General features: G+C 38.5%; 1 protein-coding gene, 6 long non-coding RNA genes and 1 other non-coding gene across 11 annotated transcripts; 6 read left to right on the top strand and 2 right to left on the bottom strand.

The window, feature by feature from the left end:
- The first annotated feature begins 17,933 nt into the window (after positions 1-17,933).
- LOC130996729 (uncharacterized) lies at positions 17,934-18,271 on the top strand. The gene is made up of 3 exons (XR_009092765.1): positions 17,934-17,990; positions 18,070-18,136; positions 18,219-18,271. It is a non-coding gene; the product is annotated as an uncharacterized LOC130996729 (long non-coding RNA).
- Positions 18,272-55,160: 36,889 nt separating this feature from the next.
- Positions 55,161-56,064, top strand: LOC130996731 (uncharacterized). Its single transcript, XR_009092767.1, has 2 exons — positions 55,161-55,272; positions 55,717-56,064. It is a non-coding gene; the product is annotated as an uncharacterized LOC130996731 (long non-coding RNA).
- A 784-nt stretch (positions 56,065-56,848) lies between these two features.
- Positions 56,849-59,730, top strand: LOC130996730 (uncharacterized). The gene is made up of 2 exons (XR_009092766.1): positions 56,849-56,978; positions 59,503-59,730. It is a non-coding gene; the product is annotated as an uncharacterized LOC130996730 (long non-coding RNA).
- An 11,173-nt stretch (positions 59,731-70,903) lies between these two features.
- Positions 70,904-71,010, top strand: LOC131002121 (small nucleolar RNA R71). The gene has a single exon (XR_009094197.1). It is a non-coding gene; the product is annotated as a small nucleolar RNA R71 (small nucleolar RNA).
- Positions 71,011-83,527: 12,517 nt separating this feature from the next.
- On the top strand, positions 83,528-84,271 carry LOC130998465 (secreted RxLR effector protein 161-like). Its single transcript, XM_057923885.1, has one exon. The coding sequence runs from the start codon at positions 83,528-83,530 to the stop codon at positions 84,269-84,271; it is 744 nt and encodes a 247-aa protein (XP_057779868.1).
- A 7,700-nt stretch (positions 84,272-91,971) lies between these two features.
- On the bottom strand, positions 91,972-97,974 carry LOC130996732 (uncharacterized). Its single transcript, XR_009092768.1, has 3 exons — positions 97,413-97,974; positions 92,823-92,904; positions 91,972-92,221 (listed from the first exon to the last, which is right to left on the bottom strand). It is a non-coding gene; the product is annotated as an uncharacterized LOC130996732 (long non-coding RNA).
- A 3,424-nt stretch (positions 97,975-101,398) lies between these two features.
- Positions 101,399-103,438, bottom strand: LOC130996733 (uncharacterized). Its single transcript, XR_009092769.1, has 2 exons — positions 102,253-103,438; positions 101,399-101,651 (listed from the first exon to the last, which is right to left on the bottom strand). It is a non-coding gene; the product is annotated as an uncharacterized LOC130996733 (long non-coding RNA).
- A 14,948-nt stretch (positions 103,439-118,386) lies between these two features.
- LOC130996734 (uncharacterized) lies at positions 118,387-119,936 on the top strand. Of its 4 annotated transcripts, XR_009092773.1 has the most exons (6): positions 118,387-118,878; positions 118,959-119,057; positions 119,159-119,202; positions 119,277-119,340; positions 119,522-119,603; positions 119,644-119,936. It is a non-coding gene; the product is annotated as an uncharacterized LOC130996734 (long non-coding RNA). The 4 variants fall into 4 exon arrangements; XR_009092772.1 differs by having other exon boundaries at positions 118,959-119,202; XR_009092771.1 differs by lacking the exon at positions 118,959-119,057 and having other exon boundaries at positions 119,092-119,202.
- Positions 119,937-144,179: the final 24,243 nt, after the last annotated feature.

The raw sequence follows: 144,179 nt of genomic DNA on the forward strand, positions 1-144,179 counted from the left end.
AGATAATACTCTTTTGAGTTGTTGAATGTTCTAGTTACAGCTAAGGAAGTTGTGGGGAAAAGATGTGCAAACACTTGTTATTGCCAAACGATGGTCATCTTCTTCGTCAAAAGACGGGAAGAAGAAGGGTCCAAGGGGCAAGAAAAACAAGGGAAATAGTGGGAGTAGTGGTGTGATAAGATTGAGTATTGGAGATTTCTTCTTTCAATACTCAAGGCAAAGGGTTAAGGTACTTCACTTGCTATAGTAACTGAGACATGTCAGCTCGTTTTCTACTCAGTTGTGAGTAGTGGATAACGAGAGAAACTGATAATGATTGTTGCACCTTGCATGGCTTTTAGGCTGACAAGGAAGCTGAAAAGTGATGAGATGATTGTCTTCATAGGCAACGTGACTAGAGTCGCAGTTGTTGCAATTGGAGACTTGTCTTTAAGTTCTAAAGACATAGTTTAGTTTTTGAGAGTTCCTTATCATGTTTCAAAATTTTGAATAGATGGATCACATGTCATTTTGATAGTGGTGTTTCTATCATAAGAAATGACAAAGTTATCTATTCTGGTATTTTGAACATCTCTCTACATACTATAACTTGTCTACAAAATACCTTTATATTGCATTTACATCATCAAACAAAAGAAAGAGAAAAGTTAAGGCTAATCTCTCATGAAGATCTTACACATATATTGGTACCCTAGATTAGGTCACATCTATCTTAACAGGATCCAAAGGCTCGTGTCTAAATAGTACATTGGATTCAATCCAGGTTGTACTATTTGGAACCTGCGAATCCTGTATAGAGGAAAAGATGGAGACCGGGTCATTCATGGAAAAGGGGATAAAGGGCCAATAATGTGTTAGGAATGATCTTTTCTGATTCATTGTCAGTGTTTGGGATTCCAGCCAAGTTTACTACACCGTGTAATCCCTATATAAGATGGTGTGGTGGAGAGAAGAAATAGGTCACTCTTGGAAAAATATGTCCGATGATGAGTTATGCATCTTTGCAATTAGTCCTAAAGAATCAGAAGGTGGTTATTAGCAATGACACATGATTCTTAGAAGTGGACTATGGGAATAATCACTAATCCAAGTCAGATAGTGTGCTTCAAGAAATTGAAGACATTAGACAGGCGATTCCATCACCCAAGCCAAGTGTGCAAGAGTTTTGTACCACAAGACACTGCACGCACTGTTGACACACATGTGCCACCACAGATCCATTGTAGTGGGAGGATTGTGGGACAACCCGATCGATTTATGTTCTTGGGAAGATCTTTGGATTCAGTCCCTGGTAGTGAATATAAGAGAATCGACCCAGATATCTACTTGGAATTAGTGGAAGACAAGAATGTAGATTCCTGGCACCCCTCAATGGAGCAATCCATTAAGAATATGGTTGTATACTAGAAAATCTTGCTACCAGGAGGCAGTAAAGCCTTAGGTTGAAAGTGAGTATACAAGATAATGACAGGCCCGAATGAGCAAGGTCGTAGCTTCCGAAGCTAGACTGGTGGCGAAAGGTTATGCCCAGTGTAAGGGTATAGGTTATGATGATATTTTCGCCAGTGCCATGCTCAGAACATTCGGAGCATTTTACCCATAGCAGCTCACTTAAACCATCGAGGCCTGGCAAATGGATGTCATATACATTACCTTGGAAAAGGTAAGGACATCCATGTGCAACAACCTGAAGGTTACGTGAGGGAGGGAGAGAAGCATCTCGTGTCAATCGCTCTCGTGTCATCAGTGATGTGGTTTATCTTGCATTTTATGTAGATAATATCCTCCTAATTGGCGACAATATGGAGCTATTGTCAAGACATAAAGTAATGGTTATCTGAACAGTTTCAGATGAAAGACTAAGGAGGTATAGTATACATCTTTGTGATCAAGGTTATAAGGGATCACTAGAAAAAGATGTTGGGCTTATCTCGAGTGTCTTACACTGATACTGAGAATACTCGTTTTAGTATGAATACCGCCAAGAAAGGATTGCTACCTTTTAGATATGGCGTTCCTTGATCTAAAGACTATGTCTTAAGATGCCTATTGAGGTTGAGGAAATGAAGGCAGTTTTCTACATTTCCGCAGTAGATAGCTTCATGTATGGATTGCTATATACGAGATCTTATATTTGCTATGCAGTTAGCATGATTGTAAGATATCAGTATAGTTCTAGTTAAGACTGAACTGTGGTAAAATTATATTCTCAAGTCCTTGACTAGAGAATAAGGGTAGTTTACCAGTTCGACAGTTTAGTTCCCTTTTTGGATTATACGGTTTCGGATTTCCAGGCTGACCGGAACAAAGAATAATTACCTCGAGCTATGTGTTTTCCTTGGGAGGTAAAACCTTTTGGTTTGACCACTACCTCCAGGGTCTGAGAGTGATTCCTAGTTTGCGTGAGAGCATCACCTTCGTGGTACCTCAAGTGCAGTTGCAAACTCTAAGGAATCCTAGAACCACAAGGGGTCAAACACATGGAGAGTAAGTACCAAGTTATACGATTATTCTTAAATCGAGGTTATGTGCTCAAAGAATAAATTCTCACATATTGGAGAAACCTACTGATCTTTTCACAAAAGGCTTATCGCAAATGGTCATTGAAAGATGGGAATGCGATTGATGCCAGATTGATGCCACCCACTTAGGAAACTTTAAGTATAAGTGGGAGAAGTGTTAGGTGATTGGTAAATAGACGCATTGTATACTAAAAGTTTGCTTTAGTATAAGTGGGAGATTGTTGGATTTGTATACTGAAAGCAAGAACGTTTTATGCTTGTATACAATGTTTCCTAAGTTCACTATCTAATCTCCTATCTGATTGTGTTTATGATTGCATATGTATGTTCTTTATCTCTATATAAGTAGATTATATGGTGTGTTGTAGATCACAGAAGACCATATAATTGGAATAACCTTAAGAGATATAATATGATCACAGCCGAAATAACTCTAGGACAAGTTATTGGTTTAGGCTACAGTATAAATGGAAGTAGTTTGTCTTGGCTACTTGTCTATACTGGTACGTCATTACGTATTGATAGGACCACAGTTGAGATGTATTCTTCTATCTGACTTAAGTGAAGAATCAAGATCTCGGTGACTTATAAGATCTTAATACTAATAAGTATTCAGATATATATGTTAATTCGTATATCACTTTGACTTACTATGGGTGAAAGTTATATACTAACTCGAGTACTCTGTATCTTGGGTGATAGCGGTTAATATATGATATTTATTTATATGTATTAGTACCCGTATCCGGTATAGGATAATGACATCCCCTTAAGGAGCTCAATAAGGTTTATTGCGCTAAACCCTGCAGGTTGATTAAGTTCAGGCGCAATAATAAAGTTTGAGTGGTACTGCTTAAGGATTTATAAAGAGATTAATTAATTTAAGCTGTCAGAGCTCTAATTAATTAATGGATGTCGGATATTTTAAATACGGAGATTTAATAAGTCTAAATACAAGCCACCGACTCATTACCGGCAATAAAGGGGTAAGTCAGTATCGGTTCTCTAGTGGAATGAACTGATATTTATAAATTAATTATGGTCTGGGCTGACCATAGATAAATTAATTTATTTGAGGCCCATCTTTATTCCTTGTATCTGGTCCCTGGACTGGCCCAAAGTCTCCTAGCCCTAGAAGGAGAGAAGGAACGCCTATTACAGATTCCAAGCGTCCCACACGTATTTAATTCTATTAAATACAGCTGTCAGCTCTCAGGAAAACACACTGATAAAATATTAGGGTTTTGGAGAGCTGTGTGGGGCGCAGGAAATCGTGTGGAGCATTCTCTCTTGGGACTTTCACAGTTCGTTGTCCATCCAACGGTGAAAGCTGAGCGGGATACAGTTCAGAAGATCTGAGCTGGAGTCAGATTTTCGCAGGAAATCAAGTTCTGGCAGTCTCCGAAGAACAGCCATAACTTCCTCTACAGAAGTCCGATTGAGGTGAAACAGACGGCCACGGAAAGCTCTTTCGAAGACGAAGAAGTCGTAGTTCTGCACAAAATACGATTGGAGGTCGTTTGAGGGGTCAAACAGAGAGTTGAAGTTGGCTGACCTGTTCAGCGACGGATTGACGAATTCTTAGGAATTCTTCAGGTATTTTCTAACTCCAATGTGCAGCTGTTAAATTCATAGGAGCATGTTAGGGATTAATCGTTGTATGATAAATTAATAATATCCCAAGAAACGATCTTCGGGCCAAATCGAGTATTAATTCAGTTTAATATTCCTTCACCTTATGTTTTTCTCGAAATCAAGGTCAAGGTCGGGAATAACCATCAATCAAGGAATCACCGAATCACCAAGATCTCAAATCAGGTGGGTTTATTTTCAGATATATCAAATCAGTTTAATGTTACTTTCAAGCAAGTTATTTCATTACAGAATCTATGAATAGAAAGTTATTTCAGTTATTGTCTTGCCATAAAATGTTTCAGTTTAGTATTATATCTATCTGATGAGGCAAAACGGCAAGTTAAAGTAATCGAATTCGGGTCCTGAGCAGTTGATAGCTATCCTGCCAGGGCTAGTGTACACCCAGGGCCGTGAGTCATCTAACGGGTTGGCCGGTCAGGTGTCCGTGAGAGGTGGCCACCTCTCCGGCACACAAGTTTCAGATATGATAAAATACAAGAGAACTTAGACTGATCAGTCGATCTTTAAGAATCACAAAAGAATTTAGTAAGCTTGGGCTTATTTCACGAAAACTCCCTTGTTGTACTGTTAAGATGGCATGACAATTTATGTTTTCAATACAAGTTTCTATAGGCGTATGTACCCACTGAGTACTTTTGTACTCAGCCCTGCATGTATTTCTAAATGTGCAGGTTGAGCAGTAACCGGTGGTGATGAAGTGACGAGCAGAAAATCCCTTTTGTCTGAAGTTATATGTATTAAAGAACTCTTGAGTACATGTCTTCATACATGTAATCAGAACCTTCTGCCGCTGCGTACTCAAAAGAATTTCATATTATCTTTGGCTAAGTCGGAGCTACCCGAACTTACTAGTTTGACTAAGTCAGCACAACTCTAACTCCGTTGTAAATGTTCCCTTCGTTGTTAATATTTAAGTATGTTTCTTCGTTGTTTATTATTTGTTTGTTCATCCCCTTTCTATTCCGTTTCTTATCTCCAACCCTTGGTCAAGGTTTTCCGGCTTAATTATCCTTAATTAAGTCCGGTCGTGATAGAATGGTATCAGAGCAGTTCATTTGCTCTGAACTCAAGAGTTACCCAGTTTTCTTAGTAAGATCCCTAAAATGAAAAGTCAGTCGACAAAAGCTCAACACTTCATCATCGTCACCATGCTCAACAGAAAGGAAGGCAACAGAAAGTTTCAGATGTTAAGGTTTATATTTCACCTTTATGCAAGTGTTTGTCTTACTTATGTTTTTATGGAGAGGTTACTCAATGAACTTAGATGCGCTAAGGATGCATGATCACTTTTGTGAATAGAACAGTAGAAGCAAGTTAGCAAGAACACTTTTGCTTTTCTCTGTAGCTTGGGGTGATGAGTAAGTTACAAGGTTTGTGAATCAAACGAGAAATCGACAAACAAAATACAATGTGGAATAAAGAAAGGTGTCACGTACGAGAGAGTGACACGGGCATAGATCTTCGTTCGGATTATTCACGCGAGGCGGAATACCGAATCAACTATTGCCTTAATTAGTATGTCTTGAACACTTCTCATGACAGTGAGAGTGCTACACATAGTTAGCTAGTACTAGCGATCATGATAGAGATTACTTGATGAAGACTCAAGTCTAGCGTTAAACCTTACTATGTTACGATATGCAGTGGTTAGAATTGCGATGTCCTGAGTAGAATTATTACCTTACAGCTTTAGATTTGGAACCTTACTGTTCTTGCCACTTGTTATGTCATACGTGACTTGACTATACAACCTTTGTGTGTAGATGGCGAGAAGACGCTTCACCAGGCGACGACCGTTACGTCGAGATGCGAGTCCGGAGGCTGTTCAGAACTCATATTTCACATACCGCCGATGCCACGGCGACGATTTGGGCCAGTTCTTGGCAGGTTTCCATCGACATTGGGTCGCTGCGAGAGACCACGGTATATCAGACTATGATGGGATTCAGCGGTTGACTGAGTTGCTGCCTTTGGAATGGCAAGGTTGGGCGAGGATGATCTCGACTCGTTTCGCCACTCGCTCTGGCATGACCTACGACCTACACTATGATTTTCCTGGATTTATGGCTGAGATCCAGACCCGCTTCACTCGTTGGGGAAGAGCCCCTCGAGGACCATACTCGTGCCCAGGGGATTCTGCACCGGTTGGAATACCTTCATCAGATGAGCCATTGGCGACACTTCCACAGCCGACCCCACCGGTAGCCCTCATCCCATGGCACCCCGGGAGGCATGATACATAAGCAGGCCCCTCTAGGCCTCAAGCCCACAGAGATTTTCCTTTTGACATGGGCTCAGTACCCTTAGCCCTGGGATCACCACGACCATCGAGGCGGATGAATGATACAGAGATAACAGCCGCCATGGCTGACATCGACAGAGTCTTAGCCGATGCTAAGAATTATATCAACAAAGGCAAGCCCCCGGCCCAGGATAATCACTCAGCTTTACGTGCCACCTTGGACATGGTTCACTTGATATTCTCATCACCTATCGCCCCGCACCAGCCCATGGACATTATGACCAGGATTCGCACAGGAGACGACCCGAACAGCAGGGTCACAGATGAGTTAGCTCACTTGGCTACCATTGCCCAGGCTGTGGGCATGAGAGATGGGGAGTTGCACCCCTCTGGTGGAGGAACAGAGGAGGATCCGGAGGAAGATCCGGAAGAGGACCCCGAGGAGGACATACCTGCCACACCAACTAGCGACCAGGCCCCGACTCAGGGATCGTACAGTTGACCTTCGTAGATAGAACCTTATGTACCTAGTAGGTTGTTATGTAATTATTCCAGAAGCATATGTAGTACTGATGTTTTATACGCCTTATGATGGCGTAGTCTTTGTGTAATAGTAGTACGGAAACGTGAGATGTGGAGACGTTCCGTGAACTAAGTACTTTTGTGATGGCTTAGCCAGTTAGCCAGTACATCATGAGTTGTACTTGGATGAATCTAGATCCTTATGCAGATGTAAAGTCCTCACTGAGGCGATTTTCCTATGTTATAAAGAGACCTTACCGGTCTTTCGCGATGAGTCGCCCACCAATGTTTACTCTATATGTTTTGTCGATGTTTGATCATAAATAACATATGAGAATTTGGATAGAACGATAAATAGTATGCCTTGTGATGTTGCATTAACAACTTGTGTTTTGACTAAATAGAATGCCGCCGAAGCGAGGACGCCCAAGAGGAGGGGGAAGAATTCCCCGAAATGAAGAAAGAGGCCCAGAAGCAGGGCCAGAACCAGAAATAGTCCCACCACTTGTACAGCCGGAACAGCGAATTGAGGAATTATTCCTGCGACAGAATCCACCCACCTTTAACGGAACAGGGGACCCGGCAGAAGCCGAGACTTGGATACGCGCTATTGAGCGCATCTTCAACTTTTTGCGTTGCACTGACCAAGAGCGCCTGGCTTGCATGTCTTTTCAGCTAACTGGATCAGCCGACTTTTGGTGGGAAGCGAGAAAGAAAACGATGACGGAGGAACAATTGGAAAATTTGACTTGGGAGCAATTCAAGACGAGTATATATGACAAGTACATACCCAAGAGCTATCGTAAGAAAAATGAAGCCGAATTTTACAACCTGAAGCAAGGAAGGATGTCGGTAACACAATACGACAGAATGTTCTGTGATATGTCTAGGTATGCACCGACAGGTTGACACAGATGAGAAGATGGCTGAGAAGTTCTGTGCCGGTCTGAGGCACGAGATTAGGATGACTTTGGCAAGCCACGGAGGATTATCCTATACTGAGTCACTCAGTCGAGCGGTAGACATTGAGGCAGCAATGCCGGGAGAAAGACCAGCAACGGCAACTGCATCCGCACCGCCGCATAACCAGAGTTATGATCAGAATTCCAAAGGAAAGAGAAAATGGGACAACAATAACCCTGGCCAAGCTGAGAGGAGGCCATGGCAAGGACAAACTTTCCAGTCATCAGGCTATGGGAACCAAAATGCATAGAAATCGATGGGAGGTAACCAGCAAAGGGCTCCACCATGTCCCAAGTGTAACAAGAATCATGGGGGAGTTTGTAAGGCTGGCAGTGATGACTGCTATATTTGCCACCAGAAGGGACACTACGCGAAGCAGTGCCCGAACAAGCAGTATGGAACAAGTTCAAAGCCGAACATACCTATTCAGGCTTCACACCTGCGAGCAATCCAAGCTCAACCCCAACCACACATTGGGCAACCACAACAGAATCAACAGCCACAGCATCTGCAGCTGCAATATCAACGCCCACAACAGTATCAGCCTCAACAGCAACAACCATTTCAGCAACAGCCTCGACAACAATCGCCGCAACAGCAGAGGCAGCGTGGACGACCTCATCATGCTAGAGCTTATGCAATGAGACAAAAACAGCCCGAGAACAACCAGGGAACCTGGCAGGTATGGGCATGCTGCACAATATTCCTGTTGTACTCCTTTTTGATACGGGCGCATCGCATACTTTCATTGCAAGTGCATGTGTTGATGCATTAAGACTTAAGACGGGAAGAGCCAATCAGGAGTTGAGTATATCGTCACCAATAGGAGGGATGACGACAGTAGATCGGGTGTGCTTGAACCTAGAACTGAACATAGGGTCACTCAAGATTATGGTAAACAACTTGAATGTTATACCGATGAGAGATGTGGATATAATCCTAGGAATGGACTGGCTAGCTGAGAACTACGCCACCATCTTGTGCAATGAAAGACGGATATCTTTTCGACCCCCAGGGAAGGAACCGACACATTTCCATGGGATCGGCATGGGAAGACGAAAAATGATCATCTCCGCCCTACAAGCAACGAAAATGATGAAAAAGGGATACCCATCTTACCTCGTGTACCTACACGGAGAACCTGGAGCGGAGAAGAGCATAGACGATGTAGCAATCGTGCGGGAATTTCCAGACGTATTTCCAGAAATCTTACCTGGACCACCACCGGACAGACAAATCGAGTTCACCATTGATTTGGAGCCCGGGTCAGCTCCCATTTCAAAGGCACCATATCGGATGGCTCCAAAGGAGTTGGAAGAACTCAAGATACAACTGCAAGAACTTTTGGATCTGGGATTCATTAGACCAAGTGTGTCACCTTGGGGCGCACCCGTGCTCTTCGTGAAGAAGAAGGATGGCACATTGCGAATGTGTATAGACTACAGAGAGTTGAATAAAGTAACACTCAAGAACAAGTACCCCTTACCAAGGATAGATGACCTCTTTGACCAGCTCAAGGGAGCAAGTGTATTTTCAAAGATTGATTTGCGGTCTGGTTATCATCAGTTGAAGATTCGTCCAGAAGACGTACCTAAGACAGCCTTTCGGTCTAGGTATGGTCACTATGAATTTTTGGTGGTACCATTCGGACTAACCAACGCACCGGCCGTGTTCATAGACCTCATGAATCGAGTTTTCCATCCATACTTAGACAAATTTGTCTTAGTATTCATAGATGACATCTTGATATACTCGAAGAACAAAAAAGGACCATGAGGAACATCTGAGAATTGTCCTAGAGACATTGAGGGCAGAGCGCCTGTATGCCAAGTTCAGCAATTGCGAATTTTGGCTCAGCGAAGTCATGTTCTTAGGACATATTGTGTCATCAGAAGGGATCAAAGTGGACCCTGAAAAAGTACAAGCCGTGAGAGAATGGAGATCGCCAACTAACCCCAATGTGATAAGGAGTTTCTTGGGATTAGCAGGATACTATCGAAGGTTCATAGAAGGATTTTCCAAAATCGCCAGACCGATGACGCAATTGCTCAGGAAAGGGATAAAGTATTCTTGGACGGAGGAGTGCGAGAAGAGTTTCCAAGAACTTAAAGAAAAGTTGACTACTGCACCTGTGTTAGCAGTCCCAACAGCCGATAAGGAATATGTGATCTACACAGACGCGTCCAAGAACGGACTTGGTTGCGTGCTAATGCAAGAAGGGAAGGTAATAGCATACGCATCACGGCAATTAAGGCCACATGAACTTAATTACCCAACTCACGATCTGGAATTAGCCGCAGTGGTACATGCGCTGAAAATTTGGAGACACCACCTATATGGAGTTAGGTGTGAAATATTCACTGATCACAAAAGCCTGAAGTACTTGTTTAGCCCTATTTTGTGATGAATCTCTGGGTGTTTACGTGTTATATTGACTTTTATTTTGGTCTCTTTCACTTAAGAGTTGAATGATTTGAGCTTTTGTGCTAATTTTGTTGTCTCAGGATTTTGTGCTCACATTGATTGATATGTGAACAAAATTAAAGTCAGAATTTAGTTGAATGGTCTGAAGAAGAATCAAACTTCGTCTCGATACGAGTTCGTAGGCGAAAACGGATCTAAAATCCGACTTGAAACGAGGGAGAACGGACCAAAACAAAAATGCTGCGCATTGCAGTCTGCGAAAGGCATACACGGCGGCGCCGTGGCACGGCGCGCGCCGTGCACGGCGGCCGCCGTCCCACGGCGCCGCCGCCTCTGTTCAGATCCGAAAGTATGATTTTTCGATTAAAAACCCCTTTCTAGGGTTTTACTTTATCATCCTCGTCTCCAGCAGCCTCCAGAGGCGATTTTCACCTCTTTCTTAAGGTTTTTAGAGTTCCACAACACTTACTTTCAATCTTGGATTCATTGGATTGCTTTGGATGTCAATTAACACTTCATCGGATTGGTTTTCCTTGGATTGCTATGTTTTGTAAGAACTCCCTTTGATTCTCTTTGTTTATGAATCCCTTGGTTATTTAAGTCTTTGTTTCTTGTCTTTAATGAATATGATGATTGAAGATTATTGTTGTTGATTTTATATTCTCTTGGTTTTATGAATCTTTTGGTTAATTGAGTTTTGTGTTTTATGTATTTGATGAATGTGAAGATTGAAGTTCATTGTTGTTGATTCTAGATTCTCTTGGTTTTCTAAATCCTTTGGTTTATTTGAATCTTTATTTGTGTTTTGATTAATATGATGATTGGAGATAATTGTTGTTGAGTTTAGATAATCTACGTGATTCGTAGTTTGTTGCTATTGTTTACCCTTTTCCTTCCTTGTTGATGAATATTTAGAGATTTCTTTTATGGAGATTAAGATTTTCTTGCATTCGAATCTTATGCTTGATTGAGTTTCTTGCCTAGGTAGTTATTAATCTTTGATGTTTACAAGTTTATGATCGTTTGGTTTAGTGTTGGAATTGGAAACTCTAGTTGATTTCGTTAATGTTCAAATGCCATGTTCTAGTTAGTTCGTCGTTGAGTTGCTTGCGAAATTCTCTTTGATTGTGTGTGTTTGCTTAACATTCATTTGATTACATGTTAATATGTTATTTCGCCTAGATAATCGTTGTTTATGGTGTTGAATTGATGATTGCTTTCTAGATTGCTAGTTTAGAACCCTAGCTTTGTTTGCCTTCTTGCATTCTTATTGGCTTGCTATCTTTTGCCTAGTTAACTTTATATGCTTTATTTTAATTACGCATTAGTTAATCGGAGAGAAAGTGTCAGACCCAAACTTCTGATTAGAGTGTTTAGGTTTATTTCATGTTTTCTGTGCGTAGCATGATCAAAGCCCTGTTTAGCCTTCCTTGAGAGACGACTTGGGTTAGCTTATTACACTAGGACGACCTCGTACGATTGCGAGTCAATCCATTAGGTGTTTTGGGTTGAGTCAAATCAGCAAGAACAGCCGATCGGAAAGTTCCCGAACCAGGACAAACAGCCGCATCAAGCTCATGCCGTTGAGGTAGTCAAGGACAAGGCCCCAATAACCATGGGGAGATGGAGAAGCAAAACTGTGCAGGCAATCAAGGCTACCCAATGCCCCAGTGAGCCACTGCCACCCGTCACTGTTGCACTAGACCAACCACCACCCAAGCAAGGAGATCCAGGTAGCTTTATTTTTGATATTAGCTTAGGTGGGGTTGAAAAGGTGTTTGGAATGCTTGATTTGGGCGCGGCAGTCAATTTGATGCCGTTTGATATTTTTGAGAAATTGGGTAATAAAAGGCTGAAATGCACGAATATGAAGATAGAGCTAGCTGACGGCTCTATTAGTAGCCCACGGGGCCTTGTTGAGGATGTTGAGGTGGTTGTTAGGGGGATTAGTGTCTTGGTTGATTTTGTTGTCCTTGATGAGGGAAAAGGGATTAGAGGCGAGAATGGGCATCTCGTGCTACTTGGCCGACCCTTTTTGGCTACCACCCATACTCGCATTGATGTGGGTACGGGAACTGTAAGTATGGTAGGGGCAGGTAGAGCGGTAACATTCTCTGTTTTTTATCAAAAACCTACTACCCCCACTCCCTTAATTCAAATCTGCTCTTATGTTGAAACATTTGATGCTTTGGATGAGGATTGTATTGTGCAGGACTTCCTTAATAAGCTACAGGAAGAGGACGAGATCGTGGAAGAATTTCTTGCTAACTTGCAAGATGAAAGTGAGATTGAGAGAGAATTCCTGGATAAGCTACAAGAGGAAGATGATAAAGAGCAAGGCCTTCTGTGTGCCTTGCTACTGGAAGAGAAGCTGGATGAGGTTGGGTCACTAAATTTCGTTGGATGTGTGGATAGAGGGCCATCCCAGGATATGAGCATGGAGCACTCATTTGGAGGACCCGCAGCTGCAATTCAAGAAGATGAGTTTACAAGGGCGTTAAGGCAGCTGGAGCTTCAATCGGATTTTGGTTAAGGGACCTTCTTAGTCGGGCTGGCGACTTAAAAACTAGCGCTGCATGGGAGGCAACCCATGTTTTCTTGCTTTTTCTGGTTTCATTTTTCTGTCGTTTTGTCTGTGTTGTGTTTTGTTGCATCTGTTGTTTGGTGCAGGTTGTTGCGTTGGAGACTGCTTGTTCTTTGGATGAGAGAGAGGCAGACATTGTGGGACACTTCAGACTCACCACTGGATCGATATTCAGGGATGTTTTTCTCTTTCACCCCTATTTTTGCGAGCACTGAGGACAGTGCTAGATTTTAAGTGTGGGGGGGTGTTTGTTGATCCTTTGGGTGCCTTTTTGTTGTGTTCTTGGGCTTTCTTGTGTGGGGCAAATGGTCTCCTTTATCTTGATTGTTGTTTGGCTTCAAGTAATAATGCACACTTTGATGATTTGTTCACAAGTAAATTTCATGCTTTGTGTTGGCTTGGTTGCTATCTTTGTCTCTCAGGCTATGCATATTCCTCTCTTGATGTAAGTTGTTTAATGTTTTGGATGCAACACCCTTATGAGCTATTCTTGACGTGATTTATCCGGTAGATGCTAGAGGGAGTGTTTTCATTGTGATAGCCTACGATCTTATCCCTTGAGTTTGAATGTTGGTTTGTTGTGAAGTTTTCTATAGCTTTGGGTCTCTGCTCCTCTGACAGTAGTGTTATGAGCATGGAAAACCACGTGAGAACATTTTGGATTACCTCCAAAAGTGTTGATCTCACGAAAGTTGGCCCATCTATTGAGAATGGAATAACATCACCTTTAAAAGAAAGATGTATAAAATTTGATTTGGTTTGATTGTTTATCATCTTCAAGGAAAATGGGATTTGATTATAAAGGCAATCACATTAGGGAATTCACCTCTAGCGGAGAATTGGGTCTGATCGGATTGAATTGTATCATGTGGTTGTTGCTTCTTAAAATCTTAACAATGAACATCTCGTGAGGAATGTGAAAGGCTAAGAGACTTAGATTGGTTGGAGATGTGAATGGTGAGGAAGTTTTCTTGTGAACTATCTTTTGGTGTCGTGACTTTGCTTGAGGACAAGCAAAGGATCAAGTGTGGGGGGGGTTGTTTAGCCCTATTTTGTGATGAATCTCTGGGTGTTTACGTGTTATATTGACTTTTATTTTGGTCTCTTTCACTTAAGAGTTGAATGATTTGAGCTTTTATGCTAATTTTGTTGTCTCAGGATTTTGTGCTCACATTGATTGATATGTGAACAAAATTAAAGTCAGAATTTAGTTGAATGGTCTGAAGAAGAATCAAAGTTCGTCTCGATACGAGTTCGTAGGCGAAAACGGATCTAAAATCCGACTTGAAACGAGGGAGAACGGACCAAAACAAAAACGCTGCGCATTGCAGTCTGCGAAAGGCATACACGGCGGCGCCGTGGCACGGCGCGCGCCGTGCACGGCGGCCGCCGTCCCACGGCGCCGCCGCCTCTGTTCAGATCCGAAAGTATGATTTTTCGATTAAAAACCCCTTTCTAGGGTTTTAATTTATCATCCTCGTCTCCAGCAGCCTCCAGAGGCGATTTTCACCTCTTTCTTAAGGTTTTTAGAGTTCCACAACACTTACTTTCAATCTTGGATTCATTGGATTGCTTTGGATGTCAATTAACACTTCATCGGATTGGTTTTCCTTGGATTGCTATGTTTTGTAAGAACTCCCTTTGATTCTCTTTGTTTATGAATCCCTTGGTTATTTAAGTCTTTGTTTCTTGTCTTTAATGAATATGATGATTGAAGATTATTGTTGTTGATTTTATATTCTCTTGGTTTTATGAATCTTTTGGTTAATTGAGTTTTGTGTTTTATGTATTTGATGAATGTGAAGATTGAAGTTCATTGTTGTTGATTCTAGATTCTCTTGGTTTTCTAAATCCTTTGGTTTATTTGAATCTTTATTTGTGTTTTGATTAATATGATGATTGGAGATAATTGTTGTTGAGTTTAGATAATCTACGTGATTCGTAGTTTGTTGCTATTGTTTACCCTTTTCCTTCCTTGTTGATGAATATTTAGAGATTTCTTTTATGGAGATTAAGATTTTCTTGCATTCGAATCTTATGCTTGATTGAGTTTCTTGCCTAGGTAGTTATTAATCTTTGATGTTTACAAGTTTATGATCGTTTGGTTTAGTGTTGGAATTGGAAACTCTAGTTGATTTCGTTAATGTTCAAATGCCATGTTCTAGTTAGTTCGTCATTGAGTTGCTTGCGAAATTCTCTTTGATTGTGTGTGTTTGCTTAACATTCATTTGATTAAATGTTAATATGTTATTTCGCCTAGATAATCGTTGTTTATGGTGTTGAATTGATGATTGCTTTCTAGATTGCTAGTTTAGAACCCTAGCTTTGTTTGCCTTCTTGCATTCTTATTGGCTTGCTATCTTTTGCCTAGTTAACTTTATATGCTTTATTTTAATTACGCATTAGTTAATCGGAGAGAAAGTGTCAGACCCAAACTTCTGATTAGAGTGTTTAGGTTTATTTCATGTTTTCTGTGCGTAGCATGATCAAAGCCCTGTTTAGCCTTCCTTGAGAGACGACTTGGGTTAGCTTATTACACTAGGACGACCTCGTACGATTGCGAGTCAATCCATTAGGTGTTTTGGGTTGAGTCAGTACTTTTTCGAGCAAAAGGACCTCAACATGAGACAAAGAAGGTGGCTCGAACTAGTGAAAGATTATGACTGCGGTATTAACTACCACCCGGGTAAGGCCAATGTAGTAGCTGATGCATTGAGCCGTAAGACTCAATCTAGGTTGGGATATCTCGTCACCCAAAAGAATGAGCTCGTCAAGGAGTTTGGAAAAATGAGTATAGAAGCGTTGTTGCAACGATACCCGACTTGAGAAAAATGATAATAGAAGCACAAAGGAAGGACGAGAAATTGGAAAAGCTTCGAGAAGCAATAAGGAAAGGAGACCTCAAGAACTATAGGGAAGCATCGGATAATGCTATCTTTTTTGAGGAAAGAATATGTATTCCCCACGACGAGGAGCTTAAAGATAGAATCATGAGTGAAGCTCACGATACCCCTTATACTGCCCACCCAGGCAGCACTAAGATGTACCAAGATTTGAAGAAGTGTTTTTGATGGGAAGGCATGAAACGAGACATAGCATCATTTGTAGAGAGATGCATAACATGCCAGCAAGTAAAGGCTTTACACCAAAGGCCATATGGAAAGTTGCAACCTTTGGAAATTCCGGAATGGAAGTGGGAACACATTGCAATGGATTTTGTGACTAGTCTGCCCAGAACAAAGAAAGGAAACACTGCAATTTGGGTAATAGTGGATCGACTCACGAAGTGTGCCCATTTTATACCGATACCGATCACATACGGAGCAGATAAGCTAGCCCAGCTGTATGTCAGGGAGATTGTACGCTTACACGGTGTACCCGTGTCAATCACATCAGATCGAGACTCGAAGTTCACATCTAGATTTTGGATGAGCTTACAGAAGGAGTTAGGCACGAGACTGAATTTTAGACCCTCGAAGATATGTTGAGGACAATGGTGTTAGACAGGGGTGGAAGTTGGGAAGCAGTGCTACCGTTGATTGAATTTTCCTATAATAACAATTACCAGGCGACCATCGATATGGCACCATATGAGGCATTGTATGGAAGAAAATGTAGATCACCGCTTTATTGGGATGAAGTGGGTGAAAGCAAGATTTTAGGACCGGATGCGGTCAATGAGATGATTGAGATAGTTCGCCAGATCCGAGGCCGAATAAAGGAGGCGCAAGATAGACAGAAATCTTACGCTGATGCACGCCGAACCGAGTTACAATTTGAATTAGGAGACAAGGTCTTCCTGAAAGTATCTCCCTCCAAGGGGATAACTAGATTTGGTGTCAAAGGAAAGCTTAGGCCCCGGTTTGTAGGACCATATGAAATCCTAGAGAGGATAGGTCCAGTAGCTTACAGGTTGGCGTTACCGCCAAGCTTTGGAAACGTTCATAATGTTTTCCACGTGTCACAACTCAGAAAATACGTTTTCGATCCGAAGCATGTGATCCACCATGAAGAGATGATTCTTAGCCCAGATTTGAGCTATGAAGAAAGACCCGAAGCCATTCTGGATCGAAAAGTGCAACAACTCATAAATAAGGCAATCACATCAGTGAAAGTCTTATGGAGACACCACGGACAAGAAGAAGCTACGTGGGAACTTGAAGACAAGATGAAAGGGAAATACCCCGAATTGTTTAGCTGAGTTTATCAAATTTCGGGACGAAATTTTGTTAAGAGGGGTAGTTTGTAGTGACCCGCTCTTTTTATTGTATTTTAAATACAGTATCGCGATAATAAAATCGCATCTTTTAGTGAACGGAATCCAGATGACAGTTTATTAGAATTCAGTTTATGATCCTGATTTAATTATCAGACGGAGTTATTATTTTTTTAGCTTTATGCTTTTGTATCGCGTGAGTAAATCGCGATGAGAATTATCGAGCCATTCAGTATTATTATTTCCAAGTTATAACTGACTTAGCGAAGTCATGTTATTTACTATTTGAAAATCAGATGTTGTTATATTAGTGCCACTAGAAGTCTTGGAATTATTTCCAACTTTGCAGATTAAATCCACGGATTTAATTTAAGTTATTTTACAGTTTATCGATATTAGCAGACAAGGAAGCAGATATTAAACGAATACAGAAACGTGATATTTAGGAACTCGAACCAGTATTTATTTACAGTTCACGGACTACGGTTTAGTTCACAGATTGGGGAAATTCATAGTATTTTACAAGTTGGGACTTACATGGCCCACTTATCAAGTTTGGAACACAAAAGTCAAAGAGAGAGAAATGTAAAAGTGGAGTGCAGGAGCAATAACCGACCACCCTCTGCACTTCCATCTCATCCACCTTCAGCAAAAGCTTCCAGCCACCTTCCATGGCTACCCGGTTCCCTCCAGCCTCTACCGCCAGCCACCCTATGCCTGTTCATCCTGCTAGCATACTCAAGTATGCAGCAATATATTCTTCTATTAATACTCACCCAGCCAGCAAGTGCTATTTTTCACTCTCAGTTCACTCCAGCGGAAACTTGAAGAACAGCCCCCATGTTTCTGCCAAAGCTCAAGGTAAGGCTTGGCTTCAGTAATTCCATCTCTTTTCATCAAAGTTCACCTGAATTAACAGCAGGACCGACGTTCATTTCAGTAACTTCCTCAGTTAAAACCAGTCGGCTATAACAAACAATCCATCAATCAAAACAAACAACTGCAAGGTAAGCTTTGTTCTTAACCTTGCTATTTCCAGTTCAAAGTCTCATTCATTCATTAAACCATTGCTCCCTCAATTCATTTCAGTTGTTACACGTTACATTCAACCTCAATAACAATCTATCAGTTCGAACGCATTCAAGGTATTTTACTATCTCAAGCATTCAATTCAGTTCGCATCAAATTTTTTTAGCATAATCACAGTTCATCTACCTCACATAGCCATGAGATGCTTTACAACAGGAAGATTTATAGTTCACTCACTGTACTCTAGAGTAGTAATCACGAGAACCCACACCCTCAAAAAAACCAGAACGTTGAATGGAATTGAGAAAGTTAGACTTAGCTTTAGGGAGAGGGGCCGACTGCCCAAGCATCTGCCGGAACGGAGGGAGAAGGCGGCGAACTCTCGTCGTCTTGCCCGCATCAGAATAGCCGCGACACCGGAGTTGAGAAACAGGAACCGATCGGTTCTTGAGGTGGAAAATCAGTTTGAACTTCAGTGGGTGGGCTAGGGCTTTCGATTCCCTTTCACGATAGGGACGAAGAGAGAGAGAGAGGTGAACAGCGCCGCTCCCAGGCGGCGATCGCTCGCCGGATTCCAGACGGGCGTGACAGCAGCGGCGATGATTTCCAGAGTTAGGGCTCGACTGGGTTCCGCGTGGAGAGAGAGAGAGAGGACGTCGTCGGGGTTCGACGCGTCGGCAGACGACAGCTGAACAGCCGGAGAAGCGAAGCCGGCCAGATTTTAGCCGGAGCAGGAGAGGCCGATCGAGAATTTTCAGAGAGAAGGAGAGGCGAGCGGCCCTTGAGAAAGGGGGAGACCGAGAGTTTGGAAAGAAAGAGAGAGTTTGGGCCGTTTTTTTTTTTTTAAAGTTTGGGCTTTATTGATTTCAAAAGAATTGGGCTGAGATAGTTATTAATAGACTTCTATTTCCAAATTCCATATGTATATTGTTGGGCCGGTTATTGTTTCATCTGGGCCGATTTAATTGTTTATTGGACTCAGATTTATTCTTTCCAGCCCACATTAATTATTGTTTGGACTCCTCCATTATTCTTTTGAGACAATTGCAGTATATTAATTTGCGTCATTCTTGATTAATTAGTAGGCTATTTTATTGAGCCTCTTAATTAATAAGCTTATTACTATCTCCTTCAAGCCCAAATATTTTAAAGTGGACTGTTATCGTTTATTTCATTAAAGCCACTTGTTTTATTTAATTAATCGGCTACCTTATTTTGAGCCATTAATTAATTGAAGTTACATTAGAGGATTATATTCTACTGTCAAGCCCGATAAATTCTTACGGGATTACTTATGGGATGAACCGAGTCAGTTCCTTCTATTTATCGAATACAAGAGCGAGATTATGTTCCGATGGGGAAGGAAGAATTACAGATTTATTCGACCGCGGTAAACGAGAGTTAGCTAAATCTTTTAACAAGGATTAACAGTAAGAATTTTCCGACTATCGCTCAGAGGATTAGTTCATGCATACCAGTTTCATGCATGGTTATTTATGCATTCTCATTCTGAGAATTTTCCCCGAGTAAGTACCTTATGTTTTTCTCGAAATCAAGGTCAAGGTCGGGAATAACCATCAATCAAGGAATCACCGAATCACCAAGATCTCAAATCAGGTGGGTTTATTTTCAGATATATCAAATCAGTTTAATGTTACTTTCAAGCAAGTTATTTCATTACAGAATCTATGAATAGAAAGTTATTTCAGTTATTGTCTTGCCATAAAATGTTTCAGTTTAGTATTATATCTATCTGATGAGGCAAATGCCAAGTTAATGTAATCGAATTCGGGTCCTGAGCAGTTGATAGCTATCCTGCCAGGGCTAGTGTACACCTAGGGCCGTGAGTCATCTAACGGGTTGGCCGGTCAGGTGTCCGTGAGAGGTGGCCACCTCTCCGGCACACAAGTTTCAGTTATGATAAAATACAAGAGAACTTAGACTGATCATTCGATCTTTAAGAATCACAAAAGAATTTAGTAAGCTTGGGCTTATTTCACGAAAACTCCCTTGCTGTACTGTTAAGATGGCATGACAATTTATGTTTTCAATACAAGTTTCTATAGGCGTGTGTACCCACTGAGTACTTTTGTACTCAGCCCTGCATGTATTTCTAAATGTGCAGGTTGAGCAGTAACCGGTGGTGATGAAGTGACGAGCAGAAAATCCCTTTTGTCTGAAGTTATATGTATTAAAGAACTCTTGAGTACATGTCTTCATACATGTAATCAGAACCTTCTTCCGCTGCATACTCAAAAGAATTTCATATTATCTTTCGCTAAGTCGGAGCTACCCGAACTTACTAGTTTGACTAAGTCAGCACAACTCTAACTCCGTTGTAAATGTTCCCTTCGTTGTTAATATTTAAGTATGTTTCTTCGTTGTTTATTATTTGTTTGTTCATCCCCTTTCTATTCCGTTTCTTATCTCCAACCCTTGGTCATGGTTTTCCGGCTTAATTATCCTTAATTAAGTCCGGTCGTGACACATAGAATGTAAGGGCCTGCCTGGGTAGCGTCCCGAGGTCAAAAGTAAACTTGTCTGGGTTACGCCCTCAAGTAAATGGGAGAAATGGATCCGTCGGTGGCTAAAAGGTCCGGGATCATAGCGAGTAACAGAAATGAGTGTGACAACTGCACGCAAATTAAGTATATATATATAAAATGAAATGTTTTAACATGCTTAGAAGTCCTTTCACTTTAAATCCTTCTAAGTCATGTCAAGTATGATTGGATAAATTGTTCTTCAGATTATGAAATGTTTCAAAAGTTGCAGCCCACTAAGTACATTAGTACTTAGCCCAAAAATCTTCAAATGTTTTTCAGGTTAACGGCTGGTGCTGACGGGGCGAGCTGAGGCTAGGGTTCAACTCCGTGTTTTGACTTCCGTTGTAGAATTAGCCAGTATCTGTCTTTTATTTTCCTTAACTTAAGACCTAGTATGTTGTGACTCTAAACAATATCTCTTGTTGAGCCGAGACTATTAATTCGCAAGTATTTCATTCTATAAATGTTGGTTATCTGAAACATGACACTAAACTTGTGATCCTGAAGTTATTATGTTTGTTGATGGATTTGTATCACTTGAATACTTGTCTTTCTTCATCCAAAGGGGCTAAGCCCGATTGTTATCCCTTTTATTTGGATTTCACAAGGTTTTTCCCTTGTTCATATTAAATGATGAGTCGTACCCCGGTTATAGTTATTGTTTCAATAATTAGAGTGTGACAGAGTGGTATCAGAGAATAAGTTTTCTTTCATTTCTCTGATAATTAACCAAAAGCTTCTAATGTTGAGTTTAGATTAGTGCCCCTAGACTTCTAAGAAAGTTGTTGAACCTCAGCTGGTCGTCACACTGCCGCAAGAAAGGTACGATTTAAAGGTTTCAAAGTTATTAAATATTTTGGAGAGTTTTCAAGAAGTGCGCGCTTTCAATGAATGATGCTATGTGAATTGCTTACCGCTTTCCATATGCTATAAGTTATGAATTGCTAATCGCTTTCATATTGTTATTTTGAGTCTTCGACTCATACAACCAAGTTAATATCGTGTTAGGGACTACCCAAACCCTTAACGATAGTGTCGTGTTTGGGACTACCCGAACCCATAACGACTCAATGAATGTTATTTTGTGTTTGGGACTACCGAACCCTTAACGAACTAATGTTAAACGGTCGAGTTAGATTCCTTGAATCTTTCCGGCAAAAGCAAAGTTTTTAAGGAATGTGACATTTATTGTCCACGTGTTTTAAAGGTTTCAAAAGAAGCGAATGAATGAAGGAATGAATGAAAGTTTATGTTATCGTTTTAGGTTCACTGCCTATACGATCAGAATGATAGGAACTCTTACAAACTGTTTGAGTACCACCCAAGAATGCCTTGAAAATGTTAGTCGTGATAGCTCCGCTTGATCGATTTAAGTAAGGACTGGTAAGATAGAGACGTTCAACATAGATATGTTATAACGTAGAAGCAATGGGATGAGATTAAGGATTCACTTGAGTATTCCACTAAGATAGATCAGTTTCCTCATAAAGCCTTTCACAGGGTTACACTATAGAAGCGATATACCTTGTGTATATCTATGTATGTATACTTGTATGCATGCATGCGGAATGAATCTCACTTTTGTGTTGATATCGTCCGTGAATCAGAATGGAAAAAGCTCCGAGAGGACGCGGTAGGGGACGAGGATGTGGTCGCGGACGCAGCAGGGGATTTATCCCTGAACAGCCTATCCCTCAAGTAGCACCAGAGCGTACTACTGAGGAAAAGTTTCGTAAGGAAAAGCCTCCAACGTTTGATGGTCTGGGCGATCCCACGGACACCGAGAAATGGGTTAGAACAGTAAAGTAAATTTTCAGCGACATCCGCTGCGATGACGAAGATAAAGTGACTTGCGCAGCCTACCAACTGGTAGACGGAGCCGACTTCTGGTGGGAATCGGTGAGGCGCACAATGACTGACGAACAATGGGAAAATTTCACTTGGGAAGATTTTAAGAATGAGTTGTATGAGAAGTACATACCAGGATGCTATAAACAGAAGAAATAGAACGAGTTCTGGAACTTGAAGCAGAGGGCTGGGACAGTGACTGAATAAGACATGGCTTTTAACCAACTGTCAAGATATGCTCCACTCTTAGTAGATACTGATGAGAAGCGCGCAGAGAAATTTAGGAACGGACTGCGCCACGAGATCTCGATCTCCCTAGAAAGTCAGGGAGGTCTCACTTATGCACAAACTCTGAGCAGGGCTCTCACCATTGAGTCATTGCTACCAAGGGAGATAGGAAAGGCTCCTGGACAATCTGGATTTGTACCACCTCAAGATAGTGGTAAAGGAAAAAGGAAATGGAACGAGAGAACGGGTGGAAACCCTGGAAATGGAAATGGATTTGGGAAGAAACCATGGGCTGTAAACCAAAATCAGAATCAGCCTCAGAACCAACAGCATCAGGTAGTTATTAAAACACCTTGCCCGAAGTGTCAGAAACTCCATCTGGGAGAATGCTTGAGAGGAGTGAACGATAACCAAAACCAAGCAGCAGGAAACCAAGGAAACTTGGCAGGTATGATTAATGTTTTCGACGTGCCGATAATAGCTTTGTTTGATACTGGAGCGTCCCACTCTTTCATTTCACGTGCTGCTTGTAAGAAATTAGAACTGACTCCACAATTGGCTAAGACAACTTTAGAGGTTAGCACCCCTGGTGGTGGAAGATTGGCTGCTAAGGACATTATCTCAAACTTATAGCTGAACATAGGCACTGATACATTTAAGGCAGATTTGTATGTCATCACGATGGTAGAATTTGACATGATCTTAGGAATGGACTGGCTTACTCAAGTCGGTGCCACGATACTGTGTAACGAGAGAAAGATCTCTTTCCAAACCGCTGGAGATGAGAAGGCAAGTTTTCATGGCATAAGAATGGGAGGAAGAGTACCAGTGATTTCAGCAATGAAGGCCACAAAGATGATGAGGAATGGAGAATGTCGGGCTTTCCTAGTCAGTTTGACAGGAGAACATGAAGTAGAGAAAACGATCGAAGAAGTTCGTGTGGTGCAAGAGTTCAAAGATGTTTTCCCCGAAGAATTGCCCGGTTTGCCACCAGACCGACAATTAGAATTCACGATAGATCTAGAACCTGGAGCAGTGCCAGTGTCCAAAGCACCACACAGAATGGCCCCGCCGGAGTTACAAGAATTGAAAGTACAACTACAAGAGTTGTTGGACCTAGGTTTCATACGACCTAGCGTATCACCATGGGGAGCACCAGTTCTATTCGTCAAGAAGAAAGATGGTTCACTAAGGAAGTGTATCGATTATAGGGAATTGAACAAGCTCACGATAAAGAATAGATATCCTCTTCCGAGGATAGACGACCTGTTCGATCAGTTGAGAGGAGCCGGTGTGTTTTCCAAGATCGACCTAAGATCTGATTACCACCAACTCAGGATGAAAAGAGAAGACATCCCAAAGACAGCGTTTCGAACGCGTTATGGACATTACGAGTTCACTGTGATGCCTTTTGGATTAACGAATGCCCCAGCCATTTTCATGGACCTGATGAACAGAGTTTTCCATCAGTACCTCGATAGTTTTGTCTTAGTGTTCGTTGACGACATCCTCATATACTTTAAGACTGAAGAGCAACACGAGGAACACTTGCGCATCGTACTCGAAACCCTGCGTAATGAGAGACTGTTTGCCAAATTCAGCAAATGTGAATTTTTGTTAAAGGAAGTGATGTTCCTCGGTCACATAGTGTCGACTGAAGGAATCAAAGTAGACCTCGCCAAGGTCGAAGCAGTCAAGGAATGGAAGACACCATCAAACGTCAATGAGATTAGAAGTTTCCTCGGTCTAGCAGGTTACTATAGAAGATTTATCGAAGGATTCTCGAAATTGGCTAGGCCAATGACTCAGCTTTTGAGAAAAGGGACTAAGTATGTTTGGTCTGAAGCTTGTGAATAAAGTTTTAAGGAGCTCAAGACAAGGCTAACTACTGCACCAGTATTAGCAATACCAGAAGAGAATGAAGAATTCGTGGTGTACACTGATGCCTCGAAACTAGGATTGGGTTGCACATATGCGTCTCGTCAATTGAAGCCCCATGAGCTGAACTACCCGACTCACGATTTAGAACTAGCCCCCGTCGTGCACGCGCTGAAGATTTGGAGACATTACCTCTACGGAGTTAAGTGTGAGATCTTTACAGATCATAAGAGTTTAAAGCACTTCTTCGAGCAAAAGGATTTGAACATGAGACAACGAAGATGGCTCGAATTAGTAAAGGATTACGATTGCACCATTAGTTACCATCCAGGAAAAGCGAACGTAGTAGCTGATGCCCTGAGTCGAAAGACGAAGGCTAAGCTAGGGTATTTCGTCACCCAACAAAAGGAACTGATTCGTGACTTCGCCTCACTCAGTTTAGAGATTCTTCATCCTTCGAACACAGTATCAGGTTGTGTAGCTGCTTTGACAGCCAAACCTGATTTGTGAGAAAGAATTGTGCAAGCACAAAGATAAGATTGGTTCTTGGAGAAGATGCATCTTGCTGCAAGAATGAATGAAACGAAAAGATTCACTAAAGCCAAGGATAACGCACTTATGGTTGGTGAAAGATTGTGTGTGCCACATAAGGAAGAGTTAAAGAATGAGATTATGAGCGAGGCTCATGATACTCCTTACACTGCACATCTAGGCAGCACAAAGATGTACCAGGATTTAAAGAAAATTTTCTGGTGGAAAGGAATGAAAAGAGATGTAGCTTTGTTTGTGGAGTGATGCCTCGCTTGTCAACAAGTGAAGGTCGTACATCAGAGGCCGTATGGAATGTTGCAACCACTACCAATCCCCGAGTGGAAGTGGGAGCACATCAACATGGACTTCGTAGTGAGCCTACCGAAGTCGGCACGTGGAAACACTGCAATTTGGGTCATAGTGGACCGATTATCAAAGTCAACATGGACTTCGTAGTGCTGCAACCACTACCACTTTCTGCCAATTCAAATGACATTTAGATTGGAGAAACTTGCAAAGTTGTATGTCAAAGAGATAGTGCGCCTTCATGGTGTACCTGCATCTATCACGACAGATCGTGACACCAGATTCACATCGCGTTTCTGGAAAAGTTTACAAGAAACAATGGGCACCCAGCTGAACTTCAGCACAGCGTACCACCCTCAGACTGACGGGTAGTCAGAAAGAACGATTCAGATTCTAGAAGATATGTTGCAAACGATTGTCGCAGACAAAGGTGGAAGCTGGGAGGACTTGTTACCTCTCGTGGAATTTGCTTATAACCACAATTATCAAGCAACAATTGGAATGGCTCCATATGAGGCCTTGTATGGCCGAAAATGTCGATCACCACTTTACTGGGATGAAGTGGGTGAAAGAAAGTTGTTAGGTCCTGAACTGGTCCAACAGATGGTTGAGAAAGTTGACCACATCAAGCAAATAATCAAAGCTCAGGATAGACAAAAGTCTTACGCTGATAAACGCCGATCAGAGTTAGAATTCAATGTTGGGGATCGAGTTTTCCTCAAGGTTTCTCCCTCGAAGGGAGTTATACGTTTCGGAAATAGGGGCAAGTTACGACCCCGTTATATAGGACCTTTTGAGATCCTAAATAAGATAGGCCATGTAGCCTATAGGTTGGCCTTGCCGCCTAGTATTGGGGACGTGCACAATGTGTTTCATGTCTCTCAATTAAGAAAGTATGTGTTTGATCCAAAGCATGTGATTAAGCACGATGAAGTGGTCCTAGCCCAGGACTTAAGTTACGAAGAGAAACCAGTCCAAATACTTGATCGCAAAGTTCAAGTTTTACGGAACAAGAACATTGTTCTTGTCAAAGTGAAGTGGAACCATCGCGGGATGGAAGAGGCCACATGGGAACTTGAAGATTCAATGAAAGTCAAGTATCCCGAGCTAGATTACCAAGGTATGCAATTTCGGGGATGAAATTTTCTTTAAGGAGGGATGGATGTAATACCCCGTTCTCCTCGAGCTAAGTTTAGAATACTTTTGAACTTAGATTAAAATGATTCACACCGGAAAAAGAAGAAAGAATTTATTTTAATTCCAACAAAAATGATTTACAAAAAGCATTTGTAAATTTAGTTATTGAATTTATATGCATTGCATATTTATTTAATTAAGCATTCAAGCATTTCATGAGTTGGGATTTAATTTTTGTTTAGGCCTCAAGCTTTTAATTGCTTTCAAGAAAGAATGAGAACCGGCCCAAACCATTCCAATCAAGCCCAACCCATCTTTGCCTCAAGATATTTCACTCACCTCCACCGCCTCACTATTCTCTCTCCCTCTTCAAATATACCTCATCCGTTGCGCCACTATCATTCTCTCTCAATTCATCTCTCTTTCATTTCCACCCGGACTGAGCATCAAACGCAGCAAACATAGCTCCATTCTCGATTCACACAGCAGCCCAGCGAATTCAAGCTAAGGTTTCATCTATGAACTCCATCGCCCTTTGTTCATGTTCATGTATCTTTGTGTGTTTATGTATTTTAGCATCATAACTGTTAAAGGAAAGGAAAAAGGTAGAGTCTTGATTTATGTTGTTGTAAGTCGAGTCTTGAGCATGTTGTTTTGTGGAGTTGGCTGTGTGGCTGAATTAGGGATCGAGAGGAGAGGAGATGAGAGGAGATGAGAGTGAAGGTAGCGGCCGTGGCTTGCCTGCGGTCGCCGGAAACAAAGGGAGGTGACGGCGCTTCGCCGTTGCCAAGGAGGTGATCGGTGCGAACTGTACTGATGGGTTGAGAAAGAGAGAGTCGTGAGGTGTACTGAATTAGGTAGAGCAGAGCTGGAGTGCAGAGCAGAGCTGGAGGGCAGGCAGAGCAGAGCTGGAAGGCAGAGCAGAGCTGGAGGGCAGAGCAGAGCTGGAAGGCAGAGCAGAGCTGAAAGGGCAGAGCAGAGCTAGATTGCAGAGCTGACCGACAGAGTTGACCACCAGAGCTCGGATGCCAGAGCTGAATGCCAGAGCTGAATGCCAGAGCTGAAAGCCGGAGCTGAAAGCCAGAGCTGAATGCCTGAGCTGAAATGCCAGAGCTGAATGCCAGAGCTGAAATGCCAGAGCTGAATGCCAGAGCTGAAAGCCAGAGCTGAAAGCCAGAGCTGAATGCCAGAGCTGAAAGTCAGAGCTGAAATGCCAGAGCTGGGACCCTAGCTGTAGAGCAGAGCTGGGATAGCCAGAGCTGGTAGAGACCAGAGCTGGTTAACGTAACAGAGCAGAACGAATTAGGAACTTGTGCATTTTTTTTTAGTAAACACTTTTTATGCTTAAGTATGAAATGAGTCATGCATTGCATCATGTTTTAATTGGCTTTATTTATACTAGCTGAATTACCCGTCGAAATTCGACGGGTACATATTTTTTGTAATTTATATATTTTATGTTATTCTTATGATAATTATATAAAATAATTTTTTATGTAAATTATTTATATAATTAATTAAATTAAATTAAATTAGTAATACATTTTAAATTATATTAATCTCAACAACTTTTAGCAATTAAATTATTAATTTTGTTGAGATCATAAAAATACCCATTAGTTTTCATATGAAATTTTATAAAAAGTTAACGCGTAAGAAAAAAAAAGTAGAAATACATATAAATTTGACATAGGTATGATGGCGGATTGATTTGTTGTTACAAGATTTATTAATTTTGTTTAATTTTTTTTTTTTTGCCTTTTGACCATAATTTTATATGGAGTTTGAAAAATCATAATTGAATTGTGAGTATCATATAATTTCGAACTTCTAAAAGCATAACTAATTATGAAAATAATCTCGCCTGATATTTAAAAGACCATAATTGATTTATCGAACATCGTATCATTTGGAGTTTTAAGACCTACCAAGTTGTGGGCATCATCTCGTCGCAAACTTGATAGATCATCTCTAACTTCTGAGCATTATCTTGTCTGAAACTTGAAAGAGAATCATCTCGTCTAAAACTTGAAAGAGCATAATCTCGTCTGGAGTTTTGAGCATCATCTCATCTAGAGTTTGAGAGAGCATCATCAAATATGAAATTATATTCAACCATGACTCCAATTGTCAACTATCTAACAAACATAACTCTAACAATTTAGATATTTTATTTATATATGTAATTTAATTAGTTCAAACTCTAGAGAGAAAGGAAAGAGAAGAGATCTTAAAGCAGTAAAAGAGAGAGCGTGTGCTTTATTTAATCATCGTAGGTATTTATAGGCATTACAGTCGGGGTAAAGTAGTAAATTCGTTTGGTCATCTATTCTGCATGCTCGCCATTAAACTAATTAAGGCTATTATTATATTATAACTTGTCAGGTCGTTGTCCCCTAATTACAGAGCTGGATTCTGTCCTCATCATCCCGCTCTGTCTAGTAGCTCTGAATTTCCTTCCTTGGGGCAGACTTTTACTCTTTGGCTCCGCTCTGCTAAATAGCTCCGCCTTCTGGCGAATTGTCTCTGGCGTGTGGCTCCGCGCTCTGGCTCCAATAGCTTAGCTCTGACTCTGGATCTGGCGATTTGGCTCTGGCTCTGACTCTAACGACTTAGCTCTGACTCTGGATTTGGCGACTTGGCTCTGGCTCTGACTTTAATGACTTAGCTCTGGCATCTCTGCTCTGGCAACTTGGCTCTGGCCCTCTGGAAGCTCTGGCTCTGGCAGCTTTGCTCTGGAAGCTCTGCTCTGTCAACTCTGCTCTGGAAGCTCTGCTCTGGCATCTCTGCTCTGGTTAGCTATGGCTCTGGCATCTATGCTCTGGCTAGCTCTGGCTCTGGCATCTCTGCTCTGGCAGCTCAACTCAGCGGTGACTCGGCAGCGGACGAACCGCAAGCTCAGCGGCGACTATTTCGCCGGAGTTTAGAAGAAGGAACGACAACGGGTTATAGGAAAAAGAAATCTTAGGGCTCTTGTATTAATTGCTTCTAATGGAGAATTCTCATGGGTTTAAGAAGTGGAAACAGAATCGAACTAATTAAGGAATGGAAAGGGAGTCAGAGATGAGGCGGAGCAACGCCGCCCTTAGGACGGCGGCGACGCCTGAATTTAGAGGGAGAGAGAGGCGAACAGTTTAAGGGGTGAATTAGGGCTCAATTTGAGTGTGCAATCGACTTTAGAGAGATAAAAGGATTGAGAGAAGAGAGAGACAGTGAAGGGGGAGACGACGCTGACCTGATTCAGGGACGACGGCAATGGGGTGAGGAAAATGGAGGCTTGAGGAAGAGAGAGGCCTGACTTTTGTTTTAAAAGTGAGAATGAGAATATATAAATTGGATTCTCAAATGCCACGTTGCAGATTGAGATTGAAAAGAAAGAATTTGAGACCTGTCACGTAGGCTAAGGCCTAATCGTATTATAGAATAGATATTATTATTATTATTATTATTATTATTATTATTATTATTATTATTATTATTATTATTATTATTATTATTATTATTATTATTATTATTATTATTATTATTATTATTATTATTATTGTTGTTGTTGTTGTTGTTGTTGTTGTTGTTGTTGTTGTTGTTGTTGTAGTAATGGACGAACAGAAGCAAATAAAGTTTGCATAAATGAAAAATATATTTTTCTTCCCTATATAAATAAAATGTATAGATTTATTTTACAAAAAATAAAAATAAATTTTAATTATTTTGATAGACATATAATAAGATTTTGTTTTAAAGTAATCAGTTTATAGAATTTGTGCCTTATTATGCAAACATGTAAATCAATGACCGGACCCGTTTATAATTTACATATACGTGCATGTCTCAATTCAAACTTAATTCAAAATTAATTTTATTGAAAATTAGGAATATAAATATTATATACATATATATATATATATACACACACACACAATATAATATATTGCAACATATACATATAATATGTACACTATTAAGAAATATAAAATTAATAACAAATATACATCTAATCACTAACATTCAATTAAAATAATTTATCGTATATAGATTATAATTTTTTTCTTATCAGACATGTAAATCTAATTTTTATCTAAAAAATAAATAATAAAATTTATTAATTTAGATTATATGTAATGTTAATATTATATATATATATATTATTAATTATATTTATTATGATTAATGAATCTTTATATAGAATGTAATAGTTAATTAATTAATAAATGATGAAGATTATATATGGTAAATTTTGAAATGGTGAGATTTTAGATATGCCACATAGGTTAAGGCTTAATCCTATTATATAATAGATATCCAATTACAAAAGAAAGATGAGTAAGAATATTGTTGGTGTTCTTAACTCAAGAGAAATGTTTTCAATTTTTATTCTTTAAATTTTGAAAACCCGGCTAAGTGAATCATAGAATGTTAAGCACTTTACCATGATTTGAGTTTAGATTTAAGAGACCTATTAAGAATAGATTTCTTGTAGGCTTTGAACGTCGGGAGGATTAGCACTGCTATTCCGATTCAGAGATAAAGTTAAACGACAGGCTTTGCCTATTCAGGTGGGCTTATTTTCCAAATGTATGATTGAGCTAATAAGCTTAAATGTTCGTAAAATATAAACTGTTTATCCAATAAAAAGTTTATGTGCACTCTGCTCTGTTTAATGCTCGCCACAACGAATCAATTGAGGTTCTCTTATAGCCTAACACGTTATTTGAGAATTGTGTACACCGTTAGCTGACTCGGTGGGTTGATCTCCATTCGGGCACTAACTAAGAGGCGTTATAAGGATGCTTGCTGGATGTGTTCTGAAGCATAGAATGTAAGGGCCTGCCTGGGTAGCGTCCCGAGGTCAAAAGTAAACTTGTCTGGGTTACACCCTCAGTTCAAGTAAATGGGAGAAATGGATTCGTCGGTGGCTAAAAGGTCAGGGATCACAGCAAGTAACAGAAATGAGTGTGACAACTGCGCGCAAATTAAGTATATATATATATATATATATATATATATATATATAATGAAATGTTTTAACATGCTTAGAAGTTCTTTCACTTTAAATCCTTCTAAGTCATGTCAAGTATGATTGGATAAACTGTTCTTCAGATTATGAAATGTTTCAAAAGTTGCAGCCCACTAAGTACATTAGTACTTGACTCAACTCAAACACTAGTGAATTGACTCGCAATCGTACGAGGTCAATTGCAGTGAGCAAGCTAACCCAAGTCGTCTCTCAAGGAAGATTCAACAGGGCACCTAATCGTGTCACACACAAAAAGCAATAAATCCTAAACACTCTAATCGGTTTCACGCTGGCACACTCTTAAACTAAAACAGAAATTAAATAAGCTCTGTAAATTTACCTAGGCATGAAATAAATAAAGTATGTAAAATTATCTAATGCAGAATTTATAGAAGGCATGTAAATTATCTAGGCACAGATTAAACGGCGTAAGATTATCTAAGGTTTTAAACTAAGAGCATTAATTCAAACATAAACCATTTCAGTAAACATTAATTATCTAGGCAATGAATTAAATGATTAAGCACAATAAATTTATCTAGAGCGTGAATGAAAATAATGAATACTGTGAAATCAATAAGCGAGAAATTATCTAGGCAAGAATAAAATCACTTACAGTAAAGCCGATCCTCAAAATAAATCTCTAGCTACGAATTATCTAGGCGTAAGGATAAATTCTCAACGCAAAATAACCCTAACTAAGAAAACAGGAAACCCTAACTATGAACTGCGTCTAGAAATGGAACTGCCGCTTTTTGGAGAGCGGAAGAATGAATGATTGATTGATAACCCTAGAATTGAGAAGTCTCGCCCTTTTATATCCAAAAATAAAACACGCCAATAGCTTCTTTAACACTGCATCCGGGACACGTGGCAATCTCTAACTGGAGCAAAAGAGACTAAAATAGGGTGAAGCTTGGGTTAAACACGGGCGAGAGCCTTGGCACGCGGCGAGGGCTCGCTTGGGCGAGGGAATGAGGCGCCTCGGCGAGGAGGACTGCAGCTCGGCGCTGGCTAGGCGAGGGCCAAGGGAGGCCTCGGCGAGGAGGACTGCAGCTCGGCGCTGGCTAGGCGAGGCTGGAGCTCCTCGGCGCTGGCTGGGCGAGGCTGGAGCTCCTCGGCGCTGGCTGGGCGAGGGCCAAGGGAGGCCTCGGCGCTGAGAGGCTGGATCGGCGATGGGAGGCTGGAGCTCGGCGATGGGAGGCTGCAGCTCGGCGAGGAGTGAAGATGGCGAGGAGATGAAGGCCTCGCCGAGCTCAGTACAGGTCCTCGGCGACCTAGATTGGGAGATCGCCGAAGGAGTGGCGAGGAGATGAAGACCTCGACCTAGCAGTATTGAGAGATCGGCGATCTACACGGCGAGCTCTCCAAGGCATCGGCAATCTGGAATAAGACTCGGACTCGGATGTAAGCGTGAGTACACGGGCGCATGCGCCACACGTACTCCGCCTTCTTTTGCTCCCAGAAAATACTAAAAATAGACATTACCTTTATTTCCACAAATTCCTACAAAGAATAGGTAATTGTCATTCAAAACACCAATACTCATAAGATATAAGACCAAAATGCACTCACAACTCCCCCACAATATGAACAAATAGGCACAAATCAGTACTTAGCCCAAAAATCTTCAAATATTTTTCAGGTTAACGGCTGGTGCTGACGGGGCTAGCTGAGGCTAGGGTTCAACTCCGTATTTTGACTTCCGCTGTAGAATTAGCCAGTATCTGTCTTTTGTTTTCCTTAACTTAAGACCTAGTATGTTGTGACTCTAAACAATATCTCTTGTTGAGCCGAGACTATTAATTCGCAAGTATTTCATTCTATAAATGTTGGTTATCTGAAACATGACACTAAACTTGTGATCCTGAAGTTATTATGTTTGTTGATGGATTTGTATCACTTGAATACTTGTCTTTCTTCATCCAAAGGGGCTAAGCCCGATTGTTATCCCTTTTATTTGGATTTCACAAGGTTTTTTCCTTGTTCATGTTAAATGATGAGTCGTACCCCGGTTATAGTTATTGTTTCAAGAATTGGGGTGTGACACTAATTTTCATCAAACTAACTCATTCCAAATTCCATCCATCACTTCCAATCATCAATCCAGTCCATCAATTATCATCTTAGACATCTCATAATCTCATACACATCATCAATTTATTATTCAAACCATAAACTCAAGATCTCCCAATTTTAGGTAAACTAACCTAAGTAAAAAAAAATTACATCACATGACATAGCTTTTCAACACACATAGCAATCATCTCAAAACACCTTGGTAAGCATAAATCTCATCCCAAATTGAGAAAAGAATAAGAAAATTTTTTGAAGGGAAAGGCCCTAATTTTCGAAAATTAAGGAAAATAAAGGAGGGGGAGTTTTCATGCTTCAATCATCCATCTACACACATGTATCTCACTATAGAGTCTAGATCCATAAGATTAGAACACTTACTAAAGTAGTTCAAAGAGGAAAGAAAATCTTCTTTCTATGCTCCAAGCTTAAATCCCACTAAGCTCTTTGAAATCAAGTGTAGAAAGTGTTTAGGACTAGATTTAGTGAAGGATTTTACCATAGATGTGATTTTGGGAAGCTTGGAAGGTGTCTCTAATGGAGGTTCATGGAGGAAAGAGAGATGAGGGAGAGAGAGAGGTGAGGGGCGAAAATGGAGGGGGAGAGAAGAGAGAGAGATGTTTTGGTTTAAAGCAAAACTTGGTCCCTAAGCTAATAAAACATTAAATGCTCAATTAATGCTTTGTCTACCCACTTGGCCACTTGCTTAATCACACATGTGAAAATGATTAAAATACTTATGAGAGAGTGTAGGAATGTCTGCTGGTAAATTAAACAATGTACTATGATACATTAATTAAATCCAAACCATACATTATACACTCATGTGGCCACAAAAATAATAATATTCACTTAGGAAATTATTAATAAATCAAGCCCGCACTTTATTCCCGTAAAATAAATTGTGAAAAATTTCGTTAAGAAAAGATGGTATCAATATCGACATTACTATCCATCAATTAAAAATTAATCCCAGTTATTAGGAGAATTCCAAAATTACTCACGTGTGCTATCATTCTCAAGAAAATCATAATCACTCAATCATACATGCGCACGTAACAAATAAGTCACATAATCGGTCAAACAAATAGTCTCACATAACGTCATGTCAAAAACAATCGACATTCATAGACAAACGAATCATCTCTCAAATCGACTCTTCTCTACGGGGTTCTCACTCTTTTTCCTCAACTCTATTTCTAACTCGTTGTTCCTATTAACATAATAGGATAGTCAGTCTCACCGATAGTTCTATATCCGCTATCGGAAATAAAATATATCTCTTTTGAATTTCAATCAGCATCTCTAACTCAACTTGTTTTCTCAAAGCTATTCAATTTCTAACTCCGTCATTGGTTCTAACAACTCATATTTCTATCTATAAAGAAACTCTGTCTCATCTAAAATAATAAAAAATCTAATATATCTCACTATCGAAATACTATCAGTAGTGTCTCGACACTATTGCTAATAAGAAAAAGTACGGGGTGTTACAAGCATCTATCGGACAAATCACGTTTTACTTACTTACAACCGTGTTGCAACAAAACTCATACTTCTTTGCACAAACGAGAGACATATATCAAGAGTAAAACTAGAATAACCACCATTCAACACAAACCCGAAATTCTCATCAAAAACCATCTCTTCCACAAATTCATAAAAATTAACGAGCATCCAAGAATAAGCTAAGAACAGAGAGACCAGTCGCCTAATTAGAAGCATGCAACAAGCACTCATCAAAACACTGACACCCCCCCCCCCACAAAAAGAATGCCATGTCCTCAGGGCAAAAAATAAAAAGAGCTAGAAGAACTTCGCTAAACATTGGCAACGAAAAACAGGAGCAATGTGAGAGGCGGCGAAGTTTAGGGTTTGCGGCCGATGGTTTGTAAAGACTCGGCAGAGTGAAAATGTCAGCGCTGGCGGCTCTCTTCAGCACTGGCGATAGTGTCAGCGCTGGCGGCTTAGTTAGAAGGAAATTTCAGCGCTGGTAAAGGACTCTTCTGCAGAACATAAACATGAACACCCAAAATCAAAGCAACCGGACAGGCACCAAAACAAGAAAAATAGATACAGAAAGCAAAAGAACAAGCAAACCGTAAAAACAAAACAAACTGTGGGTTGCCTCCCACAAAGCGCTAGTTTTAAAGTCGCCAGCCCGACTTAGAGAAACCCTTAATCATAGTTACATAGAAGCTTCAACTGTCTTAATCCTTGTGAAAACACATCCTCTTTCATTGAAGCTGCGGGTCCTCCTAAAGAGCATACCACACTCATTACATCAACCGACCTCTTGACCACTCTTTTTCGGGAGCCAGATCGCAAGCTCCCCTCTTTCTTCTCCTCCAAGGGCAGTACGCACTGCAACCGTTGCACGGCACCATCATTGCATTGCAGCACGCCCTGAAATTCTTCCTTAACGGCTGCATCCTCTTTCAAGTGAGTCGGTAATTCTTGCACTGCATTAACTTCGAGTGGCAGCTTGTCAAAAAACTGTTCTTCAAAGGCCACCTCATCTTGCAGGTTATCAAGAAACTCTTGCATAATTTTGTCCTCCTCTGGGCAGGTATTCGTCAATTTCACCTCAACATAATTTTGGCAGGTGCTCACCAGAGCTAGCGGACTTATCAGAGCTGGCGGCCTGGTCAGAGCTGTCGGCCTCGTCAGAGCTGGCGGGCTGGTCAGAGCTGTCAAAAGATTGTCAGCGCTGAAAATTTCCACTTCTTCCACAGGGTCAGAAATCTCAACATAAGAACAGATATGCAATAAAGAAGTAAAAATAGCAGGTTTCTTATCGAAAACAGAGAACATTACCGATCTACCTGACCCGACCATACTCAAAGTTCCAGATCCCACATTAATGTGAGTCTGGGTAGTAGCCATAAAAGGCCATCCAAGCAAAACAAAATGGCTGTTTTCTCCTCTAATGCCTTTCCCTGCATCGAGTACCACAAAATCTGCCAGCACTTTGATTCCTCTTACCGTGACTTTGACATCCTCCAAGAGTCCACGTGGGCTGCTAATAGAACCGTCAGCTAGCTGAAGTCTCATCTCAGTGCACTTCAGCTCATCATCCTTCCTGCCCAACTTCTGAAAAATATCAAGCGGCATCAAATTGACTGCCGCACCCAAATCTAGCATGCCTGATACCTCCCCAACTCTACCCAAATCAATACCAAAAATGAAGCTGCCTGGATCTCCTTGCTTCGGTAGTGGTGGGTTTGGATCAACAATCACTAGTGGCAGAGGCGGGTTGGGACATTCTTTCGGTGGTCGATATGGCGTAGTAGACTTATGAAGTTTCACCTCCTTCTCTCCATCTTTTGGCTGCATCGGTTGTTCTGTCTTCTCTTCCTAGCGGGTGCTCGCCAGCCCTGGTACCCTTATCAACTATGGCGCTCTTCTCAGCTCTGGCGCCCTTATCAGCTCTGGCGCTCTTCTCAGCTCTGGCACCCTAGTATGATCTAGTACCCTTATCAGCTCTGGTACCCTAGTCTGCTCTGGTACACTGGTCTTCTCTGGCACCCTTGTCTGCTCTGGTACCCTAGTCTGCTCTGGTACCCTTATCAGCTCTGGTACCCTAGTATGCTCTGGTACCCTGGTCTTCTATGGCACCCTTGTCTGCTCTAGTACCCTAGTCTGCTCTGGTACCCTTATCTGCTCTGGTAGTTTTGATAACTATTATAGCATGGGCTTGATGTAGCTGTGGGTTTCCAGTTTGTTGCGGTTGCTGCAACTGATTCAAGGCCCATGTGAGTTGCCCAACTGTAGTCTCAAGGCGTATAATGCACTACAAGAAACAGGGCGATTAGCGACGAAATTTTCCATCGCTATTCCCAAAAATTTTCGGCGCTATTTACGACCACCGACGGACGACCGAAGGAGTCCGCTTGTCGCTGTAAAAGTGGTCGCTAAATTGAATACCGATGGAATTTTATTTCCGTCGCTAATTTTTCGACGGCATGACCGTCGGCGGCAAACGACGACGAAGACGTCGTTAGAATTCTGCGACGAAAACAACGACAGAATTTTCTGTCGCTATTTTGCGACGGACTAAAATTCTGTCGTTGTTTCGACTGGTCAACGTTAGCGACGGAATACGATTCTGTCGCTATTTCTTCGTTCCATTGTTAACAACAGACTACAATTCCGTCGCTAATTTCAAAAAAAAATAAAAAAAAATTATAATTTGCTCTACCCAATTATCAACGTCCTATTATACACTTTTATTCTACTATATTATCAATACACCAATCACCAAAACACAAAATCAATAAAATATTAAAATTCTAAAATATCATTCATATAGTCATAACATAACAAAATATTTGTGTTAAGAAACATAATAGAAATAGTCAAGTATTCAATTTAAAGTACACTAACATAACATAAAAATCAAGATGATGGTCTAGTGGGTGGAGTGGGTCCCGTAGATCCAGGTGGAAGCCTAGCCAATATCTGGTCGAGCATACGCTGCTGAGCGTCCACGAACATACGCTGCTGAGCCTCAAATCGAGCATCGGTCTGCTCTTCTTTCTGCCTCATCTCCTCCCTCTGACGTGCTATCTCCGCTAAGGCATCCTGCAACTGCTGCTCCATGTCCACAAGTCGCTGTGGATCGACAGAATGGCCATGGAATTGAGATGTACCACTCGACTGCTCACTGCTCCTATAGCTGGCTGCAAGTCCACCAACTCCAAACATTCTCTTATTCTTGTCGAGTCCACCAATAGCCTCCACATACACCTTGTTCATATCGATCTCTGGCGGATCAGAATCATCATCCACAGGCTGACTCTGAGAAGCAACTAATTCCTGCATCTTTTCCTACAATAATATATATATATATATATATATATATATATATATCACGAGTTATATTTAAGAATTAGAGAAATAAAAATAATACTTAAATACGTTTATAATACTTTACTATGTACTCCAATCTGTCTAGACTTCTCGTCTGTATAAGTACCATCCTTGTTCTTATGAAAGATCTCATAAGCCTCATAGAAACATTCAGTCGGCTCCACACCTTTCCTTTTAGCCTTTTAAAACACATAACAAATATAAATATTATTAATATGAATTTCAATGAAAAAAAATAATATGAATAAAATTTCAACGTACCACGTCTTCATCATACTGAAGAATAGACCTCGAACCTCGCTTGTGCTTCACTTGACCGGTTTCAGGACCTAAAGGCTCAGACATCCTACACTTTTTTGCTATCTCTAATTTGGCTTTGAATTCATCAGAGTCCCAGTACTTAAGCCAATTAGGCCAGACTTCCTCGTGAATAAAAGAAGGCCTCTTGTTCTTCTTTTTCTTGATGTCGAAGACAAAATCTTTATATCTCCGCGCAGCAACCTCTAACCAAAGCTTATAGACATCTGCCTCTATCGTCGGATCCCATGTGAAATGCTTCTATTCAAACAACAAACAAAATATATTTATAAACACTAACTAATATGTATATGTATTTTGTTAAACAACTTGAATTAAATTATATTCGTACCTTAAATTCCATAAAGTACGATGTCTTGATAGCAGGTGGAGTGAGTTTCCAATTGAAGCCTTCTGGATTTTGAACTTGCTTGAAAATCTTAGTGACTGTGCCTGGAACCATCCCCAAGGGATGTAATTGGCTACAATTAACATTCAAAGCCATTAGTAATAAAACTAACATTTAATAATTCATAGGATTGTATTGATAACACTCATTTTTCTTTGGTTTTTAGTGTTCATATAATGTCATTTTTATAAGGAATTGAGTGTTGGATGATTGTTTTGTGCTTTTATTGCTTTATCTTGTGAACTATGTTACTTGCTCGAACTTTGATGGATTTTATAGGATTTTCTAGATGGAATTTGGAACTATTGACAGAAATAGAAGATGTAGTTCGTCTCAATAGGAGTTCGTGAGCGCAAACGGATCGTAAATCGGAGTTCGGACGAGAAAGTTATGGCCAAAACAAGAAAGTCGCGCACAGCAGTGAATATTGTTGACGGAAATTTCCGAATTTTCGGGAAATTTCGGGTTTTTTATATTTTCTCAGTATTTTCGAGTTCTACACTGTATTTATCTCCTGTGCCTATATATAGGTCCTTTCCCTGACCTATTAGACACATCCTTTACATCTCTTTACCTCTTTTCTCCATCTTTTCAGTTTTAGACTTAGACTTTTATTGTTTTCATAGATTAGCTTTATTTTCCTACAAGATTCAAGCTGTCATTCAACATTCTTTCGGGTTTTATCTATTTTATTTATTTCAATTGCTTTATTTTATTTATGCTTTTATTTTATTTTATGATGTCTGGCTAGTTCTTTTATATGAACCTAGGGTTTGTACAAAGTTGTTTTAATATGTGTGTTTGATTTGTTGATATCAATTTGCCCTCCAACTTGTGATTCATGATTCCTGGTGTCTGTTTTCTTGTGAATTACCTGATCAATAATTTACATTACATGTCTAGCTGTTCAGTTTGAGTCTTGAATGCGATAATTCTTCAGCCGATTCAGGAATGCATGATATAGTGTTAGCCTTGAGTCTTGAATGCGACAGTTGAAGCTATAGGAAGCTATTCTTTGTGTGCTATTTGGAGTTAATTTATTCCTTGGAGTCTTGAATGTGAAAAGGGGTAAATTAATCTACGTTCATAGGTGTTCGTTAGAGAAGCTTGTGAATAATATAGTGATCTTTCATCAGGGTTGGATTAAATTGGAAATTGAATCAATAGGTTGAATACATGTGTTTGATTAACAATAGTACATCCCTAGGGTCAGAGTTTGTTTTATTATTTGAGTTTTTATCCTGTTTTATTTTGTTTTGTTTGGATTTTAGTTTTGTTCTTCGTTCTCGTGTTAAGAAATTAGCAATCAACTTTTTGGCTCTATTTTTATAGCAACAAAAACTGCAACTAAACAGTGTAATCGTAGAACAGAACTAAAATCCAAACAAAACAAAATAAAACAGGATAAAAACTCAAATAATAAAACAAACTCTGACCCTAGGGATGTACTATTGTTAATCAAACACATGTATTCAACCTATTGATTCAATTACCAATTTAATCCAACCCTGATGAAAGATCACTATATTATTCACAAGCTTCTCTAACGAACACCTATGAACGTAGATTAATTTACCCCTTTTCACATTCAAGACTCCAAGGAATAAATTAACTCCAAATAACACACAAAGAATAGCTTCCTATAGCTTCACCTGTCGCAATCAAGACTCAAGGCTAACACTATATCATGCATTCCTGAATCGGCTGAACAATTATCGCATTCAAGACTCAAACTGAACAGCTAGACATGTAAATTATTGATCAGGTAATTCACAAGAAAACAGGCACCAGGAATCATGAATCACAAGTTAGAGGGCAAATTGATATCAACAAATCAAACACACATATTAAAACAACTTTGTACAAACCCTAGGTTCAGATAAAAGAACTAGTCAGACATCATAAAATAAAATAAAAGCATAAATAAAATAAAGCAATTGAAATAAATAAAATAGATAAAACCCGGAAGAATGTTGAATGACAGCTTGAATCTTGTAGGAAAATAAAGCTAATCTATGAAAACAATAAAAATCTAAGTCTAAAACTGAAAAGATGGACAAAAGAGGTAAAGAGATGTAAAAGATGTGTCTAATAGGTCAGGGAAAGGACCTATATATAGGCACAGGAGATAAATACAGTGTAGAACTCGAAAATACTGAGAAAATATAAAAAAACCCGAAAATTCCCGAAAATTCGGAAATTTCCGTCAACAATATTCAATGCTGTGCGCGACTTTCTTGTTTTGGCCATAACTTTCTCGTTCAAACTCTGATTTACGATCCGTTTACGCTCACGAATTTCTCTTGAGACGAACTACAACTTCTATTTCTGTCAATAGTTCCAAATTCCATCTCGAAAAATCCTGTAAAATACATCAAAGTTCGAGCAAGTAACATAGTTCACAAGATAAAGCAATAAAAGCACAAAACAATCATCCAACACTCAATTCCTTATAAAAATGACATTATATGAACACTAAAAACCATAGAAAAATGAGTGTTATCATGTATAACAATAAAAATTATACCCATGTCGTATGACGAGTGTAGTACGTCCACTAGTGGGAGCCTCTGATGCCGCAGTAGGAACCGATTCCTAAGATGAAGGTGTATGAGTCAGCTGTATATCCCGTACAGATGCAGCAATCCCTCCATCTGATCCTGTGGATGATGTAGGGTTTGAAGATGCTGGAGCACCCCTACCACTAGAACCTCCTCCTCTCCCACGTGAACCTCTCGCACTAGAAACTCCTCCCACCATCTTCAAAACCAAAGAAAATTTACTATTAACAATTATTGACAAAAATAATTTGATCACACAAATAAATTATCTTCATTAAAAAAGGTAAATAAACTAACTCTAATAGTCATCATCATCTCTATAACCATCATCATTATCTTCTTCTTCACTAATCGGTGTATCTTCCTATTCTTCCTCTTCATCATCCATATCTATCAACTCGCCACTAGGATGAACTACATTGGGTGCATCATCTATAATTGTGTGTATTGAGCTCATAAATTCATCTTGAAAGGGTTGGTCGACCTCCACAATAGATGCTTCAATTGGTACTTCAACTCTAGATCTCGCTTTTATCTTACACACCTCCCACCAATCTTTTTTAGATTGAGTTTTACTTGGATAAGTATAATAGAATACTTGAGTTACTTGATCTGCTATCACAAAAGGTTCGTACTTTCCATACATTTATAGACACCAACTTGTATTGGGGATGCACCAATGCCCCATTCCGTCCCGGATCAAACTAGTCACACTTGAATAATGTGGTTGTCTTCTTTGGCAAACCTTGATACTCAAGCTCGCACACCTCTACCAAACGACCACAATAATCAAGCTCACAATTATTATCTGCACCCCTGATGCACACTCCACTATTCATAGTGGCTCGAGATGTACCATGTGAAAGCGTGTGAAATTTGAATTCATTAACAAAGTAGCCGGGATATGTTGATATCACTGTTAAAGGCCCTTTAGAAAGACTAATAAGAAACTGATTCGTCGCATTATTAACAGGGTTCGCCACCTAAAATATTGGAATAATGGATGAGTAAGGTATAAAGAGCGCGGCGGACAGCGGAGGTGAGAGGGGACGGAGGGTTTGGTTGAATAAGATGGGAGGTTGGCCTTTGAAAAAACAAAGAATGAAGAAAAATAAGACCCATTCCAGATTTAAAAAAAATAGGGCACAACGACGGAATAACAACGGACCATTCCGTCGCTAAGGCCGACGGCCCAAATTCCGTCGCTATCTGTAATTTAATTAATTTTTTATCTAATTTTGAACCATATATACCGACAGGAATGGGTCCGTCGTTAACACTGACGGACACAAATCCGTCGGTAAAAACAATAAAAAAATTATTTACAAATTTTATTATGATATCAGCGATGGAAAACGTCCGTCGTTAAGATATCCGTCGAGGTTCCGTCGTTAATTCCATCATTAAAGTAGCGGGAAATTTTCGCGCGGAAGTCCGTCGTTAATTCCAACGTCAAATCAAATTGGTAACCGCCGTCGTAAATTCGTCGGTAAACCGTCGTCGATTAGCGACGAAAAAATTTTCGTCGGTAAATCTGTCGGTGTCCGATAGAATTTCTTGTAGTCATGGTAGCACTATGAGCCTCCATCGCTTGCTTTCCAGCTTGCATAAATGACTGCATCGTGTCCTCTAAAGAAGGTCCCGACTGTTGGTACTGTTGCTGCTGGGGCTCGAAAGTATTTTGCTGCAGTGGCAAAAATTGTGGCAGATTTTCATTCCCATTTGAGGTGGTCTACAGAATTGATTCCCTTGACTTCCTCCTAGGGCTTGAGTTCTCCACCCAGAATTCTGCTGACCTCTCCATCCGCTATTGAAGTTCTACTGGCCTTGATTATAACTCTGCCCATATTGCGGTCTACTCTGAAAGCCTTGCGTAGAATGAACTTCAGCTTGTGCTTCTGGCGTGTATTCTCCCATTCTATTGCATTCATTAATTCCATGGCTAAAATCACAATAGATTCCACAAGGCTGTATGCTCTGCTCAGGGACAGGGGGGTTTCCATCTTGCTAATCTTGAGCTGCTGCAATTCTCTCATGATTGTGGCCATCTGTTTCTGCAAATCGCCAGTCTGTGATACAGCGCTTGTCTCAACCCGTTTTCCATGGATCAACTTCTGTTGGGAACTCTTGGCTAGAGTCTAGAAAATCTGATTGAGCTCATCCGCGGTCTTCCGAGCTACATTTCCTCCGGCAGTACTATCCACTATGAATCGAGAAGTCTACCCCAATCCATCACAAAAGAACTGACTCAACATAACCGATGGAAGTTGATGTTGAGGGCACTGCCGTAAGAGCTCCTGAAATCTGTCCCAAGCCTCATGAAAGGCTCATCCACTCCTTGTATGAAATTCATAATTAGAGTACGAATTTCTTGCGTTTTATGGTTTGGATAAAACTTGAGCATGAACTTTTCACAAGCTTCACAAGTGTTGATCGAATTCGGTGGCAGAGACAACAACCACGTCCATTCTCTGTCCTTCAACGCGTACTGGAAGCACTTCAACTTCAATTGATCTTCCGTAATGTCGAGGAGTGGGAACGTCTGCACTTGGGTACAGAAATCTCTAACAAACTTAAGCGCATCTTCATTAGGCAGCCCATAATACAACGGCAGAATGTTGGCATCGTTGGGCTTCAAGATGTGGTTTCTAACTGCAGTCGGCAGAACTATGGAAAAACTGGTGGCTTCAATGATAGGTCGTGCAAAATCGCCCATGTATTGTGGATTATTCTGCGCCATCTCTTCTTTTTTCTCCTTTAAGGTCTGCTCTGAACGGTCAGAGTCAGAGTCTGCTTCTTCCTTCATTTCTATGGTCTGCTCTGAACGATCAGAGTCAGATTCAGAGTAGAAATCGTCTGCTCTGTCACGTGCCTTTCCATCAGAACCAGACTCAGAATCGTCTGCTCTGTCACGTGCCTTTCTGAAAATACCCGCGTCCGTGATGTCCAAAGGAGACACCAGTTTTCTTTTTAGACTACGGCGTCCCTGCATACACAACACTCAACACAGATTAAATGCACCGGAGGGAAATAGTAAAAGTAACACGAAAAAGCAAATAAATAAAGCAATTAAAAATAAAACACAAAGTGACACAATTAAAACTCCTAAAACCTCCCCCGGCAACAGCGCCAAAATTTGACTCAACCTAAAACACCTCTAGATTGACTTGCAATAGGACAAGGATACTCTAGCAATGGTAAGTTGACCCAAAGTCATCTCTCAAGGAAGATTCAACAGGGCTTTTAATTGCATCACACGAAAACAGTAAAGTAAAGTTTGATTATTCTAATTTAACTAAAGCTTGTAAACAAAAACTTAACTTAAAACTAAACTTAGAATTAACTAGGCAGAAAAGAACAAAACATAAGAATGCATGCATAAAGAAATCATTAAACCCTAGGCAAAAATAAAAAATTAAAGTAAAGCTACAAAGAATTAAACGCTATTGTGCTTAACAATTTAAATACTTGTAAATGAAAGGTTCTAATCTAATTGACATAAAAGAAATCGCAAATTGAAAGCTTAACATAATTCATAACGATGCAAAGAAATTAAAGTAAATACGAAATACCATAAAACATCGCGAGGATGAAATCACTGTCACTTGATTACACCTTCGAAACAGAAAACTAAATCCAAACGAAGATTAAAGCTAACTAAAACAAACTCTCAAAAACTCAAAGAACTCGAAAGCTAGAAAAACCCTAAGTATTTTGGTTGCCTGACGGAAGATTAATGATTCCCAAAGGCAAAAGAAGTTGGCATTACATAGAACAATTGAGCCCTTTTTATAGACTACCGATCAACCCTAAAAACCATCAAGAATGGCCCAACCAAAACTGGGCCTAAAAGATAAACATCAAGGCAAGCGTGCGCGCACAGGAGATTGCATGCGAAGGATGACTTGTTCGGCAAGTCATGGCAACTCTGGCAAGTGATTGCCAGCTCTGGAACATTGTTGGCTCTGGCGAGTAAAGTCAGCTCTGGAGATGTAATCTGCTCTGGACGAATAAATGCAGCTCTGCCAGCTTTAGCTCTGCACATATGAATGACAGCTCTGGCAATGGAAGTCTGGTCTAGTGAAAGTTCGCTCTGTCGAGATTGGTCAGTTCTGGAACTCAGCTCTGGCTTTGGATTGTTAACTTCGGCTCTGGCACGGAAAATCCACTTTGACGAATGGACTTCAGTTCTGTGAGCTCTGGCGAGGCAGCAGAGTATGCGCCGTCAATGCTGGCACCACTTTGAGCCCAAATAAGCAATTTCTGATCCAAAAACTCGAACAAAGCATTCTTCCTTCTATTATATCAAAATCTCCTACAAAGCATTAAACAAACCCATAAACGCACCAACTTTCAGAATATTTAATTCATAATTTGCACAATCAAACCCCCAAATTAAGAACAATTAGGGATAAATTAGATGCCAATAGCGCGAAGAGATGTATAGTTCGACCAAAATATTATGCATATGACCAAGGCATTTGAAATTTCCATCCATTTCCTGAAAAGCCACCTTAACAGTATGCATAACATGCTTATGATTGAAGCTCCTGTTATCAAAGATACACTTGTTCCGTTGCATCCAGATCGCCCAGATAGTGGTAATAATGCCCGCTTTTCAGAAACTGGTAAGTTGGGGACTCATCTTATAATTCCAGGAAGCAACAAGGAACCTATGAATATCAGAGCTATAAGCAGCTTGCGGAAAATGAAACCAATTCAGCAACTCCCACCAAATCGGCCGCACACAGGAGAAATTCCAGCGGATGTGATCAACGCTCTCTACAGTAGCCAAGCAGAGAGGATAGTAATTAGGCATAACCATCATGTGTTTATTGAGACGATCATAGGTGGGTAAATGACTATGAAGAACTCTCCAACAAACCAGCGACCTGCGAACAGGGATGTAAGGAGCCCAAATCCAGGACCCCCAAATAACCCGAGAAAAATGATGGCAGGAATCCGCGAAGGTAAGAGCAACAATGACTTTTCCTTGCAGAGAAGGCTTCCAATACCGAGTATCTGAATAAGAACCAATTGGAATAAGAAAAATGTCACACACCACCAGCGAAAAAGAATGTCACATATCACCAGCATTGACACTAGCAATATAGATTTATTAATATGTATTGTTTATTAATTATTTTTTGCAAAAGAAAATTTAATTATTTTTCTGGTAGCTTAAAAAACACTGTTACCACGAACAATTTTTTATTTTACTTTCGTTTCCTTGAATCTTCAGTATTTTCTCTTTATATTACCAATTCTTGATTTCAATATGTCTTCATCGAATAAAATCTCCAACTCTAGTAATGATGAACGTATTGAAGATGAAGTTAACTCAATTATTGAGGATGAAGCCAGAGAAGAATACTTGATCCAATTAGTCGCACAAAATACTTCTCGTCCAAGAAGACACATTTATCGAGATCCTGAGGCAGCGGACGATCGACTAATGAAGGATTACTTTGTTGAAAATTCAACAGATGGTGATAGAGAGTTTCTTTGACGTAATCGGATGCGCAAACAATTATTCATCCATTTGGCAGAAAATTTAATTATTTTATGAATGTTGGCTATGTGCTTAACCAACTACTTGATCTTTGGCTTCAAGAAATTTCTACCTCCCACAATCTTCAGTCATATTTTCAGTCTCCATATTCTTGCCCACCAAGCATATATTGGATCTATAAATAGGGGCAAAGCTTACTGCATTTGATACCAGTCCATACAAGAACATATACATGTGCAGGAGCTTAAAGCTATTGTTCAAACATCTCACCGGACATCTAGTTTAAACCTTGAGTGGAAGACTCGTGTGCCTAACAATCCTTGAGTAGGAGACTCGTTTGTTAGGACTGGTTGATAGGTTTGCATGTTTGATATTCATAGATTAACTTTTTTAAATTGATAGGATTATAAGAGATTTCTTTTCTTATCAATACTACTCAATACGAGGGATTCTATTGAGTTGTTTCACGTATTTTTATTATAAACTGGTTTTTTTATGTTCCATTATTTTATGTTGCAATTAATTAATATTACAGTATACAATCATTCCATTGTGCGTACTTTATTTTATGTTGCTTTTTTATTTTTCATACGGTAATGTTGGGTTGATTGTTCCATTATTCTATCCAATATTTTATGTGTTTGCGAAAGCAACAGATCTTTCAATTGGTATCAAAACCTACACTTGATACACTAAGTGTTTGGTCCTTATTGTACCCACAATGGATGATAAATCCTGCTTGTACGATTATGCTAAGGAATTGGTCACCTTATAATTGCTACTTTGTTTTTGAACATATGAGCAATAAAATTTATTTAGAAGATGCAATTCCGCGACATCATTTTTTGAGAGATTTGGTTATGAAAGAGTTCATCATAATTGAGTATCTCATTACGAGACTCAAATATATGATTTTTCAACCAAATCATTTGAGTTTGAGAGATTTACTTATCTAAATATCTCTCTCATTAGTATATATGTTTTTTGATATGTGGTATACATATGTTGTAACATTTGTATTTTTTTTCTTTTTCTGTATTTTAGAATGATGTTGTCTGGAATGTGACAGCATGTAAAAAAAAGGTGGCAGGTCGTGTTTTTCAGTTGAAGTTTCTTTGAAGTAGTTTTTCCAAGAGTATATTGGATCGTTTCTTCTATGATTGTATCCAAGTGATTAGTTTAATGTGTGGTTAGTTCATGAAAATTCAAAGTGAATACAAAAATATCAAAATGGTATTAGATCGTGATTGCTTCTGATTTCAGATTTTTGTGAATATGTATTCATAATTCTTATTAGTGAATTAACAGATACTCCCTCCGTCCCACGAATCTTGACACGTTTGATTTTGGCACAAGAATTAAAGAGTTGTAGATTAGTGTTTTAAGTGTGTAGGGTAATAAAGTATAAAAGTGATAAAGTAGGAGAGATAATTTAATAAAGTGATAAAGTAGGATAGATAATGTAATATTTTTGGACTAATTATTACCTTATTTGGAAATGTGTCAAGATTCGTGGGATGGCAAAAAGGAATACGTGTCAAGATTCGTGGAGGGGGGGAGTATATTGGAACATGTCATTAAACAATTAAAAAAGAGTAAAATTTTGAAGTAGCCAAAATGAAGCATAAAACACAATTTATGGCCACACATTGAAAAAACATAAAATTGGGCCATTTTTATTTATTTGGATGTTTTTACCCTTAATGAGGCGGACCGGGTAGGATCAGGCACGCGGGTCGGGTTAGGCACTTATAGCACTATTAGTGCCATAAGTGCCAAGATTTTACTTTGGTTTTATTTTGGATTTCCGTTGGCACTTTTGGCACTATTAGTGTCATAAGTGCCAACGGAAATCCAAAATAAAACCAAGTAAAATGGTCCTTTTGGCACTTATGGCACTATTAGTGCCATAAGTGCCATACGTGCAACAGAAACAACAATAATAGGAATCAAGAAATCATGAATGGATAATCTAAACCCTAAATCGAACATCTAAACCATAAATGAATAATCTAAACCCTAAATGGAACATCTAAACCCTACGGGGAAGTGTTTAAAATGGTCTTTTTGGCACTTATGGCACTAATAGTGCCATAAGTTCCAACGAAAATCCAAAATAAAACCAAGTAATAAAATGATGCGTATGGCGCTTATGGCACTATTAGTGCCATAAATGCCATACGCGCGCTGGCTTTTCCCCGCGAGCGCGCAACTCGCCCATAAGCTTCCAGCGGCCGCGCAATCATCCCAGCGGCCGAGCAATCACCCCAGCGGCCGAGTAAAAAGGGCAAATTAGGCATACCACCTAATTTATGACCATATTTTGATGTTTTAAGTTTAGGGGCCAAAAATTGATTTTCAATCTTCATTATGGCCATTTGACTACATTGTTTCATTAAAAAATATAACTAATCTCCTTGTTTATCTCTCCTCATTTTTACTCTTTTATAAGTTGATTTTTTTAAGGAGGAGTTTTTATTGAGGGGGAGTTTGTTATTTTTATTAATTCTATTCGTCTTTGTGTTTTTGATGAAGAAGATAAAAATGAGGAGATTGTTAGAGTTAATTCTTAATTCTAATTAATCATTTATTTTTTGATAATTTCCTAATTTTTTTATCTTCTTCATTTATTGAATATTAAGAGAATTAATTTAGATTTGGTCGGATTTTGTTAAAGTATAAAAGAGAAGGATCGACCGCTTTTTTTGGAATGTTGGCTATGTGCTTAACCAACAACTAATCTTTGGCTTCAAGAAAACTCTACCTCTCACAATCTTCAGTCACGTTTTCAGTCTCCATATTCTTGCCCGCCTAGCATATATTGGATTTATAAATAGGGGCAAAGCTTACTGCATTCGATACCAGTCCATATAAGAACATATACATGTGCAGGAGCTTGAAGCTATTGTTCAAACATCTCACCGGACATCTAGTTCAAACACACCTTGAGTGGGAGACTCGTGTGCCTAACAATCCTTGAGTGAGAGACCCGTTTGTTAGGACTAGTTGATAAGTTTGTATGTTTGATATTCATAGATTAGCTTCTTTAAATTCAGTCTCCATATTCTTGCCCGCCTAGCATATATTGGATTTATAAATAGGGGCAAAGCTTACTGCATTCGATACCAGTCCATATAAGAACATATACATGTGCAGGAGCTTGAAGCTATTGTTCAAACATCTCACTGGACATCTAGTTCAAACACACCTTGAGTGGGAGACTCGTGTGCCTAACAATCCTTGAGTGAGAGACTCGTTTGTTAGGACTAGTTGATAAGTTTGTATGTTTGATATTCATAGATTAGCTTCTTTAAATTGATATGATTATTATTAAATTGAGGTTTATTATAAAGTGAAAAAGAAAAAACATCCCTTGAAAGCACAAGATGCAGACTAAGGGCACAAAACTTAAAAAGCGAAGGAGAACAACTCAAAAAGGAAAGTCAGGATCATTATCCAAATCATCCGACCAACGCCTATGGACGACATTATTCATTGCAATCATACTAGGCCTATTGGTGACGTCAACCACAAACTCCCTCGGCTTGTTACCCATTTCTTCCGCATTCCTGAGACGACTTTTAATACAACCTTCCGGAATTGCATGTATAGGCTCTCGTCCCTTTACCGAACCCTTTGGACGACCACGTCCGCGCTTCTGCTCCGAGAGTAACTGCATCCCCTGAATTAACTTGCTCCTCTAACCTAATAATACGACTCGCCATGTCATCCGGAGAAGAAATTGATTTATTATCAAAATCAACTTCCTTAATCGGCGAATTAACCCGCTGGCTCGCTGAATCTTCTGCCCCAACTACCGGTTGTTGCTCTACTACAGCTCCACTATTCGTTCCAGAATCCAACTCCAAAGTTCCCTCTACATTCGAGCCCTCCTTATTACTAGTCTTGTCCGTGTGAGGCGACCCATCATTTTCTTCCTCATGTAAAGGCTCTGCTTCATAATTGGAGTCCGCAATGATAGTCTCCTCCACTTCCTCTTCCTCATCCTCATCTAGCGCTTGATATCGGTTAGCATCCCCCGCCAGAGGGAGATCATTTTTCTTAAAAGGTACTGTAGACGCTTCTTGAAGATCAGGACCTGATAGAGGTTTAAGAATATCAACTTTGGGCTGCCATGCAGGAGTCGGACCCTCTCCCTTATCAAGATTCTTCACAACCATAGCAGGAGGCTCAGTGATCTTTTGCTTGCTCGTGGCCCTATCAGCTCTCCGGCATTTTTCCGTTGAATGACCTGTAAGTTTACAACGCGAGCAAAAAAGGGGCATAGATTCAAAACCAAACTCAATGTAGAACGATCTATCGCCGTCATCAATGTACATCGAGTTGAGAATAGGCAAAGCCATGTCAAGTTCCACCAAAACCCGCGCAAAGAGTCCCACATGACCAGTTGCGGAGGCATTATCAATTCGCATAGGATGACCAAGCACACGACCTATACCAGCAATAATCACCGGAGTCCATAACTCCACAGGAAGATAATATATCCGAACCCATACCTGAGCCAGAGACGACACTTCCTTATACGGATCGAAATACCTAGTCCATTCACGGAAGCGTACGTGGCCGATTGACAGTTGGAGAAATGAACTCCCCTTAGCTTTCTTTTTCGCTTCCATCGTCAAAAATTTAACAACGAAGAATCCCTTAGCCATGGGCACCAGTTGACAGTCGGCGCACTGCCATATGGTTCGAAGTTCATGAGAGAGGTCGGCGAACGTGCGTGGCTTGTCCCCTTTACGTTGGATAAGTCTACCGATTAGTGCAAATTGAAACTCTTCCAACTTTGTTTGATATTCCGATTTGGGCACTAAGAGGGTGACAACCTCTCCTTCTCGCTGTATTTGAAAGCCTCGGAGGCCATACGCTGTAACATCCGGCTTCTTAAGGGATTTTGGTTGGACTTTATCAGCTACTTTGGCAGCGAAAGAAACAGCCGGAGCAGTACCCGGCACCTGCGCTACTGAAGTAACAACAGACGGCAGCGGCTGTATCAAACCAGGGATGGCCTGGTTAGGATCACCGATCAAACTCTGCGCCGGTGAAAAACCCGACGAGCGCTGCCCAACAGCCACTGCGCCGGAAGAATAACCCGGCTTAACGAGAGGCGGGTGCTGAGACGGAACATTGGCAGGGGACTTAGATCGAGACCTGTCAAAATTAGAAGAGACCAGGGGAAGATTCAGGCCCCCCTTGTCACGATGGATTTCCGGCGAACTCGAATCCATCACCGGCAGGAGAACGGCAGTTTAGGACAGCGGCGACGGAGGCGAGCAGCGGTGGCGGCGGCTGCGTGCAGATCGCGGCCGGCCGGAAAAGAGCCCTCGCGGTGGGGAGTCTGGATCGGCAGGCGCGGCGTGCTATCAGCGCCGCCGACCGGATCGAGGTCAGACCGTCAAAAACTCGTGTAAGCAGCAGAACCTTGAGCGCCGGTGGATCGGCAACTGGATGCCTGGAGTCGCGGCGTGCTCTCGGTGTCTGGTCGGGTGCCTGCGAACGGGGAGAGGCGCGACGGCGAGCGGTGGGGTGGCGCAGCTGAAGGAACCAGAGATCTCAAAGGGAGAATGCTCACAGAGCACGTCGAGTGCAGCTGGCGGAGGCTGCTGCCGACGTGCCGTGGTGTGATGCCGGAGGAGGAGGGGCGGGGCGCCTTGGGCGGCGGCTAGCGCGGCTGCGTGCAGATCCCCTTTTTGGCTCCTCCGTATGGGCGCGGCGGAGATCGCACGCCAGTCACTCACGCCTCCTTTCTTTCTCAAAAGTCACGCACGCATGCATGGAGAGAGAAAAAGCATGGAGAGATTTCTTTTCTTATCAATACCGCTCAATAAGAGAGATTCTATTGAGTGTTTTCATGTATCTTCATTGTAAAAGGGATTTTTATAGTGAACATACATTGCAATTAATTAATATTACAGTATAAAATCATTTCATTGTGCGTATTTTATTTTATGTTGTTTTTCTGTTTTTCATACGGTAATATTGGGTAGATTATTTTATCATTTTATCCAACATTTCAGTGTTTGCGAAAGCAACATAATTTCCAGTTTCCTAAAACTAGAAACCTTATTTTAGAAATTTCTAAATTTTCGTTTTTCTTCTTTCTTAATTTTAATATTATAATTTTTTAAATTATGTATTTCTATTTATATTAAAGTAATTAATAGGGTATTATATACAAAAGTAGTAATATATAGTCTCATTTAACATAGTTTGATATTATTTTTAATTGGGTTAAGTATCAGATTAGCCATTAACGTGGAAGCCCCTATGGCATTGAGCACCTTATGGCAAGGGGTGTGTCAACTAAACCCCTAAAGTACCTATTTTCCTCCAATTAAGCCCCCGACTTAACGGAGAGTTAACACCGTTAACTATTGTTATTTCTTTATTTTTTATTTTATTGGTGGTGGGACCCACACCGTCTTCACCACCAAGCTCGTCGGAAACCTAATCAAACCCCTTCTTCCTCACCCCCACGCTGACCCCACCTCCACTCTCAAATCTCTCTCTCTCTCGCGGTTCACCCACATCCGCCGCTCTCTCTCGAATCTCCTCTTGCCGCCGCCCGTAGTCAGGCGACACCGCCTCCACTTCTCTCTCGATAGACTCGACAACACAGACGCACGCCATAGACGACAATCAATGGCCTCACCTCCGGTGAGGGTAGCCTCCGGCCTTGCCTCTCTAGACTCCGACGACCGCAGTAGGGCCGCGATCGCCGCTTCCCTCTCTAACCTTCCATCTCCTCTCCCCTGCTCTATCGACCCCTCACTCTCTAGTCTCATAACTGACAACTGATCGGAGGCAAAGCCGCCACCCGAAAGCCCTAAATCCCCAAATTTTCTTCGCCTCTTCTCGATCTCTTTCTCCCATCTTCCTGATTCCCGACAACTACAGCCAAGAGCTGCCGCCATCATCTCAGTCTTTCCTCGACTCACACACATAGTTCGACCTCCGCCCTTGGGCGGACAGCAGCAGCGAGTCGCCGCCGTGCCCTGCCTCCCTCCGTCTCTCGACTCTTACAGCCAACAACCACAATAAAAGGTGGTCGGGTAGAGATTGGCTTCGTGGGATCTGGGCTTCAAGGTCGGGGTGGGGGTGGGGGTGGGTGGGGAGGTGGAGGGAGGAACTGTAGCTGCTGCTGCTCGAGCTGCCATTGCTGTGGGGGGGAGTTGGTCGGAGAAGGAGATGGGTTCTCTCTTGATGAGGGAGAGGCGTATTTCCAGCGAGTTTGCAGCATGTTTGGTGGTGAAGAAGGTGTGGGTCCCACCACCAATAAAATAAAAAATAAAAAAAATAACAATAGTTAACGGTGTTAACTCTCCGTTAAGTCGGGGGCTTAATTGGAGGAAAATAGGTACTTTAGGAATTTAGTTGACACACCCCTTGCCATAAGGTGCTCAATGCCATAGGGGCTTCCACGTTAAGGGCTAATCTGATACTTAACCCTTTTTAATTTAACAGCATATATCTTTATTTATTTTTTTTATCTATAATTTTACTATGTATCACATACAGAGCTATTATAGCCAAATCAAGGGAAAATAATCACAATTTAATAATAACGAAGCGAAACTCAATTGATAAAATATTTTCCTTATAACCGATAAGTTAGGGATTCGAGTCACTAAGGGAAAATATGGGTAACAATTGTTAATCCTTAAAAAAACAACAACAGCAACAACAATCAACAATTTAAAGTAATAAATAATAATATAAAGTTTTTTATTATTATTATTTAAATAAAAGAGGTCCTTTTATTTTTGTTTAAATTAATTTTATTTTGAAATCCCTCCGCCCTTGTTGCGAGAGTCGCCACTTCTTCCGCTCCTCTCTCACTCTCCGCCTCTCCACGCTCAACTCAAGCATCCTAAACACAAGGTATATTTCTTGTCCATCACTATATATCCATATCTGCTCTTCTCGAGATCTGTGTGTTGGTGTAAAACTTCAATTGCTGCATTTTGTGATATATCCATATAATTAACCGGAGAAGTTAGACATAAAAGGGAAATTGGCATGATTGGGCTGCTCTGGGTTGTGGATTATTTGTTTCTTATCACTATAAAATGATTGAAAGTATTTTCGGTTTAGTGGTACTTACAATGCCTCTTTTGATCTCTTTTTATCAAGATAGAAGGACTCTTTGAAATTGGCAGAAAGAAATAACTCCACACAAATAAGTGCATTTTATTGTTGTTGCTTTTAGTAAACCACAATTTCAAATTACATTTAGGATTCTCTTATATTTGAATATAAATTCCAACGTTCAGTTTTATTTGGCATGAACTCATTATTTTTATATAACTGGCTGTGAGTTTGCAGGGCATTGGACAATGAAAGTCAAGATTATCCGTACGCTTCTTACGAACTATAGACATTTTCAAACTATCAAATTAGCTAACATATTTTCCTTGAGGTGGCAGCTGTTGCATCTTGGACATGGGATGCCCAAGATGAAACCTGTAGAATTTGTAGGATGGCTTTCGATGGCTGTTGCCCTGATTGTAAACTCCCCGGAGATGATTGTCACATATTAATATTTCTTTTTCTTCCCTTTTTATTGCTTTTAGTTTAGAGTTGATTATCTGTATTCCCTTATTCATAGTTGTGAACTTGCCCTCCTTGCCTAGTGCCATTTTCTCACTCAGTTAAACTTGAAGACCTTCTCTCACTTGATGCAACAACATTCTAAGACCTAGATTACTTTCACATTACATTAGAGTGAGATTATGTAATACCCGGGCTTTTGATGACGTGTTTAGTTGCTTGAGTTTGAGTAATTAGGGTATCATTTGTTTGATTACTTGTACAGAGATGAGGAGTTATATGAAGTTTTCTTGTTTTTTTTAAAAGATGTTGAGATGTTCTTTTGATGATGTTTGGATGATGTGGGATTTTATATCCGTAATTGAGTTTGAGTATTTGAATAATTCGAGATAATTATTTGAATGAGAACGGTGAACTCGGAAGTGAAATCTGAGTCCGTTAAGACGTTTTTGAAATTTTTGACTTTTTGACGATGAATAGTAAAAATACTGCTATTTCGTCTGTTTGTCGACTTTCAAAATCTTACGTGCACGTCGTCGAGAAATATTCTTAGTTTTTCGATACGAGTCCAATAATGAAAGTTTTTATTTTTGGACGACGAGTGAATAGTAAACCGGGATTTCTCGATAAACGAACCGAGCTCGTTTATCAGAATTTCGAGAACGAGCTTGTATTTTCTATATTTAAATAGAATTACGAGTGTAATGAAAGTGAGTAGAGGTTGAGAGGGCGAGTAACGAATAAAATGGGTAGTTAGTCGTTAAAACGAGATGAAACGAGATATTTAACGACTAACGGGTTAATATCCTAAATATCTAACCTACCCTACCCCTAACCACCCCCCCAACCGCCCAAACTCACTCACTCACACATATTACACGTTTGTTTCATCCAAACACTTTTAACTCACACACACAACACCTAAAACACACACTAAACTCACGCATAACACCATTGTTGAGGAGTTGGAGCTTTTGACCTCCGATTTGAGCACCGAGACGAGCGCCGATCATCTTTTCGATCACGTATCTAAGTAGGTAAGATCTCTACCTACGTTTTGATGGTTTTCTTTTCGATTTTCGTCGACGTCGAAAAACGTCGATTCTCGACTTTATTTTGAAACGACGTCGGATCGTCGTGAAATTTTAGTATGTTGTTCTTGGGTAGATGTTGAGCATGTTTAATGAAGGGAGTAAGAACGGAACGAACCGTAGCTATGAAACCCATGAGGGCAGCCCCGTTTTTCACATATTAGCTTGTCTTTCGATTTTTGTTTGATCGTTTTGACTTGATATTTGTGCTTAGGGGTATGCTAGAATCGATATATATTAAATTCGTATTTTTCCAAGCACGAAAATTGTATAAATTTTTAGAGTATGATTATTTAAATTCGTGAAGTTTGAGACGTTGCATAATGAATATTATTGCGTATATGTGTTCTACGATATCACATGAGCATGCTAATTGATTTACAATTTATGGATGATAATTGTTGAACGAAATTAAAACTGGAATTCTGTCAAAATTTTACAGCAGTTTCAAGCTTATGTTTCGATGAGTTTTCATTGCTTGATGGCTCTGAAATTTTAGTATGTTTATCTATGATATGTGTATTTCGTTGCTGCAAAATTTCATGTCTTTTGGATGATGTTTGCTATTTTAAAGATATTTTGAAAAATCCTTGACAGAATCTGTCAACTATTGGTAGACTTCACAAAAACGTTTATATCTATTAATCCATGAAGGATTTTGCATCACCGTTTTTTTTTAAACGAAACTAGACTTCAATACTTTTCTAAAAACATAAGATTTCGATTTTTATGACCTCTGAAACAGAGCAGTTTATTATTTCAAAAATGCCCTGTTCTGCTGTCATATTTGTCCAACAGTAAAAGTGTATGAGTTTCATTGTTTATTTGGCAGATCATATGAACGTTTTCTCTTGTGAAATTTTAACCAAATCTTCAAGGATACCTTTAGTTTTGGATGATTAAATTTGATGGAATTTTATTAAGGTTTGCCTTGGTTTCTAATGGCCTAAACAAAATTGGCAGAAACTGTCAATCTTTGACAGCCTGCACTAAAAGAGCAATATCTCCAAAAACCTTTAACCTTTTTGGTTAACTACCATTTTTAGAGTGAACTACACTTCATGAAGTTTTTGAGATCAATTGGTATGAGAGTTTATGATGATTGAGTTGGTTGTTATGAAGTTTTAAAGATGACACAAAAACAGCAAAACTTTCTAGAAAATAACTTGATTATATTTGTTTTGATGGATGATACGATATGACTAAATGGTGTGAGTTGTGAGAGTTATGATTAACGCACATAAATGTTGGTATCTGACACTCGAACAATTGGTGTCGAGTATAAATGATAGTTTACTGATAAAGAGTTTTGATGATTTTGAATTGTTTGGTTTGCGTTGAAAAGATGTCAAGATGTTAAGTTTTGAGTCGAGAGACGAGTTCACGTAGTGAGATTCACGCGTTGAAATCTCGTGGTTGACATTATATATGAATAGGTCATGCCGAAATTTTTAGTGAAATTAGAATTTGAGCATAGTCAATTCTTGTTGACCTGTGACTCAAATACATACCTAATGGAAAGTTTAACTTTCTAATTGGTTAATTAGACGAGATGAGAGCGAATAGATCTGCTAAGAAAGTGGACTTTTCGATGTGTTAAATATTTCTTTTAATTGAAGCGCTGCTAATTATAACATAAGGATGTTATAATTAATGAGTAATGACGAGAGATAATAATTGTTATATTGATTAACAATCAAGAGAGATGAACATTAGAGATACTAATGTTTCATAAAAGAGATTAGATTATTAATCGAGGTTTCTTTTATAACTTCTCACCAATTCTTCATAACGATGAAGGTCCTTTTGGGAAGTAACGACTTGAGGGAGAGAGTGACGTTACTCATTGATACAGAGACACAACGAGGTGGGCATTACTTTTACTATACGTATATAGAGATCCCCTGCGTGTCGTAGGCCTCTTATACAAATGAATGCATGAGATGATTTAACTGTTAATTTCAGTTTTATATATCTATCAAATGAGTTTAATGTTACATTTGAGCAAGTTATTTCGTTACAAAATATTTGAGTTAAAGTTATTTCAAGTATTGTCTTGCCATAAAATGTTTAAATTTTAGTATGATATCTATCTGCTTTGGCTTTGCCAATGATGAAATCGAATTCGGGTCCTGAGCAGTTGATAGCTATCCTGCCAGGGCTAGTGTACACCAGTGACCGTGAGTCATCTAGCGGGTTGGCCGGTCAAGTGACCGTGAGAGGTGGCCACCTCTCCGGCACAAAGTTCCAGATATGATAGATTACAAAAGAACTTAGTCTGATCAGACGAACTTTAAGAATCACAAATGAACTTAGTAAGCTTGGGCATTTTTAGCGAAAAACTCCCTTGCTGTACTGATTATGATGGCATGACAATTTACAGTTTTGAAGCATGTATTTTTATACCTAGGCATACGTGCCCACTGAGTGCTTTTGTACTCAGCCCTGCATATGTTTTCTAAATGTGCAGGTTGAGCTGATGTGATGATGGTGCTGCAATGAGCGGAGTCTCCAGGGTTGTTAATAAATAGTTAACCTGTCTAGAATATGTCTTCATACATATGTCTAGCTACTTTCCGCTGCAAGATGTTGTTGATGTTATAGTATGTTATGTCATACTTTGAGTCTTAAGAGAATGGTTTCATACGATGTATAACTTGATTAATGATATTAATTAAGTTTTATGCTGTCTTTCATAGACTGTTTTCAATTGAGTATTAATGAATAAAAATGACGAGTTTTATTAAGATGAGTAAGTTTTACGGCTATAAATGACGCCCCTTTTCTTCCCCTTCTTCTTTAACCCCATCCCTAGTCGTGGATCACTCGGCCTAACTATCCATAGTTAGGGCGGGCTGTGACAGATTATGCCATTGTTGCAAACATGCTTATCTTCACTGCATCCTAAAGTGGTGAATTCACAAACTACTCAAGCACAATGAAATCCGTGTGAGTTCCTCACCCTTTAATACCCCTTTTACAATTAGCTTACTGTTTATTGAAGAATGGATACCTTTGCCTTTCTAGCATTCAGAAAGAAAGTTGTTCATAAATGTGGTATCTTGAAAACGGCAGATTTTGAATTAACTGCATGCTTATATATATGCTGCCAGAATTATACAGGAATGCCTACTTCAGATGTGAATAAACTTGTATGTTTGCTGGCAGAACGCCTCACTTATTCATGTGTCTCCTGCTTTTACCTCGAACATTCTTTCACTCTACATATATTTTGTGTGATCCTTACTTGATATTGTATGGAGGCGTTTGGTCTGAGTGATAAGACATGATTGATAAAATAATCCAATTTTATCAAGGGTTAATTGTAGTTTATGGCCCGATCTTTGGAGTCATTTGTAAATATGGCCCGAACTTTATAAAATATAAAAAAAAATAGCTTAAACTTTAAAATCATTTGCAAAAATGGCCTGAACTTTGAAAAATACAACAAAATAGCCTGAACTTAGAAATCATTTGTAAAAATGTCCTGAACTTTGAAGTCATTTGTAAAAATGACATTAACTTTAAAAAATACAAAAAAATGGCATGAACTTTAAAGTCATTTGTAAAAACGGCACAAACTATATTAATACAAAAACTGACTCAATTTTTATCAAATGTATAAAAATGGCACGAGCTTACACTTTCGTAATCAAATTATGACAACGTGGAAAGTCCGACATTGACGTGAAAAATATATGAAAATTATAAATTCACTTGGAATATTTACAATAAAGTATGATAATTAATTCTCTTATCATAAGAATTTTAATCTCGTACAAATAATTTTTCTCTCGTAAAATATTATTGACAACACGAATTTTTTAAACTTTCTCTCGTAAAATATTATTGACAACACTAATTATTATGGACATAGTAATTAGTTGCACATATATTAATTTCTATAAAATCTTGTCCAACTTTTCTTTACTCAATCAAACATATTACTGCGATTCGAAGGTTAGTTGCCCACATTTAAAATTAAAATCTGACGCTGTTTTATAGTCGAATCGTGCATTGAAAGCCTACATAGGAAAATGCAACAAGAAATTAATTACAGATGGGGTTGCTTTACAAATCAAAATTTAATTGATTTTGCAGGAAATTTCAATGAATGTTACATAAAATAATGAAGTCGACAACTGTGGGAACTGGAAAAGGAAAATTAATGTTGAGTTATTTTACTCCAATTTCAAATCATTCCAGTACATGGTTTTTCATTTCATCGAGTCCTTTATTCATGTTGTATGATAATAATATTTTCTTTTACTTTTTTCATGAAAGAGGGAATTAATTTTGTTTCCGAAAGAAGCAGAAATGTTAAGACTAATATTGTAGGGTAACATATCAGTTAATGCTGCTGTAGACACACAATGGCTTAAATGAGAGGAGGTTGAGATATAATTCAACTTTCATAAATATTCAATACAGCATTGGTTAAGCCAGCCTTTTTTTCACTATTTGCATTTTCTTTTAAATATTCTAGGCAATGTTCTTATATGTTTAGCCTTAAAATCTAAAACATATATTTATTAGGCATAAATATTAAGGGGTAATTGCCCATAAATACATTACATTTCCCCATTTTCTAGAATTGTACATCACCTTTGAAATCCGCCTCTTAATACATCACCTTTTTTTGTTTTTGGTTTTTTATTTTTTGTTTGTTTTTTTTTTTCTGGAATTGCACATGGTCAGCCAACAACCAATTGGAAAATGACGTGGACGCCAGAAACACCACATATACACGCCGAAAAATAAATTTTACTTAAAGCGGCAACCATGTAGGAAATTAATTTTTTTTGCTATTAAATTCTAATTTTTAATATTTTAGCCCAAACCCAATTTTCCTCATTATTCACTTTCACCATTATTCAAGCCCCAACACGAAAACAAAACTCGGATCTTCTTCTGCTCTAAAACTTTTCCACATTATTCACTTTCACCCAGTGGCGGATCCAGGGGGGGGCTAGGGGGGGCTTCAGCCCCCTCCCAATTTTTAAGTTTTTTTTTTTTTTTAATATAGATATATATATATTCTTATTATTTTGTTTTATATCTATATATGTGTATATAAATAGAAAAATACAAGAAAAAAATATAGTAATACATTATTTATAGTATCCAACTATCCATATTAATTGCTCAACACATTGAGTTAGTTATAGTATCCAACTATCCATATATTTTTATCATTTTTTCTTTCTTAGTTAATTTTTAATGTTAAATTTGAGTCAATTCTAAAGGTAAAAGTAAAATTACTAATTACTACTGTAAATAATTCCAACTACCTGCTCACAACTTAGCTCAAAGATCAATTTTCAGCTGTTGTCAGCTCCCATCGGAATCTTTTTTACGTTAAACTCCATGAGTTTTCGGGATAACTTTTTCCTTTTTTTCTTTCTTTTGGTTTCTTGGATATTTTGTGGCTCGGAGCAATTGAATTTGTGCTTTTCTAATTTTCCTTTTTTCTGGTTTTTATTTATATATTTATTACTTATTATTATCATTTATCAAGAACTCAATGCTGCTCGTTTATTTTTCTTGACCGAGAAATCGACTGAAATGGATTAGGGGAAATTCATCTCAGAGTGTTCTAATTACTGGGAAATTTTGGTTTTGTATTGCAGACTAGTGTTGTGCATTGCAGATTATCGGTTTGGATTGCTTTGTTTCTTGGAATTTTAGATTCAAGAATCTGATTAACGATTTGAGGTTGGCGCAGCTTCGGTTCATTATGATGAAATGTTGCTGTATGAGCATCTAGAAACACTGTGATAGTGATTAGAATTTAATAGCAAAAAAAAAAAAAATATTTCTTACATGGTTGTCACATCAATTAAAATTTATTTTCCGGCGTGTATATGTGGCGTTTCCGACGTCCACGTCATTTTTCCGATTGGTGGTTGGTTGACCATGTGCAATTCCATAAAAAAAAAAAAAAAAAATGATGTATTAGAATGCGAATTTCAAAGGTAATGTGCAATTTCAGAAAATGATGAAATATAATGTACTTAGGGACAATTACCCCATATATTAATGCCTTGTTCTTTAGAAACTGATCTAGTGTTACTCGCTATCCACGTCGTTGTCTACTTCTTAATTTTCACATATGCTTCTTTCATTATAAATTATTTACTCATCCGCAAAAAAGGACTATTAATTGTAAAAAACATTAAGGCTGCATTCTTTTTTATGGAAATAGATGGAAATATGGTGAATAATTTTTTTTTTGAGACAGGATTAAAGAAAGAAAGTAAGAAAAAAAAAAAAAAAAACAGTCCAATTCTATTCAAATCTCTATTTTTTTCCCCTCATTTTTACTCCAATTCATGATAATATTATTTTGGGATAATGGTGTGATAATATTTTTATATGTTTTCCTTTTTAGAGAACATGAGATAAAGAAATGGTCGGTGTGATAAAATAATCAACTTTTTTTTTATCCTTTATTTTATAATGATATATTTACATCTAAGGTGTGTTCTCTTTGGTGTAAATTTATCATGAGAAATGAGGGATAAAAAAAATTTCTCTTCAAATCACTCATTTCTTTTCCCTCATTTTTTGATAAAATAGAATTTCACTCTTTCTCATTCCCCATTTTCACTTCAATGAGGGATAATATTATCTTTCTAATTTATTTATGATGTATTGATGTGATAATATTATCCTTCTTGGAGTGAAAAAAAGAAATGAGTGAAATTCTATTTTGTAGAAAATGAGGAAAAAGAAATTTAGGAATTTTAAGAAGTTTTTTTAATCCCTTCTTTTCATGATAAATTTACGTATAATCAAAGAGAACACTTCCTTAAACTTTGGAAATTGATTGATTAATAAAAATAAGATAAGTAATACATTGAATAATAATAATAATATAAATAGTTATTGACAACTTGAATGTTGAATTCTTCAATCTTGCAAGAAAAGAAATCTAATATATGAAAGCTATAAAATTCTAATCTAAACCTGAAAAATATGAAAAGATGAAGAAGAGGGGTGAAAAGAGGTAAAGAGATGTATGATATGATTTTAACTTTGAGACCTAACGGATATAGGTGGATCATAGGGAGCTATTCTTAGGTGCTTTTGGGAGTTAGTAGATTTTCTTCAGACCTATAGCGGAGATAGAGGATTTACTAATCTACTGTCATTGCTGCTCTAGCGAGAGTAATTGATTATATGTGTGATCTCTCATCATAGCTGGATTAAACTGGTAATTAGGATTGATAGGTTGATTATGTGAATTTGATTAACGAATTTACAGCCCTGGTATCAGTCGTTTATTATTTGATTTTATATTTGGTTATTGTTTACATTGCTTTACTTTTCCCTCTTCATATTATCGTTTGCCTGAATATTGTGATAGTTTAGATTAAGAGTACTTAGGGTTATTTCGTTTATCAGTCCATGTGAATACGATACTCGGTTACTGATTATTTGCTACAATTACACCGTGTTAGTTATTGAATCGTTATGATAAATTATCTTTCGGGTGTGGTGATGTTGTTTTCTTAAAGATGAATAGTGAAATAAGAGAAGACTTTGATTTTATTCTAGGCCCTCATGAGTAATAATATGAGATACCAAACATATAAATATTTCATATTATTTAATTATCTAAATTTATAAGGTCTATCAAACATACACTAATGATCACTATTTTTATAGCAACAAAAACTGCAACTAAACAGTGCAATCGTAGCACAGAAACAACAAGTCGAGTATCGTATCCACATGGACTATTATAAGGAATCACTCTAAGTAATCCCGAGTAAACTCTAATAGTATCCAGGCAAACTCCCAAAAGAACGAAAAATAAAACTAAAATCCAAACAAAACAAAATAAAACAGAATAAAAACTCAAATAATAATAAAAAAAACTCTGGCCCTAGGGATGTACTATCGTTACTCAAACACATGCATTCAATCTATTAATTCAATTACCAATTTAATCCAACCCTGATTAAATATCACTATATTATTCACAAGCTTCTCTAACGAACACCTATGAACATAGATTAATTTACCCCTTTTCACATTCAAGACTCCAAGGAATAAATTAACTTCAAAAAGCACACAAAGAATAGCTTCACCTGTCGCATTCAAGACTCAAGCTAACACTATATCATGCATTCCTAAATCGGCTGAACAATTATCGCATTCAAGACTCAAACTGAACAGCTAGACATGTAAATTATTGATCAGGTAATTCACAAGAAAACAGGCACCAGGAATCATGAATCACAAGTTGGAGGGCAAATTGATATCAACAAATCAAACACACATATTAAATCAACTTTGTACAAACCTTAGGTTCAAATAAAAGAACTTAGCCAGACATCATAAAATAAAATAAAAAGCATAAATAAAAGAAAGCAATTGAAATAAATAAAATAGATAAAACCAAAAAAAATGTTGAATGACAGCTTGAATCTTGTAGGAAAATAAAGCTAATCTATGAAAATAATAAAATTCTAAGTCTAAAACTGAAAAAATGGAGAAAAGAGGTAAAGAGATGTGTCTAATAGGTCAGGGAAAGGACCTGTATATAAGCACAAGAGATAAATACAGTGTAGAACTCGAAAGTACTGATAAAATCCGAAAATCCCGAAAATTCGGAAATTCCCGTAGGATACTATTCACTGTTGCGACTTTCTTGTTTTGGCCATATCTTTTTCGTCCGAACTCGTATCAAGACGAACTACAACTTTCATTAAGACCAACAGTCCAAATTCGAACTCCATGTTTCTGTAAAAATCATCAAATTTCAAGCAAGTAACATATTTCACAAGATAATGCAATTTAAACACAAACCAATCATCAAACACTCAATTTCCTATAAAATTAACATCATAAGAACATTAAAAATCATGGAAACATGAGTTTTATCAACTAATGATCTATGTAAAAAAATACATAATGTGCATCTAATAAAGAAATGAGAGTAATTTAGGTATGGACAAAAAGAATAAACAACTATTATTATAGATTCTCAAGAAAAAGAAGAAAATCTATTATTATAAGAGGAAGGGAGTGTAATCTTTTTCTTCTTAATTGATAATAACTTGATAAATCAAACTACTGTATCTCACCAAGTGTTTATCACCAAATCTTCTTTATAATACGAAAATGCGTTTGGTTTACGTGGTATACCTAGAATTTTTCTATTTACATTCTTTACAATTTTTTTATTTTTTATTTCTCTCCTTCATTGTTATTTTCCTCACAACTTCTAACCCATATTATTTTGTAATCACACTTCACCTTAAATAAAGTCTATATAAATAATTATGTGTAATATTATATCCTATATATATTTTGCACCTTGAATTTAATTTGACTAATTAATTAATTAATTGGCCAATTAAATAGTTATATTTTTTCCATCAAAATTTAATTTAATTTTACTAACACTAATTTAATTTAAGTTTGTCAAATAATAGAAGTCCATATATTAGAACGATGAATTAATAAATTTAATTTTTCTTATGTTATTTTTTAGTTTATTAATTTTATAATTAAAATTGTTAAGTTTGTCAAATAATAGAAATCCATATGTTAGAACAATGAATTAACAAATTTTATTGTTATGGATTAATCTTTGAGGCTCAATTGCATTTCTCAATTAAACAACAAAACATCAATTTGGTATATAAATGATGTGTATGTACGTGATCTTTATTATATTTTCAGAACTAAAAGTATTACTTGGTTTAAATGGATTAACCAATAATCGGATTAGAAAATTCAATTATCTGATGTTGGTTCGAGGGAAGTTCCGTTTAGTTTAGATGTGAAAACTCTAAATTTAAGTTATCCAATTCAATTTTTAAAAAATGAGGAGTTTACCATGGTACCAACATTGAGAAAGCTGAAAAATCTAATTATTTGGTAAGTATAAGATGATTTTTTAAACACTAATATTTATATATAAAATAAAATAAAATATACTACATCCGTCCATTGATAATGGCTCACTTTTCTTTTTAGTCTGTTGATGTGTCTTCCACTTTTGGGCCATTTGGCCCTACTTTTTTCCTTTATTTGTGTCAGTTCAGGTCTGTCCGGGGGCAAAACTCTATTGTGGAGGAAGGAAGGTCCAGTAAGAGGCAAAGAGAAGAAATGTGGTCAGAATGGGCATTACCAGCCCAGATTGCGATGTCATATTTACCAGCTTGGAGCCTAGGCGCAGTATCTCTCAAGTTTAACTTGGGGCATGGGAACCCGAAGCAACCCACCTGGTATGAGTCAAACTAGAGGAAACAATCCGTTCGACCACTACCAGATTGAGCAGACAGCCGGAGCCAAGAAAGGAAATTAAATCATGAAGATTTGATGGAAGAATGCAGGAGGATGGAGAAGGAGCCGGAAGAATCTAGAAAAGGGGAAAGTTGACTTAAGATTACAGCTGGAGAATATCTTCAATTGGATCAATTAAAGATTGTGCTAAAGAAATAAAGAAGATATCGATGAAGATATGAAGCTGGCGCAGCTAGGGTCAGCTCCCTACCATTCTGCAATATAAAAGGAGAAGCGGCCCCAACTATCAAGAACTCTTGCCCGTTGAACTTTTGACTCTTAGACCGTTTTATACTTTTGATTTCAGCCGACTTGTGGCATCCAAACAATTTACATTTCCAGTATTTTGTTGCTTTAATTTCAATTCGTAGCAAGGAACAAGATTAAGGCTCGTGGCCTTAGGTAATTTCTTATCAATTCAAGTATTTCTCTTTTGATACATGTTGTGTTTATTTCATATTGCGATTATGTTTACTGCTATGCGTGAGTAGTTCCTTTGGTGAGGTTCAAGGGGTGGAAATTATTGTTGTCAATATGTAAACATTCGTGAGGAATTTTTTCTTTCGGTTGAGTCTCGTCGTTCCGGACGGATCTGTGCCAAATCATGAACAGTAGGGGCCTAACGGGTGATCTCCGTTCGGTAAAAGGTTGTCCGTGTCAAGCAAAGGCCAGGGTATACCAGGGCGTGACAACCGGTATACCCACAACCGAGTAGCTGAGCAGCGTCAACGAAAGGCGTTGTAGATCCGGAAGGTGGGGAAAGGATTGATGGGATACACTGTCCTTCCTCAGTCTTGGGCTTCTTTAGTGACTACCCATCAACTGTGACGAGGCATAAAGCCATGGTTATCAAACGAGGAAAGCAACTGCTGCGTCGTAGCATGTCTATGACCGGTCGGCTGACTAGCCAGAAATGGTTGTGTCCGGGAGGCATGTGTCACTCAAAGTGCGGAGTTGGGGACCTCGGTAGAGAAGGTTGGTGAGGGTCATACTTGGTGAATAACAAGCATGACTACTACCTAAGGAGAAGTGAAGCATTGCCTTGTGACCGGGGAATGTGTGACCTTCGGACCAAGTGACTACAATGGACTCAACCATCCTAAGTGTGAAGTATAACCTCTTGAAACGCCCCAATGTCTTTACGCCACTCCTTGAGTTTATATGGATCATGGTTGGATCATCAGTATACCTATGACCGAAATAAATATTGACAACAGTTATGACCTAACCGTAAACCTTACCCCCTTGTTATTATTGATCTTTGTTTAAGTTTCTTGTGCAGAGTATACAGATTGAGACTTGTGACACCTCAGTTTGTCGTTGGAGAACAAAGCGGTTCCTCATTCCCTGTGGGATTCGACCATATACTTGCTACTAAGACTGATCTTTGGTTGTGAGCATAGGATAGTGATTTGTCCGTCTAGGGCAAACACGAGTATTTTAATCGTACCGCACGACGGGTGCATGTCATCTGTCCCATTGATAATGGCCTATTTTATATAAGGAAATCACCTCCTCTCATAAAAAGTTATGGGCTTTACCACTTTCTATCACCTTTACCCTTAAATCACTATTTTTCTTAATAACTGTGCCCAAAAGTAACGAGTCATTATCAATGGGACGGAGGGAGAAATATAATAAAATTTAGCTTAATATAAAACTAATTCATACTGACATGCATGCATAAATTTTTTATTTGTTCAACGTGAAAAAATTATCTTTTATATTAAATTAATGATAATACAAACTGGTCAATTAATTATAAGTATTTTTGCTAGGTATATACTTCTTAGCTCTAGACAAGATGATTCTCAAAGTTCATTTCTGGTCTTTCAAACTACAAACGAAATAATATTAAAAAGTCAGAGGTGGTATCTCAAGCTCCATACGAGATGTACTCAAAACTTAGTTTGGCTCCAAAATAAAAAAAGCTCACGGGTTAGAAGTGGTTTGTCAAGCTCCAAATGAGATTATGCTTATAACTTAATTTTGGGCTTTTTAACTCCAAATGGGATGATGCTTAGCACTCAATTTCAGTCTTTCAAACTCCAAATGAGTGATGCTTAGAACTCAGCTCCGATCTATCAAACTATGGACGAGATGATACTCACAAATTAGTTATGGTCTTTCAAGCTCCACACGAGATGATGCTCACAAGTCAGTTATGGTCTTACGAGCTCCAGATGAGATGCTGCTCATAAGTTAGTTCTTATCTTTCAAACTGCAGATAGGATGATGCTCAAAAGTTATTTATATTCTTTCAAGTTGTAGATGGTGATACTCATAAGTCAAATGTCATATTTCAAACTTAAGACAAGATGATGATTAGAAATTCGACGTACAAAAAGTCAAATGTACGTTTTATTTCGAGTTACAAACAAGAGCTCTCCTCTAATCTCACACTCCATGGTGAAGCTACCTGGATCCTCCTTCTTTATTAGTAGCTTCATTGGCAGCTCAGTGCAACAATCTTTTGCCAGCGGAATTTTCTCTTCCTCATCACCCGTCTTCTCGGGGTGGACAACTTCCTTCTCATTTTTGCCATGGAGAATCTCAACAGCGACCGCCTTTTTGCCCATCTTCGCTACACATTGCTCTTCAAGCACATCCCTTCCCATTAGCCTACGAGGGAACGGAGCCTTGGGGATGTACTCCCTAAGTGGAACATGGGCCTTGTATGGTTCTTCAATTGGACATTCGTGCTCCTTGCTCGTCTCCTCACAGCTTGCCAGGAAAAAAATCAATCGCCTCCTTATCTTCTAGGGACAGAGTGCCATAAAAAATCGCATTGCATTGGCCCTTCTGCTTGCCGTCAATGTGTCTAGGCCTGTTCTGCGCAGCTGCATGGTCAACCATTTGGCAAACTTGAGTTTCCAACATCTTCACCTGCTTGGACAGTGCTGAAACGGTATTCCCCACGTTAACCACTTGACCAACTTGATTCTCAATATTGGCCATCAGCACACCCATACTTGAAACAATATTCTCAATATTGGTTATCTTTGTACCCACCAATCGTCTTCATACCAGACATCTCTATCAACATCTGCTGCATCATCTCCTCAAGCGATCCCTTCTTCGGCTCATTGATGACTCCTCCACTAGAAACAGAGAAATCAGGTGGAGGCTGCAAAGCATTGTTGGGATTGGAATAGGAGAAATTTGGATGATTTCTATTGTTGGGATGATACGATGGATTCCCTACTTGGTGCCCCTGATATCCTGGCCTAAATTGATTTTGGCTCTGATGAACATAATTGACCCCCTCAATTTGTGGAGTTTCTGATGAATTCTGAGCAAGCCACGCTTTCCTCTCTGACTCATACTGCTTTTGGAGCAATATATATTTCTCCTGAAAATCATCATTCTATTCCTGAGCAGCTGCGACCCTCCTTGTAGAGCTTCTGTCATTCGATCATTGGTAACTGTTGGAAGCCATCACCTCAATCACTCTATAGGCCTCATTGGTGTCCTTACGGGGAAAACACCCACTAGCAGTAGCATCTACCATGATTTTAGTTAGACTAGTCAGACCATTATAGAAGTGGATGATCTGTTGATCCTTTGTGAAGCCATGTTGGGGACAGTTTCTGAGTAGCTTACGGAATCTTTCCCAGGCATCATGAATAGTCTCATCTCCAAGCTGGGTGAAGTGAGAGATCTTTGCTATGATCTTCTGAGATTTACATGGAGGAAAATACTTTGCTAGAAACGCTTTACACAGATCCTTCCAGCTAGCAATGGCTGATCTATCCAAGATCTTGAACCACTCCTTGGCTCTGTCTCTGAGAGAGAATCCAAACATCTTCATCCCGATGGCATCCGGTGTCACTCCATTAAGCTTAATAGAATCACAGATATCCAGAATCTAAGTCAGATGTGCATGCGAATTTTCAGTTGCAGCCCCACTAAACTGCTCAGCCTGCACCATATTGATCAATCTCAGCTTTAGCTCAAACGTGTTGGCCTGCACAGTTGGCCCCCATCCTCCTCCATGGAATTGATCAACTCGAGGTTGATACAAATGATTTAAGCGGTGGCGGTGGTGGAAGAGGTTGATTATGTCTATCGACCTCTATTTCCTCATTCAGCTGCCTCTGCATGTTAGGTTCGGAGGGTCTCGAATAGGTGTATGGGGGGGATACACCTATAGGCTATTTTTAATGAATCAAGATCTCAATATAGAGATCAAAACGAAACTTTAAACACAAACTCAGACACCTGTTTACTGAAAAGAGATTTGACCAAAACAGGGTTGACGACTGATATTGAAAGACTCTTCAGTAAGGAGTTATTAGTTAGGTCACAAGAACTTAACTAATGCACGTAAGGCTACAGTCGAGTTTGATAAACAAAGATGTTATAAATCTTACTGACTATCAGAAGATAGATCAGTCAGACTGATAACACACGCAACGAAAATCTTTTGTTTCGCAATAGTCTTTTGGGTTGAGCACGTTGTTAGTCTTAAGTTTCTCTTTGCTATTAATCAGTTTATAGCTTATGAAAGGAAGAGCACAAATAACAATTTAAATACTGAAAGCTGTAAATAACACAGAGATTTTTACGTGGTTCGGAAAATACTTTCTACATCCACGGTCGGTTGATCAGACCAACAACTTCACTCTGCAAGTGCTTACGGGTGCACAACAAATCGAACCGTGTGCTTGCGGGTGCACACAACCGAAACAACTGAGATCCAATCTTTAGTACCAACACACCTTGTTGGATTTCTCACTCCTACCACGAACTGGCACTAAGACCTCACGGAGACAGAGTACCTTCCTGAACTCCTTTGCAACTCAAACACTCGATTCTATCGGTCGAAGGGAGGTTTGAATTCTTGCCAACTAAACTTCAAAGAACAAGTTCTTTGGAGTTAGTTTGACCTAGGCTTTGGATAATCAAGGTTTGTTTAAGGTCTAAGAGAATTTATGTAATCAGCAGTGGCTGATTTTTGGCTTTGAGATTCTCTTCTTTGATTCAAGCTTTGGGGAATTTGAGCTTGGGTTGAGAAGCAATTTTGGCAGAGCTTCAGCTTATGTTGTTGAATCGGTGAAAATTGAAGTGATCCTCGAGCGCTACTTGTAGGAGAAGTCTTGAATAGATCCGTTGGCGGAGAAGGTCTTCAAGATTTCTTCCGTTAGAGAGTAATTTGAACTTGGGCTGAGGCTTCAATCTTCGAGGTTCCTTGTTTGGTGAGAACGGCTATGTTGAAGAGCAGGAGATGTGACGTCTCTGATAAAGTAGTCACCAAATAGGAATGACCTCTGCAGAGAAAGGACGATACTGAGATCTCTGCATTTAATGCGGCTGTACTTCTGGAGTATGTGGCTTCCTTTGAACATTGGAGGTTCAGTTCGAGGAAGAATGTTTAACTGATACTTGACTTTAGTATCAGTCCGCTGATTCCACGTGGCATGCATTAAGTAATCAGTTCAAGACTGATTCTTCGACTGATACTTCAGTCGGCAACTTCAGTCTTCAGTCCTTCGTTCTTCAGTCTTTAGAACAACAACTAAACTAGAAAAGAACTCTAACACTTGAGTTCGAGCAGTTCTAGTCTATTACAGATGAAACCTATGGATTTTGGTATCATCAAAACAAGGATTAGGATATTCCATAAAGTTCCCAACACTGCATCTCTGCCATCATTCGCATCATAGCTGCAGGATCAAAGTCCTCAGCCATCGCTTGCTTCCTATTCTCGCGGTTATCCCTCTTATGTTGCTTTTCAATCTCTAAATTCAAAGGTAAAAGTTGTTCATTTCCTTTGGATCTTGTAATCATGTACAGCTGAGATAACAGACGAAAATCAGAAACAGAAAACTAAAACTAAAAAACAATAAAGCCTGAAATAATGACTAATTCCTAACAGAAATATCAAAGTAAATTCTACACAGTCCTCGACAACGACGCCAAAAGTTGATCACTGTTTTATTAGCAACAAAAATACCACAACTAACACGGTGTAATCATAGCAAAAATACTTTAAGTAATCCTATCAAGACTCTACCAATATCCAGGAAAAACACTAATATGAATGAATGAAAAATAAACAGAGCAAATAAGAATCAAATATAAAATCAGATAAAAAACGACTGACCCTAGGGATGTAAATTCATCAATCAAATTCACATAATCAACCAATTAATCCTAATTACCAGTTTAATCCAACTATGATGAGATATCACATATATAATCAATTACTCTTGCTATAGCAACAATGACACTAGATTAGTAAATTATCTATCTCCGTCAGGTCTCAAAAACATCTACTAACTCCCAATAGCACCTAAGAATAACTCCGTATGATCTACCTATCTCCGTTAGGTCTCAAGATTAAAATCATATCATACATTCCTGAATCCGCTAAACAGTTATCTCCGCTAGGTCTCAAACTGAATAACTAAACATACAAATTATTGGTCAGATAATCAACAAGAAAACAAGCATCAGGAATTATAAATCATAAACCGAAAGACAAAAAGGCATCAATAAATCAATCACATAAATCTAATTAACTATTTACAAACCCTAGAATCAGATAAACAAACTAGCTAGACACCAGGAAATAAATCAAAGACATAAATAAAAAGAAAGCAATAAAAATAAATAAAATTGATAAAACCCAAAAAGAATGATAGCTTGAATCTCCAAGTCTTGAATCCTGCAGGAAAATAAATCTAATCTATGAAAGCAATAAAATTCTAAGTTTAAAACTAAAAAAATATGAAAAGAGATGAAAGACAGGTGTCTAATAGGTTAGGAAATGACCTATATATATATATATATATATATATATATATATATATATATATATATATGCACAGGGGATAAATACAGTACAGAACTCGAAAATACTGATAAAATGCGAAAATCCCGAAAATTCGGAAATTTCCGTCGGATACTATTAACTGTTGCGCGCTACTTTCTTGTTTCGGTCATATCTCTCTCGTCCAAACTCTGATTTGCGATCAGTTTGCGCCTATGAACTCGTATCGCGATGATCTACAACTTTCATTAAAACCATTCATCCATATTCAGATTCAATATTTCTGTAAAAATCACCATAGTACGAGCAAGTATCATATTTCACAAGATAAAATAATTTAAGCACAAAACAATCATCAAACACTCAATTCCCTATAACATTTACATCATAAGAACATTAAAAACTATGGAAAAGTGAGTGTTATCAGTTTTTCTTCTTATTTTTCTAAAATCCCAAATTGCACATTAATTTTTATGAAATTTCATCAAATGAAAACTTATACTATAAAAAAAACAATATATTTCTAGCTCTCAATAAAAAAATAACATATAACTGGTTAAAATGGTTGAGATTATTATAGTTTGAAGAGTATCGTTAATTTAATTTTGGTTAAATAAATTAATTAAAAATAATTTACATAAAAACCATGTTATATATTATAATTGTAAACAATGTATAATGATAATTATGATGAAAAGTGATTCTTCGTCAAATTTCGATGAGTTACACATTAGTATAACTAATACCAACGTGAAACAAATTTAAACCCCTAAATTTTTACTTATTATCCATTTACCGAACAATTATACCCTTCTAAAAGACTAAAGACTAGTGGTACGGATTATTAACTTGGAAAGTTGATTTTCTATGCTCGGAGCTGAGGTGGCATGGACTAAATTGTTATGACAGATTTATCTAGCATGGAGCAAAATTCAGTATAATTATCCAAAATTCAAAAAATAGCGTATGAATTGATTCTTTGTAAAACTTAAGACAAAAAATACAAAATAAAAATCCGGCCCCTTCTCATAAAGAAAAAGTTTATCTCTATATTTAATAACCCCACTCAATCCTTCTTAAAAAAAAAAACATGAAATATTATATATATGATTGCTGTAATTTGTTTTAATTAAATTTAAATGTACTTATATAAAATATGGCATGCTATAACTTTAGTACCCTTCAAAAAAAGAAAACATTACATGTTGTACATTGAGATCACTAAGTGAAAAGTTCATGAAAAACGTGCATGTTCACCGATGATGTTTGTGTCGAGCATTGCATGCATTTGCCCAAGTGTTTGATTATATATATTCATTGTTATCGTGCAAACATCCACGCAATAAAAATTATTCACATGTGCTAATAAGATACATATAAATATTTTTATTAAAATATTTAATACTATCTTAATTTATAAAAAATAGTCCTAATAAAAGATGATACGAATTTTTAGTAAATTAATTATTTTATTGTGAGTGGAGAAATGATCTCACTTAAAAGGTAGTGTTTATAATGATAATTAATTGTATCGTGAGTGAAGAATATGGCTCACCATGTGATAAATAGTTTTCGAAAATAAAAATGGACTAATTTTTGTGGACATCCCAAAATGAAAAAAAAGATACTCCCTTCGTTCTGACTGATGAGGAGTAAAGTATGCACATATCTGGGATGCAGCAAAAGGTACAAGAGGCAGAGCTGAAGGCGAGCAGAAGAGAATCATCTCCATGAGCATTCCCCGAAGAGTTGCCACCTAGTGGAAGCATCTGCGGGCCTTTAATGGTGTTTCCACTAAGTGAGCGGGCAACGCTGTCATACCTGACCGCACTGGAGTATGTCATCACTTAACAACAGACAAAATCCGGCAGATCACCGCGATACATCCGGTGGCCATTTACGCAATGCCTTCTCTTTAGCTAACCTAATGATTGTACGAAAATGTGAAATGACCTCTTTGTCCATCTTGTACACCTCCATAAATATGAAGGGTTGTATACTGAAAGTAAGACTTTATGCTTGTATACATTGATTCCTTAGTTCACTGCGATTCTTCTATCTGAAATATTGTTATTGCATAATCCTATTATAGTCCAATTTATCTCATACTATAGATTATATGGTGTGTTGTAGATCACAGAAGATCATATAATTGAAAAAAGTTGAGATATAAATTGAGTTCACAATCGAGGCAACTATGGACAAGTTGCTGGTTTAGATTGTAGCATAAATGGATAAATAGTTTGTCTTGGCTATTTATTTATGCTATTACCTTCGTATATTGAACAGGATCACAGTGAGATGAATTCTATATTCTGACTTATTAAGAATCAAGATCTTAGTGACTTAAATAGTCTTAACCTTAATTGAATTAATCGGTGTGAATAATTAATTGACTATTACTTTGATTTATCATGGGTGAGAGTTCTATTGAAGCTCACTATACTCGATACTTTGGGTGATAGGAATTATTATTTGACATGTGATTATATTGCAATAAGGATCCGTGTCCTGCTAATAACGGGATGATAATATCCTCTCAAGGAAGTTAATAAGTTTATCGTATTAAACCCTGCAGGTGGAATTAGTTCCGATACGATAATAAGTTTAAGTGGTAGCACTCGAGATGTCGTTTATAATTAAACGACTAATTAATTAATTAATTGATCATCAGATGAATTAATTAATTAATGGATATTGAATATCTTAAACACGGGGATTAATTAAGTCTAATACTAGCCCCGACTTACATAAAGAATAAAGAGGTAATTCAGTATTAATTTTCTAGTGGAATAAATTAATACTTGTGTCTCGATTTTATTCTGGACTGAATAAGAAAATCGAGCACTGGGAGGCCAAACTTTATTCGAGCTAGTAGATCCCCACTTGGCCCAATAAAGGCTTTGCTCTAAGTGGGCTGGATGCCTCTTCTCACTCTCACTTAAGCCTTTGGGCTTTGTCTTAGTTTAATTAGATGATGGGCTTATTATTTAGGATTTTAATACCCAGTATAAATAATAGGTACAACCCTAATTCTAATTAGTTGTGACATTACGTAAGACAAAAAATTGAAAAATCTGTGAGAGCATAGAGAAGGGGAGATCAACAGTTACACTAGTGAGAGGGCTTGAAGATCGTTGCCATTCAACATCAAATCTTGCCAGTGGGAAATAAGTTGGAAGATTCACTCTGGAGTCGCTCATCGCCGGATTTACAAGTAAGACTCGTTCTCTTGTAATAGGCACAAATGATTTTTATTTATATTCGTTTGGTATCCGAAATAGGTCATGGGCACGTGAATCAAATGTCAAAATATGGTTCCTTCAAACTAGGAACCTCACCTCTCATTATAAGGGGTCGTGAGATGAAATACAACATCTTTTCTCTTTTCTATTACATCTTGGCTTACTTTACCAACGATCGTTACTAACAGGTGAAACATCCTACTCTTAACCCTACAACACAATTAATGAACTTATCACTGATTATCTTGAGACCTTTTTTTTGGGCACGAAAATTAAGAAAGTAGTATTTTGTGTAGATGGAAAAGTGAAAAGGTGAATAAAAAGAGTAATTTTTTTGTAAATTAAAGAAATATTTCAAGATAGGTGAGACTCTAAAAAAACGTATCTCAAAATAGGTGAGACGTGAAGAGTATTTTTTATATAGACGGAGAGAGTAAGATATTTGCAAACGTCTTATTAAATTGTGTGAGTGTTTTGCGTGAAGAATCTCCTATTTCTTCACCAGATAAATGACTTAAAATTTGCGTTGTGGAGTAGGTTACTCGGTAAACTTACGATCTCCATTAGAATGTCGGCCTCTTAATTAAAATGTCATGAATTTCAATTCAAGAATGAGAAATCTAATATTTTGAAACGTCATATATCAATATTATTAAAATTTCAGTTATTGTTTTTTTATGTTCTTGAATCTGAAACAAATACACAAAGAATATCCTATCTCAAAAAAAAAAAAAAAACACAAAGAAATATCCAAGGTTTATGCAATAAAAACACACTTGAAGTCTTGAGAGAATGCTTAAAGACACGACATATATTTTCCAATGTATTTAAAGAGGTATGTTGTTACGAGAATTCTATTTTTACAAGAACGTGAGAATACATTTAAGGTTACAGTTATTATATTTGTTGTTAAATTTAATGTATTCGAAAACAACGAAATTTCCGTCCCTTATGAGATTTAAACCTAGGTGATGAATTCATCGTAGATCTTTGCGACCGATGGCAAAAAATGATTCCATTCTTATAAATAATTTTAGTTGTCATTTGAGCCATTTTTCGTATTTAAATATACATATAGAGGGATTGGTTATCATGAAAACTACTCCCTCCGTCCCGGTCCAATAGTCTCATTTAATTTAGGCACGGAGATTAAGAAACTTGCTTTTTAAGTGTAAAAGTGAGTAAATGTGTGTGTGACCATATTGTTTGTAGTGTAAAATCATTACCAAAAATAGAAATGGGACTATTGGAGTGGGAAGTCCCGAAAAGGAAAATGGGACTATTGGAGTGGGACGGAGGGAGTATATCTTATCATAAGAACATTACACCTAAAGTTACAATATTTGCCGTGAAATTAATTGCACTCGAAAATATTTTTTTGCTCCTTGATTTATGCTTAATTGTTCTATTTTTAGGGGTTTGCCTGTGCATATTTTAAGCTAAATATTATGGAAATGGGTGCGTTTTATGGTTTGTTTTATGCTTTGCAGGAGATTTAGGTTTTATAGATGGAAGAGTGTAATTTTGGAGATTTTGGAGAAGAATGGTGTATTCTGGCCCACTCTGGTGTTCAGAGCTGAAAAGCCGGCGCCAGAGCTGAAAAGCCCGTGTCCAGAACCGAAAAGTCCGCTGCAGAGCTGCGAGGATAGCTCTGTAGAAGAGCAGAGCTGACTTGCAGAGTCAGAGCTGAAGTCTCCAGAGCTGAACTTCCCTATGCAGAGCTAAAATCTCTAGAGCAGAACAAACCTGTCAGAGCAGAGATAAAGTAGCAGAGCTAATAGACAGAGCTGACTTATGCGCCAGAGGAAACTTGATAGAGCAGAGCTAAATCGACAGAGTCAACATATGCAGAGCTGACTTTACAAAGCTGACTTTCAGCTCTGCACTACTCGCCAGATCTGAACTTTGCAGAGCTGACTTTCAGCTCTGCACTATACTTTGCAGAGCCGAGTTTCCAGAGTTCGCTAATGTTGCAGAGCTACGATTTTCGCCAGAATGGAAATAACTTGCAGAGCACGATTTTGATGGACTTACCTTCTCTTACACGATTCTATTCCCTTTAGAGTCCAACTTTACATGGCAAGTTTGATGGTGATCAAGTTTGAATTGAAGTCTATAAATAGGGCCATACTTTTCTTTGTAAAATACATTCCCCTTGCCCTAATCTTTAGTTTCCGCTAGGCAGCCAAAGTTTAGGTTTATTGTTTTCTTAGTCTTAGTTTCGATTTCTATTCTAGTTAGTTCAGTTTATAGTTCTTTCAATTCATGCTTTAGATTAGTTCCCGTTTAGAGTTGTAATTACGTGACAGATTACTTCTCGGACGATTTACGGTATTTCTTTAATCAAGTTTATTTATTTGTTTTTACTTGCTTTCTTTAAATTCTGCAATTTAAATTCTTCACTTTTAAAGTATGCAATTTAGTTTATGCGTTTTTATGATGCTTTCCTTTAAATTATGCAATTTCGTTTCTGCCTAGTTAGATTAGATTAGAAGCTTTTAATTTACAAGTATTTAAATTCCTAGTTAGTATTTAAATTCCAAGTTGCTTTTATTTTAATTGCGTTTAAATCTTACCTAGGGTTTAATAATTTAATTTGCCTAGTTAATTCTCTAGTTTAAATTCACGTTTAAATTTAGTTAAGTTTAAATTCACATAAGTTTACTTTCCAAGTGTTAGTTAATTTTACAGCTTTTAATCCTTATAGTTTTCTCGTGACATAATTAATTTCGTTTTTGTTTTGTGTTTTCCTAAGTTTGGTTACTTGTGCGGATACTTTGATTTTGGGTGTTAATGACTTTGTTTTCAGCGCTGCATTTTCCACTCTGCAGACGCCAGCGCTGAAAAGGCCAGCTCTGAACTGGCCAGAACTGAATTCCACTCTGAAGAATGACAGCGCTGCACGTCTACTCTGACTCTGCCATGCAGAGTCAGAGCTGAAATTACATTCTGCAAAAGCCAGCGCTGACATTCTCCACTCTGCAACAGACCGCAAATCCCACTTTTCACCGCCTCTCACAATGCTTCTAGTTTTCAGAGCCGATAATTAGGGATGTTTTTCTAACTCTTTTTATTTTGTGCCCTGAGGACATGACATGCTTTAAATGTGGGGGGGGGGGTGTCTTGTTTTGTTTTGCTTAAGCTTTCAATTGGGCGAGATTGGTCTCTTTATGCTTAGTTTTTTTCTTTGATACTTGCTAATTTTTATGAATTTGTGGAAGAGAAGAAGGTTTTCGATGTGAATTTCGAATTTGTGAATGAATGGTGGTTATTCTTGTTTTACTTTTGATATGTGTTTATTATTTTTGTAAATAATTATGAGTTTTGTTGCAACACGATTGTAAGTAAGTAAAACATGATTTGTCCGGTAGATGCTAGAAGGAGTGTTGTCATTGTGATTGCCTACGATCGTATCCTTATCTGTGAAAATGCTGGACGAATTGCCAGCTCTGAAACATCTGGCCTGCTCTGAAACGTGACAGCTCTGAGTCTCTGCTCCTCTAGTCTAACTATGAGCATATGAAACCACGTGAAAAGACATTGGATTACATCTAAATGGTTTTTATTTCATGAATATGGCTCAACTATCCAAAAACTTAAGCATACAAAGTGTGAAAAATGGTAATATTGATTATAAAGGCGATCACATTAGGGAATTCACTTCTAGCGGAGAATTGGGTCTGATCGAATTACTTGCATTACTGTTTTGTTGCTTCATAAACTTTGAGTTACTTGCATGATCGAGAGATGTGTGTTGATTGTAAAATTTTGAATTGACTTTGTGAATGTTTGGATGGAAATAAGCATCGTTGAAACCAATTTCTTCCTAGGATTCATATGGATTTTGCTTGAGGACAAGCAAAAGGCTAAGTGTGGGGGGTTGATTTATGCTTAATTGTTCTATTTTTAGGGATTTGCACGTGCATATTTTAAGCTAAATATTCTGGAAATTGGTGCGTTTTATGGTTTGTTTTATATTTTGCAGGAGATTTAGGTTTAATAGATGGAGGAGTGTAATTTTGGAGATTTTGGAGAAGAATGGTGTATTCTGGCGCACTCTGGTGTTCAGAGCTGAAAAGCCCGTGTCCAGAATCGAAAAGCCCGCTGCAGAGCAGAGCAGAGAAGCTCGCCAGAGAAGAGCTGCGAGGATAGCTCTGTAGCAGAGCAGAGCTGACTTGCAGAGTCAGAGCTGAAGTCTCCAGAGCTGAACTTCCCTATGTAGAGCTAAAATCTCTAGAGCAGAACAAACCTATCAGAGCAGAGATAAAGTAGCAGAGCTAATAGACAGAGCTGACTTATGCGCCAGAGGAAACTTGATAGAGCAGAGCTAAATCGACAGAGTCAACATATGCAGAGCTGACTTTACAAAGCTGACTTTCAGCTCTGCACTACTCGCCAGATCTGAACTTTGCAGAGCTGACTTTCAGCTCTGCACTATACTTTGCAGAGCCGAGTTTCCAGAGTTCGCTAATGTTGCAGAGCTACGATTTTCGCCAGAATGGAGATAACTTGCAGAGCACGATTTTGATGGACTTACCTTCTCTTACACGATTCTATTCCCTTTAGAGTCCAACTTTACATGGCAAGTTTGATGGTGATCAAGATTGAATTGAAGTCTATAAATAGGGCCATACTTTTCTTTGTAAAATACATTCCCCTTGCCCTAATCTTTAGTTTCCGCTAGGCAGCCAAAGTTTAGGTTTTTTGCTTTCTTAGTCTTAGTTTCGATTTATATTCTAGTTAGTTTAGTTTATAGTTTCTTCAATTCATGCTTTAGATTAGTTCCCGTTTAGAGTTGTAATTACGTGACAGATTACTTCTTGAGACGATTTACGGTATTTCTTTAATCAAGTTTATTTATTTGTTTTTACTTGCTTTCTTTAAATTCTGCAATTTAAATTCTGCACTTTTAAATTATGCAATTTAGTTTATGCGTTTTTATGATGCTTTCCTTTAAATTATGCAATTTCGTTTCTGCCTAGTTAGATTAGATTAGAAGCTTTTAATTTACAAGTATTTAAATTCCTAGTTAGTATTTAAATTTCAAGTTGCTTTTATTTTAATTGCGTTTAAATCTTACCTAGTGTTTAATAATTTAATTTTCCTAGTTAATTCTCTAGTTTAAATTCACGTTTAAATCTAGTTAAGTTTAAATTCACGTAAGTTTACTTTCCAAGTGTTAGTTAATTTTACAGCTTTTAATCCTTATAGTTTTCTCGTGACATAATTAATTTCCCTTAAAGATCTTCCTTGAGAGATGACACTGGGTCAACTTACCATCGCTAGAATGTCTTTGTTCTATTGCAAGTCAAACTAGAGGTGTTTCTTGTTGAGTCACTCCTCATGGTTATTGAACTCGGGTGTTGCATTGTTGAAGCTGTCATTGTGATTTAATGAAAATAAATTTATAATTTTCGATGCCCACTGCCAGGTTCCACTAGCACAAGTATAAGGTACATCACACAGAGAGTCGGGGGTACTTTTTTCCACTTTGTCATGGTCACAAATTCTTTGAGTTGTCACTTTGGTCTACATATCAAAAACTAAAGACTTTGACTGAAATATAAATGTTGAAAAATAATAATAGAAATATTAATAATAAAGGCAACCTGGTTTGAGCACGATCTTGTTAAGCATGAGTAAATCCCTTACTAATTCACCGTTGCAATATTATTCACTGTGTTTGTGTCTTATTGGTTATACCACATCAACATAAAATACATTAAGACTTATACAAAAAATAAAAATAAAAAATAAATGTGACTAAATCTTTTTACCCACACATAATTAAATGTCTTTTTAAAATTGTCTAATGAATTTACCTATACATTTTTAATTATGTGTGGGTATACTGCCACACATAATTATGTGCCACACCTTATGTCTGGCTAATAATTTTTATTAATTTTTCACGTAAGCATATAAGATATTCAGAGTTCAATAGAAAATAATTTAAAAAATAAATGTGAGAAAAGTATTTTACCCACACATAATTAAATGTCATAAATTATTTAAAATTGTCTAATAAATTTACCTACACATATTTAATTATGTGTGGGCATACTGCCACAGATAATTATGTGTCACAAATTATGTGTGGCTAAAACTTCACATACTTGATCAATCAGTCAAAGTATGCCAAGGAACTGATCAACAAGTTTGGGATTCAACTCATGAAGTCACTGAAGATTCCAATGAACACCAACTGGAAAGTGGATCCAAACAATGAAGGAAAATCTGTATCTTCAACTAAATACAGAGAAATCATTGGTTCACTACTTTATTTGACTGCTAGCAGACCATACATAGCATTTGCAGTCGGAGTTTGTACGAGTTATCAGTCAAATCCAAAAGAAGCTCATATGGATGCTGCAAAGCGCATTCCAAAATATCTCAAAGGCACACCCAATATAGGTATTTGGTATCCAGCTGACGACAACTTCAAGCTTTCGGGATACTCAGACTCAGATTTTGCAGGATGCAAAATTGATAGGAAATCAACTTCCGGCACCTGTCAATTCTTAGGCAACAAGCTTATCTCTTGGTTTTTAAATAAACAGACTTCAGTCGCCACCTCTACAACTGAAGCTAAATATGTTGCTGCTGGAAGTTGCTGTTCACAAATTCTTTGGTTAGTCCAACAACTGAAGGACTACGGGATCGAAGAAAGGGAAGTCCCCATCTATTGCGACAGCTCCAGTGCTATTGCAATCACGGAGAATCCTGTACATCACTCCAGATGTAAACACATCTCAATACGTCATCACTTCATCCGTGATCATGTGGAAAAGAAGGATGTATCAGTTGTGAAGATTCATACAAGCATTCAACGAGCCGACTTGCTGACTAAGGCTCTTCTGGAAGATAGATTCAATGATCTATGTGGAAGGAGTGGATTACTAAATCCAGAGGATTGAGCTTGATAAAAGAAAGCTGTACTAGATTGAAGATTTACTGAAATCTCAACAACTAATGTTCAGTCACCTGAAACTTCTCAACTAATGACGTGGCAACCCAAGAAGATGTGTCTTCTTAAGGGGGAACTGATCTCAACAGTTCATCTGTTGATGTGGTATCGACTGACTACAATGATCAGTCGACCAGTAAGTATTTCAAGTTATGCAGTATATCAGTTATTTTAGTTATGAACTTTTACCTATGTTTAATCAACTTTCCAACAGATAAATAATTTTTATCCTTGCTGAAAATTTTAACTGAATTATCCTTACTGGAAAAAATCTCTTATGTTAACTTTAAAATATCTCGATTTGTTCCGCCTTTTAACCTGCCTCAGCTACAAAATCTTGCAAATTTCGTTGATTTGACAAGAATCATTGATTTGATTTTCTCTACTTTTGAGGTACACGTCTCCTGCAGAGACGGCGAACGTGAAGTTTTCTCTTAAAATTGGTTTAAGGCACCAAAATTGAAAAATCTTCATAATTCTAGCATTTTTTAAATACCTTATGCTTGGAAACTTTTCTTCATCACAACTTACAGTTTTCCACAGACTTTTCTATGAGAATATTTTTCTTCTACATAAAATTTTTGTTCCAACCATGGAGAGATCAATGACAAAGAAGTCATGGAGTGGAAAAATGATGCTCGCACACCTGGTCTATTCCGGACCATTCCACTGGATTGCAACACTTCTCCGAAGTCATGTTCCTCTCTTCTCTCACTTGTTTCCAGCGACGAAAGTGTCTTCCATTCTTATGTCAGGCGCTAAGAAGCTTCTAAGCTTCAGGAGGATACAAGTTGAAGTAACAATCTCCAATAGTTACTTCAACTGGTTATCAAGCTTATCTCACGTATCTTGTATACCTCCATGGCATGCAACAACAACGAGCCCTCACTCGTTATCTGCCGGCATCTTCTGCCACACATGGTCTTCTCAACATAGACCTAGTTCCAGCAAATCGACAGTGCTAGTCCTCACGACTGTCACTGATTCGATTTTCACCTCTCATACCCATCCCACCTTGTCGCTCTCCCTCTTCATCTCAAACCCTCTTCCCACCCTTTAAGGTCCGTATGCATAGCCGCTCTTCTTTGTCTTTTCACAAGAGCTATGCATACCCATCTATATCTCCCACCTTTTTCTCCACATCCACGCTCCTCTTCTCCTCTCCCTCACCCATTGGCATATTCATCTTCTGAGTCACCTCTGCTCAAACTCCTCTCGAATATTCTCACGGGCTTTTGAGAAACAGAGTTTGGTATCGTCCAATCATAGCTTCCATCATCAGTCATCGTTCTTTTTTTATGTTGCCAAAAAGGGAGAAAAGAAGGCAAAGAAAAACCATCTGAGACTGAAGCTGGTAAAGCAAAAGGATCACCAGAAGCTCAAAAGGAAGACGAACCGGAATGACCTCGAATCAATGGAAAACAAGTGTTGAAGAAGAAACAAACAAAGGAACAAGAAGAAGAAGATCATGATCAAGGTGAAAATCAAGCTGGCGTCCAACACTTTTCAGTGTTGTGTTTTCTCTGTATTTTATTTTCTTATGTTCTGCTCTGTACCTCAACTGATTTCTCATCAGTTATTTTGAAATGAAAATACAGCTCCTTTTGATCTCAACCTGAAGACAATATCTTTTTGTCCAAGCTCTGAGTATTTACTTTAGTTTTGCCCTCGCTCTGTTTCTCTCTCTTTTGTTTTTCCTCTGAGCGCAAGTTTATAGGTTGTCTTGTTAAGGCGGAATTATATTCACCATGTTTAGTAACTTGCCTTTTGCTTTCAGTCGTTGTTTATTTTAGAACTGCTGTATGGTTTTGGCATCATCAAAAAGGGAGAAATTATTGGGAACTTAATAAAATACCCTAGTCCTAGTTTTGATGATACCAAAATCCTTAAGTTTTCTTCGTAATAGACTATAACTTTTTGAACTCAAGTGTTGGCGTTCTTTTTCTAGTTTAGTTAGTGTTATGAAGACTGAAGACCGGGGGACTGAAGACTGAAGAGCTCGACTGAAGTTGCGTTTAAAGGCAGAAGTCAAATATTGATATTTGACTAGAACGAGTTTCTCAACTGAAGAATCAGTTATGACTGATTCATCTAATGCTGGCTACGTGGAATCAGCGGACTGATACTAAAGTCAAGTATCAGTTGACATTCTTCCTCGGACTGAACCTCCAACATTAAAAGGAAGCCACGCAATCAATGTACAGCCGCAATAAATGCAGAGATACAGAGGATCGTCCTTTCTCTGCAGAGCATTCTTTTTTGGTGATTACCATTTCAGAGGCACCTTACCTCCTGTACCTGAGTAGCCGTTTCTCACCAAACAAGGAACCTCAAATATTGAAGTCTCAGCAAAATTCGAATTACTCTCCAACGGATGAATTCTTGAAGACTATCTCCACCAACGAATCTATTCAAGACCTCTCCTATAAATAGAGCTTGAGGATCACTTCAATCCTCACCGATTCAAATACACAAGCTGAAACTCTCCCAAAATCGCAACTCAGTAAATCAAAGCCTTCCAAAGTTTGAATTGAAGAAGAGAATCACAAAGCCAAAATCAGTCCATTGTTGATTACATATATTCTCTTAGAACCTTAGGCAAATATTGTTTATCCAAAGTCTAAGTTACTGATTACAGAGAGCATGTTCTCTGTGATCTAGTTGGTAGTTTTCGAACCTCCTTTCAACTGAGCGAAAAGAGTGTTTGAAGTTGTGTGGAGTTCAGACCAGTGTTCTGATTCCAAAGAGTTCTTAGTGCCCAGTGCGCGCTAAGTATGTTTGAAAAATCCAACCTAGCGTGTTGGTGCTGAAACGTGTTGGATTTGACAAACACTCTGAGCATGTTAGGGATTAATCGTTGTATGGTGAATTAAGATATCCGAGAAATGATCCTATTGGGGCTATAATCCTTCAATACAGATAATCAAATATCATATATTGACCGCTATCACCCAAGATACAGAGTACTCAAGTTACTATATAACTCTCACCCATAATAAGTCAAAGTGATATACGAATCAACATATATATTTGAAATCTTATTAGTATTAAGATTCTATTAAATCACCGAGATCTTGATTCTTCACTTATGTCAGATAGAAGAATACATCTCACTGTGATCCTATCAATACGTTATAACGTACCAGTATAGACAAGTAGTCAAGACAAACTCCTTCCATCTATACTGCAGCTTAAACCAACAACTCGTCCTAAAGTCATTTCGGCTGTGATCATTTTTATATCTCTTAATGTTATTCCAATTATATGGTCTTCTGTGATCTACAACACACCATATAATCTACTTACATAGAGACAAAGAACATACATATGCAATCATGAACACAATCAGATAGGAGATTAAATAGTGAACATATGAATCATTGTATACAAGCATAAAACGTTCTTGCTTTCAGTATATAAATCCAACAATCTCCCACTTATACTAAAGCAAACTTTTAGTATACAATGTGTATAAATACTAGCTATTACAACACTATCACTTCTCCCACTTATACTGAAAGTTTCTCTAAGTGGGTGGCATCAACCGCAATCCCATCTCTCGAGCATGCTTCTCGTAGGCCTTCTGCGGTAAACTCTTTGTGAAAGGATCAGCTAAATTCTCCAAGGTATTGATCTTCTCAACCAGCACTTCTCATCTGTTTACATGCTAAAACGAGCAATCACAGTATCAATGTAGGACGCTTGAGATAAGCTCAACATCCTTTTCTGGCGATCACGAACAACCTTGATCCCCAGGATATACGCTGCATCTCTTAAGTCCTTCATTTGAAACTGTTCGGATAACCACTTCTTTATGTCCGATAATAGCGCCACATTGTTGCCAATGAGGAGGATATCATCTACATAAAGTGCAAGGAAAACCACGTCACCATTGGCATCTAAACGGTACACGCAACTTTCGTTCTCACAATGAGTAAATCCATAGGATTTAATGAGCTCATCAAAACGTTTGTTCCATGACCTCGAAGCTTGCTTAAGTCCATAAATAGACTTCTTCAGCTTCCATACAAGATGCTCTTCACCCTTCTTTAGAAACCCTTCGGGTTGCTGCATATAGATGTCCCTTCCTTCTTCAAGGAAACCGTTTAAGAAATCAGTTTTGACATACATTTGCCAAACCTCAAGGTTCATGTGGGCTGCTATGGCAAGGAGTATTCGGATGGACTTAAGCACGGAAACCGGCGAAAAGGTTTCATCATAATCTATACATTGTTCCTGGGTATAACCTTTCGCCACCAGTCTGGCTTTAAAAGCCGCGATTTCGCCATCTGAATCTCTTTTTCTCTTGTATACCCATGTTGAGAACCTTGTGGAATATCCTAACCCTTGTTTTGATGATACCAAAATTCATAGGTCTTAACTGTAATAGACTAGAATCATTTTTGAACTCAAGTGTTAGAGTTCATTTCTAGTTTAGCTTGCGGTGTCGAAGACTGAAGACTGAAGACTGAAGAACGAAGGACTGAAGACTGCAGATACCAACTGAAGTATCAGTTGAAGAATCAGTTGAAGACTGATTACTTAATGCACGCAATGGACTAATACTAAAGTTGAAGACCCTCAGGACCTAACAATTGGTATCAGAGCAGGTTGTTCGCAAGAACTATCTGTATCTGATTAGGTTCAAATTGAACTAGATCCTTTTTCTCAAAGGTCTCGAAAAAGTTCTTTTTTTTTGTGCTTGCTATCTGTTCTATCTATTGTTATCTGTTCTCTCTTTTTTGATGGACACTAACCACAGCAGATTATCTTCTCTACCTATGTTTAGTATTGAAAAATATGACATATGGAAGTTTCGGCTTGAAAGCTTCCTCACCGCCCAACATTTCCGAATGTGGGAAGTCATCACCAGCGGTCCAATCACCATCACCGAAACCGTAAAAAAGGTTCCTGTTAATCCACAACAAGATCCTTATGATGAGGTCCAACCCAAGCAAAAAGCAGACTTCACCACAGAAGAAAGGAAGCAAGATGAGCTAGACAACCTCGCCAAAAGCATCATCTCCGGCACTGTTCCCGATAAGCATGTCATGAAGATCATCAAGTGCGGAACTACAAAGGAGATGTGGGACATTCTGGAAAGAATGTGCGTAGGTTTCGACTCCTTCCTTATGCTCAAGAATGAATCTGTCGAGGAAATGGAACTTAGATTCAATCAAATCTTGAATGAAGTTCAATCCATTTCCAAAGACAAATACACTCAACGAGAAATCAACCTGAAGATTCTTCGAGCACTGCCACGAGGAGATTGGCAGATCTACTCAGTCGCTCATCAGCATAAGCCTGGATTCAGTCAACTCCCGACAAACAAGCTTTTCTCTGATCTCATGGCAAATGAGTTCGACATTCTGAGAAATCTTGGAAATAAGAAGGCTGGAGGATCAGACGAAGATGGTCCATCAACCTCAAGAGGAGTTTCACTGAAAGCCTCAACAAGAGAAGGCAAGAAGCAGATCAAGGAACCAACGGAACTCAACCCTGAGGACTTCTTCAGTCAATATGCTTTGTTGACTGAAAGATTCAACAAGATGGAGTCCAAGTTCCGAAAGTACAGAAGGTTCCACAAGCAGCACTACAAAGGAAAGGAAAGAGAAAGCAACTCCAGACATTCCACAGATCGAAGTGGAGAAAGGAAATCAGCCGCTTACGACATCAAAGACATGGAATGCTTTGGATGTAGAAAGAAAGGGCACTTTCAAAATGAATGCCCTGATCTGACTCAAGCTGAGCGCAGAGAGCTGAAAGCTAAGAAAGATCGCAGCTTTTCGAAGAAGAAAGCGATGGTTGCTGACAATGCTGATTCTTCCAAAGACACATCAGAATCATCCGACTTCGACAGCTCCAGCTCAGACGATGAGAGCCGAGCCCTGATGGCCAATGAATCAGAAAGCGTGGCTGACAACAGCTACGACAATGGAATGAATGGCTCAGAGGTAATCTCTCACTCAAAAACTCCTTATACTGATAACTTCCTGATGTTTTCAGGAGACCACTCAGAATCTAGAGATAGCTCATCCGATGAAATTGATGAGTTTGATCAGCTCATGATTGATCACTGTCAGTTGAGGAAAATGTTCGAAGATCTCCTCATGCAGAATCAGAAATTGGACAAGGAGATCAATGATGAACGAGCTAAGAATCAGACAATCATGGAGTACAACCGACTGGAAGAAAAGCATCTCATGAGATCAAGAGGCTCAATCACAAGCTGGAAGAAACAGTCAAGAACTGCATGATGCAGTCTCCCATGATGAGCAACTTTCCATCGAAAGGCCTTGTTAAAAGCATTGGAGGAAAGGTTGCAGCTGATAAAGGAAAGAAGATCATGATCATTTCAAAGGACGATCCTTCTGAAATCACAACATCAGAAGAATCAAGAGATCATGATATGGATGAAGTTCGCAAACGCAAACTGATGACATGATCAAATGTTCCACCTCCACGGAGCTATAGACGAGCAAAGGAGGCCCCCAACCAGATCATCTTACTGAGAAGACTGGAAAGCAGATTTCAGTCAAAGATCGGGGAAGGAACATCAGGAATCAAGAAGAATCTTCCTCACCAGTCCAGGGGGAAGAAAGGCTACTTCAATCAGAGACTGACATCAGTTCAGTTTCAGAAGGAACAACATCCATGGAGACCAAACAATGTTGAGTCCAGTCGAGCTAAGCGACATCCACAACGACAAGCAACTGGACATCAAATGACTCATGTCACATGACATCAGTCAAGTCTCCATAAGTCTGCAAAGACTCGAGTATCTCAAGGAAGATACTTCGCCGAGCAAAGAAGACCTCAACCACTCATCAGACAGAACTCCTACAAGAGTGAGGCCTTCAAAGGAAATTCTCAACAGAAGAATGCTCGTATGCCAACTAAAGCGCCAACAACGTCAATCAGACAATCAACAAAGCGCAAGAGATCAGCCAGACCAACTCTGAAGCAGATATGGGTTCCAAAGGGAACTCGAGCTAACATCGAAGGACCCAAAGCTTGATTGGGTGCCTGAAGCAACTCTTCCTTGCAGGTCAATGTCAGGAAACACAAAAAGAAAGAAGAGGTTAAAGTTTCAATCAGAACGTGGTATCTGGATAGTGGCTGCTCGAAGCACATGACGGGCTACAAAGAATATATATCTCAGTATGTTGAGAAAGATGGATCCAAAGTTGCATTCAGAGACAACTCAATCGGAGAAACAAAAGGCTACGGTGTGCTCAACATGGGTAACACCAGTATCAGTAATGTTAGCTTTGTTTCTGGTCTTAAACATAATCTGTTGTCTGTGAGTCAATTTTGTGACAGTGGTTTCACAGTGAAGATCAAGAAGGATGAATTCACTGTTAGAAACAATCAAAAGAAGGTGGTTCTGAAAGGATTCAGACAAGGGAGTCTCTACGTCGTTTCATGGGAAGACAGCCCACCAGAAACATGCCTCATCAGCAAAAGCAGCTCGGAGCTCAACTGGCTGTGGCACAAGAGACTCAACCATCTCAACTTCAAGACGATCAACTGTCACGGCCCGCTACCCTTAATGACGATTTAGCCGGTTTATGACTTGGGATAAGAATTAATGAGTGGGAACAGATATGGACAAATACTTAACATTAAAGTATATGGAAATGTCACTCATAGATAAAATGCTAGGATCATATATGATTATTTGGATACTTATAAAACATACACATAAAGGAGAACTAATTAAGGTGGGTTACCCAATAACACGTGTCACAACTTTATAACATAGAGTTATCCTAATCAAAGTGTTTTGCAGCGGAAAACGTGTGAGATATACATATGAAGATGTATACTCAAGGTTACATTTCTTGAAATGTCAAAGGAACACCCGCTCAACACCATTCCATTCCATCAGCTGCTCAACCTGCACATTTAGAAATACATGCAGGGCTGAGTATAAAAATACTCAGTGGACAAATGCCCAAAATACATTCATGCATACATATATAAATTGAACTGCCATAATAGTAACACACAGGGGTTTTTCTTAAATGACCTGCGCTTACTAAAACATTTCTTTCATTTTCATAAGATTGGCCGGCCGACCCATTTTCCTTCATATGATCCATATCTGTTCCTTTCTGTCACGCGCCGGGAAGGAGGCCTCCTTACCACGGACGCCAAGACCGGTCGCAAGCGACTCGCAGTCTCCATGAGTGTACACGTTAACCCTAGCTAGCGACCTTTGTCTAGCATAGGATCCCAATTGGATTTCCTTTAAAGTTGGCGAACCAACACAGATAGGATACATACGTAAAACATAAACATTTTTGGCAGTCAATCATTTCATAAACATTTCATTTCATTTCATAAACATTTCATTTTCATTTCATAAGAGTCATTTATCATTTGGGCATAATAATAAACTGAAATTAACAGTTAAAATCATCTCATGCATATATTCGTATAGGAGGCCTACGACACGCAGGGGATCTCTATATACGTATAGTAAAAGTAATGCCCACCTGGATAGGCAAAGCCTGAAGATCATACACATATAAACCTGTCTTGGAAAAGTAGCGCTAATCCTCCTGGTCATCACAAAGCCTACAAGAAATTCTATTCTTAATAGGTCTCGTGAAGCTAACTTAATATCTTGGGGAAAAATGCTTAACATTCTATGATTCATCACGCCGGGTTTCAAAATTTAATGAATAAATAATTGAAAACATTTCTCTTGAGTTAAGAACACCAACAATATTCTTACTCGTCTTTCTTTAATAATGGAATTATAATTAACCAATTAAATCATGATGCAATGCATGACTCATTTCATACTTAAACATATAATAAGTATTTACTTAAAATATGCACATAATAATAAGTTAAATATTATTATGCAAATTAAAATAATTAATCAAACTTAATAAGTCTAATTAATAAATATTGGGTAGCCCATTTAAAATAATAATGCAGTCCATCAAATGAAAAATCTGCACAATCCAAGTAATAAGGCCCAACTGTTTTAATTAAATAAACTGAGCCCAAGTTACAAAATAAAAATCAGCCCAACCAGTTAAAAAAAAAATTCGGCCCAACAGCCCAACACTCAAACCCTATACCCCTTCTTTCTCCATTTTCTCGTCTCTCTGCCTCACAACGCACACACACATACCAGCTGCGCAGCAGCACCCCTCTTCCTCCTTCTCTCTTCCGGCGGACGACGGCAGCCACCTCCGGACACGCCGTCGCCCCTTAACTCTCCTCTCCCTCAACTGCTCCTCTCTCCCTCGACTGCTCCATCGTGCCCGGCGACGAGCGCCGCCCGGAACACTTCTCCCTCGACTCCTGTCACTCCCGCCACCTCCCTCTCAAAATCGACGGCCGCAGCAGCCGACAAGGCCTACCGCCGCCGCCTGACGTCCCTCGAAACAGACCAGCGAACAGCAGCAGTTAGTTGCAGCCATCCCCTCATCTCCCCTCATTTCTCCTCTCCCCTTCTCCGGACAGAACGACGGTGGAGCCGCCGCCGCTGAACCCTAGGCTCCCAAATCCGGTCTCCTCTCGCTCCAATTCTCGGCGACCATAGCAATAGCCATGGCTGCCGCTGATGACAAACGCTACAAGCCACCAGAAACCAAAGGTTCCCAATTCCGACCTTCCCTTTCTAAAATCCGACGACGACGGTCAGCAGCTTCACGCCACCACCGCCGTGCCCTAGCTACTGCCTCCATCTTCCCTTTGTTCGGTCCGACAACAGCTAATAGCCACCGCCGTTGCCGCCCTGACTCTCGACTCTCACATCCCTTCCTCGACAGACACTCTCCAAGCAGAGATACCCCACGAGTTCTATTCTTGTTTTAGTTATCAGTATTTTCATTTCATGCACATATCTTATGTTCTTATGGAGCAGTGATTGGTACACAAATAAACAAAACATAGGCAACAAAACTATCAGTTCTTATATCTCATTATCTGTATTCTCATTGTATGAAACATTTACATCTCGTTGTCTTTATTGTTATGTAAACTCAGTTATAGATGGACATATGAACAAACATAAAGCTGTATATGTGTGTGTTTACTGCTATGAATTGAAGAAAAACCTTGATAGGAAAGGCTGAGCTTTTTCTTGATGTTATGCCTGAGTGTTCTACTAGTTTGAGGAAGGGCTTTGAGTTGAGCCGTTGAAATCTGAAATGGTTCGATTGCTTGATTTGTGAGGAGAATGAATTGCTTTCTGTCTCAACTTGGCACAGCAAATAATTTGTATGAATTGAGTAAAGGAGAGCTTGGATATGGTATACTTATGGATGCAGAGGAGTTATGGAGCACTTGATTGCCTATGTTCATAGGTGTATGGCTTAAAGTTTAATTGGGGTTGCTTTAAAGTGGTGGTAGTAGGTGACAGCTTATTTTGAGGGAGGTAGGTGGTGTATGTTAGGTGAGGGAGTAGGTGGGAGTAGTTGGTGGTTGTAGGAGAGTATGGTCAAAAGTGGCTGGTGAAAAGACATTGAGTGTGAGTGAGTTGAATCATTGATTGGACAATTAAAATTTGTCAGGGTTGAATTATCGGGACTGTAAAAATCTTTCAAGGTTCGGTAAATAAATGGCTCATGTAAATAAAACTATATGAAATGCATATGAATTTAAATAACTCAATGAAATTAAATAACTCAAATTTTCAAAACTTTTGAAAATCATTTTTGTTGGAATTAAAATAAATTGTTTTTTATTTATTTGGCGTGAATCAATCTAATTCTAAGTTCAAAATAATTCTAAATTTAGCTAAGAAATAACGGGGTGTGACATCCCTCCCTCCTTATAAAAATTTCGTCCTCGAAATTGCATACTTGGGAAATCTAGTTTGGAGTACTAGACATTCACTATCAGTGCACCTACATAGCTTGATGCTTATCACATTTTCTAATCGTGAGAATGCTACGTCTCATGTCTCGAGAACTGTTGAGAAACGAACTCATTCTAATCATACTATGCTTGTCGTGATCAAAGAAGATCTTATTGGGACAACTATATAGTACGAGTTTATACTTTGGGATGACTAAATTGACAATCACCGAGATCATAGTCATGTGGGCTGGCCAGACCCAGCACAACGAATCACTCAGTCAAATGGGAGCTTCGCCCCCAATCATGTCAACTTCTTATCTCTTATAAAGCTCTAAGTCAACTTCTAACTTAAAGCACTTACTTCTAAGTACTTCAATCATAAATCTTTGGTATTATATAGGTCCATTCTATGTCGTTCTAGCGGTGCTATCACGACTAACATTCGTAAGGCATTATTGGGTGGTTCTCAAACGATTTGTAAAAGAACTCATCATTCTAATCATATAGGTAGTGAACCTAAAATGATAACATAAAGCTTTCTCATCATTCATTCATACATATATTTGCTTTCTTTGAAATTTTGAGTCATATGGACATTAAATGTCCCTTTCATGAAAAACTTTGCTTATGCCGGAAAGATTCAAGGAATCTAACTCGACCATACATACATACATACATTGATTCGTTAAGGGCTCGGGTTGTCCCAAACACGAAATACATTCATTGAGTCGTTATGGGTTCGGGTAGTCCCAAACACGACAAAAAAAATCATTCACATAGCATCATAAACGTAAGGCGTACATTTTCTTTTTCTTGGAAACATTCATAACATCTAAAATACATATATGTATATTTTTGAAACTATTATCGTACCTTTGTTGCGGCAGTGTGATGGCGAGCTGAGGGCTACTGACATTCTTAGAAGTCTAGAGATACTATTCTAGACTCGACATCAAAAGCTTATGGTTATCAAAGTCATGAAAGAAAACTTATGCTCTGTCTCATATTCTATCTCCTTACTCAACTCTATATAAACTCTCCACCCATCTCAAATCCTTAAGTTCAAGGATAGGTTTCAAGAAAATCATGGTTCTAAGTCTCGATTTATCTCTCATATAAGGCTCGTCTAATGTCATTCAAACACATAGACAACACAATCACATAATGCACATAAGAATCACAATCAAACATCATTAAAACATGCTCTGTTTTTACACTGATTCAACTTCAAAATTTAATCTGTTCTGACTCCGACATCTCCTGGACTCGAGACTCATACTGGAAGAAAGATCTTCAAGTCTAGTTTCATATAAAAAAAAAAAACGTAGAGTCGAAAACTCCAAGTGGTTTGATAGATATGATGTTTTTACCACGATCTACCATATTCGGCAGTTTTGAGCAATCGAAAACTTGGATTTTTGAAAAATAGTAAACGCTGTCAAACTGGGCTCAAATTTGGTGGATATCTAGATAACACAATAAGGTTAATACCATAAAAATTTGGAAAGCTAGATCACACAGGAAGCTACTGAAATGAATGACTCGTTCCCATGTTCTCTAAAATTCTCGGTAGTAATGTGCAGTTTAGGTTTTGCATTTGAAAGAAATATCAAACGAAGTCGGAAAGGCTTGAAATTTTACCAGGGTACTCAAGATTCATGTCGGGACTTGCTATAAAATTTTCAAAGCCATTAAACATCGACAAACCGTCGATCACACTAGGTCAATAGGCCTACGAAATTTCACCAAAATCTCATCTCGAACTCTTTAAATGTTCAAGATTATATACTTAACTGATTTCACACAATTAACACATAGATTTATTAATAACCCTAGTTTTTATTAAACTAAATCTTTTGAAAATATCACTAATCATGTATAACCTATTGATCAAATCATAGATCTAACATCCTAGGTTACCAATTAGCACAAATCAACACCATAAAACAAGATCACATATAAATACACATATATGTCATCTTCTTCCTCAAACTAACACTTTTCATTTTTTTACTTCTCAACCTCTAGCTTCAATCTCATCCATCATTAATTATCTAGATCATCTCATAAACTCAAATCCATCATCAATCATCATATAACTCAAGCCAATTTAAGAAAATAAACAACAAAATTTCGTAGGGTCTCAAGCCCCAAATTTTCGAAAGTTAAGAAAAACAAGGAGGTGAAGTTTTCATGCTTCAATCATCCATCTACACACATATATCTCAATATAGAGTCTAGATCCATAAGATTAGAACACTTACTCAAGTAAATCAAAGAGAAAAATAAAATCTTCTTTCCAACCTTCAAGCTTGTATCTCCACTAATCTTCTAGGTTTTACCAAGGAAATAGAGGTGTTTAGATCAATATCTTTGGAAGACTTGGGTGTAGAGATGATCTAAAAAAAAGCTTGGTGTTCTTCGATCATGGAGGATTAATGGAGGAAAGGAAGATTAGAGAGAGAAAAGGGTGAGGCCGTGAGTTAGGGAAGAAGTGAGAATAAAGAGAAAGTGTTTTGTTTAAAATCCTCCACTTGCTTCCAAACTTAGCCAACAAGTAAATGCTCAAGCTTACCCACTAAGCCTCTTGATTAAAACACACATGTCTAATTGATTATAATAATCAAGTGAGAGTGTAGTATTGTGTGGTGGAAAATAAACCATGTGCTAAGCCACAAGAATTAAATCATGGAAAACTAGTCACAATTAATGAAATGTCATAGCATAATTATTCATGTGACCAAATTAAAATAAATATAGCACTAATATTAGTGCACTCACTCAATTATAATATTCCTCATCATAGGAAAAATAATTTGAAAATATTTTGTTTGGAAAAAAAAATTCCATAATCCGGCATTCTTTGATTTCTCGGTAAAAATAAACTGCACTTGCTTTGGAAACTTAATTAAAATTTCAAGTGCTATAATCCTCAAATAAAAATCATAATTACTTGCTTATATAAATACACTTAACTCACCAATTAAAACTTATGCACCGCATTTATAAAAATTTCTTTAACTAAGCACATTAAAACACATATATAACGATTAAATCACATCAGATAAATCAAACCAGTTTTATTATTAATGGATGCCGAACCCTAATTATTTAATAATTAAGCCCTTAATCAGGGATTAAAAGTCGGGGTATGACATACTATTGATGAAGAGTCGGTAAGTTCGTGAAGAAAATGTCATAAGACAAAGTCTAATTCTACGTGCCTAGGGTATATTTTAGTGTTTTAGGGTTCTAGCATCCATAAGTCGTTTTGATTAAAACAATCAAAAACCCACATAACATCGACTAACCACATAATATCACGTAACCACATAACAAACGAAATAAAAGAATTCAACATCCTTAAACTTAATATGACTTAGAAAGCTAAGAGCATAATATAAAACATTCTCAACCCAATCCTTGAAAAATAAATCACATAAACAATTAATCTCAAATATTAGCATTCTTGAAAAATAAAACTAAACTCGAGGTTTCTTTGTTGAAAAATTCTCAAAATTTCAATTTGAGCTCACATAGTACACAAGAAACAAATACATGATCATACGTTCTTAAGAAAAAAATCAACAATCGGCTTCCCCTTTTTATCATCATTTTCGGTCCTCTCATAAAATCTTAGGGGATGATTCGTTTCATCTCATATCGCATATATGAGCTCAATTATTCATCACATAGTCATATATGTTCACATCCAACACCTAACTCATCTCATATGAGAGACCTCATACAAACGCTCAAACTAAACTCGGGAAAAAAATACATTTCATTCAAAATTCTCAATTTAATCATGCCATAGTCCTTTATAAAATCCAATTAGCATATAGGCATCATTAATCCAAACATTGATCTCATAATTCAAAAATACCCAAATCCTAGTAAACTAAACTCAAGCAATTTCACATATAATCAACAATTAGCGAAATTAACCTTTAACTATCATTACTATCATGCTCAATATCAATTATCCTTAGCCAATTCAAATAATTAGCACATAAATCAAAAGGCCCTATTTTATATCTAACTAAACCTTTTGAAAATTTACAAACATGCATAAATCATTAATCCAACTTTAGATTAATCAAATTGAGTCATTTAATAGCACATATAAGACATCAATTCATCAAATCTCATCATCAATCAAAACTTCCCAAATTTTAGCAAACTAAACTCTTTGAAAATTCAAAATCCTTTCTAATCCTTTTAAAATCCATACTCATAAAGCCTTAACTCATACTCTATCTCATATTTTAATAAAGACAGTTTATCCAATCATACTTGACATGACTTAGAAGGTTTTAAATTGAAAGAACTTCTAAGCATGTTAAAACATTTTTCATTTGTGCGCACATGTCACACTCCCTTTCCGTTACTCGCTGTGATCCCGAACCTTTTAGCCACCGAGGAATCCATTACTCCCGCTTGCTTGGACTGAGGGCGTAACCCAGCCAAGTTCCCATTTGGGACCCAATGCTCCGGAACACATTCCGTCGAGCACCCTTATAACGCCTTATACATGATTAGTGCCCGAATGGAGATCAACCCACCGAGTCAGCTAATAGGTGTACACAATTCTCAAATAACATGTTAGGTCAAGAGAGAACCTCGATCGATTAACTTATGCGAGCCTTAAACAGAGCAGAGTGCACATAAACATTTTATTAACAGCCCGCTACCTCATTCCTAAGGCTCATCTACGGGGTATTCTATTTTCCAAAGACCAAAATGGTCAGTAACCCATTTCTTGTTACCTATCACATGCACAACACTTTCCTATGAATCTATCTTAAAACTATCATAGACCAATTAACTTAAGTCCTCGTACTCGAACACTATATTACGATCTTAGCTTGAACTCTGAATTTCTATCATAATGAGTGATCGATATCATTTATAGGACAAAGACTAATCTCAACTAATCACAATGAGACACAATTATACGAAGCCATAGTTTGGGTATTATACTACGTCGGTAGACTAACACTTCTTGGTCTTATCAAACAAGGGGATCTATTATGACAACTTACGTGTTGCAAGGCTCAAACTCAACACAACATCAAAGCAAAGTGTTGTAGAAATTGTTCAAGAGAATCAAAAGAATGACCAGAGGGTATGAAATGATTAACTACTAGGTCGAACAAAATGACCTCGAGTATGAACCCATCTGACTTTTCAACCGAAAGTTGAAACACATGGGTTTTCAACCCAAAAGACGTCTACTGAGATTTGGATCATGTGGACTGGCCAGGTCCAACATCATCACCTCCCAGTCACACGGGAAACATCGTCCCGAACTTGGAGAGCCATGAACATACTATACATAACAAAACATAAGCTCATTATGACAACTAAACTTATCTTAAGGTTCCCTATCCTATTGATCTCAAACCCCAAACCTCTCTTAAGACATATACACACAGACATACGTACACAGGCAAAACATACTATTCTTAAAATCTATCCTATAGCAAAAGTCGATTTGATATTCCATCGCACTTCCGTCGCACTTGAACATTTGAACGTAGAGACTATGGTTCAACCTTTGATGCAACGTTTACCTAAAATTCGTCGCGTATCGTCATTCTGTGTTTTTCCTTTACCTCGTACATATCTTTTCATTCCTCTTTGTAGTTCAAAAGAATCATTGTTTTCTTGAGGGAACTGAAATATTCTAAGTTCTCTTTCATTCTTCTACATCATCACCTTAAGAATCTAGATTGTAGAGATATCCTACTAATCTAGTAGTCTATGTTCTTTTGAAATTGTGATCATGCAACTTATAGCAATCTATGTTCTCCGGGAAAACATATGTCAATTTTTCTATCATTCGTCTGATCATAACATCATAGACAACGAAAATATACCATGAAAGGCAAAACATTCAACATTTCATCATAACATGCTCTTCACATAAACATATTCATGAATCATTTTAGAACATTAACATCTTTAAAACGTTGAAACTGCAGTTACCTTCTTTCCTTGATTGAGCACGATGTAATGGAGTGTTGAGCGGTACCATATGAACCCATGTAAGTCTAAAGAATCAAACTAGACTCGACTCTTTAGAATAAGGTTTCTAGGGCCAGAGCGAACGAACCGCTCTGATACCACTCTGTCACGGCCCGCTACCCTTAATGACGATTTAGCCGGATTATGACTTGGGATAAGAATTAATGAGTGGGAACAGATATGGACAAATACTTAACTTTAAAGTATATGGAAATGTCACTCATAGATAAAATGCTAGGATCATATATGATTATTTGGATACTTATAAAACATACACATAAAGGAGAACTAATTAAGGTGGGTTACCCAATAACACGTGTCACAACTTTATAACATAGAGTTATCCTAATCAAAGTGTTTTGCAGCGGAAAACGTGTGAGATATACATATGAAGATGTATACTCAAGGTTACATTTCTTGAAATGTCAAAGGAACACCCGCTCAACACCATTCCATTCCATCAGCTGCTCAACCTGCACATTTAGAAATACATGCAGGGCTGAGTATAAAAATACTCAGTGGACAAATGCCCAAAATACATTCATGCATACATATATAAATTGAACTGCCATAATAGTAACACACAGGGGTTTTTCTTAAATGACCTGCGCTTACTAAAACATTTCTTTCATTTTCATAAGATTGGCCGGCCGACCCATTTTCCTTCATATGATCCATATCTGTTCCTTTCTGTCACGCGCCGGGAAGGAGGCCTCCTTACCACGGACGCCAAGACCGGTCGCAAGCGACTTGCGGTCTCCATGAGTGTACACGTTAACCCTAGCTAGCGACCTTTGTCTAGCATAGGATCCCAATTGGATTTCCTTTAAAGTTGGCGAACCAACACAGATAGGATACATACGTAAAACATAAACATTTTTGGCAGTCAATCATTTCATAAACATTTCATTTCATTTCATAAACATTTCATTTTCATTTCATAAGAGTCATTTATCATTTGGGCATAATAATAAACTGAAATTAACAGTTAAAATCATCTCATGCATATATTCGTATAGGAGGCCTACGACACGCAGGGGATCTCTATATACGTATAGTAAAAGTAATGCCCACCTGGATAGGCAAAGCCTGAAGATCATACACATATAAACCTGTCTTGGAAAAGTAGCGCTAATCCTCCTGGTCATCACAAAGCCTACAAGAAATTCTATTCTTAATAGGTCTCGTGAAGCTAACTTAATATCTTGGGGAAAAATGCTTAACATTCTATGATTCATCACGCCGGGTTTCAAAATTTAATGAATAAATAATTGAAAACATTTCTCTTGAGTTAAGAACACCAACAATATTCTTACTCGTCTTTCTTTAATAATGGAATTATAATTAACCAATTAAATCATGATGCAATGCATGACTCATTTCATACTTAAACATATAATAAGTATTTACTTAAAATATGCACATAATAATAAGTTAAATATTATTATGCAAATTAAAATAATTAATCAAACTTAATAAGTCTAATTAATAAATATTGGGTAGCCCATTTAAAATAATAATGCAGTCCATCAAATGAAAAATCTGCACAATCCAAGTAATAAGGCCCAGCTGTTTTAATTAAATAAACTGAGCCCAAGTTACAAAATAAAAATCAGCCCAACCAGTTAAAAAAAAAATTCGGCCCAACAGCCCAACACTCAAACCCTATACCCCTTCTTTATCCCTTTTCTCGTCTCTCTGCCTCACAACGCACACACACATACCAGCTGCGCAGCAGCACCCCTCTTCCTCCTTCTCTCTTCCGGCGGATGACGGCAGCCACCGCCGGACACGCCGTCGCCCCTTAACTCTCCTCTCCCTCAACTGCTCCTCTCTCCCTCGACTGCTCCATCGTGCCCGGCGACGAGCGCCGCCCGGAACACTTCTCCCTCGACTCCTGTCACTCCCGCCGCCTCCCTCTCAAAATCGACGGCCGCAGCAGTCGACAAGGCCTACCGCCGCCGCCTGACGTCCCTCGAAACAGACCAGCGAACAGCAGCAGTTAGTTGCAGCCATCCCCTCATCTCCCCTCATTTCACCTCTCCCCTTCTCCGGACAGAACGACGGTGGAGCCGCCGCCGCCGAACCCTAGGCTCCCAAATTCGGTCTCCTCTCGCTCCAATTCTCGGCGACCATAGCAATAGCCATGGCTGCCGCTGATGACAAACGCTACAAGCCACCTGGAACCAAAGGTTCCCAATTCCGACCTTCCCTTTCTAAAATCCGACGACGACGGTCAGCAGCTTCACGCCACCACCGCTGTGCCCTAGCTACTGCCTCCATCTTCCATTTTTTCGGTCCGACAACAGCTAATAGCCACCGCCGTTGCCGCCCTGACTCCCGACTCTCACATCCCTTCCTCGACAGACACTCTCCAAGCAGAGATACCCCACGAGTTCTATTCTTGTTTTAGTTATCAGTATTTTCATTTCATGCACATATCTTATGTTCTTATGGAGCAGTGATTGGTACACAAATAAACAAAACATAGGCAACAAAACTATCAATTCTTATATCTCATTATCTGTATTCTCATTGTATGAAACATTTACATCTCGTTGTCTTTATTGTTATGTAAACTCAGTTATAGATGGACATATGAACAAACATAAAGCTGTATATGTGTGTGTTTACTGCTATGAATTGAAGAAAAACCTTGATAGGAAAGGCTGAGCTTTTTCTTGATGTTATGCCTGAGTGTTCTACTAGTTTGAGGAAGGGCTTTGAGTTGAGCCGTTGAAATCTGAAATGGTTCGATTGCTTGATTTGTGAGGAGAATGAATTGCTTTCTGTCTCAACTTGGCACAGCAAATAATTTGTATGAATTGAGTAAAGGAGAGCTTGGATATGGTATACTTATGGATGCAGAGGAGTTATGGAGCACTTGATTGCCTATGTTCATAGGTGTATGGCTTAAAGTTTAATTGGGGTTGCTTTAAAGTGGTGGTAGTAGGTGACAGCTTATTTTGAGGGAGGTAGGTGGTGTATGTTAGGTGAGGGAGTAGGTGGGAGTAGTTGATGGTTGTAGGAGAGTATGGTCAAAAGTGGCTGGTGAAAAGACATTGAGTATGAGTGAGTTGAATCATTGATTGGACAATTAAAATTTGTCAGGGTTGAATTATCGGGACTGTAAAAATCTTTCAAGGTTCGGTAAATAAATGGCTCATGTAAATAAAACTATATGAAATGCATATGAATTTAAATAACTCAATGAAATTAAATAACTCAAATTTTCAAAACTTTTGAAAATCATTTTTGTTGGAATTAAAATAAATTGTTTTTTATTTATTTGGCGTGAATCAATCTAATTCTAAGTTCAAAATAATTCTAAATTTAGCTAAGAAATAACGGGGTGTGACATCAACAAACTTGCTAAACATCAACTGGTAGAAGGTCTCCCTTCTATTGTGTTCCAGAAGAAGCAAGAATGTGAAGCATGCCAAAGATGAAAACAGACACGAATGTCATTCAAGTCAAAGTCAGGACACTCCTCTGAAAGAATTCTGCATCTACTTCACATGGATCTGTTTGGCCCTATCACTCCAAGAAGCTACAACGGTAGGAAGTACACCTTAGTAGTTGTGGATGACTATTCACGATATACTTGGGTCATCTTTCTCTTCAAGAAGAAAGAGACGCTGGAGGAACTGCCAAAGCTGCTGAGAAGACTGAGCGTTGAAAAGGAAGTCAACATCATCAACATCAGATCAGATCGTGGGACTGAGTTCCTCAATACTGTCATTCGTGAGTATTGTGATGAACAAGGAATCAGTCATCAAACTTCTGCAGCAAGAACTCCACAGCAGAACGGGGTTGCAGAAAGAAGAAACCAGTCTTTGAAGGAAGCAGCAAGGACTATGCTAGCCGAATCAAAACTCCCCTTGAAGTTTTGGGCCGAAGCAGTCAACAACGCATGCTACACGTAGAATCGCTCCTTCCTCACTTAGAGACATGGAAAAACTCCATACGAGCTATGGAAGAACAGAAAATCTTCGATTGCCTAGTTTCATGCTTTCGGTTCTAAGTGTTTCATCCACAACAATGAAAAGAAGAGGTTAAACACTTTCGATAGCAAGGCTGATCCAGGTGTCTTCCTTGGATACTCTGGAACAGAACGTTCAAGCAAAGCCTATCGAGTGTTTAACTCTCAAACTCTTTGTGTTGAAGAAACACCTCATGTGATCTTTGATGAGTCTATAGATGATTTCAGGGAACAAGAAGCTGAAAATTGTATCCAGAACACTGAAGGTTCCAAAGCTTAAATCCACAACACCGAGCCCTCTACTGTCTTGGTGTGGGGACCAGGCAAAGATGAAGATACTGAGAAGCTTCAGTATCAAAAGATCAGCCAAAGGTCTGAAGTTCAGACTGGAGCCAATGCAGATGGCATCAGTCAAGGGGGAACTCCAGTTGCTGAAGATCGAGTTGAACGTGCAGAAGCAGCTCCAGCTCAACTCTCCCCTGCTCTAGAAAGTGCTCAACACTTCAGAACCATTCTGACCGAAGAAGCCCCACCAGCTCCATGTTGTCTTCACAATTTTTCTGCATCAACTAACAATTCTCCACAGCCTTCACTGTGAGAAAAATTTTCAATCTTTCCAAAGTTGCAGAGAAAAATTGTTCCGACTAAAGGAGAAATATGTGACTGCAAAGTCATGGAGTGGAAGAATGACGCTCACATACCTGGTCTTCACCGGACCCTTCCACTGGATCTCAACGTCTCTCCGACGTCAAAGTTTGCTCTACCCTCACTTGTATCCAGCGAAGCGAGTGTCTTCCATCCTCATGCCCGGCACATCGGCTTGAACTACCTGTCTGAAGAAGACAGACTTCACCTGGTTCTCAGGAAAGCCTCTCGCCTTTTGGTGAAGCTTCGATGTGGTGCAACAGCAATGAGCAGAAGCTCACTGCCATCCGGCGCAATATCGACAGTGCTAGTCCTCACGACTACCACTGATTCGATTTTTCATCTTCACCTCCTCCTTCCCCCATGTATGACGAGGCGCGTTTTGATATACTTCTTTCATCAAAGCCTCGCCATGCATTTCCTTCACTTCTTCTCCCCACTTCTCGTACTCTTATAATTCTTCTCTTCTCATCTGTCTATTCGCCCTCTGGATTGTATGCATAGCTGCATCTCATATTTATCTCTAACATGCTATGCATACTTTCCTTTCCTTCACCCTGCTCTTCTTCATCTCTCCGTCTCCATCGCTTCTCCGTCTCTCTTCTCATCTCTCCACCTCTCCACTGGCGTCCTCTTCCTTCTGCATCTCGGGATCACTTCTCCATTACCAAGCTCTCCCACGAATGCTTGGGAATCGGAGTTGAAGTCCCATCCGATCATAACTTCCATCATCAGCTCTATTTTTGATGTTGCCAAAAAGGGGGAAAGTCAGAAGTCAGAGAGAAACCTTCCCTAAGGTTGCTCCTGTCCTTTCTTCCTTGACTATAGATGAGATAGCAAGGATCACCAGAAGTTGTAAGGACGACGTTCCAGTAAAGACCTCAAATCAACGGAAAACAAGTGAGAGTGGAATAAGCTTAGGAACATGAAGACACGAAGACAGAAGATGAAGATCAAGAAGTTCAAGGCGCAGCCAAGCAGACTGCTGGAGTCCATGGGTTTCCCATGTTTTTTTTGTTTTTCTTTTTACTCCAATGTAAGTCTTGCTCTGTACCTCGACTGATGACTTATCAGTCTTTTATTAATGAAAAGAACTTCTTTTTGATCTCAACCTGAAGACAATGACTCTTTGTCCAGGCTTTGATTATGTTTTTCTGTCTTCTCCTTGTTCTGTTTTAGAATTGTTTCGTTCTTAACTCCAAGTACAAGTTTTTAGGTTCAATTGTTACGGGGGAACTATTTTCACCCCAGGTTTAGAACTTGTACTGTGAGTTCAGTCTTTTTGTTGTCTAGAACTGCTGTGCGGTTTTGGCATCATCAAAAAGGGGAAAATTGTTGGGAACCTTGTGGAATATCCTAACCCTTGTTTTGATGATACCAAAATTCATAGGTCTTAACTGTAATAGACTAGAATCATTTTTGAACTCAAGTGTTAGAGTTCGTTTCTAGTTTAGCTTGCGGTGTCGAAGACTGAAGACTGAAGACTGAAGAACGAAGGACTGAAGACTGAAGACTGCAGATACCAACTGAAGTATCAGTTGAAGAATAAGTTGAAGTCTGATTACTTAATGCGCGCAATGGACTGATACTAAAGTCAAGTATCAGTTGAATATTCCTCCTCGGACTGATCTTCCAACGTTCAGAGGAAGCCACGTACTCACAAAGTACAGCCGCATTAAATGCAGAGATCTCAGGATCTTATCTCTGCAGAGGTCATTCCTATCTGGTGGTTACTTTTCAGAGACGTCACATCTCCTGTCCATCAAAGAGAGCCGTTTCCACCCAGACAAGGAACCTCGAAGATTGAAGCCTCAGCCCAAATTCGAATTGCTCTCCAACGGAAGAAATCTTGAGGATGATCTACGCCAACGGACCTATTCAAGAGTTCTCCTACAAATAGCGCTCGAGGATCACTTCAACCTTCACCGATTCAACGACATAAGCTGAAGCTCTGCCGAAATTGCTACTCAGCCTAAAGCTTAATCTCCCTAAAGCTTGAATCAAAGAAGAGAATTCCAAAGCCAAAATCAGTCACTGCTGATTACACACATTCTCTTAGACCTTAGGCAAACCTCTGTTTACCCAGAAGCCAAAGGTCAAACTTGCTTCAAAGAACTTGTTCTTTGTAAGTATAGTTGGCACTCGTTCAAACCTCCTCCCCAAAAGAGTGTTTGAGTGATTCGGAGTTCAGGAAGGTACTCTGATTCTGAGTGAGAAGTCTTAGCACGGGTTGTGTTGAGCAGAGAAATCCGACGCGAGTGAAGCGTGGGTCCTGAAGAAGGGTTTTCTTCAGTGGTACGGTTGTGTACACCCGGCAAGCACACGGTTTGGTTTGCAGTGCACCTGTTAAGCACTTGCGGAGTGGATTGTTGGTCTGATCAACCAACCGTGGATGTAGGAAAGGGTTTTTCCGAACCACGTAAAAGTCTTTGTGTTGTTTACAGTTTTCAGCTTTACGTTCTTACTTGTGTTATTTCAATTGATAAACTGAATACTGATTAACTACAAAGAGAAACCGAATAACCAACAACGTGCTCCACCGAGGCTATTGCAAAACTAAGTTTAATTTCCGTTGCGTATGATATCAGTCTGACTGATCTATCTTATGATAGTCAGGAAGAGTGTTATCATCTCTGTTTTAGCAAACTCGACTGAAGCCCTTACTTGCATCAGTTAAGTTCCAGCAACTTAACTGATAACTCTTTACTGAAGAGCTTTCAGTATCAGTCGTCAACCCTGTTTGGTCAAACCTGATTTCAGTAAAACAGGCGTCTTTGTTTGCATGTAAAGTTTCGTTTTGATCTCTGACTGAGATCCCTCTGATTGAGGATTTGTTAAAAATAGCCCATAGGTGTGTTCCTCCCCCTCCATACACCTATTCGAGACCCTCAGGACCTAACAACCCACCTACTACCTATGGCCAAGAAGCCATCTGGTAATTCAATTTTCTCGTATACATCCATAGCAGTCATGGATTCTATTTCAGAAACCATGGCATCGTACCAAGAATCTGCATCTATATCTTCCATCGCTTGTCTAAAGTTGTCAGGTCGATATCCTTTTGTTCATCAACAGGAAGAAGATCCGAAGATTCTCCCAAGAACATAAATCGATCGGGTTGGACGATAACCCTCCCACTACGATGAAGCGGTGGTGGTACAGTTGTGACAATGGTTTGTGCAGTGTCCTGTGGTTCATTCACTTGCACACTTGGCTGGGGTGATGAAATCGCGTGTCCCCTGCCTTCGATTTCTTGAAGGACAATCTCGGACTTAGACTTGTGTTTATCTATATAATCCTGTTCCAAGAATCGTGCGTTGGTGCTAACAACCACTTTCTGATCCTTAGGATTATAGAAATAACCACCTTACGTTTCCCTTGGATATCCTACAAACAGCATTACTTCGCATCTAGACTCCAATTTCTTTGCCTCTTTGTCAAGCACGTATGCAGGAAAACCCCATACATTTATATAATGCAAGCTGGGCTTTCGCCCTGACCATAATTCGGTAGGAGTCTTAGGCACAGACTTGGATGGTACTAGATTCAGCAAGTAAGCCGCTGTTTCCAAGGCATATCCCCAAAACAAAATAGGCAACGATGCATAACTCATCATTGATCGTACCATTTCTAAAAGAGTTCTATTTCTTCTCTCCGCTACACCATTCTGTTGGGGAGTACCCGGTGTAGTCAATTGGGATGTAATCCTAGAATGTGACAAGTATTGCTTAAACTCGTTTCTGAGGTATTCGCCACCGCGATCAGACCGCAATGACTTGGTAGATTTACCCAATATCTTCTCCACTTCCGCCTTGAATTATTTGAATTTCTCAAAGCATTCAGACTTGTGTTGAAGTAAGTAAATATACCCATATCTTGAGTAATCGTCAATGAAAGTGACGAAATACTCATATCCTCCACGAGCTTTTGTGGACATCGGTCCACACAAGTCAGAGTGAATAAATTCCAACACATGTGAGGCCCTATTCCCCTTTGTCTTAAAAGGCCTTGCCGTCATCTTTCCTTCTATACAGGATTCGCAGGTTCTAAATGGAACAGCTTGAAAGTCTTTCAAGATTCCATTCAACACGAGCCTTTGGATCCTGTTTAGATTGATGTGGCCTAACCTTAGGTGCCAAGCATGTGTATATTGTTCATGAGAAAAGTATTTCCTTTTATTTGGTGGTGAAACTATAAACCAACACCTAATCTAAAGAGTAATAGGCATGATTATACCTAGCGTAGATGATCGGAGAAAGCAAAGTAAACAATTGGAAAACCGGAGCTCAAGAGAAAACTAGCTGTTGTATTTGAAAGTAAGAGATAGCGTAGTTACAATACACGAGCTCAGGCTCTATTTGTAGATTACATAGGAAGGCAAAATGGTAAAATCATCTGTGGTGCATGCGCTTGGCGTGATAGAGGGGCATGTCGGTAAATTTGCCTTCACGCGGGAAATCTCCCGCGTCTCTGGCGATTCCGCTGATGAAGGTAGTTCCTCTGGCGAAGGTTACTTCTCTGGCGAAGATGACTTCTCTGGCGAGGTTAACTTCTCTGGCAAAGATGACTTCTCTGGCGAGGTTGACTTCTCTGGCGAGGGTGACTTCTCTGGCGAAGGTGACTTTAGTGAGTAAGATCCCTCTGGCGAGGATGATTTCCCCTGACGAGTGCACTTCCTCTGCCATACTTATTCCGCTGGTGGAGTCGATTCCTCTGATTTGCATCATTTCCCTACTCTGCACATATCACTCCTCATCATTTGGATTTGGACAAATTTGTGATGTGGATGCAACATGGACAGAATTATTAATTGGACATGTAATAGTATAGAGAGAGTTGTTCAAAATTCCGGAACAAATAATCTTGTTATTTTTCATGATAGAAATACCTCTATCAAAAGTAACTGAATATCCATCCAAAAATAACTTTGAAACAGAAATTATATTCCGTCGAAACTCCGGCACATATAAAATATCTCTCAAAACTAAAATGTCATCACCAAAACATAAAGATAAATCTCCAATTGCAACAGCTGCGACCTTCGACGCGTTGCCCATGGAGATGGTGATCTCATCACTTCCCAGCTCCCTTGTCGGCTTGAAGCCCTGCAAGGTGTAACAAACATGGTCAGTTGCCCCCATATCCACTACCTAAGAATGAGTAGAAAACGAATCTAAACATATTTCAGTTACTAAAACTTGTGACGTACCTTGTCTCTTTGCCTTGAGCACCGGACAATCTTTCTTCCAGTGCCCAGTCTTGCCGCACTTGAAGCACTTTCCCTTTCCCTTTGGCTTCTTCACGCCTTCGGTAGGGCCACCCACTTTGCTACTCCCACTAGCTTCCTTGCCTCCCTTGCCCTTCGGACCTTTCCACTTCTTTTTCCCGCCTTTCAACGAAAAAGCAGATCCTTTGGCAGCGGCAAGTACCTCTTTCCCATTGCCCATGACTCACTCTGCCATAACTAGAGCATTCAAACAACTCATTAAGAGTATAGTTGGCCTTGCTCATAATGGCATTGAGACGGAAGTTCTCAAAAGTCTTGGGGAGAGTATTCAGGATGATATCGACTTTGACATCCCCTTCGATACCTCCTCCAAGCAACTCGAGCCCATCAAAAAGATTTATCATGTGCATGACATGCTCGTGTACAGAACTGCCCTCGCTTATCTTACATGCTAAGATTTCTCTCATTATGTTAAAGCGAGCAGATCTCTCGGACTTCCCATAAACCTCAGTGAGGTTCAATATGATGTCAACCGCGTCATTCATGACCTGATGCTGGAGTTGCAAAGTTTGTGACATAGTCGTTATAATATAACACTTGGCCATATTATTTGACTTGTGCCACCTTCTATGCGCCTCTCGTTCCACATCAGTTGACTCATCAGTAAGGGCCGTGGGACGTGGAGTAGTAAGCATAAAACTGTGCTCTTTAGCGTCAAGAATATACATAAGATGGGGTTTCCAATCAACATAGTTCGGACCGGTGAGAGGATTGTTTGCAAGAATAGAGATGATATGAGACATAGACATATCTGAATAAAAAACAAAATAAACATGTAAGAACATGAAGCACATAATTCGTAACAATAATATTGTAACCTTTTGATAAAACAATATTAATGAAACCTCCAATTGCCCAAGGAATCTCACGAGTAAGCCATGATCGTGTGGACGTTTACACATGAACCCCTTAACCAGACTATTTACCTAGTCGTTTAATTTCCATCCATGTCAATTTAATATTTTGACAAAGGAAATTAATAGTTGGACCTTAACGAGACCATATCATATTCAAGAAGGGACTCCGATGGGGAGTTGTACATTGTACTTAAAATGATATCTAAGTAGTGACCACAATTTAACCTTGACAATTAAATTCTTGAAATTGGCATTCTCACTAGGACCATACAACTTTCAATTTAACCTCTTGGTTATCTTATTTAAAATCCATCCTCTAAAGTACTTATGAAAATGATACGAGTAAGCCACGATCGTGTGGACGTTTACCGCATAACTCCCACTACTTAAATGGATTTAAATATTTTTAATAGAAAAGAACTCTCAACTTAACAAACTAGTGAAATCAAACATGAAGTAAGCCACAATCGTGTGGACGTTTACTCATATTCTCCATCACTTTGTCTTGAGACCGCATGTGGAGGTCTAAAATAATTTTTAAATATCATAAAAATTATTACAACAACTTAGTCTTTTTCTTTCAAAATGGTTGATCATGCTCAACACATAATCCTAAACATGCTCTTCTAGAACGCAACACGTAAAACATGCTCGCAGAATTCTAAAACATGCTTAAGAAAACGATAAACCTAGCATGCTTGTCTAAGCGCAGTTAATAAACACACATTAACAAGCAAAGACAAAACAACAGGCAAAGAGCATAAAGGATTAACACCACGACATGTAAAGAACAGAATAAAAGAAATAAAGTTCTTCGTGACCTATTCGTGAAATCTCAATTCTAATCTATTACATTTAAAACAGAAAAGAAAAAAACTCAAAAAACGTAAATACTGCCTAAAATAGCTCCATCAGGCCCGTCTTTGAAAACTAGGGTTTGGAAACCCCTAGGATTAGCTTCGAGATACGTGTGCTACTTCCTCCACAGCCTTGGCAAAAACAGAGCAGCGCCAGCTTCTGGCCAGAGCAGAGACCGCTCAAAGCCAGAGCATAGCTTACTGGCAGAGCAGAGCTCACTGCCAGAGCAGAGCTCAAAGACAAAGTAGAGCACACTGCCAGAGCAGAGCTCAAAGGCAGAGCAGAGCTCACTGCCAGAGCAGAGAATGTTCAGAGTCGGAGCCAAAACTCAGACTGCCCAGAGCCAGAGTCGAAGCCCAAAGTGCTCAAAACCAGAACCATCTCCAGAGGGAGAGCACAGCAGCTCTGAAGCTAGAGTGCAGCAGTTCGCGAACCAGAGTGCAGCACAACCTGAAACCTGTTCATCCACTCCAAAAACCTATTTTTCGTTCTCCGTGTGGTCGTCGTCGTTTGCGTCTCGTTTAACCATATTTACAGATTATAGCCGAACAACAAAATACAACAACAGAAGTCCTAATCTAACCATGGATTTTCTCGTGGTGGAAAAACGATTACAACGTCAAAAACGACGTATCCCACGAATCAACAGACCACGAAGAACAGCAACAACAAAACCAAAAACCAACGCATATTATTAATCGTACGCGAATTAACTGATAGAGCCAAGAAAAGCAATCCAGGCTCTGATACCAATTGAAGGATTATAGCCCCAATAGGATCGTTTCTCGGATATCTTAATTCACCATACAACGATTAATCCCTAACATGCTCCCATGAATTTAAGTGCTGCACATAAGAGTTAGAAACACTTACTTGAGAATTTTATGCAGAGGCTGTCGATGATTGAGTTGAACGACTCCAGTTCTGATCTTCTAAATTGTATTCCCGCTCAACTTTCACCGTTGGATGGACAACGAGCTGTGAGAGTTCCCAAGGAGAAAATAGCCTTCTCAAAGTTGCGCCCCCTGCTGCTCTCTTGGAAGACCTAAATAGTTTGTGTATTTTTCTGAGAGCAGACAGCTGTATTTAAAGATAAAATACAGTCCTAGGGCACCAGAACTGTGATAGGCGAAAATTCTCCTACTAGGGCACAGGAGACTTTGTTATTATTGCGTCTGAACTTAATCAACCATTAATTAATTAGAGCTCTGATAGCTTAAATTAATTAATCTCTTTGTAATCCTTAAGCAGTACCACTCAAACTTTATTATTGCGTCTGAACTTAATCAACCTGCAGGGTTTAACGCAATAAACCTTGTTGAGCTCCTTAAGGGGATGTCATTATCCGATACCGGATACAGGTACTAATACAGATAATCAAATATCATATATTTACCGCTATCACCCAAGATACAGAGTACTCAAGTTACTATATAACTCTCACCCATAGTAAGTCAAAGTGATATACGAATCAACATATATATTTGAAATCTTATTAGTATTAAGATTCTATTAAATCACCGAGATCTTGATTCTTTACTTATGTCAGATAGAAGAATACATCTCATTGTGATCCTATCAATACGTTATAACGTACCAGTATAGATAAGTAGTCAAGACAAACTCCTTCCATCTATACTGCAGCCTAAACCAACGACTCGTCCTAGAGTCATTTCGGCTGTGATCATTTTTATATCTCTTAATGTTATTCCAATTATATGGTCTTCTGTGATCTACAACACACCATATAATCTACTTATATAGAGATAAAGAACATACATATGAAATCATGAACACAATCAGATCATAGGAGATTAAATAGTGAACACAATAATCATTGTATACAAGCATAAAACGTTCTTGCTTTCAGTAAACAAATCCAACATCTATTAATACCCGTATCCGGTATAGGATAATGACATCCCCTTAAGGAGCTCAATAAGGTTTATTGCGTTAAACCCTACAGGTTGATTAAGCACAGGCGCAATAATAAAGTTTGAGTGGTATTGCTTAAGGATTACAAAGAGATTAATTAATTTAAGCTGTCAGAGCTCTAATTAATTAATGGATGTCGGATATTTTAAATACGAAGATTTAATAAGTCTAAGTACAAGCCCCGACTCATCACCGCCAATAAAGGGGTAAGTCAGTATTGATTCTCTAGTGGAATGAATTAATACTTATGAATTAATTATGATCTGGGCTGATCATAGAAATTAATTCATTAGAGGCCCTTCTTTATTCCTTGTATCTGATCCCTGGACTGGCCCAAAGTCTCCTGAGCCCAGGAAACAGTAGGGGACGCCCAACAGCAGTATAAGGGCCCTAGGTATGTGTTTTGCCTATAAATACAGCTATCTGCTCTCAGAATAACACATAAAAAACTAGGGTTTTGAGAAAGCAGAGTGGGGCGACAATACTGAGTAGCCGGCTACTGTCTCTGGGAGTTCTCATAGTTCGTTTTCCATCCAACGTTGGGAACTGAGCGGGATACAGTTCAGAAGATCTGAGCTGGAGTCAGTTTTTCGCAGGAAATCAAGTTCTAGCAGTTTCCGAAGAACAGCCATAACTTCCTCTACAAAACTCGGATTTGGACGAAACAAGTGGCCACGGAAAGCTCTTTCGAAAAGTAAGAAGTCGTATTGCTGGACAAAATACGATTGGAGGATGTTTGAGGCTTCAAACGAAGGCTTGAAGTTGGCTAACCTGTTGAGCGACGAATTGATGAATTCTTAGGAATTCTTCAGGTATTTCTAACTCTAAGGTGCAACACTTAATTTAATAGGAGCATGCTAGGTTTAATCGATGTATGGTGAATTAAGATAATCCAAGAGACGATCCTCGGGCAAATCGAGTATTAATTAAATTTAATATTCTTTCACCGTGGATGTAGGAATTGGATTTCGAACCACGTAAAAATCATTTTTATCGTTTATCGCTTTCAGTTTTATTTTCTTATTTGTGCATAAACGTTCTTAACTGAAACTGACTAATCGAAAAGTGAAACATTAACTTGACAGCGTGTCTCTAAAAGGCTTTTTCAAAAGATAAAGTTTTCCGCTGCGTGTGTTATTAGTCTAACTGATAATTCTTCGAATAGTCAGTAAGATTCATAGCACTTCTCCGTTCAATCCAAGACTGAAGCTCTACGAGTGTATCAGTTAAAGTCTTGACTTTAACTGATATTTTTACTGAAGTGTTTTTCAGCCTTTCGTTAACTGGTTCATCAGTCATACTTTTCAATATCAGTTAACTATTAAAGGTTGTATTGTGTTTGATTTTGAAAAATTGCCGTTAGGTGTATTCCCCCCCCCCCCATACACCTATTCTAGACTTTGGACCTAACGTTAATATCAATTCTCATTCTCACAATATATGACCATTCCCTATATATATGTATGTATATATGAAAATGTTTAAGTAAGAACCGCTTTTGAATGATTCTTACTGCATCCCATTCTTATGAGTATTAATTTATTTTTAGAGTGGTTCTACGCAACGACAATATTATTAAATTGAAATTTTATAAAAGAGAAAAAAGAAAAAAAAAATCGTATACAACCCTTGAAAGCACAAACAAGCATACTAAGGGTCCAGTCTAGTTAAAACCTCCTTGAGGAAAACCTACACAAAAAATGAACAAAAAAAAAAAAAAAAAGCAAACCCAGCCTGAGCCATGAAGCAAACGCAACACAAATAGCCAAGTAATAACTGCGAGCGAAGAAGTGCAATCTAGGAACATAGAATGCATCCTAGTCGAATAGAAAAATATAGCACACCAGCTGATAGAGAAAAAGGCCCAAGAAGAAACTAGACAGAGAACTAAACCGGAAGAGTGATGACCGAAGACACAAAAACAAAGAACTTAGAAAAATAAATCCTCATAAAGTGCTCAAAAAACACAAAGGAATGAAGATTACACAACACAATCCTACCTTATTTCGTAACAGTTGTCAGCCGCATCTCAAAAAATGAGCTAAGACACTGCGTGCTGGGAAAGCCGCGCTTCGAGCAAACCCGAAGCACCCAACTTTTATTCCCTCACCAACTGTTTGACAAAAAGAAACCCATCAAATAATCCATAAAAAACCAAAATCTCGTGTGGACATAAAAGATTAAAAAAACAAAACACCCACTAAGGAGCTAGCAAACTTGACGTACAAAGTTATGTGTAGACATATCCCGGTTAACAGCCTCTGACATAGCTAGAATAACATGAGGCCACCATTCTTCAGTCATGTTCGGATTGGCTATAATGTCTGCCTGGGAGTTACCTTCTCTATAGATGTGCGAGACACGAACAAGGAAGTCCTTTAGCAGATTTAAAACACAGTACCATGACGTAATGAAATGCCACAGAACCAATAACGAACAAGTCTCGAGCAGATGAACCACATAAGCGGAGTCCGCTTTGACCAAAATGCTGAACCAACCACGTGAGTGAGCCACCTCAATTGTGGTGATCACCGCAAGAAGCTCCGCATCTAAGGCATATCCAAGCCCTCTCTTAACATGAAAACACCCACGCACCCAACTCTATTTGTCCTGAAAAATGCGCTAATAGGAATATTACCCGGACATCCTGTCGCTGAGTCATTGGTGTTCACTTTAATCCAATGATCGACGGGAGGCCACCGGGACACATAATAAATTGCGGAGGTTTCGTTGCAAGGGAAGACACCCCGAATTTTTTGAATAATAACGTAATACTGCCAAGAATTAGACATATTACTCAGATTAGAATAAGTAAAGTCAATCTTTTTAAACACAACTTTCATCATATTCAACACTTTTTTTACGTTGAAAATTATCCCCTCAAAGTGACATCCATTACGAGAATGTCAAATCACTACAAGAATTATGGTCATAGACTACACAATATAGACGACATGCTTCGAAACGCGTAGTCTATTATGTAAATAGATGACATGTAGCTAAAGTGTGTCGTCTATTTAATGCGGTCTTAGACAACATGCTTCAACCACGTCGTCTATTATGTTCATACACGACGTAATACTTCGCCTGTCGTCTTTAATGTGATAGACGACGCACGTCGTGTCTTTTAATTAAAAATAAGAGAGAATTCCCCATCTCTCGTTCTCACTCCTCGGCTGAAACCCCCAAACACATCTCTCTCTCTCCTTACGCTGAGAGCTCTATTTGTTCTCTCGATATGTTTCCGGCGAGGAATCCGGCGCCGCAGCCGTCGACCATCTCTTTCATCTGAATCGTGCCCTAGCTCTTCCTCAAATCCTCTGGAAAAGGCGAAGATGAAAAGCCCCAATTTTTCTCCTTCATCTGAATCGTGCCCTAGCTCTTCCTCTGCCCAAATCGTCGCCGCCCTGCTACAACTTCCGGCGGCATCGCCGCCCTACGCGGCTCTGAAACTCCGGCAAAGTCGACGCCGTGCACCGGAGTGTCTTTCTCTCTCAATTCCCGTTCACAACAGAGCTCGTCTGCTGGCGAATGGAGCTCGCCCTTCTCTCTTTCCCCGTGGATCTCCGCCGCGAATAGCTCCGGCGAGGCCATTCGCTATTATTTCCCCAATTTCTTAATCCAATTGCTCATTTTTTCCATTTTAGTTTGGTTCTCATTTTGTTGTGAGCAAATGTTTGTCAGTTGAATTCATATGCTTAGTTGGTTGATTCAAAATGTGTGCTTTAATTGGTATAATTTTGGATTTAGTGAGGAGGATAGAAGATGGTTTATGGAGGCGATGCAAGGGCAGAAATAGAATGCAGAGTGTATAATGAATACTAATGGTGAAACAAGCAGGCTAAATCCCAGAAAAGCACCATGTTTCTATAATTTTGTCTCTAAGATGGTTCTATGATCACTTTCATTTTGATATTAGGTGTTTATGTTATAAATCCCAGAAAAGCACCATGTTTCACTGATCCTTCATTTTCCCTTTCGGAATATAGCAAAGCCTGAAAGCTTTCTCATTATATATGTGATGCTGTTTGTCATCAGGGTGGTGTCCAGAGGGTCCATTTATTGGATGGCACAATTGGGGGAGTGTTATTGAAGGAATTGTTTCAGAGAGATGGAGTGGGTACCATGGTAGCTAGGTATCACCCTCTTTAACCGATACTTTCTCAAACTATATTCAAGTAATATTTGAATTTCCCTTGAATATCATTTTTGTAAGATATAGGTCAGCAACAGATGCCCAGTTAGGTGAAGAGATCTGGAATATACTTATGCTGTCAGTAGCTTGTGCCTGTTTTTTCAACTCCAATACTGCAAAGTAACTAATGAATTAAAATCCCTGCCTGTTGCAGATATTTCTTCTTCTATTTCTGGTCGATACCAATATTGACGATTTTGATTTGTCTCTACATGATTTAGCCTGCTTGTTTCACTTGGAGTCTCTCGAGAGCTTCATAAACCAGGTGTGTTTTTTGTTTTATAATTTCGAATGCAGAGTGTATAATGAATACTAATGTGGTGGATTTTCGACGTACAGGCGTCTGAGCTCGCTCTGGTCCGCCCGTTGCCCGGGCGAACCGGCATGATCGAAGCAGCATTAGGTACAAGTTCAGCCACGGATATATATAAATATAAATATATAGTAGATGTGCTGTAAATGAGATAAATCTTGTAGTTTTTGCTTAGGTGAGTATCAATTTACAATCCAACTCTTGCTTTAATTTTTTGTGCTGCTTCTTTCATATGTCGCTGTATTGATACTAACATCGTTGTTCCATTCAGACAGACAACGTTGCGTGTGTGGGATGTTCTTTTCTACGAGGGAGCAAAGGTTTTATTCAGTGTAGCCTTGGCAATTTTTAAGGTAAAGTTTATACAGTGGGGTTGAGTTTATGTATATGCAGATGAATGAAGAAGAGTTGCTGTTGACACATCATGTAGGTGATGTGATAATTGTTATACAGAGAAGTACTCATTACCTCTTTTGATCCTCTGATGAATTGAAGACAACGGGTGCATATCCTGGAAGCAAGAGAAACAAGCAGCTAAAGTGACGGAAGCCAAAAGGAAACGAGAAGAGGCATTTTTATGATCAACAATATTTTATTGGATTTGATGTAGGATGATTGTATGATGGATATTTTTTCAATGTAGGATGATAAAGAATATTTGAAATTAATGAATGACCTTTTTATTATTCGTGTATATATTTTACATTATTTATTGTGAATTTTTGGATTTAATAAAATATTTATTTGAAAAAATAGGAAATTTAAGTATAATTGCAGAATTAAAATAAAAGATTAAAAAATTCAACGAATAGACAACGCGGTATGTTCGCGTTGTCTATTAGCTGATAGACGACATGCGCATGCGCGTTGTCTATCAGCTGATAGACAACGTGCATGCGCATGTCGTCTATCAGCTAATAGACGACATGCGCATGCGCGTTGTCTATTAGCGCCCCTAATAGACTACACCTACATACATAACATGCGATTTTTAAATAGATGACACGCTTCGCATGTTGTCTATTAGCATTTTTCTTGTAGTGAATTGCCCAAATGAGCGTGATAACCCCAATTTTCTAGAAAATTTTGAGTTGGGAACCGAAGTATTCCAAACCAAAACTAGAAAGTTGTGAATATCCGGTGCGCCCACGACATGCGCAAGATCAAACCAATTCAAGAATTCCATCCAAATTTTTTTGACGGTAGAACAACTCAGAGAGTATGGTCTACAGGTTCAGTGAACATAAGACATGTAGAGCAGTAGTTAGGCACAATAAGCCTCTGGTTAATCAATCGATCTATCGTGGGAGGCCGATTACGAAGAACTCACCAACATACAAGCGAACAATACACAAGAATGAAATTTTCCCAAATTCAAGAACCCCATGAACCCTCAAGAAAATGATAGCAGTGGGTAGAAAAGGTCGTAGACGCCGTAACTTGCCCACTAATAGAAGGTTTCCAGAATCTAACATCCTTGTCATCTCCAATAGGCAAAACCAAGAAGTCATATACAATATTCGCGTAAGCATTGACAAAATCCTCTGAAAAATGCCATAAGTTGTCATAAAAATAGTCTACAATAGATTGATCTAGGATCATATGGATGAAACAGGGAATGTGAAGTTTGTCAATCAATATTCAAGCCCTTACCATTATAGCAATAGGTGTTGTCAATCAACTCATTAACTTCACCAAACCAAATAGTAGAAATTTCCAAAGAATGGCGAGCCTGCCCAAACTTATCCAGGTAGCGAGCCTGCGTAATCGCATGTTTAAAATCTTTGGCAGTAATAAGATTCCAAACCATCTTCATAAGGTAACTTTTATTCATGGAAAGATCTAATACGCAAACCCCCTTCACCTTTAATAGCACAAACTCTGCCCCATCCAACACATCATGTCAGAAAAGTATCAATATCACCAGTCCAAACGAAGTTTCTACATCTTTTATCAAGCTCCCAAAGAAAAAATTTGTGGCATTTAAAAACCATCATGGAATGAATTACCGAGCTTTGGATAACATACTTAACTAAACAAATTCTGCCTGACAGAGAAACCAGAAGACCATTCCAATGAGCGAACTTATTGATGATGCAGTCTTTGTTAGGCATAAAGTAAGAGGCACGAGGTTTCTCCACAAAAAGCGGCACACCCAAGTAAATGAAAAGTATTAATGAGCCAACGATGAATCCAAGATTTGTATTGATACGATGCCTCATAGCAATAGGGACTCCATCAGGAAAATAAATATGGGACTTATCCTTGTTGTGTATCTGGCCAGAGATAAAGCCATAGAAATCCAGAATATTACGCACACTATGGACTCAAACCCAGGATCTCATGCCTTGAATATTAACCATCTACCATTAGACCAACTCATGCACATTATTTCATGGGTTAAGTACCAAATTTCCCACCTATCGATGGCACCCCTATCGCGTACAGGATCCTATAGTCAGGATTAGAGCTGTTTACTACATCATCGTGGCAAAATCGCACCAAATTCTCCCCCCCCTCCCCACTTAATGGACAATAATGCCGTCTATTTTTTTATTTTTTAATTAATACGAAATCGAATGTTTCTACGGGACCAAATACCCCCTGCGCCGTCGGGCCTCCTCCTCCTTCCCTGTTCGATACAGGGCGCACGGCCAGAACCACCGCCGCCTTCATATCAGCCGCCCAAACCATATCCAGCACCACCTTGGCCCATGCCAGAGCCTCCACCACCACCGCTACCCCACCCTCCACCACTACCTCCCCCAAAATCATACCCACTTCCACCACCACCGCCATTACCAACTCCCCCAAAATCATACCCACTTCCACCACCACTGCCATTACCAAATCCTCCACCGCCAAACCCATCCCCACCACCAGAGCCACCGCCAAACCCGTCGTCACTGCCATGGCCACCACCCCAACCCTTTCCAAGCCCAAAACCTCGACCTTTATCATATCCACCATCCGTCAAGGTGTGAATAAGAGAAAATTGAAATTTAAAAACCAGAAACCCTAGATGTATTTTGATTTGGGGGAAGGGAAGAAGAGAAGAAGTGAGGGGGAATGAGAGAAATCGGCCTCGCTGCACCGAAGGCGGCGAGAACCGGCGACTTCCGCTGGAACAGAGTCGGTGTGTGTCCGTGCGCCCTGTATCGAACAGGGAAAGGGGAAGAGGCCCGGCGGCGCATGGGGGTATTTGGTCCCGTACAAGCATTCAATTTTCATATTATTTAAAATAATAATAAAAAATGAATGGCGTTATCGTCCGTTAAGTGGCAGAAGGAAATTTGGTGCGATTTTGTCACGTTGAGGTAGTAAACAGCTCTAACCCTGACTATAGGGTCTTGTACGCGATAGAGACGCTATCAATAGGGAGGAATTTGGTAATTAACCCTTATTTCGTCACATCTGAAACGCCTTATATTCACACTAAGATAAAGGTTTTTCCTCTTTAAATAAAAAAAAACTAAATTGGAGCTAAGTATGATTGAAGAAATTTGGTAATTTCTCGTCCAATCAGGTAACTAAACCTAAATTAGGAAAAGAAATGTAAGCAGCACGGTTATTTTTCAAGTCCCATATAGTTGGTGGAGTAACGATTTCATGAATCTTAATCTCACCTTCCCATATGTGTTTTATATCTGGAATTTCAATTGTTAATTTTTATGAATCTATACATATATAAAAGCTGGTCCATCTAGCCAAAAAAATTTCCCACTCTTTTACTCCATCTACTTTTGGAAAGTTGATTTATATTTAGAAAGTTCACTAATTCATAGGATGATATATATAGTTGCGGGGCCCACTTGCTACAATCTATACAGTGCTCTTTTATATCATGCAATTTATAGTTTTGTGAAAAATATCCTTTATTTTTGTGAATTTATATTTTTTTAGATAAATTTATATAAATATCCAATATTTAAAATTTAAAGTCGCCAATATTTTTCAGTGTGAATTTAAATATCCAATATTTAAAATTTAAAATCACCAATAGTAAATTTATGAATTTATACTTAGAATTTATATTTTTTTTGAAAAATATCCTTTTCTTGTGAATTTATATATTTTTAGATAAATTTATATTGAAATATCCAATATAAATTTATAGTTTTGTGAAAAATTATCAATTTCAATTAAATCTTTTGTGAAAAACATCCAATATTTAAATTCATAATCTATACATATATAGGACTATATAGTGATTGGTATAGAAATTACCAAATTTTACACGATTTTGTTGCCTTGAGAGTTCTCCTCTCTCTTTCTCAAATTGAAGGGGTCTGAAATCTTGATATGTAATGAAGACAAAGTAGAATGTTCGTCTACTATAAATGTTGTATATAAAGAAGTTTTCTAAAATTTATAATAATAAGATGAGAAGTTTCCAATTGTATTTTCATGTATTATTATTTTTACATTGATTTTTATGTAATTAAAAATGATAGTCTTAAATATATTTTAGTAGTAATCTAATTGGTATAACAATTGTATAATAAAATATTTTTAAAACTCATTTATTTTAGAGATTATACAAAAATATCTTCAAGAATGTTATAATAAAACTTTAACAACATATGTATAATCCCGTGCATCGCACGGGTAAAACACTAGTTAAGTATAAGGCAATGATTTCAATATTATCGATTTTTATTTTTATTTTGTTTGAAATTAAGATATGCTGGAAGGCTTAACTGCAATCTGGCATAACTATTATGGCTGTTTCAGACAAACAATTTATTGGCCATAAACACGATGATTAATGGCACTGATAAGATTGAATGACAAAACACATTGAATTCACATGTAAATGGACAATGGTACTCCATTTCTCATCAATGGATAAGACATGCAGTTGAAACTAACCAAAACAAGAAATATTGAAATTGAAAGAGTTACACAATTAATTCACAAACCATCTATACACTATATATGTAGTGACCCGCTCTTTTATAAATATTAAATCCAGTAATGAGTGTTTATTTATGTTCATCAGTGAATGAAAATGGTTATTATTCTGATATGAATTCAGCTTATGATCCTGAATTTATATTGTTTAAGCAGTCAATGATATTATTTCAGAGTTATAACTGACTTAGCAAAGTCACGTTATTTATTTAAGCGAGATGGAATTAGATTTTATTTTTACTCAAGTTATGGATTATTTCCGACTCGTGAATTAATTAAATCTGCGGATTTAATTCATATATTAGAACAACGAACGAATTAAATCTACGGATTTAATTTTTATTCATTATATAACTTATCGATTTTAGCGAGATATCACATGTCGAAATCGAGATTTATGTAAATACAGTATCAAGCAGAATCGAAGCCAGTATTTTATTTCAGTTACGGAATCACCGAGACAAAGAAAATACATCATTAATTCTTCTATACTATTTTTTTCTTTTTTCTTTCCATCAATCTTTGACCACTCATTTTTCACCCCAACCATTCACTCTTTCCCTACCATTTTCCCCCATCACTCATCATTTTTCCCACCACTCATCACTCAAGTATGCAGCCAACAATCCTCCTCTATTAACTTCAACTCCAGCCAACAGACTCCCCTTTCACTCACAGCAGCGTCGACTTCCCTGCTGCCATACTTGAACAAGCTTCAGTTCATTTGAGACTTCATTAACAGGAGAGAAAGAGCTGCCCAACTTCCGCCAAATCCTCAAGGTAAGCTTCGGCTTGAACGTTTCCACCTCCTGCCATAACCTCCACCTGCATTTTAAAGCAATAACACCTTCATTGTATTTCAGTTATTCCCCATCTCAATCATCAATACCACAACAGCCAACCAACAAGCTAGATACTCAAGGTATTTATGCGACCTCAGTTATTCAATTCAGTTTGCATTCATACCATCAAACATGATCAGATTCAAATGATAGAAGACCTATATAAGCATAATGGACTTAGCAGCGAAGTTACACTTCATAATGCAGAACACCAGTTACATTTATTTTATGTACGAATTAGTGTGTAGAACTCGAGCAACTCAACATACTAAGCACAACAAGGAAAATCAAGCTTTACAATAGAGTAGATGGGGACTTAGCTTTTAGAAATGAGGGGCGCTGCTCTGCTTAGTCAAGCCGAGAGACGATATCTGGGCAGCGACTCGCGGGAACAGCAACGTCCACGGCGTCGAGCGGTGAAAGGCAGATGACACCCCACCTCGGCGATGGCGCTCGCCGATTCTGGATTGCAGCAGCGGCGGAGTACCCTTCGCTCGAATCCAGCAGCAGCGTGGCGTGGCTCGAACCGTCGACCCCGGGGAAAACGGTAACGGCGGAACTTTCCCTACTCGCTGGAGAAACGCAACGGCTGCGGCAAGATTGAGAGTGGAATGAGAGGACCAGGGCTCGACCTCTGCCTTGGGTGTGTGTGTGCGTGTTCCCGGAGCTTCCAGAAGGGAGAAGAGGTGAGGAATGGCGCCGGGCTCAGGCTCTACACCGGCGTCGCCGATTTGAGAGAAAGAACGACGACTAGCAGCCGCTGAATTTACAGAGTCCACGGCGAAGGCGATTCGAGACTTTGCGCACGTACATACAGAGAGAAGGAGAGATCGAATCTCGTCGGATTACAGAAGCAGCGGCGTCGCGGAGGAAGGCGGCGGCCGCTCACCGGTCTTTCAGTTGCAGCGGCGGCGGGTTTTCGACGGCAGGGGAAGAGCTAGGGCTCGATTTTGGAAGGGGGTGGAACTTGGGCTCGATTTATGATCTGCGACTGAATTGAGGAGAGAGATGTCAACGCCGGGATTAAACGCGTCAATAGCCGACGCCGGTGGTAGTAGGCGACGGCTGGATGGCCGGAGAAGGAGGAGCCGAGCGATCCTCGGTGGGAGAAGAAGAAGTCGAGCGGGCGGCTCTTTGAGGAATGAAGAGAAGAGACCGAGAGTTTAGAGAGAGAGATTGGGCTGTTTTTTTTGGGCTCCTCTTTTATTCAATTTGGGCCCTATTATTTTTATTGTGTAATTGGGCTCACCCTTTTAATTAAGTTGTTTCAGCCCACTCTCATTATTCTGTTGGGCTTTAATTATTCAGATAATTGGGCTGGCTTATTTATTAATATTGGGCCTCTGATTTTATTTAAATGGCCGATTTTAATTACTGATTGGGCCTCCGATTTTAATTATATGGGCTTTGATTTAATTGTTGTTTTGATTTGTATGGACTTCATTTAATTGAGTTGGACTTTATTTATTTTAATAATTGGGCCATTACATTGGGCCATTTCATTGTGCCGGAGTTTATTTAATTATGTTGGACTCCTTATTTGGGCTTCGTTTCAGTGGGCCGATTTTATTTTAAATTACAGTGGGCTTGAGTTGGGCCGAAAATTTGGGCCTTTATTTTATTTTCTTTGGGCTTCATAATTATTTATTTTTGGGCCTTGTTGTATTTATTATAATTGGACCTAATTCAATTATTTTGCTTGGGCTTTAGTTTAATTCATGGGGCCTAATTTAATTAAATCATTGGGCTTTGTTATTTTATTCCGATTGGGCCTCCTAATTATTTTCTTTAGGCCTTGGTTATTTATTCAACTGGGCCCTAAATTTTTTTTTTTAATTACTTGAGTCCATGAATTACTCCAATTAAACTTTTCAATTTAATTATTGGAATGCCACGATTTATTTAAATCAAGCCCATATTTGTTTAATTAATTATTAGGCTGCCTTATGTTGAGCCTTTTAATTATTTAATCTTATAACATTACTTGTTCCTATTTATTAAGCCCGATTAATTATGAGGTTATAAAGCGAATAAGTTGAAGTATTATTTATTTTCTATTGACTACGAGGAATGGGGTTTATTTAATTGGCGGATTAGAACACCTGAAGCGAACGGATTATTTTAGTTAATTACTCAACCACGCAAGATGAAACCTAGTTGGTATTTATTTGATCCGATAGTGAGGATTAATAGTAGTAATTCTCTAATATCATCTCGGAGTAATAAATCATGCATAAAGATCATGCATAATTAATTCTGTATTCTAATTATTTGAGGATTTTACTCGAGCAATATCTTATTTATATTCTCGTAATAAAGGTCAAGCACGAGATTAATAATCAGTCAAGGAGCTACTGTACCACAAAAAGTTTCTAACAGGTGGGCATTACTTTCATATATATCAAATGAGTTTAAATGTTACGTTTAAGCAAGTTATTTCATGACTAAATTAATTGAAGTTATTTCAAATATTGTCTTGCCATAAAATGTTTAAATTTTAGTATGATATCTATCTGATGTGGCTTTGCCAGTTATGTAATCGAATTCGGGTCTTGAGCAGTTGATAGCTATCCTGCCAGGGCTAGTGTACACCAGTGACCGTGAGTCATCTAGCGGGTTGGCCGGTCAAGTGACCGTGAGAGGTGGCCACCTCTCCGGCACAAAGTTCCAGATATGATAGATTACAAGATAACTTAGACTGCAGTCGAACTTTAAGAATCACAAATAAATTTAGTAAGCCTGGGCCTTTTAGCGAAAAACTCCCTTGCTATACTATTTATGATGGCATGACAATTTACAGTTTTGAAGCATGTATTTTATACTTAGGCATACGTGCCCACTGAGTACTTTTGTACTCAAGCCCTGCATATATTTCTAAATGTGCAGGTTGAGCAGCTGCCGATGGTGATGAAGTGACGAGCGGGATTCTTTTGTCTTATTATGTATTAATGAACTCTAGGGTTACATGTCTTCATACATGTAATCAGAATCATATTCCGCTGCGTACTCAGAAGTTTTATGTTTATTTGGCTAAGTCAGAGATATCTGAACTTATTAGTTATTTGAGTCTATACGACTAAACTTCTGTTATATTATAAATATTCCTTTTGTTAATTTATAAAATGTGATTCTTCTTTGTTTAATTATCCCCTTTCTACCCCGCTTCTAATATCCCTCCATTAGTCACGGTTTCCCGGCTTAATTATCCTTAATTAGGACCGGTCGTGACAATATAATATTTCTGACATTTTTAAAAATTTAAGTTGAGTTCCAGCGTTAATTTAATTCAGTCCCAGAGTCAAATAAATTATAATCTGTGATCTTACTGTTTCACTTTTCCGTTGTCAGGTCATGAATATTGCAATTTAGGCTATGGAACTGTTTTAAGCAGTAGCTAAATCATATACGTAAAAAGTATGAAGTTAATAATAATAATAATAATAATGTCATTTTTACGATTGATTTTTTGTTCATATTAACTGACGTGATATGTCATCTCTTCGATCATCGAAAATTTTAGGAAAGTTCAATTCCTTGCAAAAAATAAAAAGATTTGATATAGGAGGCGGTTATTCAATAAACCACCCTTATTTTAAGAATTACGAACCAGCAAAAATGCATGAATTTTATGTATAATACGCATGAATAAACTGTATAAAGGTATGAATTGCGAAAAATAATTTTTTGCTACCTTTGGGATTCGAACTCAGGACTATGAATTTATCCAACAAAGTGATGAATCAACCGTAGATCTTGATGATCTAAGGGCTGAAAATGGTTCCTAATTTATATTTTAAGAAGCGTTCTTATTTTAGTCTTCCCCTATATATATATATATATATATATATATATATATCCCTCCCCAACATAGGGGAGAGCTATGGTAAAAACACTTCTTAAAATATAAATATAAACGTTTTTTAATATACGAATTTTATCCAACAGGGTTACGAATTCATCAAACATAGTTACGAATTATGAAAAATAATTTTTTGCTACCTTTGGGATTCGAACCCTAGACCACGAATTCATCCAACAGGGTTACGAATCAACCGTAGATCTTGATGATCTAAGGGCTGAAAATCATTTATATTTTATACACTTAAGAGTGTTTTTATTCTAGCCATCTATATATATATATATATATATATATTTGAGAATTAAAAAGATTTGATATTCAGTCGTAGAGATTTAACAGTGACCAGGTTCATCATTCATTTTACAAATAAGAGGAACCATCTTTTACAAATATATAAAAATAAATATAAGTACTCTTGGCCTAACTCAAAGGGCCAACCATTAAATAAGATGAATTTTATTTTAATGTTTGTATATTCATTTTGGCTTCTTAAGGTGAGAAATAATATAAAAAGCCAATAATCTGATTTTAACTAAAGTGTGAATGTCTCTTTCTGAATCCCTGTATATGTTTACTAGCTAGGGACAAGGAATCAAAGAAGTGTGATACTAAGTTGATACATCTTTTTATGAGCAGGCAAGCCAGTTAATTTCACAAAACTTATATATTTTAGTGTGTGTAACAATATTTTCAAATTAATGAAAGTGGTTGATTCGAAAAAATAAACGTCTTTAGATGTTAACAAGACTCGCATAGTAGAAATTACATAAGTCAGTTGCAAACATTTGGCAAAGAAAAATTTAACATGATTCCAGAAATATATGGTACGAAATCGATGACACTACTAGTCTACTACACATGAAATTCTTTATTTTACATATTATTTTATCTTATATTATCTGAATATTATAAGAATAATATCACTAATAATGTGATGTTGAGGAAAAGCAAATCCAAATATAATGGAAAAAAATAAAAAATTTAATTGGGGCGGCGCTGGTAAGTTGGTTGAAGATGATAGGGAGCTAATTCCCACATAATCGTGCATGTGCCACATCAATAATTAATTAGGCCTAAACTGAAGTTTCATTTTAAAGGCACGTGGATTAAACTAGACCTTCTTCACTAGGCTGGTAAAAAAAATCTACTTTTAGCAATTGTGGATTGAATGGGAAAATCAATGACGTTGGAATTATGGTGATGGAGAATTATATAGAGGATTTTATTATTACTACTATTATTTAAATTATTATTATTATTATTATTATTCAAAGAAAGAAAAACATCCACACTCTAATCAAACTCTTGATTCATTGATTAGATGGGAGGAACTATGGTGATGGAGAATTATATAGAGGTTTTTATTATTACTATTATTTAAATTATTATTATTCAAAGAAAAAAAAACATCCACACTAGCTCTAATCAAACTCTTGATTTATTGATTAGATGGGAAGCGTAGCAATAGACTTTGATTTGTAGTCTTATATAGAAGTATTTTTATTTATTATATTTTTATTTCCTTATGTTTTTTGATTCAATTTACGAGCTTGACAAGTTTAATTAGTTTATGTAAGAGATTTTGTTTATTTTTTTAGTTTTTTATTTATTTATGTTTTTTGATACAATTTACACGCTTGACATATTTAGTTAGTTTCTGTGAGAGATTTTGTTTCTTTAAGGGTTATTGACGCCTAAATACATTAATTTTGGTTCTATTTTGATTTTTTCATGAATTTAAAAAATTATCAAAAAAATACACAAACTTTGACCCATTTTATTTTTTTTCATGAACTTTGACAATTGTCAAAACATACACGAACTTATTCTCATTTTATTTTTTTCACGAAATATATTATTATAAAAAAATGATCCAAATTCTTTGAAAAGAATTAAAAATATATATATTATTCACGGGTGACATATTTTTTTTTAAAATCACTCCCTCTGTCCCATTACAAATAAATGTCTCATTATTTTTGGGCACAAATATTAAGAAATGTGTAAAACGTTGATAAAATGAGTTGGTAAAAATTATTTAAATATTAGGTATAGAGAGAGAATATATTGCCAAAAAATGAATGAGACATTTGTAATTGGACGTCTCATTATGGAAAATGAGACATTTGTAACACACGCTCTATCTCTTATTAAAAAATACAAATCATATCTTTCTCAAGGGCTCAATTCCAATACTCTCATCTTAATTCCAAAAAAGAAAGAGGTTGTCATTGTTGCTGATCTCCGCCCATTTGTTCTCTCCAACTTGTTCTTCAAGGTCATTTCGAAAGTGTTAGCAACACGCCTTAGCAAAGTCGTTGCTGTTAATGTCTCTCCTAATCAGTTTGGGTTTATCAATTGTCGTTCGATCCATGACTGCATTATGTTGGGTTCCGAAAGTGTCAATTGCATGAAGCGTTGATGTCGTGGTATGAATATGGCGTGCAAAATTGACATTAAAAAAGCTTTCGATGCGATGAAATTAGATTTTCTACTTACAGTCCTTCAAGCCGTTGGCTATGACGCATAGTTTATTCGCTAGATTTCAGTTATTCTTTCTTCTACTAGTCTCTCTATCCTCTATAATGGGAACCTTTGCGGCTATTTTTCTTATTTTCGAGGAGTCAAACAAAGTGATCCCATTTCTCCTATTCTTTTTGGAATTGTGGAGGAGGTTCTCAGTCGCCTATTTTATAGCAAGCCTGCATCTGGGCAGTTGGTTCCGATGCGCATGGGACGTTCTGGTGTCTTCCCCACCCATCTTTTATTTGCAGATGATATTCCGGTGTTCTGCAAAGCCTCGGTTGATAAGTGTTAGGTCCGGAGGGTCTTGAATAGGTGTATGGGAGGGGGGGAGAATACACCTATGGGCTATTTTTCTCCTCTAAAACAGAGGAATCTCAAGATAGAGATCAAAACGAAACTTTACAAGCAAACTAAGACACCTGTTAACAGAAAGGAGTTTTGACCAAACAGGGTTGACGACTGATACTGAAAAACTCTTCAGTAAGGAGTTATCAGTTAAGTTATTGGAACTTAACTGATGCACGTAAAGGCTTCAGTCGAGTTTGCTAAAACAGAGATGATATCACTCTTCTTGACTATCAGAGGATAGATCAGTCAGACTAATATCATACGCAGCGGAAATAACTTTATTTCGTAATAGCCTCGGTTGAGCACGTTGTTAGTCTTAGGTTTCTCTTTGTAGTTAATCAGAATTCAGTTTATCAAATGAAAGAACACAAGTAAGAATGTAAAACTGAAAGCTGTAAATAACACATAGACTTTTACGTGATTTTGATTTATTTGCTTTTGGGCCGAAATTGGAAGACTTTATTTATTTCATTTTCAGCTTTGTTATTTTAGAGCCCAATAGTTTAGCTTATTGGGTTAATTTTCAAAAATTAGGGAATAATGGTCTTGTTTGGCTGATTAGAGTTTGTTTTAAGTTGTTTCCTTATTAGACTAGGTTTAGTTTTTGCCTATATATATGCCTGCCATGTAGCCCACGAAAATTGAACATTACTTTTTATCAAAAACTGTAAGTTTTATTTCTCTCTTGATAGTTTCAAATTCCTCGATCTTGAATATTCCAAGAGAATTCATCTATCGGCATAACGACGAGTCAACCAACCCTCGTCGGGTGTCATTCATCATCCCCAAGTTGCTGCATCAGCATCACGTAGGGGTATAGGGATTCCATCGCCTATATCATTCTGTGGGTTAGATTAAGAGGTTTTGGGATCTTCTATCAACTATCGTTCGTTAGTTCGTTATCAAGTCTACTGCTTGCATGTTCGTTTGAACGGTCTGGCAAGGATCATATCATTTGGTATCAGAACCATGTTTCGTATCCAGGTTTCGTGTTCTTTCTTCATGTCAGGGTAGATGTTTTTTTAAAGTTCCAGTCCTTATCTTTTTCGTGTTTCCATATATATCTGTCGTGTTTCCGTTCTGTCATATATCCCATATATCGTTTGTGTTTTCCATATTATTCGAATTAGGGTTTCTGTGTTTTCTGTGATTAGGGTTTCCATATCCTGCTATATCTCTGTTCGAATTCGTTTTAGGGCGATCCATAGGGTTTCCGTGTTCTGCCATATATGATAATACTTATCTTACACATCCATACGCATCCATACACATCCATACTTCATATTTTTCTTGTAGTTCTTGATATTTCCAGATTATACAGCCTGTGAGGGTTTAAAAAAAAGTATAGAAATTTCTGAAAATTCAGCTTTTGCAATTTTGTTCATTTGTTTCCTTGGGTCGTTTAGAGTCTGTTGGGGCAATTTCTGCATACACTTTTTTCGACTTTCGTTTGTGCCTTATAGTGTTTTTCGGGTTCCTTGGGTAGTATAGAGCGTGTTGAGACAATTTTTGTGCGGCACGTTTTTTAGTTTTCAGTTTTCGTTTCTTCGTGTCTTTCTTCTTCGTTGGGTAGTATAGAGCCTTTAGAGTCAGTTTTGTTGTTGTGGTGATCTTGTGGGACGTTTCTTTGGTGGTTCATTTGTTATTGTTGGTGTTGAGTTCAGCTGGTAGATTGAGAGAATTCGATTCCTTGAGAGAGAAATTGAGTGGAAAAAGGCAAGAGTGGTGAGACTATTAGAGTGAAAAGAGCCATTGATTTGAGTGATACATGAGTGCTGAGTGAATCCATTGTTGAGTGATATACACGAGTGCTTGTGAGGTGGTGAGGTCCTATTTTGTTTTTACTAAGCTTTATTATTCTGTGTCAATATGTCAAAGAAAGATGAGCAGGTTTCAGGTACGGAGGATCATACTGTTATTGATCCAAAGACAAAATTCATGATGGAGGCACTTAAGTCAAAATTGGGAAAGCTTCTGAGATCAGAGTTGGAGACAGTGCATGAAAGGATCGACCAGATCGAGCAATCTCACTATAAAGAGACCAATTTCACTCGAGGAGAAGGCCGAGGCGACGACAGACGAGGCCGTGGTGGTGGAGAAGGTCAAATCCCGTATCGCCAGTATGAGGAAGATGACATAGATTTTGGTGAGGAAGAGGACTGGCAGAGCGATGTCAGTAGGACTTGGCAAGATAACAATCTGGGCAACATCAAGATGAACGTTCCCTCATTTCAAGGGAAAAACGATCCATAATTGTATCTTGAATGGGAAAGAAAAGTGGAGCTTCTGTTTGACTGCCACAACTATTCAGAGCTTAAGAAGGTGAAGTTGGCTGCGATAGAGTTCTCAGATTATGCACTTGGTTGGTGGGATCAGATGGTGACGAGTTGGAGGAAAAACGGTGAACCCCCAATTCAGAATTGGCATGAGATGAAGACTGTGATGAGGAAGCGATTTGTGCCTAATCATTACTATCGAGAGCTTTTCAACAAGTTACAGAATTTGAAGCAAGGTAGTAGGAGCGTAGATGAGTACTAAAAGAAGATGGAGGTTGCCATGATTCGAGCCAATGTTGTAGAGAAACGGAAGGAGACTATGGCGAGATTCCTAGCTTGTTTGCATTAGGATATTCGTGATAAGGTGGAGTTGCAGCACTGTGTCTCTACCACTTTTCCTTCAATCATGGCGACCGAGCATGCTGAAGAATTTCAAGACGTCGTCAGCTACTTCTTCGTCATCTTCGTCAAGATGATGCCTAGATCCAGATTTCATGGAATTGACGAAGTTCTTTCAAACGCTGAAATGGAAGCTCTCGAAGACAGTGTCTTTGATAAATTCAATGTCACAAATCTCTAGGATGCAATCCATGACTGGTCTTCCAACTTTAGACAGTATCTGATATCAAAAGTTCTTCTCAAGGAAGATCACAACAATGATGATGAAACTCATCCTGAGTCTCCAACTCGTCAAACTCTCCCTTCCGATACAGTGAATGAAGACTCAGTTGATGAAGTTCCGAAATCAACAAGGCCTCTCTCTGATGAAGAAATTCAAATGCTAGATGAAAGGCTGCTCATCTAAGAAAATGAGACCTACGAGCTCAAAATCATACTTGTCCTCCTTGAATCTACTGTCATGAACCTTCAACAACAATTGGGAATTCATACCAAAGACAGCGTCGTGCCTAAATCTCACGACATCAAGAAGCAAGAAGCAAGAAGAAGACAAGAAAGGAAAAGGGAAGAAAACAACAAAGACAACTGAAAGTCCACAGAAGAAATCAAGCAAGAAACTTCGCATTAACTAAAGACAAATGAAGGTCAAGAATGTCAACTATCTTTCAAATTCATACTTGGTCTTCACCGGACCCTTCCACTGGATCTCAACGTCTCTCCGACGTCAAGCTTATCTCTACTCTTACTTATATCCAGCGACGCGAGTGTCTTCCATCCTCATGCCCGACCCATACGGTTTGAAGTACCTGTCTCAAAAAGACGGACTTCACCTGGTTCTCAAGCGAGCCTCACATCTTTTTCTGGAGATTCCATATGGTACAACAACAATGAGCAGGAGCTCATTGTCGACCGGCGCAATATCGACAATGTTAGTCCTCACGACTATCACCGATTAGATTTTTCCTCCTCACATCCCTTCCCTGCATGTATGACGAGCCCTCTTTTGCCCTACTTCTTTCACCTAAGGCTCGCCATGCATTTCTTTCATTTCCCTCATCACTTCTATCACTCCTCTTCCTCACCACCTCTTGTCTCTCCCCCTCTTCCTTTAAGGTTCGTATGTATGGCCGCATCTCTTGAATATCTCCAAGATGCTATGCATACTTTCCTTTCCTTCACACTTCTCTTCTCCACCTCTCCGTCTCCTTCACTTCTCCGTCTCCCTTCTCATCTCTCACCTCCCCACTGGCGTCTTCCTCTTCTGCATCTCTGGACTCATCCTCTTCTCGAGTCCTCTCACGAGTTCTTGAGAATCGGAGTTGAGTACCGTCTAATCATCACTTCCATCATCAACTCTCTTTTTGATGTTGCCAAAAATGAGGAAAGTAGGAAGTCAGAGAAAAACCTTCTCGAAGGTAGTTCCCTGCATCTTCTCAAAAGACTGAAGATGGTAAAACAAAATGATCACCAGAAGTTGTTAGGATGACGTTTCAGTAAAGACCTCAAGTCAACAGAAAATAAGTGTGAGTGGAACAAACTTAGGAACATGAAGACTGAAGATGAAGATCAAGAAGTTCAAGGCGCAGACAAGTAGACTGCTGGAGTCCATGGGTTTCCCATGTGTTTTCTTTGTTGTTTTTGCTCCCTTGTATGTCTTGCCCTGTACCTCGACTAATGTCTCATCAGTTTTTTTTAAATGAAAAAGAACTTCTTTTTGATCTCAACCTGAAGACAATAACTTTTTGTCCAACCTCTGATTATTGTTTTTCTGTCTTGTCCATGTTATGTTTGAACTGTTGCGTTCTTGTCTCTAAGTACAAGTTTTATGATCATTTGTTAAGGGGGAATTGTTTTCACCCTGTTTTACAACTTGTGCTTTGAGTTCTGTCTTTTTCTTGCTTAGAACTGTTGTGTGGTTTTGGTATCATCAAAAAGGGGAAAATTGTTGGGAACTTAATGAAATGTCCTAATCCTTATTTTGATGATACCAAAATCAATATGTTTCTTTTGTAATAGACTAGAACTGCTTGAACTCATGTGTTAGAGTTCTTTTTCTAGTTTAACTTGCTGTTCTGAAGACTGAAGACTGAAGTTGCCGACTGAAGCATAAGTCAAAGAATCAGTTTCGACTGATTACTTAATGCGTGCCACATGGAATCAGCGAACTGATACTAAAGTCAAGTATCAGTTAAACATTCTTCCTCGGACTGAACCTCCAACGTTCAAAGGAAGCCATGCACTCCAGAAGTACAGCCGCATTAAATGCAGAGATCACATGATCGTCTTTTCTCTGCAGAGGTCATTCTTCTTTGGTGACTACCTTTTCAGAGATGTCGCATCTCCTGCTCTTCAAGATAGCCATTCTCACCAAACAAGGAACCTCGAAAATTGAAGCCTCAGCCCAAGTTCAAATTACTCTCTAATGGAAGAAATCTTGAAGACCTTCTCCGCCAACGGATCTATTCAAGAGTTCTCCTATAAATAACGCTCAAGGATCACTTCAATCTTCACCAATTCAACGACATAAGCTCAAACTCTGCTGAAATTGTTTCTCAGCTAAAGCCCAAACTCTCCAAAGTTTGAATCGAATAAGAGAATCCCAAAGACAAAAATCAATCACTGCTGATTACATAAATTCTCTTAGACCTTAGGCAAACCTCGTTTATCCAAATCCTAGGTCAAACTATCTGCAAAGAACTTGTTATTTGAAGTTTAGTTGGCAAGTTTTCAAACCTCCCTTCAACTGAGTAAATCGAGTGTTTGTGTTGTAAAGGAGTTCAGAATGGTACTCTGTCTCCGTGAGATCCTAGTGCCCAGTGCGTGCTAGGAGTGAGAAATCCAACAAGGTGTGTTGGTACTGAAAATTGGATCTTCGGTTGTTTCAGTTGTGTGCACCCGTAAGCACATGTTCAGGTTTGCAGTGCACCAGTAAGCACTTGCAGAGTGAAGTTGTTGGTCTGATCAACCGACCGTGGATGTAGGAAGTGTTTTCCGAACCACGTAAAAATCTCTGTGTTATTTACAGCTTTCAGTATTTACGTTCTTACTTGTGCTCTTCCTTTTGTAAACTGAAAACTGATTAATTGCGAAGAGAAACTTAAGACTAACAACGTGCTCAACTCACAGGCTATTGCGAAACAAAAGTTTTCCGCTGCGTATGTTATCAGTCTGACTGATCTATCCTCTGATAGTCAGTAAGATTAATAACATCTCTGTTTATCAAACTCGACTGAAGCCTTACATGCATCAGTTAAGTTTTTTGGCTTAACTAATAACTTCTTACTGAAGAGTATTTAGTATCAGCCGTCAATCCTGTTTTGGTCAAAACTCTTTTCAGTAAACAGGTGTCAGAGTTTGTGTTTGAAGTTTCGTTTTGATCTCTTGTAAAGATCGAAAATAGCCTGTAGGTGTATTCTTCCCCCCATACACCTATTCGAGACCCTTCGGACCTAACAGTTGGAGGATATGCTTCACAGGGCCATCAAGATAGAGAATAAACTCAACAGGAATGGCAACAACAGCAGCAACCAGAGACATAATCACGCCAATTGGAGATAATCCCAACCAATTTCTAGTGGTTCCTCATCAAAAGGGAACCAATGGGAGAAGGAGACGCCTCCGAGAGATGACAAGAAGCAGTTCTTTAGATCTCGAATAGAGGGTTTGAATTTCGCAAATCCGGCAGTTTTCGATGGTCGAAATCGAGATAAAAATTGTTTCAAATGTCAAGGATTCGGGCATATTATGAGTGAGTGTTCGAATAGAAGACTTATGATCATGAGAGATGACGGCGAAGTTATGACTGATGGTGAGGAGACTGATCCAAATATGCTAGTTTTGGAGAATGTCGACTATGAAGAGGAGATTGAGGAGATTTTTGCACCTGCTATACAGTTGATGGTAGCTAGGAGAGCTTTAAGTTGTCAAATTGAATCCGATGAGAGCGAGCAGTGAGAGAATCTCTTTCACACGAGATGTCTTATTCAAGATAAGGTGTGCAGCGTGATCATCGATGGAGGAAGTTGCGCGAACGTGGCTAGTAGAGCCATGGTTGAGAAACTAGGGCTGACCGAGGTGAAGCATCTCAAGCCGTACCATTTGCAGTGGCTGAATGAGACCGGCGTCATCAAAGTTACGAGGTAAGTGAAGGTTCCTTTTAGCATTGGAAAGTATGAGGATGAGGTGTTGTGTGATGTGATTCCCATGCAAGCGAGCCACATCTTGTTGGGGCGTCCGTGGCAGTTTGATACACGTGACTTATGATGGCTTCACCAACAAATATTCATTTGAATATAAGCAGAAGAAGGTGTCGCTTGTTCCTCTCACTCCTCAACAAGTTTAGGAGGATCAAGCGCAGTTGCAAAAGGAGGCGGAGAAGGTGAAGTCCAAAGAGCAGCCCGTAGTTAGAAAGGATAATGGATTGATGCATAATTCTCTTCTTGCAAGGACTAGTGATTGGAAGTGGGCCAAGAAGGAGGAAAGGCCGATCATTGAGTTGTTGGCCAAGGGACGCGTGAGAAAGAGTTTGAAGGTGTTTGAACCTGGTGCTTCGGAATGGTTGCATATGTGCAAGGACAGGTTTCCTTTTGATGTAGGTGACGACTTGGATTGGAGGACAAATCCTCTTTAAGATGAATGATGCAGCCCAAGGTTCATCGTTGCAGAAACAGAAGTTGAAGAAAAATCCATTTGGAGATGGTGGAGTTGGCGAGAAGAAGTCATTTGAAGGTGGTGGAGTTGGCGGCCCATGTTTATGTTTGATTTTGATTTATTTACTTTTGGGGCGAAGTTGGAAGACTTTATTTATTTTATTTTCAGCTTTGTTATTTTAGAGCCCAATAGTTTAGCTTATTGGGTTATTTTTCAAAAATTAGGGAATAAGGGCCTTGTTTGGCTGATTAGGGTTTGTTTTAAGTTGTTTCCTTATTAGACTAGGTTTAGTTTTTGCCTATATATATGGCTGCCATGTAGCCCACGAAAATTGAACATTACTTTTATAAAAATCTGTGAGTTTTATTTCTCTCTTGAGAGTTTCGAATTCCTCTTGAATATTCCAAGAGAATTCATCTATCGACGTAACGACGAGTTAATCAACCTTCGTCGGGTGTCATTCATCGACCCCGAGTTGCTGCATCAACGTCACGTTGGGGTATAGGGATTCCATCGCCTATATCATTCTGTGGGTTAGATTCAGAGATTTTGGGATCTTCCATCAACTATCGTTCGTTAGTTCGTTATCAAGTCTTCCGCTTGTGTGTTCGTGTGAACGGTCTGGCAAGGATCGTATCATGAGAGGAAATTCAACGGCAAAATCATTCAAGAAAATAATCGTATTCGTTGAAGTTTGCTTCGAATGGTTCCTTTATTGAGAATGAGAAGACCAACAATGAAATCCTCCAAAATCTATGCAGTCATGGGAATTCCCAGAAAAACCAAATTCTGAATTTCTATAAGAAGGGTTTAGTTGATCGGACTATTGACATTTTTCATCAGATGGTTTCACTTGGTTGCTCTCCTAATATTTTTCTTATAACACCTTGCTCTGTGCACTGTGTAAGGTGGCCATGATAGACGAAGCTATTGAGATTTTTTGCTGCTTGGTAAATACAAATTGCTCTCCCACCATTATCTCTTACGACATTATGGTTGATGGATTGGCCAAGCCGGGAGCGATGGGGAAGGCAATTGATAGACTTATAAAGTTTATGAACATAGAGATAAATCAATCTAACAGAATTTGTTAAATTCTATATAGAATTAAGATAATCCATGAAATGGTTCTAAAAAAAAAAGATAATCCATGAAATTAATAGAATTCACATATTATAAAAAAACCAGTCAAAATCTTTTAAATTTTTAATTAATACACTTCCCTAAACGTACATAGTTGTACACGTGATTATTTATGAACGTATTCAAAGTCAATAAAATAATTTCAAATTAACATTTAAACAATTTGCACTGTCAAACATTGACTTTGGAATCGGATTTATAAATTTCATAGAAAAACCAAATCAAACAAGCCACAATTTCAGGGTTTTCCTACTTTTAGCATCCTTTCAATTATGCAATATTTCTATTTTCTTTTTTTTTCACTTTTGAATATCATAAATAATAAATACAGTGCAACTATGGTTAAATATTTCGACTTCGAGAGTCAATTTTCTACGATTCGATCTAAAAATATATAGTTTGCGAAAAATATCTATCGATGATCTTATAAGAATAAAATACCCTATTTGTCTGGTAAGTGATTACACAAAGGTACTCTTAGTTTAGATTTTTTTTTTTTTTTGCCAATTTGTTTGGTTAATAGTGTTAATTAGACTTAATATTTCTCGTCAACTAATTTAATTTTACGCACTGTTATTAATTGAGACAATTAAAGATTCAAAAGAAAATACTGAGTTGGAAGCAAAGAGAGTTCTCTAGCAGGGGTGAGGAAGTTCTTATTAAGTCCGTGATCCAAGTTGTGCCCACTTATGATATGCAATCTTTCCGTATTCCGGACTCTATTTGCGAGGATATTCACAAAATGTGTGCTAGTTTTGAAGGAACCATATTGTGACATATGATTCACGTGTCCGTGACCAATTCTGGATACCAAACGAATACATACAAAACCATTCGTGCCTATTACAAGGGAACGAGTCTTACATGCAAATTTGGCGATTAGAGACTCTAGTGTTGATCTTCCAACTTGTTCCCACGGCAGGACTTAACGTTGGATGGCAACGATCTTCAAGTCCTCTCCTTTTCCTAGGGATTCGCGTCGCTTCTCACTTTATGTGTTCTCACGTAATATCACAAGTAATTAGAATCAGGGCTGTACCTATTATTTATACTGGGCATTAAAATCCTAAATAATCAGCCCATCATCTAATTAAACTAAAACAAAGCCCAAAGGCTTAAGTGAGAAAGAGATGGACAGACGCCCCATATGGAGTGAAGCCTTTATTGGGCTAAGCGGGGATCTACTAACTTGAATAAAGTTTGGCCTCCAGTGCTCGATTTTCCTATTCAGCCCAGAATAAAATCAAGACACAAGTATTAATTTATTCCACTAGAAATTTAATACTGAATTACCTCTTTATTCTTTAGGTGAGTCAGGGCTAGTATTAGACTTAATTAATCCCCGTGTTTAAGATATCCAATATCCATTAATTAATTAATTCTCTGACGATCAATTAATTAATTAATCAGTCGTTTCATTATAAAAACATCTCGAGTGCTACCATTTAAACTTATTATCTTATCGGAACTAATTCCACCTGCAGGGTTTAATGCGATAAACTTATTAAGTTCCTCGAGAGGATATTATCATTCTATTATTAGTAGGACACAGATCCTTATTGCAATATAATCGCATGTCAAATAATAATTACTATCACCCAAAATATCGAGTATATTGAGCTTCAAGAGATCTCTCACCCATGATAAATCAAAGCAATAGTCAATTAATTATTCACACCGATTAATTCAATTAAGATTAAGACTATTTAAGTCACCGAGATCTTGATTCTTAATAAGTCAGAATATAAGAATTCATCTCATTGTGAATCCTGTTCAATAGACGAAGGTTATAGCATAAATAAATAGCCAAGACAAACTATTTATCCATTTATGCTATAATCTAAACCAGCAACTCATCCATAGTTTCCTCGATTGTGAACTCAGTTTATATCTCAATTTTTTCCAATTATATGATCTCCTGTAATCTACAACACACCATATAATCTATAGTATGAGATAAATTGGATTATAATAGGATTATGCAATAACAATATTTCAGATAGAAGAATCACAGTGAACCAAGGAATCAATGTATACAAGCATAAAGTCTTGGTTTCAGTATACAACCCTTCAATTCTCCCACTTATACTAAAGCAAACTTTTAGTATACAATGTGACTGATAAACTGATAATATCCTCTAGCTATTACAAAATCTCCCACTTATACTAAAGTTTAATTTAGTATAGGGAGGCCACGAACTCTAAGGCCTTCAACATGCTTGTTGAACACCGCACCAGGAAGACTCTTCGTGAAGGGATCAGCCAGATTATCAACTCCCACAATATGCATCAATGCTACATCACCATGCTTGACCATAGACCGAATGTAATGATACTTGTCACTAATGTGTTTCATGGATTGATGACATCTTGAATCCTTGCTATTTGCAATAGCACCCTCGTTATCACAATAAATTGTGACGCACTTCGGCAAACTAGGAATCATATCAATCTCAGTTAGGAAGTTCCTGAGCCATACAGCCTCTTTAGCAGCTTCACAAGCAGCTACATACTCGGCTTCTATGGTGGATAGTGAATTGCATTTCTGCTTTACACTTCTCCACACAATGGCTCCACCCCAAAACTTAAACACACAGCCAGTAGTAAACCGCCTCTTGTCCTTATCACCTTGATAATCGGCGTCCACATACCCTACCAGTGTCAGATCATCGGACTGGTAAACTAGCGCATACTCCTTAGTCCGTTTAAGGTACTTGAGTATGTGCTTTACAGCAGTCCAATGAGCTTGACTTGGATTCGCCTAATATCTTGCTGCAATACCAACGGCAAAACTGATATCGGGCCTGGTACACTGCATCGCATACATGAGACTTCCCACAGCTGAGGCATAGGAAATTATCTTCATGCTCGCTATCTCCTCAGGCGTTGTAGGACACATTGCCTTAGATAACAGAACATCATGTCTAAAAGGTAGAAAACATTTCTTGGCATTCTGCATGCTGAACCGCGCCAATACAGTATCAATGTAGGTTGTTTGAGACAAACTCAACATTCTCTTAGATCGATCACGACCAATCTTTATCCTGAGAATATATGCTGCCTCACCTAGATCCTTCATTTGAAACTTTAGGGATAACCACTCCTTAATGCCAGACAATACGTTCACATTATCACTAATGAGAAGTATGTCATCCACATAATGTATAAGGAATACCAAACTCCCATCGATACAGACCCTATAAACGCAACTATCGTTGACACACTGCTCAAAACCATAAGTTTTGACCACGTCATCGAAATATTTGTTCCAGGATCGTGAAGCTTGCTTAAGTCCATAAATGGACTTCTTAAGCTTCCACACTAGATGTTCTTCACCTTCCTTGATGAACCCCTCTGGTTGTAGCATATAGATATCTCTATCTTCCTCAAGATACCCATTCAACAATGCGGTCTTGACATCCATTTGCCACATCTCTAGGTTCATATGGGCAGCTATGGCCAAGAGAGCTCGAATAGACTTAAGCATGACTACTGGCAAAAAAGTTTCCTCATAATCGATACCAAGCCGTTGAGTATAACCCTTCGCCACTAGTCTCGCTTTGAAGGCCGTAACCTTCCCGTCTGGTCCTCTCTTGCGTTTGTATACCCATTTGCAACCAATGGCCTCACGACCCACAGGAAGCAAATATTTCTCGTATACATCCATGCCATTTATGGATTCATATTCAGAAACCATACATGCTTCCCATTCAAGAGCATCTGGATCTGCTAGTGCTTCTGAGTAAGTCTATGGATCTTCTTCGACAAGCCCATCATCAACTAAATCCATAGATTCGTTGACAAACGCATATCGATTGGGCGGTTTGCTCTTTGTTGCCCTCTCACTATGATGTGGCACTATTACAGATTCAGTATCGACAGCTTGTACATTTTCTGATGAGACTTGTGGTACTATATCTTGCACAGTTGGCTGAGTTGGTTGACTTGTCGTGCCAATGTCTTTGACCTCAC

This window comes from Salvia miltiorrhiza, chromosome 8 (genome assembly GCF_028751815.1).
Source record: "Salvia miltiorrhiza cultivar Shanhuang (shh) chromosome 8, IMPLAD_Smil_shh, whole genome shotgun sequence".
In the NCBI taxonomy this organism is placed as follows: Eukaryota; Viridiplantae; Streptophyta; class Magnoliopsida; order Lamiales; family Lamiaceae; genus Salvia; species Salvia miltiorrhiza.

What these genes read in the sequence shown, in the direction of transcription:
- LOC130998465 (XM_057923885.1), top strand. Translation starts at nt 83,528, where the DNA reads ATGAAGTCACTGAAGATTCCAATGAACACCAACTGGAAAGTGGATCCA.